Here is a 144,179-nt window from a genome sequence, read left to right as displayed (position 1 = left end):
TTCAAAAGTAAAGCATCTATATTTTAAACCATTTCAAACACATTTTCAAAACATTTGATCTTCCAAATCGTTCTTTTCTTTCAAAAATATTCTTGCCTTTAAGGCACTCTATCAAAATACCATTTCCAAAAACATTTGACACTTACATTTCAAAACATTTCATATATCAAACAATCGTGCTTCATTATCATAAAACCATTTTTCCATGTACCCCAAAGTGTGAAAATGCCAACATGTACTCACCTCAATCACACGTAAGTTAGCTAGTGCTCTTCTACTTCCATCCCCTAAAGCAATCCTCTTCAAATACTACCTATAACATATATGGACAAAAGTCATTAAAATTACCAAAATACCCCTAAAAGGTTCCATTACTAAATTTTAATGCTTCAAACTATTCCTTATGAAAAACTATGAACGTAGGCGAAAACCGCGTGTAAATCCGAGTCCGTATGTAATAGCTATGAAGAAAACAAGAAAATCTTCAATCATAGACTTCCACGGGCCATAGAAATTAAGGCATGAATTTCCGCGGGCCGTGTTTTCATGTCTGGACACACCCAAAACTCGATTTTCCTCAAAATAACACCCTACTTTGCATAGTTCTTGAAGACCCCTTTTCAAATCACTTTGTACCATTTATTTAGTTTGTCACACATGATTAGGATGTGTTTTATCATCCTAAAACACCCCAATTAATTCATTAAGTGTTCATTGAGACCATTTAAGAATATATTGGTTCTCAAATTCCATAAGAAGGGTTTACTAGTCTATTGTTTACTTGAACATTGCAAAGCTCACAATGCTTGTTCCCAAGTTATTGAGCACTCATATAAATGTTGTTAAGTACATGAAATCATAACCAAACTCATTGTAAATATCTAATTTGACTATGGAATCCCCAATTCCATTCCATGTTCCCAAAATACCCTTTTGGCCAAAACAATCACTAGAGTTAGAACCTTAATAGTATCCCTTCATGTTTGTGTTCCAATATCATCTATATAGTGTCAATTCTTGTTTATGAATGTCATTCACAACTTAGATGTCAATCACCATGTAGTTATGTATAAATTTCCCAAAATGCCCTTATGGCCAAATATTCCATAAATTCAACTAAGCATCATTCAAGTACTCATGTTTTTGCATTCAAATCATGTTATTAGTATCAACTCATGTTTATGAGTATCGTATACTCATCAAATGCTCATATTCAAAGGATTCCATTATTTCATCACAATTTCTCCAAAACCATCCAAATCCCATGTTTGTGCAACATTCTCCCATCATAGATGTGTTTGATCATTCTAATTGGATTCATTGCCATCAATCATCATCTAGGTCATTGAAGACATTCCAATCTAACATATAAACATGAAATCCCCTATCTGAATTTCTAAGGTTCATGAGGGTTTTCACCCAAATCCTCAAATCCATCAATGTGATGATTGGATTGAGATTGGGATCATCAAAACAACTCAAGGGAAGTTAAAAAACCAAACCCTAACAATAAAAACAATCTAAAATCGACATTAGGGTTTCCCCCAAGTCATGAATTCGAATTTAAGAGCTAGAGGAGAAGAGATTCTGCCTTAAAAGGCCTTTGATTCATCTTCCTTTTGCTTGGACAATCAAATATCCACTTGAATCAACCCTAGGAGATCTTGAGAATTAAAAATGTTCATTTCCCTCTTCCTTTCTCTCAATTACGTTCTTCCTAAGAAAATGGGAGAGAAGACTCATTAACTAGCTTTGAACTTTTCCAAATTTCCACTTTTGGTCCCTCCTTGCAAAAGATCTTTCAAGATAACTCCAAACTAACTTATAAGCTTCAATAAATTTCCAAAATGGACCTTATCCATCCTAATCTTCACAAACTTATTCCAAGTTATTAAGTTGGTCAAATCTCTACTCAAACCTAAGTTTCACCCGATTGTAAAAAATGGCCCTTAAACTTTTAAAATGTTATTATATTTACTTCTAACTTTCTAAAGTTCATATCAATTAATGATACAATTAGTCTTTGATTATTTAACTAAGTAAATAATCTTTCATTTATTTACTTTATTAATTTAAGAACCAAGTCTTAAATTTTAGGATGTTACACTTCTTTTTTTATTAGTTACCCTCCTCAACCCCGCTGTAACTATTATTATTATTATTATTATTATTATTATTATTATTATTATTATTATTATTATTATTATTATCTTTTCACCGCTAAATATTATTAAGTAATATTTGTCTCCGTTTTATTTTAATAATTACTCACCACTTACCATCACTGTAATTATTATAGTAATACTTCCAAGCTAAGGTCTATTCATTCACCGCAAACCCCAAGGCAAGTATCCCATTCGCTACTAACGTCAAAGACACGACCTAATGCTCTAGGTGAGGCGTGACTCTCACCTATAATCATTGCTCCCAGTGCGTTGCATTCATTACTCCGACATTGCACATACATATACATACATTGTCGTTAAGGATTGGTACAAGCGGTGCCAATTCCACCGCGTTACACCTCCCAATCCCACGTGCTATTTGCGTTGGACCCATCACTAGACCAACATCACGCCAGTCTACCCACCGTTCAGACCATGTCTCGAATGATCTCCTAAGAAAATCATTTGATGCCGCTTTGGCTTAAGCACTTTTCCCAAAGGTTTCGTTCAACCCATCGGGTCCCCGCAATAATCTGGATAGGGTATATACATATGTCTAGGTTACTACCCTTCGCCCCGCTAGTGTATTCCCCTTTTTAAATTAATATTAATTAATTAATTAATTAATTAAAGAGTTACACTTTTACCCTCTTCAAGTAATCATGCAAATATTATGATTTTTCCTTTATTAACATATTACCTCTTTAAGGGTTCATTTTCATGTAAACACGTAATTTTTTTTAATTTATTTATTACATTTTACATCATACACAAAATAATGGTTTTACAACACTGGCATGCTTGTCCTAAAACAACTTAGGCAAATATTTCCAAACAAATATTTGCTCACATCACATAATATTCATGTATGACACTCAATCTAGCATGACCTTATCACACATCTCACATCGAATAAAGATGAAACTAGCATGCAACATCCTAGATTCTCTTACACATAAAGCAATACAACATCTATGGCACATTACTCAACACCAAAAGAGGCACATACATCCTAGGTAACTTTGTTCATTCCATTCCATCTAAGCTATGAGATTCTCCTAACAATGTACTTTATAAATCCACAAAATTAACTCACCTTTGCCAAAGATGAGTCCTCCTCACACTTTAAATCTTGTAAGAGTTGAAGTATCACCCTTGTCCCTATTCAAATAACAATAAAAGGTTATTGGAATTCTATAATGCCAAAGGAGGCAACTCCATAACCTAAACACATAAATTAATTATCAAACAAAATTCCCAGTTTTGGACCTAAAACAACCGCCTATTTAGGGTTGTTTTAGAACCCCTGAGACCTGTAAAATTCATACTTTTATTTCATTTTATGGAAGTTCAGAATTGTAGCTTTCCAGAAACTGATTTTAAAGGTCCAAACGATTTTTCTACAATTTTCTATGATATTTACAAAATTGCATATCAATGCAGCTATATTCTGACCAGTTGGTGAAAAAAGCAATTTCACCTTAGTTGGAGGTAACAACAGGTCCTGCAAAAATTCAAGACAAACTAGACTCAAAATGAAAACTTACAGAATTTACGGATCATTAATCCGACTCCTGATGATGTTTCTATAATTTTTCCAATCCAGCGTCAGATTTGTCAATTTCTTGCAATTTTCAGCTTTGAGTTTTAAAGGTTTTTTGACCACTTAACCTATTAAGTCACCACCCAAATCGACCAAATAGCTGAAAAACAAGTTTAAAATAGTAGCAATATAACAAGGAAGTAAAAAGATAGTTTCATCCTCCAACCATAGTCCAAAGTACATTGTCTTTAAATAAAAGACAAAATACATTGTTAAAAAGAGAAATACCAACTTAGGTTTGAATTTCTCCTACCAACTAACCATATATGAAGACACTTGAAAAACTATTTTGAAGATATTTTGGAGAGTTCAAAACATAGTCTTTTACCAAAGATTCTCACTTGAATATAAGAGAACAATAGCATGATTTTTAATAATCAACAAAGGAAGCAATGTCCTCAAAACATGGAGTAATTCAAGGACCTATCAGTATCATTCTTGAGAGTTTTCATAAGATAATTTGGACAACAATAAATCCTTATAACACACCTAGTAAGAATGGGATTTAGCCATAAGAACATTGAAGGATTGCAAGGAGAAGTAAGTTGTGATCATTAACACCAAATAGGAAGAAATTTGACACCACAACTCAACCAAGTGAGAAGCAATTGAGACCTAAACCTTGAGGAAGAAGGAAATTTAGAAAATTTACCACTTAATTGCTCTAATTCGTTACAAGTAACACCCTCCATAAAAAAACATCGACCCCCAACATTTGCTTGAAAAGAAACAACGTTGCTGCCTCCCCCCTTTCACGACCGGTTCTCATTCTCCTTTTTTTTCGCTAACGACGCACATTAAATCCCTCAACTTATAAAATTTAATTCCTAAATTCACCATCCCTAAAACTTCTTCAAAATAAGTTTCACTTATACCCACCTTAAACCTTAATCATTTCTTGTTTATTATTACTAATTCAGTTAAGTCATTTTTATTACAATTAAGCCCCAATATTCATTAAGTAGCTTAAATCTATATTTTTGATAATTGATTTTAGACAAAACTTCAAAAATGGTCCCTGTGGTTTCCGAAAATCTGAAGTTTAGTCCTTAATTTACAAAAACCTCATGGATCGTCCCTGTGGTTTCAAAACTTTTAACATATGGTCCTTTTCGCCAACTCCGTTACCAGTTAGCCGTTAAGTAAGGGGCAGTTTTGTCATTTCACTACCCAGGGACCATTTATGAAGTTTTGTATTACTTTTTTTTTTTAAAAAAATAAATAAAATTTAATATGCAAGGGGACCCACACACACACACACACACACACTCTCTCTCTCTCTCAAGAACTTACGATTCCACACGGTGGCACCACCTTCCACCATAAAACCACCACTGCCATCACCTCATTCCCCACCGGAAACCACAACCCAGCCACCCATCTTCCATCCCGTTTGATCAGTCAAACCCACCCTCAAACACCACCACTTACTGCCTTCCATTCACGTTTTTCTACTGCCCTTCCCCTTTTCCTTCACTACCGAGAAACACCACCACCCCCAAGGGTGGTGTTGCTGTTGTTGTAACCACTGAGAACCACCGTATTTCTCCCTCTCTTGCCACTGATCGGAGCAAGCTGTCAGACACCACCCAACACCACCTTCCCTCGTCACTCTCTCTCTCGTATCTCACTTCACTGGTGAAGAGGACCACCACAGCCGACGGTGGCAGCCTCTTCGCCTCCTTCTGTCGTAACCCACCACCACCACCAGACATCCCGAAATCGTTGCTGCTTTCCCTTTTGTTTCCTCCCACCGTGTGCTGCCGAATAGAAGAGAGACGAGGCAGCCGGAGCCGCCGCTACCACCACCGTCACCCTCCTTCCATCGCCGACCCACTCCATTGTCGTCATCGTTGTTGCAAGTCCGACCACCACCATTTTGCTGCCACTGTGAGTAAATCGGTCACCACCACTTTTGTTATTTTAGTCGATTGTTTCCCTTGTTCGTAAGTCAACCGAGATCGAAGGAACAAATGGGTAGCGTCTCCCATAATCGTAACCTGTAAGTCAAGCAGGAGACGGTACCGTTCAAGCTTGAAGGAACAAATGGGTATCGTCTTCTAATGGTCTTCGAATCCCTCAAGCTTCTGTTGGGTTCGATGATCAACCAGCTACTGTTGCAGTTGTTTGCTTGCAGACAATAGGGAAGCAGGGGGATTTTTTCTGGAGGAAGAGAAAGAATGGGGAAGAAGAGAGAAAGGGGGGAGAGAGAGAGAGAGAGAGAGAGAGAGAGAGAGAGAGAGAGAGAGAGAAAGAGAGAGGTGGGTCCCCTTGCATATTAAATTTTATTTATTTTTTCATTTTTTTTAAAAAAAGTAATATAAAACCTCATAAATGGTCACTGGGTAGTGAAATGACAAAAATGCCCTTACTTAACGGCTAACTGGTAATGGAGTTAGCGAAAAGGACCATATGTTAAAAGTTTTGAAACCACAGGGACGATCCGTGAGGTTTTTGTAAATTAAGGACTAAACTTCAGATTTTCGAAAACCACAGGGACCATTTTTGAAGTTTTATCTTGATTTTATTCCACAATTCACTTGTTTCATATATTCATTTATTAATCTTATAAATAAATCAATTCCTAATAACGGAAATATTAACCTTGTTTAGCGGTCGAATTTTGGGTCGTTACAACTTTGCAGCTCCATATCCTTTGGTTTTACTGGCTTCTTTTTTGATGCCTATATCCAACAGGAGTAAGAAGAGAGTTATAGATGAAATTGGAATCAACAATGATGTCTCATAAACAACAAATTGGTGCCTGAAATATCTGAATTTATTTGTAATGTGTTAAACACTTTATAATTTATTGGATGTTTATTGTAATGTTTTAAACAGTTAGTAATTTATTTGATAATTTGTAGTTTAATATAATGACCTTTTGTTTTCTATATTTTGGATAGAAATATCTAGATTTTTTTTTAAAAGAAAAATCATTTTAGTGACGGGTGGTATTCAACTGCTCCTCAGGATAGACGACAAACGGGTGGTATTCAACTGCTCCTCAGGATAGACGACACTAGTAGCTTTGTTATTTTGGAAGGGAGCATATAAACGTACAAGTTTCTACAGTTCTAGAGCGGTGGTTCCCGGTTTCATTATTGTCTAAAGCAGATCTCTGGAGATGGTGATGTAAATCCACTGTTTGACCTCTACATCAAGTCGAGTCCTAGTGGCTTCGTCGATGGCAGTAGGGACTAGTACGGAACTGTCGACATGGTCCAACACATTGAAGGCACATGCATGAATTTTTGTTTGCATCAGGATTTTCGTTTCATGGAGCCATAACACTGAAAGGAGAGAAGACAAATGGAAGACGTCCCGAGGAAGAGAAGGATCGGTGGCAAAGAAAAGGAGGAGGAGGAGAGATTAGAGAAGGGATTATATTGATATCAGTCCAAGAGAATCACAAAAATACAGAAAAGGATACACACCAAATATTCTATACAAATACTAATATACAATCACTAATAATGAGGTTTTATTCTTGAACTCTCTACTCAATCTATGTATACACACATGCAATAAAAGAAGCTAACATATTTAGTACCATTGATTCTTATCTTTCTTGTTCAATTCCTTCCACGTTTTTATTGGATTCCCGTTTCCAAATTAAGTCATGCACCAATAGGATACATATCAAGGGATAAACGTGGGGCGAGAAGGACCTCAAGTGGCGTTGCTTTGCTTGTAGTCAGTCCAAAGCATTCACTCATATCAACGGGTTCATTTGATGGTTTACTAATCACAAATTGTTGGATTAATGTAGCCAATGTTAAGCGCAAAGCCTGGAGAGCGAAGTGAAAGCCAGGACACATTCTTCTACCACCACTAAAAGGAAGTAGTTCAAAATGTTTTCCCTTGACATCAATATCTTTATGGGTTGTCAAGAATCTTTGTGGCTGGAATTCGTATGGATCTGACCATATGTTAGGATCACGATGTATTTTCCAAAGATTTAGCACCAAACGTGTGCCTTTGGGGATGTTGTAGCCACCCACAATACAATCCTCCATGGACTCATGCGGAAGCCCGAGAGGTCCAGCCGGGTATAAACGTAGTGTTTCTTTGATGATTGCATCAAGGTAGACTAAGTTCTTCATGTCTGACTCCTCTACTGGTCTCTTCCTTCCAACATGCTCATCAATTTCATCTTGGGCAATTTTTAATTCACTTGGGTTGTTCAGCAACAACGATAGAGCCCATGTTAGCGTGACAGATGTTGTGTCCAAGGCAGCCGTTAGAATGTTCTGTAGGATTTAGATTAAAATAAATATTACTCAAGTCAAAGTATTTTTATAACTCATAAGATAAAATATGATTAGGTAATAATAATAGATCAAGTTTAAGATTAAGTTTACCAAACATAAGGCCTTGATTATTGTATCATGGTCAAAGCCCGGAAAATCCTCATTGGAGGCACCTTCAAGAATGGAAATCAGAACATCTATGAAGACTTGGTTGCCTTCCTGTTGGTGCGCAGATTCTTTCTCTCTCTTGTGTTCCTCTAACCATCCTTCAAAGATGTCGTCCATCTCTTTTGCTGTCTTCCTCATTTCTTTCTCGTATCCACCAAGGCTAAAATGTTTCAAATAAGGAAGGAAATCAGACACGACAAATACGCCCAATAACTCAAATAGTTTCTTTGTCACGTTTTGAAACCGAACCCCTTCTTCATCCATGAGCGAGAACCTCTTTCCTGAAATAATTCTTACAATAACGTTTAGTATTAAGTTCCCAAACCATTGTTGCATGTCCACCTTTACCATGTCTAAACTTTCACTCTCTTTGTTCGTTGCCCAAGCCTGGTATATATCTTTCATTGATGCTCTAAGCTCGGATGCTCGAACATGTCCAAGCATCTCCACTCGATGCTGTGAGAGAATCTCGAGCATGACTATCTTGCGCACTTGTCGCCAGTAGTCCCCATATGGAGCAAGCCCAAACATGGCGTAGTTATACCCCATGAGTTCTGATGCCATTGACTTGGGTCGACTTGCAAAGACCTTGTCGTTCCTGGTAAGGCACTCTTTTGCTATCTCCCCGTTACTCACTACCAAAGCTTGATGAACACCAAGCTTGATCGTGAATATAGGCCCATATTTTTCTGCCATGTCACCAAAAACCTTGTGAGGTGGTGCAGATCCGCCAAGAAGGTGTAGGTGTCCGATTAATGGCCATTGACCTTTCGCTTGAGGCGGTTCTCTGTTCTTCCCTTTGTTTCCTCTTTTTCCTTTCAAGATTTGCAGCAGGGATGTAAGTACAATAGCCAAAAAGATGGCTGCTACCGTCGTTGAGAACGTGAGATATAACTCCATGTCCTCTGTGCTCAAATTACACTTTGAGAGAGATGATACAGAAAGTTTATATTATATACAGATATAACTCCATGGCTGCTATAGGAGTATATATTTAATAGTAAGAGTCCAACACGTGGGGAGAAAGTTAGCGGCAACTTGTAATTTCTATAATAATAACTGTTATACGTAGGCAGCCTATTTAATTGGGGGTGCATGGACTACATTTGAAAGTCGCTCCCACTCCATTATTATTAAAATGGCCGCTAAGAAAATCTTAGGTTGCGTTTAGTTACGGAAAAATAATTTTCATTTTCCGTTTTTCGTTTTCCTTTTTCATTTTTATTTTTCGTTTTCAGTTTTTATCGGAAAATTTAGAAAACGTGTTTAGTTAAAACTTATTCATTTTTAATTTTCAGTTTTAGAAAATTAGAAAACGCGTTTAGATGTGTATAATCCTATCGGTTTTCATTTTTAGAAAAACGATAGCAGTGGTAGGATGTGGGTGGGGGCAGTGGTGGTGTCGATGATGACGACAGTGGTGGTGGTGGTGATTGCGGTGGCAATCGTGATGGGGTAGTGGTGGTGGTGATGGTGATGGTAGGTCGGTGATTGTGATAGTGGTGTTGGGTGAGTGTGTGTGTTATGGGGGTGGGTGTGGGTGTGTGTGTTTGTGTTTGTGGGGGTGTGTGTGTTATGGGGGTGTGTGTAAGTGTGTGTGTATGGGTGGGTGGGTGTTTGTGTGTGTGTGTGTGTGTGTTTGTGTGGGGAGGGGGGATGGGGTGGGGTGTGTGTTTTTGTGTGTATGTGTGTGTGTGTGTGGGGGGGGGGGGGGTTGTAGGTGTGAGTGGGGGTTGGGGTGTGTGTGTGTGGGGGTGAGGGTTGGGGTGGGTGTCTGTTTATGGGGGTGTGTGTGGGGGGGGGGGGTAAGTGTGTGTTTGTGTGTGTGTATGTGGGGATGGGCTTGGGAGTGGGTAGGTAGGGGTGTGGTGGGTTGGGGGTATTAAGGTGGGGGTAGGTAGAGGTGGGAGTAAGTGTGTGTTTATATTTTAGAAAAAATTTGGAATTAGAAAAATATGGAAAACAATGATTATCGGTTTTCCAAAAATTTCCAACTTCTTTGTAATTTTAGAAAACATAAAATTTTCATTTTCCGTGATAAAGAAGAGGGGATAGACTATCATGATTACAAATAGAAGTAACATTAAAGGCAAAAAGGTTTTGGTGATAAAGAAGAAGAATGTGTGACATCAACATGAAGAAAAAGATTAGTGATTGTGTGACAACATACATGGGATTGTTCAAGGGCAGTATTACATATGTAATCTTGAAGATAATATGGGGGTTGATGATGTCTAGTTGAAGTCCTTCTTGATGGCATTGTAGGTTATGAGGATAAAATGGGAATTGAAGGATCAACATGAGATGATGGATTAGACAAAGTAGTTTGAGGAGGCAATGATGATGGGTTTTGAGCATTACATCAATCCTATGGTGCACATGCAACCCCTAAATCTTTGGATCTAGCTTTCTCTAATTGTACATGCAAATCATCAAAAGCTTGTAACCCTAATACTAGCATACAAAAATCGATATCAATAACTAAAACAAGTTTAGATGATTACCTTTCAATTGTAGCAATAATCTTCAACCCTTGAGAGCATTAGTATCACAAGTGTAATAGCTCTAATCAATCACAAACACCAAGGAAAGTTGGATGATCTTTGGAGAGAGGGGAATGAGGCACAAAATCGGCTCTAGATCTCTAGGGTTCAAGGTGTAGCCGATTTGCGAAGCCTTGGGGTCCCTTATATAGGTGAGCTGCTAGGGTTTCAGTCAAAACCCTAATTGGATTGCTTAGGCCTTAAGCAACCCAAAGGAACCTTCCAGAATAAGGCCTTGGACGAATTCAAGGTGGGCTTCCCTCCTTGATTTCATCCACCCCTATCCAATGGATCCTCAGCCCAAAATCCAATTATCTTATAATTCCAATTCCAGTCCCCTAGGTTCAATTAATATCTTTTGATCACAAAATTAATTTCTTAATTAGTTCTTGACCAATATCAATTAACCAATATGATTTCTCTTTTAATATATTATCCATATGATATATTAATAAGCCGTAATAACCTCTTTCTCCATTAATCATCCAGTCGAGTTGCTCTGGTGAAGGCAACCCAAAATGATCATGCTACAACCGGGTAAAGTACATACCAAATATAGTTATGGGCTTAGACACCTAATCCAACAGTCTCCCACTTGGATAAGTCTAATAACTATAAATGGAAATACGACTTCAAAATCCGGTTAACAATCGTAGCTCTCAAAAGCCGCTGTTGAACTCTGACACGTCCTTTAGATAAGGGATCGTATAGTCCTCCGTTCTCAAGATATCGTGTGGACAATCACATGGAACATAGTCATACTTATTCTCTAGCAGTTTGTTTCTTGATCTATGATTCGTCTGACATAGAACTTAACTGAACACATCAATTCAGTCTTGACCGGGCCCGACACATAAGTCAAACCAAATCATCGAGGGGCCCAAGATATCGCTTTTACCCTCGTAGGATAAAAGGAACTGATAAACTTCGACTTATATGCATTTACTATTCACTCATCAAATCATACACAACAATGCGTTTTATAACATCAAGTTACTGATGCGTTTACACATTATCAATGCACAACCAACTCGCAAACAATAAACCATATATCTAGGTTTAAAGACTATATGATATTATCGTCTCACAATCAATCGTGATTAATTTCATGAAGTGATTCAAGTGAGCGCGGGTTCAATCCAATACTCAAATCATATTTCAAGAGCACTCATGAATGTTGCAGCAAACGTTTGCTATGTCTAAACACTTAGACAATCTACAAGCCAATTCATGACAGTCTTCTTTCATAACTACTTCCAAAGTATGCTCTAGGTTTAAAGACTATATGATATTATCGTCTCAATAAACCATATATCTAAGTTTAAAGACTATATGATATTATCGTCTCATAATCACTCGTGATTAATTCCATGAAGTGATTCAAGTGAGTGCGGGTTTAATCCAATACTCAAATCATATTTCAAGAGCACTCATGAACGTTGCAACAAACTTTTGCTATGTCTAAACACTTAGACAATCTACAAGCGAATTCATGACAGTCTTCTTTCATACCTACTTCCAAAGTATGATCGACTGTGGATAGTTTAAATAATCTTATTATTTAGGAAGTCAAAACATGCAAAGTGAAACAATAGTAAATATTTGACATAGGACAGTAACATTACTTATAAATAATACTCCTTTATTTAATCATCAAAATGTCAATTACAATTTATCTATTACAAGTTTCTATGGCTATCTAATCACTAAAACTAATATCGTCCTTCAGCCCAATACTCCTAGCGTGCAGCAAGTGCTTAACCCTACCCAGTCCCTTCGTAAAGGGATTTGCTGGGTTATCCTCTGATGATACCCTCTTCACTACGAGGAGTCCCTCTTCTACTCGATGTCCAATGAAATGATATTTCCTATCGATATGCTTGGATCTGCCATGATCCCTCGGTTCCTTGGTTAAGGCAACCGCACCTTCGTTATCGTAGAAAATCTCCATAGGCTCCTTTATGGCTGGCACAACTCCAAGGTCTCGGATGAAGTTCTTCAACCATATTGCCTCCTTTGACACTTCGCTCGCTGATATGTACTCTGATTCACACGTTGAATCAGCTACGGTCTCCTGCTTTGAACTTTTCCAAGTCACTGACCCTCCATTCAGGGTAAAGACCCAGCCTGACTGAGAGCGGAAGTTGTCTCGGTCGGTCTGAAAATTGGCGTCACTATACCCTCGCACCCTTAAGTCATCACTCCCACCGAGGATAAGAAACCATTCCTTAGTCCTCCGAAGGTACTTAAGAAAAGTCAAAGCGAAGGCCACATCAAGGGGAGTACAAGTCATAGCATACATGATCGAGAAAACTGCGGAAGAATAACGTACTCGGCTAATCTATGCTATCTTGGATTCGGTACTCGGGCTTTGAGTGTTACTCAACTTGGTATTGCTTTGGATTGGTAACTCCCTTTTCTTGGAATTTTCCATACTACAACGCTTTAGTACTTCATCCAAGTAAGTACTTTGACTAAGTCCTATTAGTCTTTTACTACTGTTTCTCACTATCCTTATCCCAAGAATATAAGCAGCTTCTCTGAGGTCCTTCATAGCGAAGCACTTCCCAAGCTAGGACTTAACCTCCTGCAGGGTTGGGACGTCGTTTCCTATGAGTAGTATGTCATCGACATACAAAACGAGAAAGCTTACTATACTCCCACTGGCTTTGACATATATACAGGACTCATCCTCGCTTCGCAAGAAACCAAACTCTTTGACTTTCTCATTGAAACAAAGATTCCATCTACGAGACGCTTGTTTTAATCCATAAACGGATTTCTCAAGCTTACACACTCTTTTCGAGTGTTTTGCATCGACAAAACCCTCTGGCTGACTCATGTAAACATCTTCAGCCAACTTCCCATTAAGGAAAGAGGTTTTGACATCCATCTGCCTAGGGAAGTGACTGAAGAACCCAGTCAATATCCAACTTCCTTGGGAAAACGACACCCAACATTCTCAGCCTATCAATGTGTGTCTTCATCTCTAAGATATGTGCACACACTAGCCTTCCATCTTCATGTTTCATTGCAAGTAGGGCTTGAGTGACCTTGAATTTTTCAAGTCTTCGAGCTTGTGGGTCAGGGAGAGTAATTGGAGGAGGTGGAGGAAGAGAAGTATGATTTCCATGATCCAATCGCGGGACATCATCTTCATTAGGAAAGCTTGTTCCAAGAGATTTGGGAAAACCATAATTGTCTGAACCAGACATCTACAATGGGAGAAATTCAAGTTATTTGATTTAAGTCCTTAATATAACACCCAATCTGAAATATTAAGGCTAGGACCCAACACAATATTTTATAACTTGGAAGAGGGATGTCGTAATCCAAGCTATAAAATATTTGAAGGTAGGCGAATGACGATTCACCAATTTCCACCATGAAAAACGAAATAGGTATTAGGTTTTAATTGGATTGAAACTCCTAGATCTTTTGAGATTCATTGAACTTTTCAATGGCATGTTTAAATCTCGAATGTGCCCTCTCAAGTTTGTGACTGTGATGCCGAGGATCACAAACAAGGTGTGAATAACCATGCAAATTAACTTGGTACCCTTAATCTTATCACCTAATCGATGTATCGGTTACCCACACGCGCTCCACCGATCTATGACAAACATTAAGTCACCCTTTTCCACTCTTACTGGTCCATGTTAGTGTGCCGGTTACCCACACATGCTCTACAAACGACTTGGTAAGGTACAAAGTGTAATTTCATGGGTTAGCACCAATTTCACATTTTCCTAAAGTAACTAAGATTGGGAATTTATAAAAGGTTAATTACGTTATATTCATCATTATACTTTTAATGAGAATTATAGTCCTTGTCCTACCCGTTCGACTAACGACCCTCCACCAGTCAAGGAACCGGTGGGTGAGAGTGCACACCCATTAAACTGCAATTTTATAGGCAGTAACCTTATACCCCCCTTATAGACCGGCTTCGTGAATGAGGCTTACTAACGGTAAGATTGACTTTTACTCTTATACATGTATATAATATTAAACCTATAACATTATAATAGTATAAGGGTTGAACTTTAAACTATTTAAAATTCTAAGGTATGGAACTAAAGTATTCAAAAGTGTAACTTTACAAATTCCAAAACTTTAGGGAAAGTTTTGAACAATTCAAGAAACTTTTGGAATCCATAACATATGAGTTTAATATAGGTTTTAAAGACTTTAGTGAAGAGACTCTCGAACATCCAAAACTTGAGGACAAGTTATGGAGTCCATAAAACTATTTATGAGAAAAGACTCTTCAATTATGTAACCTATAACTTTAATGAAGATTTAACACAAAAAACTTTTGGTTTTCCATAACTTGAGGACAAGTTATGGAATCCATTAAAAAATCATTAAGATCATCAATTCAACTAACAAGCATGTCAAGAAAAACTATGATCTAGATTAAACTCATATGAACAAGACAATTCAAATCAAACAATTTTTCATGTAATTAGCCTAACCATTAAACTAATAAAAAACTTGAAACTCTTGATAATTATCTTTTGAATTGGATTAGAATGATCATTACCACATCAAAAACAGGTTTATAAGTTCAAAAACAGATTAGGGTAATGATTCTAGTCCAATTCCAGCCAAAAAAGTCGAAAATCTGCACTCTGGGCCTCCTACTCGTCGAGTGTATGAACCTACTCGACGAGTAGGATGATTTTGTTCATGGACTCGGCGAGTCCACAGTCCAGACATCCAGAAAATCGATTTTTTAGCAATTTTCATCAAGTATAAATGAAAAAAAGCCTAGGCTCTGATACCATTGATGAGTTTTGAGCATTCTAACACTCCTATGGTGTGCATGCAACCCTATGTTCTTTGGATCTATGTTTTCACTATTATACATGCAAATATACAAAATTCCAAAGCATCATCCTAACTAGCATATTATGAAGGAACTATACTACAAAAGTCTAGTTAGATGACATACCTTTTGATGGAGCTTAAAGTCTTGAACCTTTAAGAGCTTAGTGCCCCAAGTATTGCACCTCAAATGGTTCACACAACACCACCAACAATTCCATATTCATATAACTTGTTTTTGAACACATAACGAGTACTAATAATGGTTTTTCCTTGAGGTCTAGGAACCAGAGTCCACACGCGATGACGTTCAAGCTTATTCATCTTGTCTTGCATGGCCTTGATCCAATCAGATTCTTTGAGAGCATCAACAATATTCTTTGGTTCGATCATTGAGACAAAGTTCACAAATATGCAGAAGTTATTGTTGACTCGACTATGAGTGAAAATTATAGAATTGACATCTCCAACGATTTGAGATTTAGGATAATCTCGAAGAATTCTATAATTTACATTTTCATTCTCATTATTTGGGACAAACTCTTCCTAATTTGAGAAGTTTGATGGCTCAAATTCTTCAAAAATGGCAACCTAATTTTCAGATTCAGAATGAGAATTGATAATTTGATCAACGTTGGGAACAACAGGCTCAATGACATTTGGTAACGATTTAGGGATAGGGTCTGATGGACTGAAAGTGAGCTCACTTAGAATAGAGGGGGATGATCAATACGATCATTAATGAATGATTATTCATCGACAATTTTTTTAAAGATTGAACATCCTACAAGCCTTTGACACACTTGAGTGTCCTAGAAACACTCCTTCATCAGCTTTAGCTTCGAACTTTGAATGCTGGTTCTTTTGATTCTGAACGTAGCATGCACATCCAAACACAAGAAATTATGAGATATCTGGTTTTCTCCCTTTAAGCAGCTCGTAGACAGTTTTCCCATGAAGCTTCACAATAATGGATCGGTTTTGAGTGTAACATGTTGTATTGATAGCCTCACCCAAAAAGGTAGAAGGAGACCAGCCTCAACAACCATAGTTTGCTCAGCTTCAATGAGTGTTCGGTTTTGTCTTTCAGTTATGCCATTTGGGGGGTCCTAACAGCAGATAAATTTTGAGAGATCCAAGAGTTTAAGGAGGAATTTTTGAATTCAGTTTCATGATCACTATGTAATTGTCTGACTTTATGGTCATAAATAACTTCCCATTAATTAATGAGAGAGAGAGATGATCTCATTAGCATCATGGAGGAATTTCTGAATTTAGTGCCATGATCACTACCGTAACATCAAGACTGGTCTTCAGAATTTCAACACACTTCTTAATTGCCGATGGTCACTTCATGTTTCAACAATTACCCTCTAAGTGACCTCGCAGCTACTCCTTTCACCTATCAAGTTTGAGAAACTTGATAATGAGCCATCAGAACTTCCTGACTTCTATAATCCATTTGATTCTCCGGGCAGTTTCAAACTTCACCACTTTAGTGGTGTTTTTAGTCTTCTGATCCACGGCAAAAGTTCCTTCTAGTTGTTTAGGAGAGACCTTAGACGTCACCCGAGTGTTATTGCATTGTACTTTATAAGTACATTGCTAAAACTGTTAAAATAGTTGGTTAAAAATGATGACATGATATCTAGCGTGTTTTTTTATCTAAAACCTGCCCCTAACTTCCATAACGAGAACTGCTGGTTATTCATTTTTGACTTACACTCGATGATTTTAGATGTTTTAGCTTATCCTTTTTATTCTTACCAAAGATAACAAATAAAGGGGTTTGATCGTTGGAATCACTATGACTATGATAAGTATTTCTATTATGGTATTATCATTAACCATAATTACTTTTTAATGAACGAAAACTACACCTTCGGTGTTTGGATGTAGCATCTATGTTATTTTAATTTTGTGTGTAGTATATGAGTTTATAACCTACTACATTAAACAAATGAATCGAAGGGTATAATGGTCCATACATTAAATATTCACTAGATGAGTTCATAAGTTATGACTTGATCCATTAAGTTTATAAACGATAATCTTACATATTTCTCTTGGTTAGGTGATGTAACGATTAATGTTACTAGGATAAAAGGAAACATATAAATCTAACAACCAATTATTTAACGGTAATGGAAAAATATCAATAACATACCATAGTCAAACCATTATTTAATTTACTATATGACATAATTTATTAGATATAAATGAAAAGTATATTTGCTATAAAAAAACAAGTACGCATTTGATTTTCTATATATTGTATGTAAAGTTAATTAATAAAAATCTTAAAATAATCTATAATTGTAATTTTGACAAAATGTTAAACAAAATAATTAAAAAATATCTATTTTGATTTTTTTTATTGAAAGTAAGAAAAAGATGAAAAATAAATAATTTAAAATATTACAAAGTATAGGAACAAGATAAAATGAAAGAGTTATTCTTTAGAGTGACATATGTAGAAGCATGATATACCAACACAAATAATTTTCACATTTTCATAAAAATCAACGGTAGATTTCGTGAAAAATGATCACCTAAGCGTAATAGTTTTTGAATTTTTTTTTCTCACGTGAAATAGACCATTTATGAAGATAAAAAAGCTTTCGGATTTTAATCACAAATTCAAGAATATACTTCAAATTGTGAAATTGTGAAAATTTTCTTAAGTAAAATTGTCTCCCCAATGTGTTTTTAGGATTACGACATGTTTCGTAAAAAACTAAGGATGCGTTTGGTTGTGGAAAACTCTTTTCATCTTCTAAGAAAATGTTTTCAGAAAATAGAGTTGAATTTTCATTTTCGATTTTCAATGAAAATTTTAGAAAACGTGTTTGGTTGGAAGCGCTGGAGTTTTCATTTTCCATCTTAAAAATTTAGGAAACTGTAAACTTGCTTTTCTAATTGACATACAATCTGAAAAACTGAAAATTTTCATTTTCTTAGAAAACATTGAAAACTTAACGAACCAAACGCGTTTTAAAAATTTTCGTTTTTCTTAAAAAAATTTCCTAGAAACCTGAAAAATTTTCCACAACCGAACACACCCTAAGCTCCTCCTCGAAAACGATAAATCCTTAATACGTAGACTATAAACCAACATAAACCTTAAACACCCACCGAAAAGAAACTAATCACCTATGGAAACTAATTTCTAAAAAAACTATTCGCACCCGTCGCTTAGCACGGGTAAATGGCTAGTGTGTGTGTGTGTGTGTGTGTGTGTGTGTGTGTGTGTGTGTGTGTATATATATATATATATATATATATATATATATATATATATATATATATATATATATGTGGGTGGGTGGGGAGGGGGATGGGTGCGATTCAAGTAAAGACGATTACATATTTTAATTCAATCATTTGTGTTTATTTGGAGTTTATTTATTTACATCAAAAGAAACAAAATTAAGAAAGCAACTAGTTCTTGCATTTATTTTTTTAAATTTGACATTTTGTTAATAGGATGTACTTTTACTCTAATTTAATGATGTAAATATTTAGAATTTGTCAAATCGTTACTATTCAATTTTGTCATTTATTTCTAACACTAAAATAATTTTGAGGGTTTTTCTAGTTTATAATTTTTGTTTGGGAAAATAACTTACCAAAGTAATTATCTTTGTCATTTTGTTCACATATATGTAACTTTTTTATTTTTGTACACGTTTGACTATTTAATTTGTTATATGTGTTCACATATTGTCAATGTCACCAGCTATAGCAGGTGACAGTGGTAATATGTGAACAAATTAACAAGTTAAATGGTTAAATATGTATAAAAAAATAAAATTGCCTAAATCTAAACAAAACAAAAAGTTATTTACTTTGATAAGTCATTTTCCCCACTTTTAATAACAATTTTATTTTTCATATTTGTTTGTATTATTTTTTTCAAGCATTATTTTTAAAATATCCATAATTTCCTAAATATTAATTAAATATTGATCAATTTTAAACTTTACTTTTTAATTAATAAATATGTTTTTGTTTTGTGAAATATTTTATATAGCCTCATATAACTTTTTTATTTTGTTTTTAAGCATATACAATATTTTTAAAGTAAATAATATGTAATAATAAAATTAAATACGTAACAATATGTGACAACCTGAAATTTCTATCTTGTAAAGTCATTCAATTCAATCAAAAGTCAGACTTGTTTCTGCTATCTTTTAGCATTGTTAAGGGTCTGTTTGAGTGTTCTAAGCCTAGTACATTCAAGGATTGTGTGTTAGGATGTGTTAACTAAAGTTCATTGTGTTGCATTCAAGCCGGAAACTCCATCACAAGGAGTTTACGTCCGCAAACTAGAGTTTACGGCCGTAAACTCTTGGCAGTCGTGAACCTTTCCCTATATCATACACTTCCTTCATTATTTCTTCATTTCTCACATCTTCAAGTCAAGAAAACTCATTTCTCTCTCAAGTATCATCAAGAACACTTCCATTTCTCTTCAAATTTGTAAGTGATTCTTCCATTATTTCTTGATATCCTTCTTGATCTTGTGAAACCCTTTGATTTCATCCATGAATTAAACTCTTTTGGGTTAGATCTTCATGTCTTCATCTTTTCACCAAGAACACAAAGAACACATACTAGTTCTTTGGGCCGTAATCACCCTATAAAGCTTCCAAAACATAAGTATCCTTTCGATATACTAGTTATCCATTAGAAGCTCTTGAATTACAACCAAGAATCAACCATTTTATGCATGAACATCAAGAGTTTACGGCCGTAAATGTAAGGGTCGAATTATTGTAATAAGTCGAATTGTATTTTGAACTCTTCGAATGTTTTGTAATGTATTTTACTAAGGCGCTTTTGTTCGAAGCGTTAGTGTCTATGCCTTAGTATATTTTTTGTACGCTTTCGTTCCCTATAAATAGGGATATTTACTAGAGTTAGATAAGAGTTTTTACAGACTTGTCTTCATTCTCTGTAAACATTCGAAAGCGTAATAGAGCTGAAACAAGATCATATTTACATCTGGTGTTCAATCTCGCATTCTTAATTGATTTCATACTCTGATTCGTTTTAAACTTGATTCATTGATTCCTCAATTGGTATCAGAGCAGGAATCACATATGTGATCTGATTTTCATCCATTCAAAAAGTTTTTGAATCAAATTTTTGGTTCGAAAGTTTCCGCACTTTTTGATCGTGAAAAATTATCTAGATCTTAGTCTCTGATTTGATTCTGCATTTGAATTGTTGAATCGAGTGTTCTTCTAGCAGTTCCGATTTGATTCAACTAGTTTGTTTTCAAATTTTCAAATCTTCTTAAGAATTTTCAAATTCAGCTTCCGTACAACAATGATGAGTTTCAATCTCAATTCGATGACCTCGTTTTCTCATCTGTTAGGATCATCAACCAAAATTCCAATGATAATCCCTGAATATTATGATCAGTGGGCTGATCGTATGTAGGATTATCTGAATGGTCATGATGAAGAATTATGGTCATGTATCACTGGAAATGTCAATGTTCCAGTGAATGTTCAACCAATTGGATTATCTTCTACAAGTTCTGAAGTTGATAATTAAACTGATCGTCTGAAGAAACTAGAGAAGAGGTGTATGAGAGAATTGCGAGGAGCTTTACCTCCAGTTGTGTACAATTATATAAGGAGTTGTACAACTGCAAAAGAGATCTGGAACAGTCTGAAAGATAAGTTTCAAGGAAGTGAGAAGACGAAAATCAATTCAGTCAAACAGTGTTTGGTTGAGTTGAAAGATTTCAGACAAAAAGAAGGTGAAACAATCGAAGTCTACTATGATCGACTGAATGAGTTAATCTATCGTTGTAATCGCTATGGAATTACAAGGACTTCAATGGAATTCAATCTCATCTTTGTGATGGGTCTTCGAAAAGAAAGGAGAAGCGTAAGTATGATGGTGAAGAATCAGCAAAGTTTTGATACATCAACTCTCAATGATTTGTATAATCAGTTGAAAACACACGAAAATGAGGTAAATGAAATTGCTGAAGAGACGAAGCTAAATTTGGGAGGTCCATTGGCACTTGTGTCAAAGATATCTGAGAAAGAAGCAGAAAATGGTGATTCTGAGGAAGAAGAAGGATTCATCATGAATTCGGATGATGAGGCAATAGCTTTTTACTCGAATAATCGTGTTAAGAAGTTTTTCAAAAAGCCGTTCAATCCGAAAACTAAGCTTGCTGAGGTAAAAGGAAGTGCTATGAGTAAAACTGCTGATGAGGAGAAAAAGAAAGTTGAGAAGAAAGATTCGAAAATGTCTGAAGGAAAGATTGAGAAAAAGCTGAAAGGTGATGCTAGAATAGATTGTCATTACTGCAACGGTGCTAATCATCTTGCGAATGACTGTATGCTTCGGAAGAAGGATGAGAGGAAGAATAAAGTCAAGGATGAGGCGTATTATGCAGAGAGGCTTGAGGAGGTTTGTGCGAAAGCCAAGAATTTGTCATTGGTTGCAAAGGGTGAACATGAGGATGAAGATGGAACTTATCAAATCTGGTCATCCGGATCAGACGATGAAGAAATGAGAAATCCAACACATGGAGCGATGTATGCGAAAATGGAGGAGGACTCAGATGATGAGGAATTCGAAGTGAAAGGACAATGCTTCGTATCCAAAACGGCAGACAAATCTCCAATGACAACAAAGGTACGTAAAATTCTCGAATCTTTTAATATTCCTACACATGCTTATGATTCTGAACTAATATCTTTTGATGAGACGGTTACTTATTTTGATTCAATTGTTGTGTCTGCTAGCAATGAGGCCAACAAGTTGTCAATGGAGTTGTTAGAGACCAAAAAGCGATTAGATATGAAAATAAGCAAAATTGAATGTTTGGAATTAAAAATTACAAATATTATGTGTGATAGGGATACTTTAACGAGTGAAGTCAAACTTTTGCTAGCACAAAGAAACATTTATTGTAATTCTGCTAAAAGACTTTATGGCAAATTAACTGATTTACATCATTCATGTGACATAAGTAAAGAGCAACATAGAAAATTACTACCTTTTCTAGCATTCGAAAGAGCTAAGGTAGATAATATTTCTTATGATTGTGAGCAAATAATAGCTGATTTTGACAAAGTTCCTGATGATAGATATAAATATGGAATTGTCAAAATTGATGAATGTCTTGATGCAAATGAATTAGTTAACATCGTGAATGATACTTTGACTAAATCTGAACAAATTCAAATTTTAAAAAAGACTGAGAATTCAACATCTGATTCTCAATCTAATTTTGCTGATATTGAAGATAATTCTGACAGTATTAGTGAAATTAGTGAACTTGAAGGTGTTAATTGTTCTCAGTTGTCTGTTGTTAATGTTGCATCAACATCTAAAGGGAAAGAAAAAGTTAAGGATTTGATGGTTGAGAATAAAACTGATATACCCTCAAATTCGAAAGTTTGTGACATGAACTTCGTGGATCTCAAAGACAGTCAAACTGATGATAGTGATGATGAAGATGAAGAGAAAATTTCGAAGGAAAAGAAATCTTCAAAAGAAGAAGAAACTCCTCGAATAGTGGATGATCAAGTGTATGGTGATACACAAAAATTCGAAAATGTAATGAATGAAAAAGGTGAACACTATCTTGAAACGAATACAGTGGTTTATCCAAATTTCAAGTGTACAGATGATATCATTTTTCCAAATCAAGTTTTCGTAACTACTGGAAATGTTGAGAAAATCAAACCAGAATTAAAGAAGTTAGTTGAAGAGGATAATTCAAAAACAACTGATGAAGGTTTTTTCGCAAATCAAAGCACAGTTGAAAACAACTTAACAAAGAATTCGTATATATTCCAACGTCAAAAACCACAAAGAAAATGGGTTGAAAAATCAAAAATTGAAAAAGAGAATTCAAAACAAGTTGAAAAGGAAAGTGAAAAAGTTGTCAAACTAAACTCTAAGGAATTTAAAGATCAAATTGACAAATTTTCGAAGGAAAACAACATTTCAAAAAGACAAGCTAGGAAGAAAATATTTTGGCAGAATATTGAGTCTAAAAAGATGTCTGAATCACAATCACCCAAAAATGTTTTTAAAAGCTAAAAATTCCTCTTTTTCAACAAATAATCAACGTTCATCACAATCAAATCATTCAAGGTCTGAAGTGAATAAACAACCAAGGTTTTCGAAAGTTTCAGAAACTAAAAATTCAAGAACATTTTCAAATAAATCAAATCCAAATCAAAAATTCTTTCAACGTCAACATTTTAAATCAACAGTTGATACATCATATGCTCAATTTTTTCTAACAAATCCAAAAGTTGATTTTTTTCCTCAAAAGCCAAATTTTCCTAATCATACGAAGAAAGAAACTATGAAAACTTCACGTGAAAAAGGAATGACTTCAAGGAAGAACATTGATCATTGGCTTGAAGGTAAAGGAAAGATGTATCAGTCGAATACATTTTCAAAGGAGCAAATTCACGAAGCATATGAGAAGTATGTGAATACTTCATCAAACGGCAGTTCATCTTCTAAGGATTCGAACATATCAGTCAAAGCTTGGAAACCAGTAATAAAAGCAAAGAATGTTCATTCACAAACTCAGAATTCGAAGAGTAATGTCAGTGAACATTCGAAACCATCAAAATCTTATGTTTCGGTTTCTTTAAATGAAGATGTAAACTTAATTGATAGTCTCAAAAACAAAGTTTGTGATTGGGTTAAAAGTTCTTCATTACATTCGAAATTGAAATTTAATTTCCAAGGACCCAAAAAGCCTTGGGTACCTAAATTTTTCCACTGAATGTAGGTACTATGTGACGAGCAATATGATAATAAATGGTACATCGATAGTGGTTGCTCTCGTCACATGACTGGGAAGAAGGAGAATTTACGTGATTTTCGAAGTCTAAAAAATGCTGGAGTAGTGAAGTTTGGGAACAATCAAAAATGTCAAGTCAAAGGATATGGGAAGATCACAAACGGACAGTTCACAGTGAATCGTGTGGCGTATGTTGAAGGTCTTCAACATAACTTGATAAGTGTTTCCCAACTTGTTGTGGGCACTGGCAATCAAGTTCTTTTTAACGAAGAAGGAAGTGTTAGACTAGAGAGAGAAACTTTGTACAAACCCATTTGTATATATTCTTTCTAGATCTAATATGAGCTTACACAGATTTATTTACTCCTTGTGTTCTTGATTTTACATGATGATTCACAGATCTTTCTAATTCCGCACATGCCATCATAATCAACACCACTACAATTGGTATCAGAGCGGATGTTCTTGCTTAGATCAAGAATTGATTCTTGATGGCTATCTAGATTTGGTGATTCTTCATGCTCTTATTGATCTTCGTGTTTAGAGAGTGTTTTGTGTTCTAGAAATCGAATTTTTTTCCTTGATTTGATCCATAATTCGATTTTCTCTCTCTAGAATACTTGTTTGTACCACTTTCTCTCACTAGAATTTGGTTCATATTCACTTTCTCTCTCTAGAAAAACCCAATATCTTATCGATTGATCAAAAATGGAAGAAACAATTCGTGAAAATTGGTTTGTAGAGGATCTTCCATGGTCATTCACTTGTGAAGGAGATAAGAAAGAGCTGAAGAAGATTATCTCCTGGTACACGGAGATTCGAAGAGTGATGTTGTATTCCATCCAGCTTCTTACAAATTAAGTAGTTCGACTTTGATTACAAAGGGGGGGATTGTAAGGGTCGAATTATTGTAATAAGTCGAATTGTATTCTGAACTCTTCGAATGTTTTGTAATGTATTTTACTAAGGCGCTTTTGTTCGAAGCGTTAGTGTCTATGCCTTAGTATATTTTTTGTACGCTTTCGTTCCCTATAAATAGGGATATTTACTAGAGTTAGATAAGAGTTTGTACAGACCTGTCTTCATTCTCTATAAACATCCGAAAGCGTAATAGAGCTGAAACAAGATCATATTTACATCAGGTGTTCAATCTCACATTCTTAATTGATTTCATACTCTGATTCGTTTTACACTTGATTCATTGATTCATCAGTAAACCCTTCATATGGACGTAAACCCTTCTTAGTTCATGAGGTGGCCGTGAGCCCTTCAAGCCATGGCCAAAAACCCTTCAAGTTCATGTGTTGGACGTAAACACATTGGCCGTGAACACTCTTGGGCCGTAAACACATTGGCCGTGAACACCTTTGGCCGTAAACACTTAAGGTGTGGCTGTGAACTCCCCTAAACCAATCATATGTGATTGATACACTCCATTTTGAGTGATTCCTAGTTCTTAGGGATGTTTCCAATACATGATTAGTTGTTGTATACACTAATTATATATATATATATATATGTGTTATTATATGCTTATTAGGATCTGTTTGTGCTCGGGATTTCACTTGGCATACTTAGCATCCTATATCGATCTTTCATTCGAATCACTCACTACATGTGAGTTCATACCCCTAAACTTATCTTTTAAATGATTTTAAATGCTTTTATGGAGGGGGGGATACAAGTAGAAAACATTATAGTTATACTATCAATCACATGTGATTTATAACTATCAAACAAGATGATTTCTTATACTTCAAAACTGTGTTATCAAACAAACTATTTCAAAACATTATATAAACTGACATCAAGTCATCAATAACCATTCAAATGGTTAAAACTCTTTTATATTCTAAACTCTTTATCAAACTCTTTTAAACTTATATATTGTCAAAATCATGTCTATAGAGATATAGTTATATAAATAAGGTTGAAAGGGCTTAGGACTGATAACTCGCTTTATTTCCCGTTCCTTGTTTGGTTGTGGACTTAGGGTATCGGTTGTTTGTCCGAGTGTCGTTTGAATCTTAGTTATATATTATGTATATTTATGTAGATATAAAAGTTCTTCCAATCAGTTCAATACCTTTGGGTAGCAAAGGTGTACAAACATGATTAGTCCTTCAAACAACAGTACTAGTAAACTATAATAGGTATAGTTTAGAGGATTACTACTCACTATTTCAAGAACAATGAAACTTACAAGAGTCAGTTCATACATGAGTCAGTTCAAACATACTATAACAAGAACAGTTCAAACACACTATACACTAGAACAGAAGGAACACACTATACACTAGAACAGAAGGAACATACTATACACTAGAACGGAAGGAACATACTATACACTAGAACAGAAGGAACATACTATACACTAGAATAGAAGGAACATACTACGCTAATACAAGAACAATATAACATTAATGTGAGCCACTACTTCATGGCATGGCAATATACTACTGTGTCACGTTTTGTAACCAGAGTCTACTGGAGGGAGAGCGTGAGTCTGTGTATAGATCTATACAGGATTGACCATCCTACACCTTGCTGCTAGCTACAGTGGGACCTGCAGGTCTACGCGTGACGAATGTCATACCATTTCGACGTTTTGATCGTCGTGTTTTACTAGTCAATCAAGTATGGTTATAATCTCATCACATTTTACCTTAATTAAACAATTGGTTTAAGGTAGTTAGTACAATGGTAGTTACTATATACAATACTATAGTACATCTTCAATTTCCCATTACATTCATATAATGATCTTCTCACATAAACGATAATGTAAACTATTTTCTGGTAATGATAGTCATACTTGGGAAAAGCACTCACTTTTACAAAAGAACAAACATGCAGAATAGTCGGGTCTTGGTAGAAGACTACATTTCATTATAAGTAGAAAATATAGGATTTTCTAGTTGATACAAACATTTACATCAAACACTTACAAACACTTTCATCAAACTTATAAAAACATTTGACACTAAAATACTTATGAACTCACCAACTTAAATGCTGATATACTCTTTCAAAATAACTTGTATTCTCAGGTCACCAGTAGACAGGTACCGATGACCAGGTTTTGAGAAGACGGAGCATGTTCAAGACTCGTCTTTTATTTTGATTCATATTTTGGTGTCTTTCAAACTATACACAGAACACACTTGTATTAAATTATATTATTAATGCAATGGATGATGTTGCTTGTTTACTATTGTGCATTGTTATGATATTGTACATGACGTCCTCCACCCCCGAACGTTTCCGCCGTTCTGTTTTGGGGGTGTGACAGATTGGTATTAGAGCTTTGTTTATAGTGAATTGAGTATATCAACCCATAAAAGATATGCAACTATAAATACATCGGGATTAAGATACTCTGACCAAGAGTTTATACTTTTAAATAATAAAATATTTAACTAAAGTATACATACAATCATTCATACTAGGATCAGTGTCATACTAGAACAGAACAAAAGTATTGCGGTTGTTGGACAGCACAAGTAGGCTTGGGGACATATAATCAGATCTGGGAGTGATATAGCCTATCAACTATATCTTTCCGAGAAGTGATTAGCATGTGCCTAGGAATGGTTGTGGTGTTGCAGCAAGTCTAAAAACTTACCAACACTATTACAATGAAAACTTTAGAACATAACATAAGCTTAAAATACTATAGGAGTATTTTGTGTTACTATAATTACTTATTTGAGAACTAAAAGGTCTTTATTAGTAGCTCAATAGTTGCTGAGTGGATAAGCTAAGGTTATATGTGACTAAGGTGTCATAGACTTAGAATCTGTGATCTTTGCTTTACTTCCTATTCCTTGTTTGGTTGTGGACTTAGAGTTAGGGTCACTTATTCGAAGGTCTATTCTGTTTTGGTTACATATGAATGGTATGCACTACGCAAGTATTGAAGTAACTGGTAAGGATCATCCTATAATTATCTTAAGTAGTATGTCTATTAACTATCTCTTTTATCCCTATTCTCGCGTAGATAACATGGCTGGATTCCATCTGTCCGGCGACCCGTACTTTCCTAACCAAGGAAATGGTGGCTGGCTCGATGTAGAGCCAGAAGAGAATCATGCAATTCCTTTGGATGATGACTTCACAAAAAACTTCCCAGAGGATTCTGACTCCGAGCCAGAAGTCAATAATCTACCCCTAGTGGGTCCAATCCCAAATCCTAACCCTCGTCTGACTTTTCAAGGCCCGACGCCTTTGTGGGCGGAGAACTTGGGCAGATGGAGTCAAGAGCAGGGTGAACCCTTACCATACAACGGGGACAAAAGCTTCTATAATCTGAGCGAGGGAGGCTCAGTAGATAGAATCCTGCCTATCCTGGTTCGCAGGGTTGCTAGAAATGACGAACAGGGTAGGGCAGCCATCAACCGAGTCATGGAAGTTGATGCCGATGCGGGAGTCAATACAGTCCGCATTCGCCATCTACAAGCTGCTTATGGAAGAACTCTGGACCACAATGAGGCTCTGTAGAGAGAACTTACTGCAACCCAAGCTGAAGCCAGGGAACTTCGAGCACGTCAGGCAACGTTCGAAAGGCGTATGCTGGAAATGGAGTGTCATCAGGAAAAATCAAAGGCTCATTCGAGCGGTTCTCGTCGCAAGTAGAGTCTACTCTACTTTTTCTTTTGGATATAATTAAGTCTATGTATAGACTCTAGTGTTAATTTCCCGCTTATTTTAAGACCTTGAACTTTCATTCTATCAGGCCATAGTTCTGTCAAAATTTCTCTTTATGGTTTGATGTAAGACCTACTTCAAGGTCATTTTTCCCAAACTTGTTACATCATTAATGCCGATATTATTGACAGACATCTAATCTTTTGGGAAATCTTTATCCAAATGCTTTCATCCCTCTATTGTTAGATCTCTATTACAATCATACTCTCATCTGTTGGGCTATGGCGATTTAGTCCATGGACCACTCTCATTATACTCACAATTGAATTCTTACTATCATTCCCATCTTTGTAAACTTTTAGTTGAAAGATGCCTCCACGTCGATCAACGAGATGCAATCCTCCGATAACTCCAACTCAACCACCACTACCTCCTCCACAATTCAATCCGGCAGCTATCCAAGCTGCAGTGGCTGCGGCTATTACGGAAGCCTTAGCTCCATTCAGTGCTAGTGGTACTAGCGGGAGTGGAACAACTGTGCATTCCACTCAAAGTGATGCTCTTGTGCGCTCTAGAGAGTGCTCGTATAAGGACTTCACAAACTGCAAGCCCAGGAACTTTAACGGGACTGGTGGAATCATTTCCCTCTCTCAATGGTTCGAAAATACAGAGTCGATCTTCGAGATCTGCTCCTGTCCGGAAGGGAGCAAAGTTAAATTTGCTGCCTGCACCTTCGCGGACAGAGCCCTGACATGGTGGAATAGCCATGTTAAGTCACTAACCCTAATAGTGGCTAATGCTATGGGCTGGGAAGCTCTGAAGGAGCTCATGATTGAAGAGTACTGCCCGAGGGGCGAGGTTCAGAAACTTGAACAGAAACTCTGGAGCCTAACCATGAAGAGCTCTGACATAGTTGCCTACACTGCCAGATTCAGGGATCTGGTGGCGCTATGTCCGGGAATGGTCCCTACTGAGGGAAAGAAAGTCGAGAGGTATATTTGGGGGCTGGTGCCTCCATTCCACGGGAATGTCTTAGCTTCAAACCCCACTACCTTCGACAGTGCCAAGTGATTGGAACATCGACTCATCGATCATGGAGTCCGCACCCCGACAACGACAACAACCCTAGCCATCCCAGAACCGTCCAAAGCCGCTGACAACAAGCGGAAGTTTTGGGACAACAAGAAGAAGAACAACGCCGCCCAGAAGTCTGCTAAAAAGCAGCAGGTAGTGGCGGTTCATGCTGCGATAACACCTAATGCTACTGTGCCGATGAAGCAGTATGCAGGAAGCTTTCCCAAGTGCAACAAGTGCAGCTTCCACCACAATGGACCCTGTCGGGAAATGGAGTGCGCTAACTGCAATAGGAAGGGGCATACCGCCCGTTTCTGCAAATCTCTGGCTAGGCCAATCAACCAAGTCCCTGGCGTTGGTGTGGGCCAGCCTTGCTACGGATGTGGCGAGGTGGGTCACTACAAAAGAAACTGCCCGAAGGCAGGGAACGCGGGCGGAGTAGGAAGAGTTTTGGCTGTAGGCCACGAGGAAGCGGTAGCATACCCTACAATGGTCACTGGTACGTTTCTCCTCGATAACTCTTATGCATGCATACTGTTTGATAGTGGAGCGGAGAGGAGTTTCGTGAACCATAAATTTGCTTACTTACTTAAACAAAAACCACGTGCACTGAAAGAATCGTTTACTGTAGAAATGGCTGACGGAAAAACTGAGAGCACTAGCTGTATATACATAGGATGTACTCTAACTCTAGATAGCCATTCATTCCCAATCGACCTCATGCATGTCTCAATTAAAAGTTTCAACGTCATTATCGGCATGTAATGGTTGAGTCTTCATCGTGCTGACATCATGTGTTAGGAAAAGGCCGTTCGTCTTAATCTACCGTCTAATGAAACTCTAGTTATCTATGGCGACAAACCTGGCACGAACCTTTATATCATCTCGAGTATACAAGCCCAGAAGTACTTATGAAAGGAATGTCATGCATTCCTTGCTGATGTGGTTGATATGAGCCAAGAGACGAAAGACATTAAGGACATCCAAGAAGTACGCGACTTTTCTGACATCTTTCCAAAAGAACTACCAGGATTACCACCACAGCGTCAAGTCGAGTTCAGAATCGACTTAGTTCCAGGGGCTACCCCAGTATCCAAATCGCCCTATCGTCTAGCACCAGCTGAGATGCAGGAGCTATCCGGTCAACTTAACGAACTGCTCAGCAAGGGCTTTATTAGACCAAGCTTCTCACCCTGGGGAGGATCGGTCTTGTTCGTCAAGAAGAAAGACGGATCCTTCCGTATGTGTATCGACTACAGAGAACTAAACAAGCTTACCGTCAAAAATCGTTACCCTCTGCCTCGCATAGACGATTTGTTCGACCAACTGCAAGGGGCGAATTACTTTTTCAAAGATAGATCTGAGATTCGGGTATCACCAGTTACAAGTGTTAGAGGAGGATGTTCCCAAGACAGCCTTCTGAACTCGTTATGTACACTACGAGTTTGTAGTGATGTCATTCGGATTGACCAATGCGCGCGCAATATTCATGGACTTAATGAATAGAGTGTTCAGTCCTTACTTGGATTAGTTTGTCATTGTATTCATCGATGACATACTTATCTACTCTCGAAGTAAGGAGGAGCATAGCCAACATCTACGCAAGGTCTTAGAAACATTACGAACGGAGAAACTCTACGCGAAGTTCTCTAAGTGCGAATTTTGAATTCGAAGAGTCGAATTCTTGGGTCACGTGGTTAGCGAAGAGGGAATTCACGTGGACCCTTCCAAAATAAAGGCCATTGAGAACTGGTCAGCACCGAAGACGCCTACAGAAATTCGTCAATTTCTAGGCCTCGCTGGCTACTATCGCAGGTTCATTCAGAATTTCTCTAGGATCGCGAAAACGCTTACTACATTGACCCAGAAAGGCGTGGCCTTTGACTGGGAAGAGAAACAAGAGAAGGCGTTCCAAACGCTGAAACGAGCCTTATGCAGCGCACCGATACTATCCCTCCCAGAAGGGATAGAAGACTTCGTGGTTTATTGTGATGCATCCAACCAAGGGCTTGGATGTGTTCTTATGCAACGAGGTAAGGTCATCGCCTGTGCCTCAAGACAGCTAAAGACACACGAAGTCAACAACACCACACATGATCTTGAGTTAGGAGCATTGGTAATTGCTCTGAAGATCTGGAGACACTACTTGTATGGTACAAAAAGCACTATCTTTACAGACCACAAAAGCCTTCAACATATATTCGACCAGAAGGAGCTCAATATGAGACAACGACGGTGGGTCGAGCTACTCAATGACTACGAATGCGAAATTCGTTGTCATCCCGGTAAAGCCAACGTAGTAGCTGACGCCCTAAGTCGGAAAGACTACTCTGGTCGTAGAGTCAAATCATTAACTATGACTATCCATTCACATCTGTCCACGTAAATTAAGGAGGCTCAGCTAGAAGCCTTGAAACCTGAAAATGTGGCGGGTGAATCCCTAAGAGGGATGGATAAAAACTTGGAAGTCAAGGGTGGCGGAGCCTTATATCTCATGGATCGGATCTGGACACCGAGACACGGTGGTTTCAGAGGTTTGGTCATGACTGAAGCGCACAACACTCGATATTCCGTCCACCCAGGTTCAGATAAGATGTATCTGGATCTCAAAAAGTTATACTGGTGGCCTAACATGAAAGCAGAGATTGCTACCTTCGTGAGTAATTATCTTACTTGCGCCAAGGTTAAGGTCGAATACCAGAAACCCTCATTCTTACTACAACAACCGGAGATACCGGAATGGAAGTGGGAGCGGATCACAATGGACTTCATAACCAAGTTGCCCAAGACAACGGGTGGTCTCGATACCATTTGGGTGATCGTAGACAGGTTAACAAAGTCCGCACACTTCTTGCCTATCAAAGAAACTAACAAGATGGAGAAACTAACGAGAACCTACATTACGGAGATCGTACTACTGCATAGTGTTCCCATATCCATTATCGCTGATAGAGATAGTAGATGCACTTCAAGGTTCTGGCAGTCGCTACAAGGTTCCCTAGGAACTAGGCTGGACATGAGTATAGCCTACCATCCGCAAACCAACGGACAAAGTGAGAGGACTATTAAAACTTTGGAAGATATGTTGCGAGCCTGTGTGATAGACTTTGGGAAGGCATGGGATACTCATTTACCCCTTGTCGAGTTCTCCTACAATAAAAATTATCACACAAGCATAAGGGCTGCTCCATTTGAAGCCCTTTATGGCCGGAAGTGCAGATCCCCTCTGTGCTGGGCTAAGGTGGGTGACACACAGTTAGCTGAAGGACGAGTTCCTGACAGCACTCACACAGGTCCGGAAATCATTCGGGAAACGACAGAGAAGATCGTTCAGATTCGTGAACGATTGAAAGCCTCTAGAGACCGACAGAAAAGCTACGCAGACAAGAGAAGGAAACCTTTGGAATTCCAGGTTGGTGACCGTGTTCTATTGAAGGTCTCACCATAGAAGGGCTTGATACGCTTCGGAAAGCGTGGAAATCTAAATCCAAGATACGTAGGGCCTTTTGATATTCTTGCTAGAATCGGCCCTGTAGCTTACAAACTCAAAGTACCTCAAGAACTTAGTAATGTACACCCAACCTTCCACGTTTCGAACCTGAAAAAGTGTCTATCCGACGAGACTCTTGTTATCCCACTCGACGAAATCGAGATCAACGAGAGCCTTAACTTCGTGGAAGAACCAGTAGAGATCATGGATCGAGAGGTCAAGCAAACGAAGCAAAGTCGTATCCCGATAGTGAAGGTTCGCTGGAATGCCAAGCGGGGACCTGAATTCACTTGGGAGCGCGAGGATCAAATGAAACTGAAATATCCTCATCTATTCGCTTAATTTATTTGTATTTTCTTAAACTCTAATTTTGGGACAAAATTTTCTCTAACGGGGGGATGATGTGACAACTCGAAATTTCTATCTTGTAAAGCCATTCAATTCAATCAAAAGTCAGACTTGTTTCTGCTATCTTTTAGCATTGTTAAGGGTCTGTTTGAGTGTTCTAAGCCTAGTACATTCACAAATTGTATGTTAGGATGTGTTAACTAAAGTTCATTGTGTTGCATTCAAGCCGGAAACTCCATCAAAAGGAGTTTACGGCCACAAACTAGAGTTTACGGCCGTAAACTCTTGGCAGCCGTGAACCTTTCCCTATATCATATACTTCTTTCATTATTTCTTCACTTCTCACATCTTCAAGTCAAGAACACTCATTTATCTCTCAAGTTTCATCAAGAACACTTCCATTTCTCTTCCAATTTGTAAGTGATTATGTAAGTCCCTAACCTGCTTGTGTATCAATCAGATCCGTTTGATGGTGCGGAATCCCAATCAAACGGATGATGTCAGATAAAATAGAGGAGAAGGAGAAGAAGAAGATGATGAATCTTGTATGTATTGATATGATTGAAGATCCAGATACAAGATTCACACACACTAACACACACTCTCTTTTCTCTCTCTTTCTCTCTCTAGAACACCTTGAGTTTCACACACTTAAGCTCTTCAATTCTATGTGTTCATCACTCTACATGAAATCCTCACCCTATATATATATGGACCTAAGGCCAAGCCCAAAATACAAATAATCTAATGCTCGGTCCAAGCTACAATTAATCCTATACTATTTTTGGCCCAAATAATAAAAACAATAAATGCTTAGAAAAGCAAAGTATAAACCATATTTTTGACCCAACAATCTCCCCCTTGGTTTATAGCTTTCTTTTCTTTTCTTAAATGACCCAACAAGCTCCCCCTAAAAAGTAGCTGACTTTTCTTGTTAATCTTCATTGGGAGCTTTGGCTTCAACTTTAATCTTCAAATTCTTCACAACTTCAAGATGAACTTGATGAATCATCAATGAATGACTTCATCTTGAGCAGTTGGGCTTTTCTTCAGAATTTGACATTGAACGCACATTGGGTGAGGAGGCTTGACGTACTGATTCTTGAAAGATAGCGCTTTCAGCTTGAGAATCTTCAGAGAGAACATTAGAGAGAACTAATCTTCTGAATCACTTTAGCAGGTACAAAGATAGCGGCAAACTGATTGAGGAGGCTTCAATGCAATCCGTAACATAATCTTCAATTTCAGCTTCACCTTGCTTCTGGGGTTGAAAGATTGAATGTCGAAAGAATATTCTTCATTTCTTGCTCCTTCGAATGAGAATTCTTCGATGATCACGGATGAAGCCTTGGCTCAGAAATCTTCGACACAAACTCCATGAGTTCCATCTTCACCTGAATTCACTTTTCAAGACAAAACAAAACTAAAAGAAAATTTAGCACACAATATTTTTGGATTTTTCATTTTTTTTTGAAAAAGAGATAAAACAGAAATATTTTTAATTTTTTTTTTAATTTTTTTTTTAGTTTTTTTGATTTTTGTTTGGTTTTCAAAATTTTTAATTCTCCCCTAATATTTAAATTAGAAGAAAACTATGAACAAATTTAACAAAAATAAAATGATATCTAACTTTAAGAGTGATTTGGGATCAAAGTTTTTAGACATCCTTTATCCGTTTATCAGTACCTCTCCCTTCATGAATAGATCTGGTCAATCGCCGATATTGTGGTCCACTTAAACACGAGAGATTGTGACAAAATTAGGACATACTATAAGTGACAAGACAATGTGATCCTAAGTTCCTAGATAATATTCCTTAAGGACCATTCAGCTGACGACGACCAAAGATATTGTTGTCCACCAAAATTGAGCAGCGAGATCTACAGACAATCTGTAAGTGTTCAGTTTTAGTTGTATCAGAACATGTTTCCCGCTTCCTGATATGCTCCAGTAATCAAGGACTTCCAGAATATTCCTTACATCGGGTGAGCAGACAATTATTAAGAGAGAATATAGATTTAGAATGCATATGCTTATACCCAGGTCGGATCTCTTCCAATCTCGCAGAGGGTGAAACATATGACTAACTGAAGTTTTAGAGGGATTGAGAAAAAGAATGATGCATATACTGTGTACCAGGTCGGATTGTGAGTCACGCAAAGGAGACAGTATATGGCTAACAGATAGAAAGAATTGCATAGATAGAAGATGCAGAGAGATAGAGTTACATATGCTACATTCCAGGTCGGATCTTTCGATCACGCAGAGGAGGCAACATATGACTAACAGATAGAAAGAAAGAATATAACCTTCTACAGACCTAATTTATCGGAATTCACCAGTCACCCCATCAATACCGGGATTAAGGACATAATCCGCACATCGAGGAAAAGTTAATCCACAGTTCCAGATACGAGTTCTTTAATATGACCAGTAGATTCCCATATATATCTCCTTGCTCAATCTATCCAAGCGTCGTATTGTCAGGCTAAACGGATCTAACTAGGTCAAGATTTGTCAAGTCTATGAATTCCTTAAGTTCAACTCTACCTAGTCATGTCCATTTAGAATCTTTCGTGCCTACCAACGCATCAAACACAGAGCCTAGACAATTCAGATTCAGTCCCTTACACAGATTCAGATTGCCTGTTATCACTTGATAATATCACTTCCCAAAACATCTCCCTCAAGCAGATTTGATAACCAACATATTTTTGGATTTTCTGAATTTCTAATGTTTTTGGATTTTTTTTTTAAATTTTCTAATATTTGTTTAGTTTTTATTTCTCCCCTTAAATTTGTGCATAGGAGAGAAACGAAAGTAAATGCGCAAATTTAAACTATCCTAAAACAAAAATTAGTCTTTAAAGCGAATTAACTTAAGAAAAACTCAGGAGTATAGAGAAGAAAACTGAAACCGTAAGTCACCGATTGAATTTGCATCCAGAAGGTCTGAGAACAGCACGCGTAATCTCAGAACAGATCCGAAAATTCTTCATGTCATTAAGCACTAACCCCATGTGTGATCCCTTCTTTTCTTCCTTTCCCGCAAAGGACACATACTCTCAAACAAAGGTCTGAATGTTGTACACTTGAGAGATGTCCCCTATCATGTGCCTGGAACAGCCACTACCAACAAACCGAAGTCTGATGATATGCCTCCATAGCTGCTCCGACACAAAGCGGGATCATTTGGTCTTTGGAACCCAGTCCATTTTCAAACTGGGTCGACCTTTGTCATTAACGCAAGATACATTCTCCCATGACATGTCCTGTTTATCACAAACAAAAGATGTAGAAATATTAGAGTCATTAGTTGATTTGGGAGATTGAACCTTCGGAACCCATTTGTAGTTGGGTTTAACCCATTTCTTTTTAGATCTGATGGGTGGCTCAGTACTTGCTTTTGAGCTTGATGTCGGCCGTTGAGATGACTTTGACCTAACCGGTCTTTGTTTCACTGGAGCATCTCTTGGATTGGGCTTCTTGGCCGACATTTCCTTCTTGACCTTGGGATTCGGATTCTTGGCCTTGGGAGTTGAATTCTTGGCCTTCTTGGCATTCCAGTCGCCAATGTCTGATCGTGACCTTGAGGGGTTTCGTTTGGAGTATCTCCCTCTTGGCGCGTTCTGCCAGCCTTGTGCGTAGTAAGGAACGTATGCGCGATTAGGAAAATTTCGGGCAATGTGACCAGGTGTTCCACAGTGAAAACAAGTCTTTTTCTTCACTGGGAAATTGTTTCTTCCTGCCCCTGGTGGCGTGTCTTTGCCTTGTCTCTTGCTTTTCCCACATGCACAGTTGCAACAAGCCGTCGGTTGTTTCACTTGATTTGGTGGCCTGTATTTCTCAACAGCAGGTTGATCAGAAGCAGCTGAGTTCGAAGCAACAGATTCAGAGCTCAAGGAGATGTTGGTTTGTTCAATGTTTTTCTCCTTGTTCTCATCTTCTGCTACTTTACCTGCACATGAAGTAGAAGCATTAGAATTTTCAACCTGAATACCTCCTGAAACAAAACTAGCTGGTTTGCCATATTGAAGATGTGCCTCCCTGTCAATTTCTTCCTGTGTCGTAGGGATGGATGTGTAGTTATGATTGAAAGGTGGATGAACACTATCATACCCTAGACCCTTGTTTTGATTATCTTTGAATTTTAATTGGGTTTCAAATAAGGACTCGACTGTCTTACTTGACGCAGTATAATTTTTGAAACTAACATCTGTTTTTCCACACTTAATTTTCAAAGCGTCAAGTTCTTCAGTTACAGCATCAAGTTGTCTCTTAATATAGTCATAATTTTCACACTTGTTGCTGAATTCTTCCTGAAGCTTCCGAAAGTCCTTTATTTTTGTTTCTAACTGGGCCTTTAGGGGTTTCTGTCCTTTCCTGAGTTGATAACCTTCATATCTCAGGTCCTCAACTTCTCTTTTTAATAAATCATTATGTTCACGAAGAAGTTTATTCGTAGCTTCACATGATTGAGAACATGAAACTTCACATGATTGAGAACATGAAACTTCATTGACCGGAAGGTTTGCGGAACACATTGTTTTTCCACACTTCAAAGCGTCAATTTGTTCAATTATATCAGCAAGACTAAGACGATTGAGATCTTTTGTCTTCTTGATGATAGCCACGTTCTTATCCCATGATTTCGGAAGTGAATTCAACAGCTTTTTGTTTATCTCAGATTTAGTCAAGAAAATCCCAGCTATATTCATCTCAGTAGTAAGTGTAGTAAATCGCTTCAACTGAGCTTCCAGGGTTCTCCAGGGATATAATCGAACATGTTGAAATTTTGTCTTAACATCTCCTAACGACTCTCTTTCATGTCTTCAATTCCCTCGTAGACCTCAAAAACCATTAAAAGCACAACTAGAAGCCAAAATAAAACTCAAAAGTCAAACCCTTTTAATACAAACCTCAAAAGTCAACCTTAAAAGTCAAATTTAAAAAGTCAAACTCAAAAGTCAAACTTGAAAAGTCAAACTTAAAAGTCAAACCGAAAAGCTAAATTTGAAAATTTAAAAGTTAAATGAGAAAGTCAAAGTTTAAAGTCAAAGTTCAAACTTGGAAGTCAAAGACAAAATTTTAAGTAAAAAGTCAAAATTAAAAGTCAAAAATTAAAAATTAAAAATTTTGGTTGAAATTGGAATTTAAAATGAAAAGAAATTGAATTTTGGGCTGAATTTGTCAAAATTGCGAAACTTGGATCCGAAAAGGAGTGTTTTTGAATAAAGAATGCAAAGGAAAGGAACAAAGGTGATGCTAGAGGAGTTGGTTAAGGCGCTGAGTTGATGAACTAGAGGTCGCAGGTTCGATCCCCGGCACCCCCGAAATCCGTTTCAATTTTTGAAGTCCGAAGGCGAGGCTGCTGCTTGCGAGGACGAGGCGCGATGCGAGGACGTGCGATGATCAACTCCGAAGCGAAGACCGACGAAGCGATGCGAGGACCTGGTGTGAACCGGAAACTGCTGCTGACCGAGCCGTCCTTCAAGCTGTTCACCGAGCCGAATTCCGAGCCGAGGCCGCAAACTCTGGCGACCGTAAACCGCCGACCGTAAACTTCGGCGACCGTAAACACGTTTAAGGCCGTAAACTCCGGCGACCGTAAGCACGTTTACGGCCGTAAACTTCGGAAAACCCTAGCCGCCGCCGCCGACCGTAAACCCTTCAAAGACCGTAAACTCTTCGCCGATTACGTGAAAAACAGCGTTTTTCACCTCTTTTTGCTCCAAAACTCGATCAAAAACTCGTTTTTATCAAAAACGCGAAGAAAAACCCCCCCCCCTAATTTTCAGAGATCTATCCAAAAACGCAAGAATCTTTCAAAAATAAGATCAAATATGCTCCAGATCTGACAAAAATGACTGATACAATCCAAGCTCTGATACCAATTGTAAGTCCCTAATCTGCTTGTGTATCAATCAGATCCGTTTGATGGTGCAGAATCCCAATCAAACGGATGACGTCAGATCAAATAGAGGAGAAGGAGAAGAAGAAGATGATGAATCTTGTATGTATTGATATGATTGAAGATCCGGATACAAGATTCACACACACTAACACACACTCTCTTTTCTCTCTCTTTCTCTCCCTAGAACACCTTGAGTTTCACACACTTAAGCTCTTCAATTCTATGTGTTCATCACTCTACATGCACTCCTCACCCTATATATATATGGACCTAAGGCCAAGCCCAAAATACAAATAATCCAATGCTCGGTCCAAGCTACAATTAATCCTATACTATTTTTGGCCCAAATAATAAAAACAATAAATGCTTAGAAAAGCAAAATATAAACCATATTTTTGACCCAACAGATTCTTCCATTGTTTCTTGATATCCTTCTTGATCTTGTGAAACCCTTTGATTTCATCCATAAATTCAACTCTTTTGGGTTAGATATTCAAGTCTTCATCTTTTCACCAGGAACACGAAGAACACACACTAGTTCGTTGGGCCGTAATCACCCTATAAAGCTTCTAAAACGTAAGTATCCTTTCCATATACTAGTTATCCATTAGAAGCTCTTGAATTACAACCAAGAATCAACCATTTTATGCATGAACATCAAGAGTTTACGGCCGTAAACCCTTTATATGGCCGTAAACCCTTCTTTCTTCATGAGGTGGTGGCCGAAAACCCTTCAAGTTCATGTGTTGGGCGTAAACACATTGGCCGTAAACACTCTTGGGCCGTAAACACATTGGCCATGAACACCTTTAGCTGTAAACACTTAAGGTGTCGCCGTGAACTCCCTTAAACCAATCATATGTGATTGATACACTCCATTTTGAGTGATTCCTAGTTCCTAGGGATGTTTCCAATACATGAGTAGTTGTTATATACACTAATTATAAACATATATGTGTTATTATATGCTTATTAGGATCTGTTTGTGCTCGGGATTTCACTTGGCATACTTAGCATCCTATATCGATCTTTCATTCGAATAACTCACTATAGGTGAGTTCATACCCCTAAACTTATCTTTTAAATGATTTTAAATGCTTTTATGGGGGGGATACAAGTAGAAAACATGATAGTTATACTATCAATCACATGTGATTTATAACTATCAAACAAGAGGATTTCTTATACTTCAAAACTGTGTTATCAAACAAACTATTTCAAAACATTTTATAAACTGACATCAAGTCATCAATAACCATTCAAATGGTTAAAACTCTTTTATATGCTAAAATCTTTATCAAACTCTTTTAAACTTATATATTGTCAAAATCATGTCTATATAGCTATAGTTATATAAATAAGGTTGAAAGGGATAAGGACTGATAACTCGCTTTATTTCCTATTCCTTGTTTGGTTGTGGACTTAGGGTATCGGTTGTTTGTCCGAGTGTCATTTGAATCTTAGTTATATATTATGTATATTTATGTAGATATAAAAGTTCTTCCAATCAGTTCAATACCTTTGGGTAGCAAAGGTGTACAAACATGATCAGTCATTCAAACAACAGTACTAGTAAACTATAATAGGTATAGTTTAGAGGATTACTACTCACTATTTCTAGAACAATGAAACTTACAAGATTCAGTTCATACATGAGTCAGTTCAAACATACTATAACAAGAGCAGTTCAAACACACTATACACTAGAACAGAAGGAACACACTATACACTAGAACAGAAGGAACATACTATACACTAGAACAGAAGGAACATACTATACAATAGAACAGAAGGAACATACTATACACTAGAATAGAAGGAACATACTACACTAATACAAGAACAATATAACATTAATGTGAGCCACTACTTCATGGCATGGCAATATACTACTGTGTCACGTTTTGTAACCAGAGTCTACTGGAGGGAGAGCGTGAGTCTGTGTATAGATCTATACAGGATTGACCATCCTACACCTTGCTGCTAGCTACAGTGGGACCTGCAGGTCTACGCGTGACGAATGTCATATCATTTCGACGTTTTGATCGTCGTGTTTTACTAGTCAATCAAGTATGGTTATAATCTCATCACATTTTACCTTAATTAAACAATTGGTTTAAGGTAGTTAGTACAATGGTAGTTACTATATACAATACTATAGTACATCTTCAATTTCCCATTACATTCATATAGTGATCTTCTCACATAAACGATAATGTAAACTATTTTCTGGTAATGATAGTCATACTTGGGAAAAGCACTCACTTTTACAAAAGAACAAACATGCAGAACAGTCGGGTCTTGGTAGAAGACTACATTTCATTATAAGTAGAAAATATAGGATTTTCTAGTTGATACAAACATTTACATCAAACACTTACAAACACTTTCATCAAACTTATACAAACATTTGACACTAAAATACTTATGAACTCACCAACTTAAATGCTGATATACTCTTTCAAAATAACTTGTATTCTCAGGTTACCAGTAGACAGGTACCGATGACCAGGTTTTGAGAAGACGGAGCATGTTCAAGACTCGTGTTTTATTTTGATTCATATTTTGGTGTCTTTCAAACTATACACAGAACATACTTGTATTAAATTATATTATTAATGCAATGGATGATGTTGTTGCTTGTTTACTATTGTGCATTGTTATGATACTGTACATGACGTCCTCCGCCCCCGAACGTTTCCGCCGTTCTGGTTTGTGGGTGTGATATAATAACTATGGAGGATATTTAAAAAGAATAAAAAGAAAATATTACATAGCAAATAAAAAAAATCTATATAATGTAAATGTTTTAAAATTATTCAAACTTTTTAATACTTTTGAATTTGAAGTTTATAAACTTTTAATTTTTTAATACAACATTTTAAACTAGTATTTAACAGAAGTATTTTAAAATGTTATAAAAAATATTAAATTATTATACAAAATCTGTGAAACACTTTAAAATTTTTGTAAAAGAAAGTTTAGAAATAAATGTATGAAAATTATAAAAAAAATTGTATGAAATTTAAAAAAAAAGTTCAAAACTTGTAAGAAAAAATTAAAACATTTATAAAATATTTGGTTTAAAAACACTTATATTATATGAAAGTATAAAAAAGTAAATAAATAAATAAATAAATAATTATAAGCAAGGTTTAAAACATTGTATTAGAATAACCTATAAGAAAAAATACTATAAAAATGTAGTAAGAAATTATAAAAAAATCTTAAGAAATTTGTAAAAAAAAATTGTTTATATTTAGAAAAGTTTTTTTTTATTTTATAAATTTGACCATTTAACTTGTTAAATGTATTCACATATTAGAAAAGTTTTTTTTTATAAAAAAATTGTTATTATTGTTTTATGTAACACCCGTGTTTCTGGGCTAAAGCAGTAAAGATGATGTAATAGTCTAGATCAACCTTTGTAACTCGTTTTGAAATAATAAGAATGAATTATGTGAATTTATGTACCTTATATTTAAATATGATGATATAATAAATTAAGGATAAAAATAAGCGTCGAAAATAAAACGTTAGATAAACCCGATGTCTATGAATAAAGTTGTAGTGGTCGTAACAAGGATTCCGAAGATATAAAGAATGCCGAAATCCGAGTTATAATGAAGAAGTTATGACTTGTCGAAGTTTCACGACAGAACCGGCACGACGCAGTGTGACGTAAAAAGTGAATTTACGATAATGTGCTTTTTAGCCTTACAGATCTAAATGAAAGTCATAGTATACGTTAAACCGAGAGCGTGTGTGACAACCCGAAATTTTTTGCCTTGTAAGTCCAGCCATTCAATTCAACCGTGTGTCAGACTCGTTTCTGCTATCAATTAGCATTGTTAAGGATCATTTTAAGGGTTCTAAGCTCAGTACATTCAAGCATCGGGTATAGGATTGAGTTGCTTAGGTTCTTCGCATTGAAATCAAGCCGAACACTCCATCAAAGGGAGTGTACGACCGTACATATGGGTGCACGGCCGTACACCCAAGATGGCCGTGAACTCACCCCCTTATATAAGCCCTCCCTTCATTTTTATTCATTTCTTCACTTCCAACTCAAGAAATCGGATTCTCTCTCAACTATCATAAAGTTTTTCACCTAGATCTTCAAGGAAAGTAAGTATTCTTCCTTTATAGTTGATTCATTTCATTATCTAGTAAGGATCCATGATTTCATCCATAAAACATCTTCAAAACTCAAGAACATCAAGAGTGTACGGCCGTACACTCTATCTATGGTCGTACAACCTTGTTAACTCCATAATCTAAGGCTTTAAACCCTTGCTAGGTGGTAGTTAACCATTAGAACTCTTGAATCCTTGAACCCCTTTGATTTAAGACCCAACAATCAACCATTTTACAAGAACAAAAGGAGTGTACGGCCGTACGCCCTTGCATGGCCGTATACACCTCAAAACACCCCAAAAGGCCCTCCAAAACGAGAACCTAGTTCATATTCTTGTTGAACAATAGACCCTCTAGCTTCCCCGTGGTTCAAACACCATATTATGCATGTTTTACCATGAGTGTACGGCCCTACACTCCATGGCCGTACACCCATGGCTGTACACCCCATGTTGTGGCCTTAAACCCCCTTTAATGAATCACATGTGATTCTAACACTTAGTCCAAGTGTTTCCTAGTCCCTAAGGGTGTTTCCTTGCATGTTAGTTACTTTTAAACACTAAATTCATGCCAATATATGCCATTATATGTCATTTAGTACCCGTTTGTGTCTCGGGACTTCATTCGTGGAACTTTTCATCCTTACACGAATCTGCAATTGAACCACCCACATAAGGTGAGTTCATACCCCTATAATCAATCTTTTAAATTGTTTTAAATGATTTTAGGGGGAGGGGGGAATACAAGTTGAACACAATGTTAATTGTGTAAATGTTATCTTTGATAAACATCATTTTAGCAGATTGGTTATGTGTTTATAAGTGATCAAAACATTTCAAAAACTCTTTTTAAGTTATGTTACTTTATAGTTTATAAAACTCCGTTTTCAAAGTAAAATCATAACTTAGTAGATAAATGAGTCTTTTCTTCAAGTTAGTAATAATTCAAGTAAACATACTAGTAAACTATAATAGGTATACTTTAGGGGTTCAGTTTACACTAGAACAGAGTGAACATACTATAAAGAGAATCAGGGAGGAATATACTATAAAGAGAAACAGGGAGGAACATACAATATACTATAACAGAAGAACAAATCATGATTAACAAAATTATACCAATGATCACTAACTCATTGTTCTAAACAAAAGGTGATAATAAAAGTGGTATACAAGATCAAGATAACTTTAATGTGAGACTATTTCACGGCTTAGCAATTCGTTTGCTGAAGTCGCGTTTTGTAACCAGAGTCTCTTGCAGGGAGAGCGTATAGTATGGTTACAACCACATCACATTATGACCTTAATAAAACAAACTGGTTTTAAGGTAGTCAGTACTTCAGTGTCATTTTAAAAGACAACTGTATACTTACATTTTTCCCATTACTTTCATATTGTGAATTTCTCACTTGAAAGGGAATGCAAACTATTTTCAAGTAAAGATAGTTATAAACTAGGGAAAACTCACATCATTACAAGCGACAAACAGAACAGTCGAGTCATAGTACATTCAGTAGAAAGGGGCCTATAATGCTAACTTTATGATTCGTTAGTTTATATATCAGGAATATATATTAATCGGATCCGACAGGTAGTAGGATGTGTGCTTTCCACTTCATTTCATGTACCTCGTTTGGTTGTGGGCTTAGAGCAGATTTACCCAGCCTACTATCTATCTGATCTTAGCTATATATATATATATATATATATATATATATTCCGTATACACTAAGTAATCATAAGGAATACCAGGTATGGGTCAGGTCATAGTATCCTAATTCAATACACCGTTTTCTAGTACAAAACATACTTTTCAAGTAGAACATTTGGTAGACAAAACTAGAAACTTGCCAGTAAAGGGTTTAATCCATTTTATTAAACCGTATAACTTAAAGGACCTTTAGTGGTTAATTCTATAATACCTTAGTTTATACATCAGGGTTATATACAATTAATATTCGATAGATAGTTGGATGTGTGCTTTCCGCCTCATTTCTTGTTCCTTGTTTGGTTGTGGGCTTAGGGCAGATTCACACAATTAACTATTTGTTCGATATTAGATTATATATAGCTAGTCTAAACTAAGTGATTATAGAAGGAACCATTGTGGTTACCATTTTTACTAAAAGAAATAAGGGTTTTCCTAAAGAATGTTTTCATTAAATATAAAGGAACTATTACAGTTAACTCCGTGAGTACCAAGTGAATATGCCAGGGTTATATACAACGATGATCTAACAAACAATGGGATGTGTGCCTTCCGCCTCATTTCCTGTTCCTTGTTTGGTTGTGGGCTTAGGGCAGATACACACAATCGATTGTTTGTTTACTCTGGGTTTTATATAACTTGTATTCGCTTAGTACTCATAGAAAGGATTGTAGAGTCATTTTACTTATCTTTCATCAGATTAGGAAATATAGGATTTTCTGGAGGAACATGCGAACTTTTCTAAAAGAACTTACAACTTACCTTACATCACTAAAATCTTATGAACTCACCAGCTTAAATGCTGATCTATGCTTTCATAATAACTTGTATTCTCAGGAGACCAGTAGACAGGTAGGCGCACTGGGATTCAGAAGATAGAGCATAATAGCTTCATGTCTTGTTTTGTTATTTACTTTTGTAGTCTATCTTATGTGAACCACATACTTTGTAAACACTTTCTTTCTAATGAAATGGTTGTTTGTTACTTTGATTACAATGATGCATGTCTTGTGATACTAAATATGACGTCCTCCGCCCCCGAACGTTTCCGCCGTTCCGGTTTGGGGGTGTGACAGCGTGCATAAAAAGAATGTCCAAATCTGACTTCGTATGAGGAAGTTATGAATTTTCTAAGATTTGGCATAACAGTATGCAGCCTGGAATTCGAATTATAGATCGAGCGATTTTTAGCCGACACAACCTAAACGGGAATCAAAGATCTCGTCGATAGTGGTTCAACGGTAAAAAGACAGATGAAAACGGACGTCGGATAAAGAAGTTATGAATTTTAACGGACTTTTCCTGTCCCGACCTGTTAAAAATATAACTTGAAAAATAAAGTCAAAATTAGCTGACGGAGTCTAAACAAAAGTTGTAGAGTATAATCTCACCTACACGTGGATATAAAGAACGTCGAAAATGGAGTCCGTATGCAAAAGTTACGAATTTTTAATGTTCAAGGCCCAAATTCTGAGGCTGGTCCGAAGGCGTACGCCCAACGTACTTGGATTACGCCCAACTTACTCGTGTACGTGATCCGGGGTTGGTCACCCCCTACTCCTTCGCATGATGGACGTGTATTTGTAGCTATGACACGTCTGAAGCTCGGAACCCGATCAGGCGCCACGTCTCGTAAGCCCAGCGTATCGAAGTTACGCCCACCGTAGTGGCTGGTGAAGTAGTACGCCCCCCGTACCATGATATTACGCCCAACGTAATTTGAGGCATCAGCCTCCTATAAATACCAAGCGAAGCCCTCTGGAAATGGTTGCTAATTTTCATCTTCTTTCACTCTAAAACACTTGTCTAGCCACTCTAAACCACCCCGAAGCCTAGGGAACCTCCCTAACACCCGAAGCAAGTCCCGAAGCCCCGAAGTCCCCGACAAAAATAACTTTTTCGAGTCGAAACTCTACCCGCGCAGAGCCCGATTTTTGATCTAACCTCCTGGTTTCGTCGAAAAAGATTGTTTTAAGGAACGAATTGCTGTCCAATCACCACCTTATCAAGTGTGTGTATAGTCACTTTCATATTACACATAGATATGAAGTATTTTATATAAAATACATGCTATGTGAATATATATTGTTTGTTTATTTGAGATGGATGTTGAATGAATGATTTATACAGGTTTTAAATGATTTAAACAGTATATATTTTATATCTACAAAAATGTTGGGTAAAACATGGGTAAATGAAATAGTTGGTATGTAATGAAAGATGAGTTGGATAAATGAGATGATCGGTGATATAGATCATGAGATGAGAGTGAGGGTGAAAAATGAGAGAAGCCCTTACCCAAACGTTGGCCCCGTCATCTAGCAGAGTATGGATGACAACCATGGACTATTCTAGACGGTCCATGGAACACTAGCAGGATCGCAACCTGTAGGTGTTATGAACAATATGTTCACTTGGTGTACTCTAAAAACCCATTGACATGTATTGCAGGTGGACTCTTGCAAATAATATTGTCGATAAATGAGAGCTATGGACTTAGATCCTGTTCGATGAACCCTGGCAACTATGAATTTAGTGCTTGTTGTATAAACTCTGGCGACGATGTACTTCATGCCTATTCCTTAGGATAAATCCTTAGGAATGAGTGATAGATTATTCTTAGGGTAAATCCTTAAGAAATAAAGAAGATAATGGGGATGGGTAATTGGGTTACTTGTTTGATGATAAAACACAATAACTTTATTATTGTGGGCTGAAAACCCTATGTACTCATCAGGTTTCCCAACTTGGCCCACTCAAGTTATTTGTATCACAGGTGTCGATACGAAGCTACGTTACACTGAGAGATTAAAGGAGATGTAAAATCACTAGTGTAAATGAAAGTAAGTTTTGTTTATGCTTATGTTTTTGTATTGACGATGACATCCTAAAGTTTTAAAATGAATAAAATACATTTCCTCGGAAATGATTTGATAACATATTTATCATGTTTTTTTGGGAACAAATTCTGCAACGTATTTCTTTAAAAGATACTCTGATTTTTAAAATCAAGCATAAATGGGTCGTGAAACTGGGGATGTCACAGTTGGTATCAGAGCATTAGTTTAAGCGAACTAGGAAATTTGTAGGATTTCTAGACTTAAACTTAGAATGCTAAGCAATGATTGTGAGATGAGTGTCTACTATATTTTAGACATGAGCACTAGTTCATTTTAGAGAAGATGCCTAAAATGTTTTTATGTTCTAAATGATTTATGATGCTATTATTTGTTCGGATCTATGGTCTGTTGCCGACCGGATCTGGAAACTTTATGTGTTAAGGATTCTAAATGTATAAGCTACGATATTAGAACTAGCATGTAACGCTTAGGAGTGATAACGAAGATTTAAACGTCTATCAAAAATAAAGATCTAAATTCACCTACTTTGGTGTATAGATCGAAATGGCAAGCACTCGAAGTGGATTCAGAAACGGTAGCCCGCAGCCTGAGCCACAAATGATTGAACATGCACCCGAAATAATGGATGCACCTGAGCCAATCACGATGGTAGGAGTACAGGCAATGGTGCGGACGATGTTGGATCAACAGATGGAAGAGACAAAGCGTTTACTTTAACAAAGTAAGGACAAACTTACTGTGCCAGTACATCAGACACCTGCTCTTGGGGCAACTATCTGGGTTGCTAAGTCTGTCGAAGAAATGATCAACTATAGAACCACTGACAAGGTTGAAGTTGGCAAGAACAAGAAATTTGAGGAGGCTTTAAGATCCAACAAGAGCAACATGTTCTCAAAGTATAGCAAAGGAAGAGGTAAAGGAAAATGGTGCGATAAGTGAAAAAACGAGTAAAGACTTGTGTGGAGAGATTGGGCATTACGCCGATGAGTGTACATTTACTAAGAAGGTGTGTTACGAATGTAGGGAAGAAAAGCATATTTCTAGAGACTGCCCAAAGAAAAACAAGGCAGCAAGGCCAGATACACCACCAAGGCCAATGGCAATCCACATGATCCTCGATGAAGCAAATAACAACGCTAAGAATTAAAAGTAAAGACTTGTATCCGAAGATCAAGTTATGAATTAGCAATGTGAATAGTAACATGCGGTGTAGCCTATTAGAGGCATAGTATAGGGTAAACTTGAACCTCTGTGTAATCGTTTCAAGAAATAATATAAACCCTGGTTTTGTTATCTGATGTATTGAATGACTATGTGAAATCCTTGTATGGTGACTTGGAGAACTGCGAGACAATATTTGGGATGAGTATGAGTAGGTGTGAATGGTAGTAGAGGCCTATACTACCGGAGGCACAAGACTCGCACTTGGATCAGGGAAAGTCACGAGGTTACCAAGAAGCTAGTAATTGATTCCGTTTTGTTCTAGTCTGTCGATACTATCATTTCGGTAATGACTAAGAAGATGATTGTTATTCCCACCCAAGAGGTTATATCGAATCGAGTCCGACCAAGATGAGTTAGTCATGTGGTTCAGAGAACCAAGTCCGATGTAGTATCCCACTCAAACTGGAAGATTGAAGTATCCCAATCATTATTAAAGTAAGAGGCTTGTAGCTAGAAATACTACATGCTATAATGTGATCGCATTGGAACACGAAGGAAGGTATATTACGTTCAGCAACTCGACTCTAAAAGACTTGAGTCTAAGCAGTACATAATACGATGAGAGATCATTAGAACATGACCCATCAGTCTTCTATGGTAATCGAAGGAAAGAACTTATCTTAAGTTTGTTAAAAAGAAGGAGGAGTCTCCGATAAAGATCGAGATTGTGACTTAAAGGTCACAATTGAAAGTTCAACATGGGATAGGGAGCAGGTGCAATATTGAGCACCGCCTGCATACAAGAATTCCAAAAGTAGATACTCATTCGAAGGAAACATATAGTTACGACTATTACCTAGGATGAAGAGATAACGTATGGAGTCATTATACAAGCCATGTCTTGTTAGTGTTTCCGAGAATAGAGTTGAAGACTTCGTAGTCTGTAGCGAGGCATCTGAAGCTGGGTTGGTTTGTGTTCTAACCCAAAGGGATAAGGTGATAGCACATGCATCGAGACAACTGAAAGAACACGAAAAGAACAACCCCACTCATGATCTGGAGTTGGCAGCGGTAGTATATGCACTAAAGATATGGAGGTATTATCTTTACGGCATGAAGTGAAATTTTTTCACTGAGCATAAAAGTCTTCAGTATCTCTTCAATCAGAAGGAATTGAATATGAGACAACAACGCTGGCTAGAGTTGCTTAAGGATTACAATTGTGAGATACTTTATCACCCTGGTAAAGCAAATGTCATAGCAGATGCTTTAAGCCAAAAAGTGAGCCTTGAAAGGAAATGGACAAGAGAATTAAGAATTGAAGTTGTCTCAACAATTGTGGAAAGCATCAAGAAAGCTCAAGAAGAAGCTTCAGAGAAAAATGACCGAAAGGAAGAGCGTTTGGGCAAAACGCTGGTGTTTGGTAGGAATAATCAAGGATTGAAGGTATTCCAAGACAGGATTTGGGTACCTAAGACGGGAGGAATAAGAGATATTCTAATGGAAGAAGTGTTGGATTAGATGTCTAAGCCCATAACTATTATTGGTATGTATTCGACCCGACTTGGCATGGTCCATTTGGGTTGCATGGCATCGGAACAATTGGATAGACAAAATGAGAAAAAGGTTACTAGTGATTTATATTAATATATTATAAGTTCTAATATATTAATATGAAATCATATTATTTAATTAGTATTGATCAAGAATTAATTTAAAATTAATTTAGTGATCAAAAAGGAACTAATTAAATATGGACTCTTATATATGTGGTGGGCCAAGTTCATTTAGGTTGGGCTAAGCTTTCATGGATAGTCCATGGAGTGTTTAACCCATGCATCCTATGGAAATGAAAGGTCATGGGTATTAGGGTTTACATGAATGTAACCCTAATCCTCCACACTATATAAATAGGTCCCTAGTTCATGAAATGAGCACTAGTGTATATACACAAGAGGGCAAAACCGATTTGGTGAAAGTAACCTTATTCTCTAGTTATTCCAAGGGTTCTTGGTGTTGTGTGAACCATTTGAGGTGCAACACTTGAGGCACTAGGCTCTTAAAGGTTCAAGACTTCAAGTTTAATCAAAAGGTATGTCATTCTACTAGATTATTATACTTCATTGTATGCTAGTTAGGATGAAACCTTGGAATATTGAATATTTGCATGTATAATAGAGAAAACATAGATCCAAGGTTTGTAGGGTTGCATGTACACCATAGGAGTGTTAGAATGCTCAAAACCTTTCAGTGGTATCAGAGCCTAGGCTTGTTTTTAATTATACTTGATGCTATTTGCAAGAAAATTCGTATTTTTGGAATCTTCCAGTTCACCACGAGGTGGTAAAATTTACCACGAGGTGGTGACTGTTCAGTGAATTTTTTTTTTAGTTTTATGGCCTGTTTTAGATTAGAATCATTACCACAAATTGTTTTTGTTAATAAAACTTGATTTTGATGTTTTGGTAATGTTTATTCTCATCCAAATAAATGATAATTGTCAAAGTTTCAAGACTTGTTTTAGTTTATGTGATTAGCTAAGTTCTAGAAAATTGTTGATATGAATTATCTTCACTTATGAGTTTGATCTTGTTCATAGAAAAATTACTTGATTATTGTGTTAATTGGTAATTTGATCTTAATGGTTTTTTATGAACTCCATAACGTGTCCTCAAGTTATGGAAAACGAAGAATTTTTTCTTTTAAAGTGTCATTAAAAGTCATAGGTTATGAAAATGGAAGAGTCTCTAATTTTAATGTCATCATAAAATGTTTTTTATGTCTTCCATAACTTGTCCTCAAGTTATGAAACTTGAAAAGTTTTTCATAAAAAAAACCATATTAAACTCATAAGTTATGAAAATCCAAAAGTTTTTGAATAGCTCAAAACTTGCCCTCAAGTTTTGGATTCTGTAAAGTTTCCCCTCGTGAATACTTTAATTCCAAGTTAAACCCTTAGAATTTTAAAAGTTAAAATTCAACCCTTATACTATTATAATATTAATAGTTAATAGTTATATATATGTATAAGAACAAAGTCAGTCTTACTGTTAGTAGGCCTCATGCACGAAGCCGGTCTATAAGGGGGGTATAAGGTTACTGCCTATAAAATGGCAGTTTAATGGGTGCCCACTCTCACCCACCGCTTCCTTAATTGGTGGAGGGTCGTTAGCCGAACGGGTTTGACAGGACTATAATTCTCCCTTCATTAAAAGTATTAATGATAAATACTAAGTAACTAAACACTTATGAATTCCCAATCTTAGTTACTTAGGAAAATGTGAATTTGGTGCTAACCCATGAAATTACACTTTGCACTTTGCTTAAGTCGATTAGTGGAGCGCGTGTGGTTAACCGTCACACTAACTTGATTTAACAAGATAGGCAAAGGGTAACTTAATGTTTAACATAGGATCGGTGGAGCGCGTGTGGTTAAGCGGCACATCGATTAAGTGATAAATATTAAGGGTACCAAGTATATTTGCATGGTTATTCACACCTTGTTTTGTGATCCTCGACATCCCAGTCACAAAAATTGAGAGGGCACAATCGAGATTGAAACATGCCATTGAAAAGTTCAATGAATCTCAAAATATCTAGGAGTTTCAAATCCAAGTAAAACCTAATAACTTATTTCGTTTTTCATGGTGGAAATTGGTGAATCGTCATTCGCCTACCTTCAAATATTTTATAGCTTGGATTACGGCATCCCTCTTCCAAGTTATAAAATGTTGTGGTGGGTCCTAGCCTTAATATTTCATATTGGGTGTTATATTAAGGACTTAAATCAACTAACTTGAATATCTCCCATTGTAGATGTCTGGTTCAGACAACTATGATCTTCCCAAATCTCTTGGAACAAGATTTCCTAATGAAGATGATATCCCGCGACTGGTTCATGGAAATCATACTTCTCTTCCTCCACCTCCTCCAATTATTCTCCCTGACCCACAAGCTCGGAGACTTGAAAAGTTCAAGATCACTCAAGCCTTGCTTGCAATGAAACATAAAGATGGAAGACCTGTGTGCACTCATGTCTTAGGAATGAAGTCACACATTGACAGGTTGAGAATGTTGGGTGTCGTTGTTCCAAGGAAGTTGGCTATTGACTGGGTTCTTTAGTCACTTCCTGAGTCGTATAGTGAGTTCATTAAGAACTACTATGTGACAAATCACGACATGACCCTTATTGATCTTACCTATTTACTTGTTGCTGCTGAATCATAAATGTTTTAGCGCACTGGAAAAGTAAATATTGGTGGAATGTCTCTTTCTCAAACTTCCATGGACATTGACAATGGTAACATTGGAAGTCCAGAAAAGCTTTCTCTTTCCAATGGAATGGGATCGGCCTTGGTCAACCCAGTCGACCAAAAGGTAAAGAGAAAGGATAAGTCTGTATGTATTTATTATCGAGAGAAGGGACATTGGAAGCGAAGCTGCCCTAACTACCTGAAGGATCTGAGAGAAGGAAGAATCAAAAAGTTTGACTCTGCTTTAGGTAAGTCCACTATCTAACTCTGTTAAGTTCCTAATTGATGATTCTTAATACAAAATGTGACTCGGTTACATTTTGGTGTTTGGCAGGATCAAGCAAAGGGAAGGAAGCTTAAAAGAAGAGTATGCTGAATCTGATCGCGAAGATGAATTTCAATCTCATGGTTCGAAGATCGGATTCTTGAGCTACTTCTTAGGAGTTATGACAGATTGCCAGGAAATATGTAATAGCATAAGTTTTCATTTAAAATTGCATTGTAAGGAAAAGTTTTCCACATTTTATAAATAAATAAAATTTTGTTATACTTTATTTTATATCTCCTTGCAAAAAATGTTATGGAAAATTGATGTTTGTATGTTTCTAGCAATAATGGAAATGTGAATTTGATTCTTTTATTTGTGGTAGTGTCTAAATTTACCAAACATGGAAAGATTCTCATCACCCAAGTTTTCAATTGGACCGAAACTTGGAATCATGCAAGTTGTATGATGAATGAGAATTTTCATCTTTGGAAAATTAATATTAATTCCTTGTTCACATGTATATGTGAGTCAAGTGAAGGACTAAGGGATCGAGTACACATTCTTGTGCACTGGTCAAGTCCACCACAAAAGATCGATAAGACTATTCGTCATGATTTACTAAAACTTAGTAAATATGGTTATACTTACAAGTTTAAGTATGGCAGAACGAATGAGAAGAATCCAATTTGGCAGAAAGATAAAAGTTTCTCAAATCTGAAAAGATGGGAGAGTACTTTAGTATCATGTTTTATGATCATATTAATGATTGTGAGATCATATCACAATTCATCCTCTAAATACATCTTAGTGCATTCTTATGGCTAAGAAGAGGAATCATGAATTGTTGAAATGGTTAAATAAAGAAGATGAGTCATACACGTTCCAAAACAAGTCTTAGAGTCATACTCCAAGATTGTAACTTGAGTGACACGTCTTAAAGAAGGTTTATTAACACTAGTCAAATGTAAGAGTAAAATGTGTCCTACTCTTGTACATTTGAAATTGGTAAGTTGTGATGTTTTGGATAAAACAGAGACCAACTAAGGCCAATTGTGTGAAGTGTTTGTCTTGATAAAAATCTGCACTATCTCTTGAATATTTGTTTGACAAGGCATGGTACTTATCAAGAGAGTCTTATATGTCAAGAGGATAGTGGGAGTCTAAAAGATTCTGAAAGAGTTTCAAGAACTGATCAAGAATAAAACCTGTAGTTTATCACTAGCACACGACTTGAGGTTTATAACTTATCGTGTTGACATATTACTATTTCTGTGCCCATTCCAGTTAATTTTGGCTTTGGATATGAGTTCTGAGAATTCTCAATTGGTTGCATAACAACTTGGAAGCAATGGCAGGCCCTTGTGCTGCCAGGTGGCAAGAATTTAATATTGCACAAGTTCAGTCCATATGAGTTTGGATTTGTCACTAACCTTGTCTTGTGATTATGGTTTCGACAAATTCACATGGATAGGAACTCATACACCATAAAATCTAAGTGTCATAAGGTTTCTCTCCGATTCATGAAAATGATGGTGAGGAAACGCTTTCACTAAGTAGATTTTAAGTAGATAGCAATTGTGATATTTGCATTCTCAAAGTCGTTAGTGGAGCGTGTGTGGTTAACCGGCACACTAACATGGACTTGTGAGAAATGGCAAATGTCTAAACAATTGAGACTATGATTACGGCATCCCTTTTCATATTTTTAAAATTGTTTAGACACACATGTGAGCTATGTAAGTAAAAGGTGTATGATTTTGATAAAGTTTTATCAAATCATCTCGTATCAAAAATCTAAACTTTGGAAAGAAAGTCAATAAAGTATTGATTTCTAGAAATCCAGTTGATTTCTGAGTACATGTCAAAGCTAGTGGGAGCATAAGTGTTATGCTAACAATTATCATGTTAGTGGGAGCATGATAATTATGATAAGTGTTGCAAGTTATCAATGTTAATTATAGAAAAAAAAACAAAAGTTCAATTGGGAAAGGTTGTTTTGCTATAATTAAGGGAGAGGAAATTATACTTCATTTCAATTCTAAAAGCTTATATTGAGGTTTTAATCATCTTTAGTCAAGGATATATATGAATTTTATGTTGGAATGGCTCAACATAAGGAAATTCTATATATGGGTCCATTATTTGCGTTCTAAAATTCGATTATGATTACGGCATCCCTTTTCATAATCAGAATTATGAGAACTTGGCAAATAGAAATAGAAATATTATAGCAAAAAGACTGGTCTAGTATCATGTCTTTATGTGAGACATCATGAATCGTATCCCATATGCTTCGGATATAGGATCGATTGCATGTGCTATAATATTCATCCTTTCTAAATTTTCCAAATGCTCAGGGCATTAAGAGGGGAAAAGTCTAGAATTGGATATGACTAAAATGATTGCAATTGTCGAGGACAATCTAAGGTTTACCAAAGATTGGTTGTTCATGGACAGTTGGAAGTATATTGTTAATTTTGGAAGGACCATATTGACATATTCTGAAAAGAGGCAACTCTTGTTCAGAAGTGATAGTCAAAATGGGAATATGGAAATGTTTTCCATAGGTGGAAGTTATTCAATCTGTGTAAGATTAGAAAACTTAATGCAAGAAGGATGTTCAAAGCAATGTACTTTGAATACTTTGTATTGACTGTTGACAAGTCTTTGTGACTTTGTGCATAATCATTACAAGAGGATCAGTGCATATAAGTTTAAAATCTAACAGATTTCGGTAAATAGTAGGAATTTGGAATTCTGACATTTACGATAAGGATTTGGGATTGTGAAATGAGAATCATTGGAATTATGTTCAATCGATCTATTTCACAAAGTAAAAGATCATAGACAAACATAGTGTGTATACTTGGTGTATGACATGACTATTGTTTGGATAAACATAGTGTGCATGATTGGAGCATGGCATGACTATTGTTTTGATTCAAGTATAAAGTTGATTAGTTGAAACATTATACAATGAATAATGTGTAATCAATATGGTGATAAATAAAAGGTGTCCTATTTATATTCATAAGTTCTGAGACCATATTGGATTCGATTATTCTTGTGTTTCACTTTACATGTTTTGACTTCCAGAATAACTAGGTCATTCTTCACGAATAACTAAGTTATTCAAACCATCCACAGTCGATAATACGTTGGAAGTACGTATTAAGGCAAGACTGTCATGAATTGGGTTTGTAGATGTCTAAGGTGTTGGACATAGCTAGTGTTGCTACAACATTCATGAGTGCTCCTGGAATGAGATTCGAGTATTGGATTCAACCCACGCTCATTTGAATCACTTCATGGATTTTATCATGAGTGAATCATGAGACGATAATATCTTATATTCTTCAAACGTAGAGATATGAGTTGTTGACTATGATTTGGTTATACATTGATTGCACGAAAACGCATTGGTAACTCGATGTTATAAAACATGCCTTTGTGTATGATTCAACAAGTAGTAGAACAAGCATATGAGTCAAAGTTTATCCATTCCTTTTACCCTTGTAGGGATAAAAGCCATATTTGTAGGCCCCTCGATGATTTAGTGATGACACCCCTAAGTGCTTGGCCAAGCCTGGACTGATTTGATTTGTTCAATTAGTCGGTCGTCATAAATCGGAAATCGGGAAACAACAGATGGACAGAGAGAAGGATTATAATCCATGTCTCAGTCCATATGATATCTAGAATGGATGAATATATGATCCCTTATCTAATGGACGCGTCATTGATTTGTTCAGAGTACGGCAGCGGCTTTAAGAGCTACGATTGCTAGTCGGGTTTTAGAGTCATACGCAATAATAGTTATAGACTTATCCAAGTGGGAGACTATTGGATTATATGCCTAAGCCCATAACTATTATTGGTATGTATTCGACTCGACTTGGCATGGTCCATTTGGGTTGCATGACATCGGAACAACTGGATAGACAAAATGAGAAAAAGGATACTAGTGATTTGTATTAATATATTATAAGTTCTAATATAATAATATGAAATCATATTATTTATTTAGTATTGATCAAGAATTAATTTAAAATTAATTTAGTGATCAAAAAGGAACTAATTAAATATGGACTCTTATATATGTGAAAGGTCATGGGTATTAGGGTTTACATGAATGTAACCCTAATCCTCCACACTATATAAAGAGGTCCCTAGTTCATGAAATGAGCACTAGGGTATATACATAAGAGGGCAAAACCGATTTGGTGCAAGTAACCTTATTCTCTAGTTATTCCAAGGGTCCTTGGTGTTGTGTGAACCATTTGAGGTGCAACACTTGAGGCACTAGGCTCTTAAAGGTTCAAGACTTCAAGCTTCATCAAAAGGTATGTCATTCTACTAGATTATTGTATTGTATATACTTCATTGTATGCTAGTTAGGATGAAACCTTGGAATATTGAATATTTGCATGTATAATAGAGAAAACATAGATCCAAGGTTTGTAGGGTTGCATATACACCATAGGAGTGTTAGAATGCTCAAAAACATTCAAAAAGCTCACAAGACCATGTACTTGATTCATCCCGGCAGCACAAAAATGTATAGGGATCTAAATCCCTACTACTAGTGGCCGACGATGAAGCTCGATGTTACAAAGTATGTGGCAGAGTATGTAACTTGTGCAAGAGTTAAGGCACAACATCAGAACCCGTATGGGAGTTTAGAACCTTTACCTGTACCCATGGGTAAATGGGAAGACATCACCATGGATTTTGTGACTAAACTGCCCAGAACGATGAGCGGTCACGACATAGCAGCCAATGAAAAATGGACTATGGATGAACTTGCAAATGCTTACGTGAAGGAGATAGTAAAACTTCACGGTGTTCCTTAAACGATTGTATCAGATCGTGATAGTCGTTTCACGTCAAGGTTTCAGAGAAGTCTACAAGAGGAATTGGGTACAAAATTGTTTCTAAGTACAGCCTACCATCCACAAACCGATGGTCAGAGCGAACGAACAATTCAAACATTGGAGGATATGTTAAGAGCATGTACCCTAGAATTCCAAGGTAACTAGTATGAACATTAACCTTTGGTAGAATTTTCCTACAATAATAGTTTCCACTTGAGCATCAAGATGGCACCTTATCAAGATTGGCACGGACATAAGTGTCATACGCCGTGTTGTTGGCTTGAAGCTGGAGAAAAGCGGTTTATGGGTCCTGAGATAGTTCATCAGACCGCTGAAAAGCTGAAAGTGATTAGGGAAAGGATGTTACCAGTTCAGAATCGTCAAAAGAGCTATGCTGACAAGAAAAGACAATCGATAACATTCGAAGTTGGAGATTCGATTTTACTTAAAGTCTCGCCGTGGAAGGGACTTATAAGATTTGGTAAAAGAGGAAAGTTGAGTCCAAGATTTATTGGAGCGTATAAAGCTCTTCAGAGGATTGGGAACCAAAATTACAAGCTAGAACTACTAGAAGAACTAGATGGTATTTATAACACTTTCCACATGTGTTATTTGAGGAAGTTCACGGGAGAAGTTCCCGACATAATTCCAATTTCTGAATTAAGGTTGGATGAAAGCAAGAGGTTAATTGAAGAACCAGATGCAATTGTTGACCGTAAGACTAAGAAGTTGCGATGCAAGATGGTCGATTTAGTACTTGTGCGATGGAAACATACGAATGGGTCAAATCTCACCTGGGAAACGGAGAGTGACATGATGAGTTGTTATCCGCATTTGTTTGCTGATGTATGATTCCGGGGACGGAATCATCCTAAGGGGGAGAGAATTGTAATGCTCGTGTTTCTGGGCTAAAGCATTAAAGATGATGTAATAGTCTAGGTCAACCTTTGTAACTCGTTTTGAAGTAATAAGAATGAATTATGTGAATTTATGTACCTTATATTTAATTATGATGATATAATAAATTAAGGATAAAAATAAGCGTCAAAAATAAAACGCTAGATAAACCCGATGTCTATGAATAAAGTTGTAGTGGTCATAAGAAGGATTCCGTAGATATAAAGAATGCCGAAATCCGAGTTATAACGAAGAAGTTATGACCTGTCGAAGTTTCGCAACAGAACCGGCATAACGCTGTGTGACGTAAAAAGTGAATTTACGATAAAGTGATTTTTATCCTTAGGGATCTAATTGAAATTCGTAGTACACGTTAAACCGAGAGCGTGCATAAAAAGAATGTCCAAATCTGACTTCGTATGAGGAAGTTATGAATTTTCTAAGATTTGGCATAACAGTATGCAGCCCGGAATTCGAATTATAAATCGAGCGATTTTTAGCTGACACAACCTAAACGGGAATCGAAGATCTCGTCGATAGTGGTTCGAAGGTAAAAAGACAAATGAAAACGGATGTCGGATAAAGAAGTTATGAATTTTTAACGGACTTTTCCTGTCCCGACCTGTTAAAAATATAACTTTAAAAATAAAGTCAAAATTAGCCGACGGAGTCTAAACAAAAGTTGTAGAGTATAATCTCACTTACGCTTGGATATAAAGAACGTCGAAAACGGAGCCCGTATGCGAAAGTTATGGATTTTTAAAGTTCAAGGCCCAAATTCTGAGGCTGGTCCGAAGGCGTACGCCCAACGTACTCGGATTACGCCCAGCGTACTCGTCACCCCCCTACTCCTTCGCATGATGGACGCGTATTTGTATCTATGACGCGTCCGAGGCTCAGAACCCGATCAGGCGCCACGTGTCGTATTCCCAACGTACCGAAGTTATGCCCAGCGTAGTGGCTGGTGAAGTAGTACGCCCCGCATACGATGATATTACGCCCAGCGTAATTCGAGGTATCAGCCTCCTATAAATAGCAAGCGAAGCCCAGCGTACGATGATATTACGCCCCGCGTACGATGATATTATGGATGTTGAATGAATGATTTATACATGTATTAAATGATTTAAACGGTATACGTATTTTATATCTACAAAAATGTTGGGTGAAACATGAGTAGATGAAATAGTTGGTATGTGATGAAAGATGAGTTGGATAAATGAGACGATCGGTGATATAGATCATGAGATAAGGGTGAGGGGTGAAAAATGAGAGAAGCCGTTACCCAAACGTTGGCCCCGTCATCTAGCAGAGTATGGATGACAACCATGGACTATTCTAGACGGTCCGTGGAACACTAACAGGCTCGCAACCTGTAGGTGTTGTGTTTACCTGGTGTACTCTAAAAACCCATTGACATGTATTGCAGTGGACTCCAGCAAATAATACTGTCGATAAATGAGAGCTATGGACTTAGCACCTGTTGGATGAACCCTGACAACTATGAATTTAGTACCTGTTGTATAAACCCTGGCGACGATGTACTTCGTTCCTATTCCTTAGGATGAATCCTTAGGAATGAGTGATAAATTATTCTTAGGGTAAATCCTTAACAAATAAAGAAGATAAATGGGATGAGTAATTGGGTTAATTGTTTGATGATAAAACACAATAACTTTATTACTGTGGGTTGAAGACCCTATGTACTCACCAGGTTTCCCAACCTGACCCACTCAAGTTATTTGTATCACAGGTGTCGATATGAAGCTACATTACACTAAGTGATTAAAGGAGATGTAAAATCACTAGTGTAAATGAATGTAAGTTTTGTTTATGCTTATGTTTTTGTATTGACGATGACATCCAAAAGTTTTAAAATGAATAAAATACATTTCCTCGGAAATGATTTGATAACATACTTATCATGTTTTTCTGGGAACAAATTCCGCAACGTATTTCTTTAAAAGATACTCCGATTTTTAAAATCAAGCATAAACAAATCGATCTTTTCGGGCCGTGAAATTGGGGATGTCACATTTTAACATTTTAAAAGTTGAAATTTGTACTGTATAGCATATTGCAAATCTGAAAGTATATTGATCTTGGAAATTTATCAATTCTAATAGAATTACTAGAATGAGATATCTATATTGTTTGTTAGAATTGAAGTTGATTAAATTCTTGTAGTTATACACTGCTTACGTAGTTTTTATGGGTTTAGGTTTTGAAGAGGTTGTCATTGATGTGGAATTAAGTTCAAGAACTTGCAAACACATAAAAAAGAAATACATGGAATCAAGCTCAAGAACAAGTATATTCTACCAAGAATTACATTCTTACAATAATACATCACATTTTCGTAAGAGTAGTTGGAATCATGTCGATTATATGGATCATTGAGGAAGATCATGTGTATTTATTCAAGCATTATATATTTAAGAATGCTATTTTTTAAGGATTTTATTTAATTTTGATGACATTATGTTAGAATATGTATAATTATATTAAATTGTATAAGGTTGTTATTCGGTATTAGTATATATGAATTTGTATTTAAGTTCGAATGTCTATAAATATATAAGAATGTTGTTATTATTCAACTGAGGGTTCAAGAAATTTGTTGTTCTTCAATAACATTCTAACACAATAATAACATTCTGATAGAACATTTTCAAACAATATCATTCTAACAAAATAACATTCTGACATAATAAAATCGGTTATGCTTACAAATTACGTTAGAATTGAAATTAAATTAATTTTAAAAAAAAATCAGATTTTTCGAATCAAGAGAAATACTTATCCCTTAAAATCTCGTATTTTCATTTTTTAAAACTATCTTAATAGACTAAGATACCCCTAGAATGATATTAGATGGTGTTATTCTATTGTCTTAAATTTAATAATAGTTATTAATTACTTTCTTAAAATAATTAAAATGATCGGTCCACAATCAACTCTACATCCACATAATACATAATATTCACACTATAACCTAACCCTATATATATATATATATATATATATATATATATATATATATATATAGAGAGAGAGAGAGAGAGATATCTAGGAAGCATCATAAGCTATGATTATTATATTACTATGTTTCACATGCTTTTAAATATGTCTATTTAATATACTGTGCATTATTACAAAGGGGATAAAACACAACAATTTTAGGTAAAAAGAGATCCTTAAGTGTGAAAGAAAAGTAGTAAATGTCAAATATCTTGTCATGGCCACCAATTATGAAAAGCAACAAAAGAGAATGTAAATTGAGGCAAGTCAACAAACTCCACAAAACAAAGTATTGACATACTTTATCCTTTAGGCCATCGGCTATGGCGAATGTTTTAACGCATAAAGCCTGAGGTGGCAGGTTTGTTCATGCGTGACCACCGTTCACCTAACCCGTAAATGTGATGTGGATTGGTACAGGCTACGTATTCTTACGACCAATAGAAAAGCAATCCCACAAGCGGGAAAAAATTGACCCGTTAACCAATTTTATAAAACAAAAATGTACTTTCTAACTTTAAATTAAACCATATAAATACCAATACTTTTATACCATGTCACAATTCAAAACCACTCAAATCTCTTTCTATTTTATCATCTTTTTCTCAAGGTATGGATAAAAATCAAAATACCTGAACCACTCCAAACACCCCAACAAGCCCAAACACTCCAAATGGTCAATATCAACATCTTAACTACATGCAAATGTTAACATCCTCAATCCAACAAGAACCTCTATTTACCAACATTTCATATCAATCAAACTACTCCCAACCACAAAGATTACAACAATTCAATCAATCCCAAAAATTCCAAACACAACCATGTTAACAATTCTAAAGAAAACCATCTCAAGTCCCATTACATCAATCTCAACCTATAAACATCGTCAATGACGACGACGATCGGGTCCGAGAAACAAAATCATCTAGAAGAAGGCAACCAAAAGGAAAAGCTACAAAAAAATGAGGAACAACTTGGAACGAAGATGAAGCCGAAGCTTTATCTAAAGCTTGGATTTTTATATCGTGTGACTCGAGGACGAGCAACGTGTAAATGAGAAACAGTTTTTTGCTTCGTGTATTAGACCACTTTCACTCGCCTTTAGGAAGGAAAACGGATCGAACGTACAACGCGGTCAATCGAAAATGGTTTGAATTATGAGTGGCTTGCACCAAGTTTAACGATTTGAAAATCTGAAAAAATATGCATAAAAGTGGTAGCAACGATTTCAATATTTTATCAACCGTTTGCCAACAATACAAGGTTACCAACGGCGGTAAAACATTTGGCCACCAAAAAGCATTAGAAATTTGTCGTAAGGGTCCAAAATGGGTCCTTTAACCAAAGACTTCGCATCCGGAATCAACCACCGGCTCCAACAAAAAGCCAAGAACATCCGAGTCGGATGTGGGTTTTGGTGTCGACCTCAATGAAGACTTCGATGACACCGAGGGGGAGGATTCACCGGAAGTCCAACTTCGTCGACCACCGAGAAGGGACAAAGGGAAAAAAGCAGCGTGTTCAAGCGGAAAAGCGAGTAGTGAAGACGTAGTTGCGGAAAAATTTGACAAAACTCTAAGTTTTTTAGAATATATATATATATATATATATATATATATATATATATATATATATATATATATATATATATATATATATATATATATATATATATATATAAATATTGTGACAACCCGAAATTTTTTGCCTTGAAAGTCCAGCCATTCAATTCAACCGTGTGTCATACTCGTTTCTGCTATCTTTTAGCGTTGTTTAAAGTCTGTTTAACGGTTCAAAACTCAGTACAATCAAGCTATGGGCTCAGGGAAGTGTCAGCTAAAGTTCTTCGCATTGAAATCGAGCCGAACACTCCATCCAAGGGAGTGTACGACCGTACACATGAGTGTACGGCCGTACACCCATGTTGATCGTACACTCTCCCCCATATGTAGAGTATGCCTTCATTTCTCTTCATTCGTCACACGTCTCACTCAAGAAATCGGATTCTCTCTTAAGTGTCATCGAGTTCTTCATCCTAGATCATCAAAAACGTAAGTGTTTCTTCCATCTGTGAGTTGTTATCCTTCTTAATCTAGCATCAACCTTTGATTCATCCATGAAAACAAATCTTTTTGATAGATCTTCAAATCTTCATCCATTTCACCAAGAACACCAAGAACACACACTTGTTCTTGGTGGCTGTGAACCCTCTTCAAGCCTCCATAAAGTAAGTATCCTTTCTTTATGCTTAGTATACGTTAGGAAACCTACTTTAACACCCTAAAAACGACCATAAATTAAGAACAAAAGGAGTGTACGGCCGTACGCCCTTGCATGGTCGTACACCCTTCAAAACTCCCCCAAAAGGGCCTCCAAAATGCCAACTTAGTTTATATTCTTGTTGAGCATTAGACCCACTAGCTTTCCCATTGTTCAAAGACCCTCTTATGCATGTTTGACCATGAGTGTACGGCCATACACTCTATGGCCGTACACCCATGGCCGTACACACCAATTTGTGGATGTATACACCCCTTTGATGAATCACATGTGATTCTAACACTTAGTCCAAGTGTTTCCTAGTCCCTAAGGGTGTTTCCTTGCATGTTAGTTGCTTTTAAACACTAAATTCATGCCAATATATGCCATATATGTAATTTAGGACTCGTTTGTGTCTAGGGACTTCATTCGTGGAACTTCTCATCCTTACGCACATATTCGATTGAATCACCCACATAAGGTGAGTTCATACCCCTATAATCAGTCTTTTAACTGTTTTAAATGCTTTTAGGGGGGGGGGGGAATACAAGTTGAACACAATGATAATTGTGTAAATGTTTTGCTATAAACATCATTTCGACAGATTGCTTATGTATTTATAAGTGATCAAAACATTTCAAAAACTCTTTTTAAGTTATGTTACTTTATAGCTTATAAAACTCCGTTTTTAAAGTACAATCATAACTTAGTAGATAAATGAGTCTTTTCTTCAAGTCAATAACAGTTCAAAGTAAAGATACTAGTAAACTATAATAGGTATAGTTTAGGGGTTCAGTTCACACGATAACATAGAGAACATACTATAAAGAGAAACAGGGAGGAAGATACAATACACGATAACAGAAAGAACATACTAAATACTATAACAAAAGAACAAATCATGATTTGCAGTATTATACCAATGATCACTAACTCATTGTTCTAAACAAAAGGTGATAATAAATGTGGTATACAAGATAACTTTAATGTGAGATTTTACACGGCTTAGCAATTCGTTTGCTGAAGTCGCGTTTTATCACCAGAATCTCTTGCAGGGACAGCGTATAGTATGGGTACAACCAAATCACATTATGACCTTAATAAAACAAACTAAATTTAAGGTAGTCAGTACTTCAGTATGAAAGACAACTGAAAACTTACATCAATACAATCGACAAACAGAACAGTCGAGTCACAGTACATTCAGTAGAGAAGGGCCTATAATGCTAACTTTATGATTCCTTAGTTTATACATGAGGGATATATATTAATCGGATCCGACAGGTAGTAGGATGTGTGCTTTCCGCTTCATTTCCTGTTCCTTGTTTGGTTGTGGGCTTAGAGCAGATTCACCCAACCTACTATCTATTCGATCTTAGCTATATATATATTCCGTATACACCAAGTAACCATAAGGAGTACCAGGTATGGGCCAGGTCATAGTATACAAATTCAATACACCATTTTCGAGTACAAATCATACTTTTCAAGTAGAACATTTGGTAGACAAAACTAGAAACTTACCAGTAAAAGGGTTTAATCCATTTTATTAGACCAGTATAACTTAAAGGACCTTAGGTGGTTAATTCTATAATACCTTAGTTTATGCATCAGGGTTATATATAATTAATACCCGATAGGTAGTTGGATGTGTGTTTTTCGCCTTACTTCATGTTCCTTGTTTGGTTGTGGGCTTAGGGCAGATTCACACAATTAACTATCCGTTCGATATTAGATTATATATAGCTTGTATAAACTAAGTGATTATAGAAGGAACTATTGTGGTTACTATTTTTACTAAAGGAAATAAGGGTTTAATCTATTTTATTTAAACCAGTATAACTTAAAGGACCTTAGGTGGTTAATTCTATAATACCTTAGTTTATACATCAGGGTTATATATAATTAATATCTTATAGGTAGTTGGATGTGTGCTTTCCGCCTTACTTCATGTTCCTTGTTTGGTTGTGGGCTTAGGGCATATTCACACAACTAACTATCTGTTCGATATTAGATTATATATAGCTAGTATAAACTAAGTGATTATAGAAGGAACTATTGTGGTTACCATTTTTACTAAAAGAAATAAGGGTTTTCTAAAAGAATGTTTTCATCAAATATAAAGGAACTATTACAGTTAACTCCGCGAGTACCAAGTGAATACGCCAGGGTTATATACAACGATGATATAACAACCAATGGGTTGTGTGCCTTCCGCCTCATTCCCTGTTCCTTGTTTGGTTGTGGGATTAGGGCAGATACACACAATTGATTGTTTGTTTACTCTGGGTTTTATATAACTTGTATCCATTTAGAACTCATAGAAAGGATTGTAGAGTCATTTTTACTTATCTTTCATCAAAGCAGGAAATCTAGGATTTTCCGGAGGAACAGGCGAACTTTTCTAAAAGAACTTACAACTTACATACAACTTACTTACAACTTACTTAGATCACTAAAATCTTATGAACTCACCAGCTTAAATGCTGATCTAGGCTTTCAAAATAACTTGTATTCTTAGGAAACCAGTAGACAGGTACGCGAACTGTGATTCAGAAGATGGAGCATAATAGCTTCATGTCTTGTTTGTTATTTACTTTGTAGTCTATGTTATGTGAACCACATACTTTGTAAACACTTTCTTTCTAATGAAATGGTTGTTTATTACTTTGATTACTATGATGCATGTCTTGTGATACTAAACATGACGTCCTCCACCCCCGAACGTTTCTGTCGTTCCGGTTTTGGGGTGTGACAAATTGGTATCAGAGCATTGTTTATAGTGAACTAAGTATATCAACCGATAAAATATATACAACTATAAATACAATGGGGCCGAAGTGCTCTGGATAATAATATATTTTAAGAATATAACAATACCTTATAAAAGTATACATACATGCTTATACATATATACATACTAGAACAAGTATCACAAGAAGATTAGAACAGAAGTATTTAAAGGTTGAACACTGCGGTCAAACCTAGACAGTTATGTAATCATAGCTAGGATCAATATAGCCTGATCAACTATATTCATTGGAGATGTGACCGACATGTGTTTGGGAGTGATGTGGTGTTGCAACAGTCTTAAAACTTACCTAACCCTATTCAAGGGATTTCTAGATCAGAACAAAAAGTTAAGATACAATGGGAGTATTTTATGATACTATAACATGATAACAAGTTTAAAACATACCAAGTTCATTACATTAAAATACTATAGGAGTATTTTAGGCACTATATAAATAACTTATGTGATAATTGAAAAGACCCTTACGGATAGGCCTATAATTTTGGAGTGTATACTTCCAAGGTTTTATATAATTAAGATTTTATAGACTTCGAATTTGTGATCTATGCTTCACTACATGTTCCTTGTTTGGTTGTGGTTTTGGAGTAGGATCACTTATTCGAAGGACTATTTAATCTTAAATTATATACAACTTGTATACATTGTACAATTATAGGAGGACACTGTAAGGATCACCCCATAATGTTTCACTTAATCTCATAGATTCTTTAGATACTTCCGTTCTCGCACGACAAACCCATATAGATGTAACCACTTCCTCATAGTAGACAACAAAAGAGTCAAGGAGGAACAAGAGCAGGTTCAGGAGAATTTTTCAAAGAAGGATCAGCCGAAGTAACCAACACGTCTTATACGTCACACTAATAAATAATAATCTTGTTTAACTTAATGAGCTAGTGGAGACACTGCTCACATATGTGTTAGGATTATTTTCTTTCGTGCAACTGGTAACAGTTATTCAATTCATAGATATTCATTCGAAGATAGCCACTTCTGATTCATAAAGTTTATTTTACATAGACTCTGTTATGAATTGTTTCCAGAACCCTATGAAGGTCAGAACCAGATACACTAAGAACTAGGATAACCTTGTCTTTCAGCTTTTGGCTTATAAACCACTGCTATAGACTTCTTCCGTCTCATCTTTGTATTGTTTTAGCAAAGATGCCTCCTCCACAATTCGATCCTGCTGCCCTCCAAGCAGCAATATCAGCCGCAGTGGCAACTGCTCTAGCTTACATCGGCGAAAGTGGTACCTTCGAATCTGGTAGCGGTACCCACTTAACCAACCTCGGAGTTACTCACGGACAACCAAGGGAGTGTTCGTATAAGGACTACATGAACTGCAAACCCAAATCCTTTAATGGAAATGTTGGAGTCATCGCTCTGATGCGATGGTTCGAGAAAACAGATTCGGTCTTTGCAATCTGTTCGTGCCCAGAAGGGAGCAAAGTGAAGTTTGCTGCCTGCACCTTCTCAGACAGAGCCCTGACATGGTGGAATATCCATGTTAAGTCGCTGACCCTATCAGTGGCTAACTTAATGGGTTGGGAGAACCTGAAAGAGATGATGTTGGAAGAATACTGCCCGAGGGGCGAAGTTCAAAAGATGGAACAAGAACTATAGGAGCACACTATGGTCGGCTCAGACATAGTGGCCTACATTGACAGGTTTAGCGACCTGGCAGCACTATGCCCCGGGATGGTTACCCCCGAGAGCAAGAAGATAGAAAGATACATCTGGGGTTTATCTACCCCGATTCAAGGAGATGTGTTGTCTTCTAACCCAACCACATTCGATAGTGCCAAACGCCTGGCCTAACGACTCATTGACCATGGAGTCCGCCATGGCGTGGTAGTCCCTGTTCCCGAGCCATCAAAGGGAGAGGACTATAAACTGAAGTCGGGAAACAAGAGGAAGAAGAAGCGAACAACATACGAAACCCCGTAGAAGCAAAAAACGGGTACTATATACGCCACCACAACACCTGTTACTCCAGCACCTGCCAGTCGATATGTTGGAACCCTCCCGAAGTGTAGAAAGTGCAACTATCACCACACTGGAGTATGTCAGGAAATGCAGTGCCTGAACTGCCACAGAAAGGGACACACAATCCGTTTCTACAGGGCACCGGCTCAACCGATCTCCCAAGTCCCCGGAGTTGAAGAAAACCAATCCTGCTATGGCTGTGGTGAGAATGGACACCATAGGAGGGACTGCCCGATAACAAAGAACTCAGGAGAGGATGGACGAATTCTGATGATCACCGTAGGAGAATCTACCCCGGATCGCCAGCAAGCAGCGGTACGTTTTCGAAATAAAATAAGAATTACTTTAAAAATTAATTTATATTTATATAAGATTAAAACTTGGGGAAAACACTTAAAAGTAATTATAATAACTCACTTATCGGAACAAGTCACAATATTCAAGAGAACTAAAAGATCCATTCAGAGAAGCTATGATGGCTTAGTATGTACATCAGGGTTGTGAATAGCTAAGATTTTGCAGACTTAGAGTGAGTGATTCCGCCTTAATTCATGTTCCTTGTTTGGTTGTGGATTTGAGGCAGAGTTACTCATCCGACTGTCTAGTTCATCTTAATTATTCATAACTTGTATTCCAGGCGATCATAGTGGTACCGAGGAGGATCGTAGTATAAAGTATTGACAATAGTTATCAAGCACTTTCACTGTATGTACTCGCTCATCGCGGTACGATACGTAGAAGTGTTAACCTCAAAGAGAAAACAGAAAGCACTAGAAAGTATACACCGAGTACAATGTCAAGCACTAGGGGTACATCATCGTATAACAGGCGTTCCTTTCAAATCGGCCAAACTTTTGTTCAGTAAAGAGTCTGTTGCTATCATTCATCATGAGTTGGCGTGGTCCTCACCATACTAAGTTCATATTTTTCCATCGCATTGACCGTCAAATTCACGAATCCTTCGTCATTCGTAACAACAGTCCGACCCAGACTTCGGAATCGTCTACCTCGTATTTTAAACCCCGAAGTACTCATGCAAAGAGTACTTTGCCCTCCGAAACCTTGCCGCCGTATGTTCAGCAGACCTTCCCGAAATACCACTCGTTCAGCAGATCAAGTTCAAGCACAGAGGCTAAGGACGAATACAGCCCACCTATCACTAATAAGTGTATACGCGAGGGTGGTATATAATTATGATTATGTAGATCTAGTATGTGTGTTTCCGCTCTATCTCCTGTTCCTTGTTTGGTTGTGGACCTGGGGCAGAGTCGCACATCCGACCGTCTTACTAATCTTAATTATATACGACTTGTATACACGAAGTAATGATAGATGGACCAGGTATGAATCCTATCATGGACATTAGGGCAAGGTTGCCCAGGTCTACGAGTGGGTATTCTGCCAATCAGAGGAGCTCAACCCCAGTAGTACTGCTAAGAAAGCTAATTTTGGGACAAAATTCCATCTAACGGGGGGATGATGTGACAACCCGAAATTTTTTGCCTTGAAAGTCCAGTCATTCAATTCAACCGTGTGTCAGACTCATTTCTGCTATCTTTTAGCATTGTTTAGAGTCTGTTTAAGGGTTCAAAACTCAGTACAATCAAGCTATGGGCTCAGGGAAGTGTCAGCTAAAGTTCTTCGCGTTGAAATCGAGCCGAACACTCCATCCAAGAGAGTGTACGGCCGTACACATGAGTGTACGGCCGTACACATGACCGTACACTCTCCCCCATATGTAGAGTATGCCTTCATTTCTCTTCATTCCTCATATTTCTCACTCAAGAAATCGGATTCTCTCTCAAGTATCATCGAGTTCTTCATCCTAGATCATCATCTTTGAGTTGTTATCCTTCTTAATATAGCATCACCCTTTGATTCATCCATGAAAACAACTCTTTATGATAGATCTTCAAATCTTCATCCATTTCACCAAGAACACCAAGAACACACACATGTTCTTGGTGGTTGTGAACCCTCTTCAAGCCTCCATAACCTAAGTATCCTTTCTCTATGCTTAGTATATGTTAGGAAACCTTGTTTAACACCCTAAAAACGACCATAACTCAAGAACAAAAGGAGTGTACGGCCGTACGCCCTTGCATGGCCGTACACCCCTCAAAACTCCCCCAAAAGGTCCTCCAAAATGCCAACTTAGTTCATATTCTTGTTGAGCATTAGACCCACTAGCTTTCCCATTGTTCAAAGACCCTCTTATGCATGTTTGACCATGAGTGTACGACCGTACACTCCATGGCCGTACACCCATGGCCGTACACACCAAGTTGTGGCCGTATACACCCCTTTGATGAATCACATGTGATTCTAACACTTAGTCCAAGTGTTTCCTAGTCCCTAAGGGTGTTTCCTTGCATGTTAGTTCCTTGTAAACACTAAATTCATGCCAATATATGCCATATATGTCATTTAGGACTCGTTTGTTTCTCGGGACTTCATTCGTGGAACTTCTCATCCTTACGCACATATTCGATTGAATCACCCACATAAGGTGAGTTCATACCCCTATAATCAATCTTTTAACTGTTTTAAATGCTTTTAGGGGGGGGGGGTACAAGTTGAACACAATGATAATTGTGTAAATGTTTTGCTATAAACATCATTTCAACAGATTGCTTATGTATTTATAAGTGATCAAAACATTTCAAAAACTCTTTTTAAGTTATGTTACTTTATAGTTTATAAAACTCCATTTTTAAAGTACAATCATAACTTAGTAGATAATTGAGTCTTTTCTTCAAATCAATAACAGTTCAAAGTAAAGATACTAGTAAACTATAATATGTATAGTTTATGGGTTCAGTTCACACGATAAATAGAGAACATACTATAAAGAGAAACAGGGAGGAAGATACAATACACGATAACAGAAAGAACATACTAAATACTATAACAAAAGAACAAATCATGATTTGCAGCATTATACTAATGATCACTAACTCATTGTTCTAAACAAAAGGTGATAATAAATGTGGTATACAAGATAACTTTAATGTGAGATTTTACACGGCTTAGCAATTCATTTGCTGAAGTTGCGTTTTGTAAGCAGAATCTATTGCAGAGAGAGCTTATAGTATGGGTACAACCAAATCACATTATGACCTTAATAAAACAAACTAAATTTAAGGTAGTCAGTACTTTAGTATGAAAGACAACTGAAAACTTACATCAATACAATCGACAAACAGAACAGTCGAGTCATAGTACATTCAGTAGAGAAGGGCCTATAATGCTAACTTTATGATTCCTTAGTTTATACATCAGGGAAATATATTAATCGGATCCGATAGGTAGTAGGATGTGTGCTTTCCGCTTCATTTCCTGTTCCTTGTTTAGTTGTGGGCTTAGAGCAGATTCACCCAACCTACTATCTATTCGATCTTAGCTATATATAAATATATTCCGTATACACCAAGTAATCATAAGGAGTACCAGGTATGGGCCAGGTCATAGAATACAAATTCAATACACCGTTTTCCAGTACAAATCATACTCTTCAAGTAGATCATTTGGTAGACAAAACTAGAAACTTACCAGTAAAAGGGTTTAATCCATTTTATTAGACCAGTATAACTTAAAGGACCTTAGGTGGTTAATTCTATAATACCTTAGTTTATGCATCAGGGTTATATATAATTAATACCCGATAGGTAGTTGGATGTGTGTTTTCCGCCTTACTTCATGTTCCTTGTTTGGTTGTGGGCTTAGGGCAGATTCACACAATTAACTATCCGTTCGATATTAGATTATATATAGCTTGTATAAACTAAGTGATTATAGAAGGAACTATCGTGGTTACTATTTTTACTAAAGGAAATAAGGGTTTAATCTATTTTATTTAAACCAGTATAACTTAAAGGACCTTAGGTGGTTAATTCTATAATACCTTAGTTTATACATCAGGGTTATATATAATTAATATCTTATAGGTAGTTGGATGTGTGCTTTCCGCCTTACTTCATGTTCCTTGTTTGGTTGTGGGCTTAGGGCATATTCACACAACTAACTATCTGTTCGATATTAGATTATATATAGCTAGTATAAACTAAGTGATTATAGAAGGAACTATTGTGGTTACCATTTTTACTAAAAGAAATAAGGGTTTTCTAAAAGAATGTTTTCATCAAATATAAAGGAACTATTACAGTTAACTCCGCGAGTACCAAGTGAATACGCCAGGGTTATATACAACGATGATATAACAACCAATGGGTTGTGTGCCTTCCGCCTCATTCCCTGTTCCTTGTTTGGTTGTGGGCTTAGGGCAGATACACACAATTGATTGTTTGTTTACTCTGGGTTTTATATAACTTGTATCTATTTGGCACTCATAGAAAGGATTGTAGAGTTAATTTTACTTATCTTTCATCAAAGCAAGAAATATAGGATTTTCTGAAGGAACAGGCGAACTTTTCTAAAAGAACTTACAACTTACATACAACTTACTTACATCACTAAAATCTTATGAACTCGCCAGCTTAAATGCTGATCTACGCTTTCAAAATAACTTGTATTCTTAGGAAACCAGTAGACAGGTACGCGAACTGTGATTCAGAAGATGGAGCATAATAGCTTCATGTCTTGTTTGTTATTTACTTTGTAGTCTATGTTATGTGAACCACATACTTTGTAAACACTTTCTTTCTAAAGAAATGGTTGTTTATTACTTTGATTGCTATGATGCATGTCTTGTGATACTAAACATGAAGTCCTCCGCCCCCAAACGTTTCCGCCGTTCCGGTTTTGGGGTGTGACATATATATATATATATATATATATATATATATATATATATATATATATATATATATATATATATATATATATATATATATATCAAGGTTGTAAAAATCGTTCGACGGTAGCTCGACAGTCGACTGGTGTTAAGGGATTAATCGGTCTTGGCGGAAATTAATCGTGGATTAATCAGGGACCATAGATTATTAATAAAATACTAAAATTAATCAAATATTAATATATCTTAAGAAAAACAAGTACTTCAAAATTATAAAATAAGAAATTTTGTAATTTGAAAATTTGAAAATACAAAAATATGAATATTTTGGTATAATATTTGAAAATTTTAAAATTTGAAAATTTTGGAGTAAAAAAAGAAAGTTGGTTTTTTTGAATTTTTTTTTTAAATTTTAAATTTTTTTTTACTTCTATTGACTTTTGTTGACCGATTAATCCCTCCAAGACCGATTAATCCCATCAAACCCGATTAATCATAAATTTTTGAATAATACCCTAATCCTCGACGGTTGGAGAACGCCAAACGATTAATCCCGATTTCTGCAACCATGATATATATATATATATATATATATATATATATATATATATATATATATATATTACCTTATAATAGAAATGTAACTATTTCCGTAAATAGATTCAATATAATAATAATATTTTTTTAAAACTAAGTTTGACCCAACTTCTTTCGTTATTTATTTGATCGAGTCATGTTATTCCGAGATATCAGCAAATATTTGTGGATTACAACCCGTCTTCCTCTCATATCTCGACCCGTCTACTGATTCGTTGCAGAAATTAGATTGAATCATTTGTTTGCTTCCGGTCACACCCTATCTGTCGTCACCAGTAGCACCATCTCCTCCTTCTCTCCACCCATCGACGACATTCACTATTGCTCGATATTGGCTCTGTTTTTGTGAAAACACTGTTGTCTCCACCTCTGCATAGTCACACCATCAACCAGCGCCCTTCTAGGGTTTGCTATCCCCTCTCTCTATTTCTCTGTGATAGAAGATGAAGAGGATGGGCACCATGCTACTCCATTCCTGATGTGACTATGTGGAAGTTTAGAACAAGTTAACAGAAAATTGTTCATCATGTGAGCTTTAGGTATATTGCTATTGATTTTGGATAAATCAGAGGCTAACTACTTTAGTAAGTGCATGCAAGTTAGAAATGCTTAAATGACTATGTGTTACATGTTTGAGTTGACCCTTTCATCTATGGATTTGAGTCACTTGACAGAATCTGCGTAAAAAAACATTTCTGGAAAGCTTAGATGACATCGTGGATGCAATTTTAGTTTCATTTCCCCCTTCAGTCTAAATTAATCCTGCAATATAGTTGAATTCAGGTTCTGTTGACTGTTGAGTGAATGCATTTGTTATCTCCTTGTGTCCTCTTATACTTGTGCATCTGTTTGAACTTATTTATTATATCATCCATGTATCTTTCTGGTTTGATTTGGAATTTTCTCATTGACATTTGTTCAATTATACGTGTTCTATTTCCTCTTTCAGATGCGAGCAGGGTATGGTCGTTCTCTATTTGAGTCCCTCCTTCCCCTGATTTTGGGGCGTGATGTTAGTGGTGAAATTGCAGCAATTGGACAATCTGTTCAGACTCTTAATGTTGGGCAAGAAGTTTTTGGGGCACTTCATCCAACAGCTATGAGAGGCACTTACACCGATTATGCCATTCTTGCAGAAGATCAACTTACCCCAAAACCATCAACAATCTCACACGTGACACGTGGTATGTATTATGTTTTCTTTAACATCATTAACCTCTCTTTTCTTGTTCATTTTCTTCATATCTATCCTAACTACATCAAATCTATATGTTGCATTCATGATCCTCCAGGATGCAAGTGCAATTCCTTTTGCTGCCCTAACAGCACGGCGTGCTCTTAAATCTACTGCTAGGATAAGTAAAGGGTATGTTTGTAATTTGTTGCACTTTGGCTATAAAATTTTATATATAAAAAAAGAAACTCATATTTTTTCACTTAATGTCTACAGACAGAGGGTATTAGTGGTGGGTGGAGGAGGAGCTGTAGGTTACTCTGCAATTCAGCTAGCTGTTGCAGCAGGCTGTGCGATTTTAGCTACATGTGAAAGTGAAAGCATAGATCGCCTCTTAGCAGCTGGTGCTGAACAGGCACTCGACTATACCTCTGAGGTGATGTAATTTTGAATGTTTGTCAGGGGTAAGGGCGTCTTTTACTTTTAAGCTGTGTTCTCAATGTTTACTTATTTATGATGTACAGGATGTGCAAGTAAGATTGAAAGAAAAGTACAATGTTGTTTTAGACCCGATTGGTATACAACAAACGGAACAATTATGGATCAATCTTTTAAAATGAGGCGGACATTACATGGCACTGCAGGTGATAAAACAAAACCATGTTGTGATTAATGGATTTTTAAAGTTAATTTTTACGTTGATATGTGTTGATTTTTGGTTTAGGGGGAGTCTGCATCATTGAGTGATAGATATGGTCTGGTTATTGGCCTTCCTACTGCTAGTTCCATTTTGATGAAGAAACAGATTCAATATCGGTTATCTCATGGAATAGGTAAAACTCATTCAAACAAGTATGACTGAGATTACTTTTCTAAAATTAATCTGATAAACTACAAGCATAGAACTGCTGCTGTGAATGATTGTACTTTGCTATTAAATGGTTGTACATATATGAACTTGGAATGGAACTGAAAGGTTAAAAATAAACCCTAGCTTTCGAACGGATAGAACACTCCAGAGATCATTTATCACTGAATACGCTCCAAGATACCCACTCTCTAACATCAATACACAATTAGACTGACCTAACTAAGAAAATGACCAAAATACCCCTCAATCTCTCCTTTATTACAGCTACTGTACTTGTACTTATTTCCTACCTTTAAAAATACTATGAAGTGTAACATGTATCTTTTTGAATTAATGCAAAAGTATGATTTAAGAGATACAGACATGAAAATGAGGGCCTCCCTATCAGGTATATATATAGCTTTTCATAAATTTATATCAATATTTTGTAAATTGTAATAATTGTCTTTGCATGGTCAGTGATATGTACATTATCATAGTGGTTTCCGAAACTTGAAGTAAGTTGTTTTTAACTTTTACATAAAATATTTGAGAATGTGTATCTTTATTTCTTATTTAAGCATTTCGTAAATGTATAAAATATCTAAGAATCTATATAATTATTATATTTGAAATTTATAATTTTTAATCAAACAAACAACTGTTCATTCAGCCCCAAAAGAAACTACATTTCATTTCTTTTAGAGTCAGTGAGGGTTTAGGGTTTAGGGCATTATTTATCCATTAGTCCGGGCAACAACATAACGAAGAATAAAAGAAAAGAAAATGTTTTCATTTTGGCAATACAAGGGCAATTAAAGCCATGAGTGTTTGAGTTAAGACGTTATCCATATGACTTATGGAGTGAGTGTTTTTGCAGAATATTGGTGGACTTATATGAGGACAAATGCAAAAGGTCTGGATGAGATTCGGAGGCTGACTGAGGCTGGGAGACTGAAAGTTCCTGTTCAGAAGACATTCCCAATTACGCAAGTGCAAGAGGCACATCAAGCTAAAGATACAAGGATAATTCCGGGTAAAGTAGTTCTTCAACTCACAGGCCTCGATAGTATTGTTCATTCCTCAATAGTCTGATTTTAAAGATTTATGAGGATCCTTTTCAACATTTAGGTGTTGGTCGATTAAAAATTGACTTTTGGGTAATTTTTGCTCTAGGTGCTCTAAAAGCACCTCTCTGTTGAATGGAAGACCAGAGGTAATACGATAATGTATGGTACATGAAGCATATGGATTGTCTCCATAACAACCCCACAGATTGCAAAAGAGATCGGGAATGTCCATAATATTGTAGGGTTCAAGAACGTGTTCCTTTTACAGGTTTGAGCTCAAATTATTTGTGTTTTTAGGAATTTTTCATAACAATGTTATTGATGAATTTATCAGTTTGGTATAGATTGACTTATGTCTACTAGTGGCGTAATACTCCTCGAATCTCTCAGTAGAATGTACCTTTTATATCGCTACCTGTGATACAAGAAATTAAGGGGTCAGGTCGGAAAACCTGGTGAGTATATAGGGTTTTCAACCCACAATAATGTAGTTAATATGTTTAATTATCAAACAATTAACTCAATTTCCCATCCCCATTATCTTCTTTATTTTTAAGGATTTACCCTAAGGATCATCTTCGCTGACAATACTAGTTCAGGGATTCCTCCGTGATAATTATCAATAGGTTTTCTTCTATATTCATTCCTAAGGATTTATCCAAGGGATCATCTTCTTTATTGATAGTATTATTTTAGGAATTCCTCCCACTATACATGTCAATAGGTTTTAGTGTACATCTGGTGAACTCATAGTTCAAAAACACCTATAGGTTGGAAGCTTGCTAGCGTTCCACTAGACTGTCTAGAATAGTCTGGGGTTGCTATCTATAATCTGCTAGATAACTACATCGCCTAGTACTTAAGTACTAGTAAGTTAAGGCCTATTATTGTTTTCATCTTTCATCACCTATCTCCCTCTCTATTCTATACAACCCTCATTACCTATTTCTACCCATTACATTATAGGTAAGGCAATACATATATGGTAAATCATATAAAAATCATTTTATAATATTCCATCTAACATAGCACATTTTGGTTATAGATAATAAAAACATATAGAATTTAATTATCTAGATACTTTATAGCTATGTGTAAGAAGAAAATAATTATGCACTCACTTGATACTGTGGATGACTGATGATTTCGCCAGTACTTCATTTTGTACTTTGAAAAGACCTATATGCATAGAATACTAAGCCTTAGTCTTGTTTCATAATCCTAGTGACTATAATAATTATAGTCTATATTCCTCGCTAATCCCAATGTCTACATCAAGATATATCACGTAAGGATAAGCCAGTAAGGAGAGTTGGGAGGAAACACCATTTCGGCATATTGCCTTTTTGAAATCCAACAACCAAATGAACGTGACCATCCTAGACACCTCTCTCAGAAGTAGATAAATCAGTATTGTTGAGAGAAACACTTGAACAAACGTTAGTACAAGATAATAGTTACGGAATAAGTTAATCTCAAGGGTTAAGTTTGTTGAGTTTTGGTATACTACAACATCCTATGGTGCACATACAACCCTAAATGCTTTGGATCTATGTTTCTCTAATTATACATGCAATATTGTTTCCAAAGCATTAAGCCTACAACTAGCATACAATTGACATAAACAACATAGAATTGAGTTATGGAACTACCTCTTTGTTGTAGCTTGTAGTTTTGGCCTTTAAGAACTTAGCACCTCAAATGTGATGCCTCAAATAGTTCACAAACACCATGAACAAAGGAGGACTTTTGAGAGAGATTCTATGCACTCAAAATCGGTTATAGGAACTCAAAGAACACACTAGGGTAACCGATTTTAGCTATAGGATGACATATATATTGTAGGATTCTAAGAGTCATGGTTAAACCCTTATCCATACCCTTGGGCTTATTATCCATGATCCATGATTCAAGTGGACTAACTCTTTATGGATTCTTTCATAAACTTAGTCCATCATGTATCAAAGCCCAAACAATATATATATATATATATATATATATATATATATATATATATATATATATATATATATATAAAACTAATTTACACAATTAGTCCTAATTAATTTAATTAGTCTCTTTTGATCACTAAATTAATTCCAAATTAATTCTTGATAAGTACTAATTAAATCATATGATTTCATATTAATATGTTAGAACTTATAATATATTAATAAATCACAAATAACCTCTTCTCAAAAATCCATCCTATCAAATTGCTCTGGTGAAGGCAACCCAAATGGACGATGCTACTCTCAGGTCAAGTACATACCAATTATAGTTATGGGATTAGACACCTAATCCAACAGTCTCCCACTTGGATAAGTCTAATAACTATTATTGCAAGTATGACTCCACAACCCGACTAGCAATCGTAGCTCTTAAAAACCGATGTCGAACTCTGACCTAGTCAATGATGCGTCCATTAGATAAGGGATCATATATTCCTCCATTCTACATATTGTATGAACTGAGACATGGATTATAATCATTCTCTCTGTTCATGTGTTGTTTCCCGATTTCCGATTTATGACGACCGACTAATTGAACAAATCAAATCAGTCCAGGCTTGGCCAAGCGCTTAGGGTTGTCATCACTAAATCATCGAGGGGCCCACAGATAATGCTTTTATCCAACATTGGGTAAAAGGAATGGATAAACTTCCACTCAAATGCTTGCTTGTAATTACTCATCAAATCATAGACAACAATATGTTTTATAACACCACGTTACTGGTGCGTTTACATATCATCAATGTGCAACCAATTTGTAAACTACAAATCACATGTCTTGGTTTCAAGATTATAAGATATTATCGTCTCACAATCACTCGTGATAAAATCCATGAAGTGATTCAGATGAGCGTGGGTTTAATCCAATACTCGAATCTTATTCCAGGAGTACTCATGAACACTGCAACAAACTTGTGCTATGTCTAAAACACTGAGACAATATACAGTCAGATTCATGACAGTCTTGCCTAAATACCTACTTCCAAAGTATGATCGACTGTGGATGGTTTGAATAACCTAGTTATGCGGGAAATCAAAACATGCAAAGTGAAACACAAGAATAATCGAATCCAATATGGTCTCAAAACTTTTGAATATAAATAAAACACCTTTTATTTAATCACCATATTGATTACACATTATTCATTGTATAATGTTTCGATTTATCAACTTAACACTTGAATTAAAATAACAGTTATCCCATGCTCCAAGCATGCACACTGTGTTTGCCTATGGTCCTTACTCTGTGAAATAGATCAATTGAAAGCATTTCAATGACACTCATTTCATAATTCTAAATCCTTATCGTAAATATAAGAATACCAAATTCTTGCAATTTGCTATAATCTGTTTAGATTTTAAACTTATAGTAGCATATAAATAATTTATGAGAAACGTACCAGATACACCCGAAGGATCCTGGATAGCTTCCCTGCTTCCGATTACGAATGCCCTATCACGGCCTAAACCTCCCTGACTCCTTAATTTTGGACATTCCCTCTTAAAGTGTCCAACCTCACCACATTCATACCACGTTCTTCCTCCACCATAGTCTGTTCCAGTATTTGTTCTTTGATTTACTGTTGCAGGTGTCGTGCTTCTGCAGTAATTGGCAGTGTGCCCCTTCTTTTCACACTTCATGCAAACAAAACAGTCACCTGCGTGCTGACGGTTACATTGACTGCACCATGGGAATTTTCCATCATACTTCCTTGGTTGTATGGGTATTGTTGTCGTGGCTGCATAATTACTTTCCACATCTTGTCTCTTCTCAAATAATTGTTTGGGATTCTTCACATTAAATTTGCGTTTGTACGTTCCAGATTTCGGAGGTTTAGCTTTTGCGACCATAAATTTCCCTTGGATCTCTGTTTTAGTTAGCCGATGAGGTATTCGCTTTGTACTGTCATATGTTGTCGGTTTTGATGCGATCACCATTTCTTTGATCTATGGTGCTAGACCCCAAATATATCGCTCGATTTTCTTGTATTCCAGGGTTACAAGTATCGGACACATCACCACAAGGTCATTGAATCTAGCAGTATAAGCATTTATCTATGACCCCTTCATTGTTAGGTTCCATAGTTCTTGTTCAAGCTTTTTTATTTCCTCTCTAGGGCAATACTCATCTACTAGCATCATCTTCAATTCCTCCCAATTCATAGAATTTGCAGTATTAATTCCCATCAAATTTACATGGCTATTCCACCATGTTAATGCTGCATTAGAAAAAGTACATGGTGCAAATCGTACTTTACAATCATTTGGATAGAAACTTATTTGAAAGACGGATTTGGTCTTTTCAATCCATCTGGTCAAATTAACAACTCCTTCAGTTCCATGGAAGCTCTTTGGTTTGCAATTCATGAAGTATTTGTAGGTACACATTCTGGCGGATCCTACATTGCCTTCATTTCTAATTCCACCTGTTGTGACATTAGCTAGAGCGACAATGATTCTCTGAGCTATATTTTCTTCAAGTTCTGTTGAACTTATTGAGGGATTTATTTCTGGTGGTGGTGGTTGCGGTTGCTGTTGTTGTTTTGATTGTTGATTAAAGTTTAGCCGAGCACTTTTTCTTCTATGCATTTTATTTCGTTCCTATTATAAGTAGTAAGAACATTATGAGTTTTCTGAAGCATTTTAATTAGTCATCAAAATATGAGTGCCAATTACTTCAATTATTCTTCAAAGTATAAGACATAGTGGACGACATAATTTGTCACATGATTATTGTAATATATGCTTCATTTTTATTACCAGTAGTTACATCAATTTGTTGTAGGTTTATATGAGAAAAGTTTCTAAAAACATTACAAAATTTGCAAGGTTAACTACACACTTAGAAGAAACTTTTCCCCATTACCTTAACTAGTCTGATTTTCATCTCCTATTTTACACAACCACTAGTCCTACTCCATCTACCAGTATCCCAGGTGATGACCCAGTGTGTCAGTGACATGAGTCATTTGTTCCTCAAGTACTTGACTCATGTGCTCCAGCTCTCCAGTTCGTTCCCCGCTTCTTGAGGTTTGATTGTAGAGCTCCAATTCTGCAATCCTTGAGTCATGAGTAATCATGTCTTGATAAGCAAAGTTAATGCGATGATTAACATCCATCACCGCCTCTTGATCTCGGGTTCTCTGTCCTTCTAGCCTTCACACCCGTCCTGAGAGATAAGTATTCTTCCATTCGATAATTTCCATTTTGTTTTTGATTCTCACACTTTTCTCAAACAGTTGAGACAAGGTGTCAACTTTGGAAGATGGTGAGGGATGTTGATCAGTCTCACACTTGTTAGCAGCTCTTTCTTCTGCTACCCACCTGTCAACCGTTTCTTCTATCCTCGCAGGTTCATCATGGACTCTATGGGTATCCGAAGATGTCTCCTTTTGACTCTTCTTAATCCTTATCCATTTTGGTTTGGAATTACGAGCCGTACGTTTCATCTTGGCTCCTCTTGGAAATTGACGATAAAGAGTATTCATTGGAGGTAAAGAAGATGCAACTGATTAAGTCTCTTCCATGGGTTCTCTATCTTCCATAGGTTTGCTCTCTTCCATTTCCTTAGATGGTTCGTCGGATGGTAAAGGTGATCCGTCGTCTGAGGGTATTGGGTTGAAAATAGTTGGAATTCTGGTGTAGTAAGTGTCACACCCCCGAACCGGAACGACGGAAACGTCCGGGGACGAATGACTTCATCTTGTAATATCATAACAAGTGTATAAAATGAAACATAGACATCATCATCACCATACACATAAGATAACAACATTCATGGTTTACATCATTGTGTTTGTACATAAACTTACATCCCAAAAACATCAAATGTATGGTGAAAACAAAAATTAAACAAATGCCAAAAGTCGAAAGCTGCCAACGTGCTTAGTGAGTTCCTGAGAATACAAGTTATTTTGAAGAGCGTCAACATATAAAATGTTGGTGAGTTCATAAGCATGTTTAAATGAAAACTTTGTATTTGGTTTGTAAACACCAGAAAATCCGATATATTCTGTAAAAAAATAGTTTGTGAGTTTTTGTTTCAAATATTGTATTATAGCATGTGTATCCTTGTTTTATCTTGTTTGAAAAATGTATAGAGAGTGATTCCCCGAAAATCCTATATTTTCTGTGTCATGAGAAATTGTGGTCGTAAACCCAAAGACCAGAGTGAGGTGGATAGTACAAATAATCAACACAATGTTTATACTTTGCAAAACTGAGTGGTATTTATATTCAAAGTAAAACTTATAATAGTTTTGTTATTCTGTATGTGAGTCGTTATAACCATACTAATATGACAGAGTTTCTGTCTTGACCTTCTTTAGGCGTCGGTTTCTGAGCGAGCAGCTCAGGTGTGGGGTGTCAACCCCGTATAGATCTATACATAAATTCCCGTTATCCTTCCAGGAGACTCTGGTTATAACTACAAGGCTTACGATGTACACTAAGGTAAGTACAGTGAAGGTGCGTTTCACAAGAGCCTTAACAAAATTTCTACGCGAATAGTGTGTTTCATTATTTCAGCGTTAAAATAGTGTTACAAGTGTATATTTTTGAATATAACTCATAAATAGTAAAAATGTAATCAAATTTACTGAGAGTGTCAGAATAGTTCATTGTTTCATCGTTGTCATCAAAATAGTCGATTGTTAACGATATGTTCACGAGAGACTCAATTTACATAAAATTGATGCTAAGGCTTAATTAACATAAAAGATGTCATATAAGTCCCAGTGAGGATAAAAGGGCCATACAAGGCCCATTTTGACTTAAGTATTCAAGAATGGCCCGTATTTGTTTATTTGTTCGCTTTCGGCCCATTTTTATTAAAAATGATACTTTAGGCCCAATAAAACCGTGAATGACATTAAAAGCCCATTTTAGCAAAAATGACACTTTAGGCCCAATAATACCGTGAATGTCATTAAAAGCCCATTTTTATTAAAATGACATTTTTAGCCCAATAAAACCGTGAATGACATTAAAAGCCCATATTTATCAAAAATGACACTTTAGGCCCAATAATATCGTGAATGCCATTAAAAGCCCATTTTTATTAAAAATGACATTTTTGGCCAAATAAAACCGTGAATGTCAAATAAAAGCCCATTTTTATCAAAAATGACATTTTTGACCCATAAATACCATGAATGTCCAATAAAACCTACTTTTATGAAAATGACAAATATGGCCCCTTTTATGATTTCTCTAGTTTTGTTGTGAATATTCAAGCTTACTTAGCATCTTTAGGCAAACATAAGAAGATACATAATGTAAGTTATTCCAACAACTTCAAGGTTTGGGTAAATCTAAAAAATTTGGAGCTTTTAGCACAATATCACAACATAATAACACATCTATTATACCAAACATATACATGAAAGCATGCATAACAAGATTTTACACAAAACTAGCTTGTATTCTCCCCCAAAAGATAGTAAATCACGAAAAACAAGGGGTATGAAGCTCACCTTGAGTTTTCTCGGTTATGAAGAAGAAGAATGGGGTGAGTTTTGGCCTTAACTAACTTCTTGAAGAGATTTTTCGATGTTGATATGGTTCTAGGAAGCAAGACAAGAAAGAATGAAGTTGTATGATGAATAATGTTAGTCTAACATAGAAAGAAAACATCTTGAGGGTGATCTTAGCTTACCTAGTGTATGATGGTTTGAGAAAAGCTTCTTGAATGCTCACACACCCACGGAAATTGAGGGAGAAAGATGAGAGAGTTTTCCTTGAGTGAGAGAGGGAAGTGAGGAATGTGATTGGAGTTTGAAAGAAAAATGGTGGTGAAGAGGGTGGTTTCGGCCGAGATATGGAGGAAAGGAGAGTGAGAGATAGAGAGAGAGAGAGAGAGAGAGAGAGAGAGACAAAGCATGGGTGTATGTTGGACAATCCCTTAATACATGGTGGACATCTTGCATGGATATCTCCTATGTAAAAATGATGTGTCACTCCAAGATTCCATCCCCATGCATTTGTTTTCTCTTTTTTTTATATATATAATGCCCAATCGACCCAATAGGAGAGGGAAGAAGGAAAAATCATTTGGGCTTGGGAGGAGAGATAATTGAGAACTCATTGTCCCAATAAGGGTTTCCGGCCCAAGAAGGTCCAACACGGGTTTTTGGTCCATGAAGGCTAAATGGATGAGTTTTCGGCCCAATAAGGCCCATTAGGAGGTTCTCGGCCTAATGGTTGACCCATTTGAGAATTTGGCCCAATAAGAGCTCAAATAGTGATTTTTGGCCCATAAGGATCTAAGAAGATGTTCACGGCACAATAAGGCCCACTAAGTGTCTTATGGCCCAAATCAGAGTTGAATAATTGATTTAGGCCCAACTAGGGCCCAACGTTGAATGGATATAGCTTATTGGATGAGGTTTAGAGTTTTCACAAAGAAGTTTCGACTGGAGACCATTTCTAGATGTATAAACTGATATAACATTTGTAGTTTGGTTCACATTTAAACACATCGTTACATAGTTACACAAAGAACTATCTTGTATATGGATAGGAAATCCTGGCCCTAAAATGCTAGTTGTGACATCATCCCCTCGTTAGAGGGAATTTCGTCCCGAAATTCTTTCGTGAGATATCCTTAAGGGCTAGAAAAGAGGTGAGGGTACTTCTGCATCATTTGATCCTCGCGTTCCCGTGTAAACTCAGGTCCGCGTTTTGCACTCCATCGTACTTTTACAATAGGAATGCGGCTTTGCTTCGTACGGTTCACTTCCTTATCCATGATTTCGACTGGTTCTTCAACGAAGTGGATATCTTCATTCACCTGAATCTCATCGAGTGGAACAACTAGGGTTTCATCCGATAAGCATTTCTTGAGGTTTGACACGTGGAAGACAGGGTGTACGTTGCTGAGCTCCGATGGTAGCTGCAGCTTGTAGGCCACCGGACCGATCCTGGCAAGAATCTCGAATGGTCCGATGTATCGCGGATTTAGCTTTCCCTGCTTTCCAAACCGTATCATCCCTTTCCAGGGAGAGACTTTTAGCAGCACGCGATCACCTACTTGGAACTCCAGCTGTTTTCGTCTCTTGTCTGCGTAGCTCTTCTGTCTATCCCTAGACGCTTGGAGTCGTGCCCTGATTTGGACAATCTTCTCAGTTGTTTCCCGAATGATCCCGAGTCCGGTGAGAGTGCTGTTAGGTGTTTGTCCTCTTTCCAGCTGAGTGTCTCCCACCTTAGCCCAACAGAGAGGTGATCTGTATTTCCGACCGTACAAGGCCTTGAAGGGAGCGACTTTAATGCTTGTGTGGTAGCTGTTGTTGTAGGAGAACTCGATTAGTGGAAAGTGGGTATCCCATGCCTTGCCAAAATCTATCACGCAAGCTCGGAGCATATCTTCCAGTGTCTGAATGGTTCGCTCACTTTGGCCGTCGGTCTGGGCGTGGTAGGCAGTACTCATATCGAGTTGGGTTTCCATTGTTTCCTGGAGTGACTGCCAAAATCGTGAGGTAAATCTAATACCTCGGTCAGAGATGATAGATGTTGGTACTCCATGTAATCTCACCACTTCCCTTATGTAGATCCGTGTTAATCTCTCCATGTTGTATGTCTCTTTTATTGGTAGGAAATGGGCGGATTTAGTCAACCGATCGACAATCACCCAAATGGCATCCAGACTGTCAGCCGATTTAGGCAATTTGGTTATAAAATCCATTGTTATTCGTTCCCATTTCCACTCGGGTATCACTGGCTGTTGTAATAATCTCGGGGGCTTCTAATATTCTACCTTAACCTTTGCGCAAGTCAGGCACTTGCTCACGTAGGTAGCAATCTCCGCTTTCATGTTTGGCCACCAATAATGTTGTTTGATATCCATGTACATCATAATAGTACTCGGATGGACGGAGTATCGTATCTTGTGTGCTTCATTCATGACTATGTCTCTGAACCCTCCAAATTTTGGGATCCAGATCCGGTTCATGAGATAGTGTGCTCCGTCCTCCTTGATTGCGAAATTCTTGTCCATTCCTCGCAAAGCTTCGTTTGCAGCATTCTCCGGCTTCAGGGCTTCTAGCTGAGCCTCTTTGATTTCTAAAGACAAGTGGGAATGGACGGTCATTGTTAGTGTTTTTACTCGGCGGCCCGGGTATTCCTTTCTGCTTAAGGCATCGGCCACCACGTTAGCTTTGTCGGGATGGTACTTGATTTCACATTCGTAGTCATTGAGCAGTTCAACCCATTTTCGCTGCCTCATGTTTAATTCCTTTTGATTTAGAATGTGGTTGAGGCTTTTGTGGTCTGTGTAAACTGTGCACTTTGTCCAATAGAGATTGTTCCTCCAAAATTTTAAAGCAAAGACCACCGCTCCTAGATCGAGATCGTGGGTAGTATAATTCAACTTGTGATTTTTCAGTTGTCTGGACGCGTAGGCTATCACCTTTCAACACTGCATTAGCACACAGCCCAAACCCTGGTTGGAAGCGTCGCAAAATACTACGAAATCTTACGTTCCCTCGGGCAGCGCCAAGATCGGAGCACTGCAGAGGGTCTGCTTCAGTGTTTGGAATGCAGCTTCTTGTTTTGCGTCCCAGTTGAAGGTTACGCCCTTTTGGGTGAGAGCAGTGAGAGGCTTGGAGATTTTGGAGAAATTCTGAATGAACCTTCTGTAATACCCAGCAAGGTCCAAGAATTATCTGATCTCCGTTGGCGTCTTCGGGGTTGCCCAACCCTCAATAGCCTTGATCATAGAAGGTTCCACATGTATCCCTTCCTCACTAACTACGTGCCCCAAGAAATACACCCTACGAATCCAGAACTCGCATTTGGAAAATTTTGCGTACAACTTCTCTGCCCTTAGAGTTTCCAAGACCTACCTTAGATGTTGGTTATGCTCTTCCTTGCTTTGTGAATAAACGAGTATGTCATTGATGAAGACGATTACAAAGTTGTCGAGAAATGGTCGGCAAACTCGGTTCATGAGGTCCATAAATGCTGCAGGTGCATTTGTCAGACCGAAGGGCATTACCACGAACTTGAAATGTCCGTAGCGGGTTCGGAAGGCAGTTTTGGGTATATCTTCCTCTCGGACCCGTAGTTGGTGATATCCGGACCATAGATCTATTTCAGAAAAGTAACTGGCTCCTTGAAGCTGGTCGAATAGATCATCAATCCGAGGGAGTGGGTATCGGTTCTTGATAGTGAGCTTGTTTAACTCCCGATAATCGATACACATTCTGAAAGATCCGTCCTTCTTCTTGACAAACAAGACCGGAGCTCCCCAGGGTGAGAAGCTTGGCCTTACAAACCCTTTGTCGAGGCGTTCGCTTAGTTGGCTCGATAACTCCTGCATTTCCACATGGGCTAACCTATAGGATGATTTGGCAATTGATGTGGCTCTAGGTATCAGGTCAATTCGAAATTCGACCTGTCTCTCGGGAGGTATCCCCGGGAGATCTTCCGGAAATACATCTGGAAAGTCGCGTACATCCGAAATAATTGATGTTCTTTTCCCCTTTCTGTTTGTCCACCACGTGGGCTAGAAAGGCATGATTTTTCTTGTGGAGGAACTTTTGTGCCCTGATGCACGATTTAAGACGAAGATTTACACCAGGTTTATCACCGTAAATGATTAGAGTTTCGCTAGTGGGTAGGTGAAGGCGAACGACCTTCTCGCGGCACATAATATCGACATGATGGGGGCTTAACCAGTCCATACCGATTATCACATCAAAACTTCGAATATTAACCGGCATTAAGTCGATTGAAAATGAGTGGTTATTTAGTGTTAGTGTGCACCCTATGTAAATGTCTTGGGTTGTTTCAGACTTCCCATTAGCCATCTCCACCGTGAAGGCTTCGCTTAGCTTTTGGGGTTGTTGATTTAGTAGTTGTTTTAATTTGTGACTCACAAAACTCCGCTCAGCCCCACTATCGAACAAAATGCATGCATAAGTGTTGTTTAGGAGAAACGTACCAGTGACAACAGCCGGATCTCGAACTGCTTCACCCTGCCCCAATGTTAGTACCCTGCCAGATCCCCCAGCACCGTGGTTGTTGGCTTTTGGACAATTCCGCTTGAAATGGCCAACCTCCCCACACGCATAACACGTGCGCCTGGCCCCGACATTGTCGGGTTGAAGATTGTTTTTTCGCGGAGGCGCTCTGCAGTATCGGGAAGTGTGCACTTTTCATGTGCATTAAATGTCCTTGCATGCACCGATGTGATGATAACTACACTTTTTTCATTTTTGGTTTGAACATGCATAAGATTTTGCAGGTGTTGGTGCAATTGTGGTGGTTGTAGTTGGGGCTTGTATGGTCGGGGTAGTAGCAGCATGAACCGCTGCCATTTTTTGTTTCTTAGAAGATCCTGAAGACTGTCCCCCTTTCCTTTTATTTCCCGAATTCTGCTTGTTGCCTCCTTCCTTCTTGGCTTCTGTCTCTGTAGTCTTGGTGCCTTTCTTGTTTCCATGATCATACAACTTTTGAGCTAGACGTTTTGCACTATCGAAAATTTCAGGGTTTGCTGCAATTACGTTCCCCTGAATTGGAGGAGTTAACCCCCAAATGAAATGTTCGATTTTCTTTCCCTCGGAGGTTATCATCCCAGGGCATAGAAGTGCCAACTCGCTGAACCTAGCGATATAAGCCTCAATATCTGAGTTTTGCACCGTAAGATTCCATAATACTTGTTCCAACTTCTGTATTTCCTCACGGGGACAGTATTCAACCAACAACATCTCATTGAGTTCCTCCCACGACATGGCGTTTGCAACTAGAAGTGTTAAGGCCTCAACATGGCCATTCCACCATGATAGTGCTCGATCGACAAACGTACAGGCTGTGAACTTTACTTTACTCTCTTCAGGGCATTCACATATCTCAAAGACTGACTCGATCTTCTCGAACTAGCGCTACAAAGTTATCACCCCACCGGTTCTGTTGAATGTTCAGGGTTTTGCATTAGAGAAATCTTTATAATTGCATGCTTTCGTAGGCACTTGATTCATTCCATGGTTGGAGCTTCCTGTTCCCTGACCATTTTCACCTCCATTGTTTCTATTATGGATGTGAGCGAATGTTGCATCAACTGCAGCCGATACTGCTGCCTGGAATGACGCAGAGTTTACCTCCGGCGGAGGCGGTGGTGGTGGCTGCGTGTTTTTGTTTTTGCGCACGTACCTTCGAGGCATCTTCTATCATGGAATAGAAGGACGATGATTATATACTGATTTCGGATATCTTTTATTGTCTTGCGGTTTCGGCAATTCGGTTGTGCTTTTAAGTGAAATCATACAGTATCAAGCAATAATGAAAATAGAACTCATAGCAGCTAACAACATCACAAATAAAACACACACTTGTTTCATTATTGATAAAGTTTTGGTACATGTTACGTGAAAACTTGGCCTTTATAAGGCCTGCAATACATGAGATAATAGTCAAACAACATAACAACCCCATCGAGTAGTGTAATCACTTAATCGATGGGTTAGCCCTACCCACACAAAGTAAAGCAAAGAAGATGACATTAAATAGCATAATAATACTAACTAGTAGTGCGGTGACACTCATACGCCAAAATGGCGCACAAGGAGCTCGGCTATTTCACTCATTTCACGAGTGATCTCAGCTTCCTTTTGTTCTGCTCGAACTGCCCGAGCTTCGGCTGCAAAGAGTTGTTGCTTGAGAGTGGCTACTTCCTCCTCTAAGGAGCGTAGTCGGTCAGTAGGGTCCTCTTGTGCTATGTACTGGTCTGGTATTGTTTCCGAAGGGTGGGGTTCGCTCAGGATTTCTCCGATGCCTTCTTCCTCATCTGACTCCTTATCAGATTTTCCACCCTTGTAGTCCGTTTCTAGATATTCTTCAAGTCCTACTTTTGGGTTTCCCCTTTGAATCTCTTCTGGTTCTTCATCAATCCATCCATTGGCCACCAAGGCATGGTAGTACTGGTCTCCGTGCTGATACTCAGCCATGGTGCCTGCGCTAGAATGCAGGCGTGAGTAGCGTGTAGAAAGTGTACATGCGAAGGTTACATAATATCCTAAAACAATCCTATAGTATTTTAATTGTTTATGTTTGGTTCCTTAACACTTTTTGGATTTAAAGTTTGTAAGTTTTATATTCATTGTCCGCCACGATCACTCATAAGCACATATTGGTCGTATTTTGAATAAATATAGTTGATCGAGCTATATTTACCCCCAATACGATCACATAACTGCCTGGGTTTAATCGCGACGTTCAATTCCTCTAAAGACTTTTATAGTTTCTTATCTTGACAATACTCTAGTATGCACACATAGGTATGTATTTTAGATATGCTAGTTCACTATAAACATTTCTCCGATACCAATCTATCACACCCCTGAACTGGAGCGGCGGAAACGTCCGGGGGCGAATGATTTCATCTTGTAATATCATAACAAGTGTATATAAATGAAACATAGACATCATCATCACCATACATATAAGATAACAACATTCATGGTTTACATCATTGTGTTTGTACATAAACTTACATCCAAAAAATATCAAATGTATGGTGAAAACAAAAGTTCAACAAATGCCAAAAGTCCAAAGCTGCCAACCTGCGTAGTGAGTTCCTGAGAATACAAGTTATTTTGATAAGTGTCAACATATAAAATGTTGGTGAGTTCATAAGCATGCTTAAATGAAAACCTTGTATTTGGTTTGTAAACACCATAAAATCCGATATTTTCTGTAAAAAAAAATAGTTTGTGAGTTTTTGTTTCAAATCTTCTATTATAGCATGTGTATGCTTGTTTTATTGTAACGTCCCGTTTAGTAGATAAATAAATAGATAAAGATTTATAAAAAGAATAATATCTTAAATGTGAAATAATGTAGCAAGGAGTTAGTTTTGGAGTTAAGATGTAATTTCCGGACTAATTTGTGAAGAATTTTGATAGTTGGGGATTGTTTAGTAAGTTACAGAGTTGTTTTGAGAATAATTTTAGAAGCAAGGGTATGTTTGGTAATTATTGGGTTAAAATTGAGAAGCTTTTATCGGCCAGGGGCTAAAGTGTAAGTTTTGGGCTTGATTTGAAAGGAATTTAAGAGGGCAGGGTCGAATTGGTAAATCATGGACTAGGTTTGAAAATAAATCTGGAAGTGAGGGGTCGTTAGTGTCATTATGGGATTAACTTTTGAGACCTGGGTATATAAAGTTACCACCCCCGAAACCCTAACCCTACTCTCGGATGAAGTAGCTGCCACCACCTTGTGACTCTCTAGCCACCATCTCCCTCTACTCGTTCTTTTCCGATCCGACCAGGTCGCCATCCACTGCCGGCGACGCTGTGAGCGACAAGGACCATCGAGACCGGATTTTGAGCTGTGAACGGCTTGTGCGGGCTGTGAGCGATCGGAATAGCGCTGGACGCGGAGACTCACAGCGTTGCTGTAACCACTCGTTGTTCTTCTCCATTCTTCTCTGGTTGTAGCTAACGGACATTCGCCTGGCTGCCGCCGCCGTCGCTTAGTTCTTCTCCCACCGTTCCAGTCGTCATCCGCCAACCCGAAGAGGCTGTTTTTGTGTGCTTCAGCTCATAGGTCGCAAGCTGGGGGGTGGGCTGTGGTTGCTGTTCGATTGTGAAGGCTTGTTTGACCAGTGAAAACCCGTGAAGAGCCACCATGGCGGCCAACCATGGTGGTTGCCGCCGTCAATGCCGATGCTGCCGTTTTTTCGGTGCCATTACCGCCGCCCTTAGCCACCAGGTGGGTGGCTGGAGTGTGTTCTACTTTGAAGTGGGTGCTTTGTTTAGCCGGAAATCGCAAGGAAGCCACGGTGGTGGCTGCCGCCATGTTTGTGTTTATCTTGTGAGTGGGTGTGTGTTTACTTGAGATTTAGCCTTGTAAAATGTAATTAGAAATGGATTAATGAAAAGAAACTCAGAACCACCACCGTAGGGTGGTGGCTGCCGCCACTGGCCGCCGGGTCGGGTGGCGATGTGCCTTGTTTGGTTTGTAACTCGTTTGGATGTTTGGACAAGGGACTAAAACCCTAACGGGCCTAATAAACCCTAGTGGGCCCAATGAATCCCTAAATGGCCTAAAAGCCCAAACATGTGACTAATGGGCCTAGTGAAACCCTAATGGTCCTAATGAACTTTAATTGATCAAAAGACCTAGCTATTGGGCCTATTGGGCTAAGATGGGGTTGGAAACCCTAGATAGGGTTTAGAAAACCCTGATATTGGATTTATGGGCTTGGACTTATCGGGACCCACATTTGGGCCATTGGACTGGAATTGTGTATTAAGCCCAATCACATCATATGATTTAATTAGAAGAATTATGCATTTAATGAATTAAGTCCTTAATGAGTTAAGTGAGAAACACTTAACCCTAATCGTCATTTTATGAGAAACCCTAATTTCACTTGGGTTTATTGTTGGGCCTTTCTATTGGGCCTTGATGATTGGATTATTAATGGGCCATCCAAGATCAAGCAAATGGACTAGAATAATCAATGGGCTTTGAGGTAAGGCCCATACGAGGAGTTGGGCCCAATTTGGAAAATTGGGCCATAGTTTGGGCCTTTATGATTATGTGATATTGGGCCATTAGAATGTTGAATGCTGGACTAAATGGTTGGGGCTTATGGTAAGACCTTGTAAAGGTTTGGGCCCAATTTGGAAAATTGGGCCATATGTTGGGCTTTGACTCATAGTTGAGTTTTGGGCCTTTTTGATTGGGCCTTGAGCTTGAATAAAGCTAAGTTAGGGGTAAAGTAGTATTTACCCCCAAGTATGTATTTATGGTTATGTGTTGGAACCCAATTATTAATTGGGTAATGTTTTGATATTGACAGGTCGGGAATCTGTCATCCAGCAGCTGGGGGGTTATGTCTACGGGACTTCAACAGTGTGAGGTGAGTTACCTTTCAGTCGATGTGGGTCTAGGGCACAAATGTCGGCCCACTAGTAGGTGACTATGTATGAGATGATTGTCTTTGTGATAATTGTCTGGTTTGCAACTATCTGATATGCTCTATGTGCTAGGATGCTCTGTTATATGTTTTAGTAGTATTAGGGGTGAAATAGTCCCCGAATACCGGTTGAAAGATACCGAAGGGGTCGTCAGAACCCATGCATGCCTAGCAGTATGTTATGTTATGTTATTATGTGGTAGTGGTAGGGGTGAAATAGTCCCCGGTTACCGGTTGAAAGATAACGAAGGGGAGGTTAGCTCCCGGTTACCGGTTGAAAGATACCGAAGGGGTAGGTCGGGCACCCAGATATGCCTGGCAGTATATTTATGTATGTTATGCTATGTTATTATGTGGTAGTGATAGGGGTGAAACAACCCCCGGATACCGGTTGAAAGATACCGAAGGGGTAGGCCAACACCCGGATATGCTTGGCAGCATGTGTGTTGTATGGTATGTGGTATGATGGTGGAACTCACTAAGCTTCGTGCTTACGGTTTTCAGTTTTGGTTTCAAGTACTTCGTCTTCAAAGGAAAGGAGCCGGCTCGATCGCAGCGCATCACACTATGGTTTTTCGCACATGAGATCTTTGGGATTAAACTCTGATATTGTTTATGATAACATGTTTTGATTATTTCTACTTTGGCTTTGACATGACATGATATTATGGATGTTTTCTTATACTGTCAGTTTTATAATAACTTATTTAAAAATGAAATTTTTGGCCTTGAATTTTGGGATGTTACAGGTTGGTATCAGAGCCTTGGTTTGAGGGATTCGGGAACACTCTCGGTTGTGTCTGAACTAAAAAAAAAAGGAGTTGGTATGAAAATTTTCAAAAGTAAAAATCATTTTATAAAAAGAAGTTTGAAAAGGGAAAAGAACTTTGAAAAGAACAAGGTGTGTGATGCGTGCAATCAACCGAGCTCAAGTAAGTTTTCCCAAAGATACCCATACATGTTATGTTATGATATGATTATGAGAACTGCATGCTAGATTAGGGCTGAGGATCTAGGAGGATGCCTTATGTGCCTATTGTATGTGCTTGTAGACTTGCATGCTAGTACTGATCAGTCAGTGATAGGATAACCTGTTTACGTTATGCCTGATTGTATGAGCCTTTGATTTGCATGTATAGATTCATGAGTAGAGGAGAGAATGGTTTGACTGGAATATGACGGTTAGATTTTTCATTGTCTGAATGTTGCTTGCTTTGTGCTTTGTGGGACTCTTAGTAATGTGAGCTAGCTATATTCATGAGGTAGCTAGTTGACATTACTGGGAATCTTTCAGCAGCTGAGGACTGGGTGAGTTCAGGAACCTAGGAAAGCCTAGGATACGTTTCAGTGGGTTAGTAGTGAGGTTCTGTGACAACCCGGAACTTCTACCTTGTACAACTATTCGATTCAATCAATGTTAGACTCGTTTCTGTTATCTTTTAGCACTATTTAAGGGTTCGTTTAAGTGTTCTACGCTTGAGTACAACCAAGGTTGATATTAGGGATGAGTTATCAAAGTCGTAAAGTAGCAAATCGGGCCATACACTCCTATAGGAGGAGTGTACGGCCGAACACATGGGTGTACGGCTATACACCCCCTCATGGCCGCACACTCAAGGTTGTGGGTCACCCACCCCTATATATATATGAGTAGACCTCCCTTCCTTCATTCCTTTCTTCCCTTGGCTGCACACTACTCAATTCTCTCTCAAGTTTCTTCAAATGTGAACCCTCCAAGGCTTCAAAAACGTAAGTATTCCATCCTTTAGTTTGTTATACTTGAAAGACCTCTTGATTTAAGCCTTGACTCTTCAAGTTTCATCATGTTCTTCATCCTTTGAAGGAGTACGGCCGCACACCTTCATAAGGTTGGTCGTACACACCTTAATGGCCCTCCAAAGTGAGAGTTTGGACCCTATCAGCTAGTTGGACATGTTAAACCTTTGATCCTAGCCTTGGTTCACCTTAAAGTCGACAACTTTAGCATGAACATGAAGGGTGTATGGCCGCACACCCCTTGTACGGCCGCACACACCTCTTAGGGATGTAAACCCACTTTGATGATCATTTTAGGCCTCAAACTTGCATTACAACTAAGCATAGGACCTAGAACACCTCTTGGATGCTAGTTAGGACCTTGGAAACACCTCAAAAACACACCTCTTCATGAATGTACGACCGTACACTCATGGGCCACACACCCCTGGCCAAACACACCCTTAAGGTGGCCGTACACCTCCCTCACTCAATCACATATGGTTTAAACACTTAGTTCAAGTGTTTCCAAGTCGTTAGGGTGGTTTCCCATCATGTCTAGTAGTGAAATACCCTAATTTGACTCCTATATGTGTTATTACATGTTAAATAGGATCCAATTGTGTTCGAGGCTTCACTTGACATTCGGCATCTCATATCAATCTTTCATACTAACCACTCACTCGAGGTGAGTTCATACCCCTACATTTTTCCGAGTTTTTAATGTTTTCAAAGGGGGAATACAAGCCAAACATAAATGTTTTTATGAAAATTATACAAAAGGATTTCAATAAACTTAAAACAGATAAAATCAATACAAACACATAGTTTCTATAGTTTTACAAAATATTTAGATATTTTATCCCTTCTGTATTATGCTGAGCATAAGGGACATTTGCAACTTACAAGATAGCCGCACAGTTTTAGATCATACAAAGTTATACATATACAAACACACAAACTATAATAGGTATAGTTTGGAAATTCATTCAAGGTTATACATATACAAACACACAAACTATAATAGGTATAGTTTGGGAATTCATACAAAGTAATACATATACAAACACACAAACTATAATAGGTATAGTTTGGGAATTCACACAAGGTTATACATATACAAACACACAAACTATAATAGGTATAGTTTGGGAATTCATACAAGGTTATACATATACAAACACACAAACTATAATAGGTATAGTTTGGGAATTCATATAAAGTTATACATATACAAACACACAAACTATATTAAGTATAGTTTGGGAGTTCTTTAAACAGTTTACAAACTTATCCTTTATAAACCTTTCGGTTATTCATAAAAAGGGTTTTTCTGCATTATTACTTGTAAAGTCGTTAGTCTAATTGGAGACACGTGCTTGGGCGCTTACAAACTTAACTAAGTGGAGGACTGCCCCTTATGATCCAGAGTCTCCTCGAAGGAGAGCGTGATTTTTGTGTATAGATCTATACGGGACTGACTATCCCGCACCTTACTGCTAGCTACAGTAGGACCGCAGGTTTACGGGTGACAAAGTCATAAAGGATACTGGTGCCCGATTCGCGCCATATCAAGTTTAGTATGGTCATAAAGCTCGCAATTTAGATAACAACGATATATTTACGTAGTAATATACGATACATGAACAATAATTATTGGGTATAATGATGGAAAATACATGGTTTCGTTATGAGAAATAAAACTACTAAACATGCTAGTAGTAACCAGGGTTTTCATACAGAACATTTCATACAGAGATTTTTCAAACAAAGTTCATCATACAATACATCTAGTAGTAATCCAATCATACAAACATTTTTACTAATATTATCTCACATTTACTAAAGAAAATATTAGATTTTCTTAGAATCATACAGACATTTCTTCAAATTCATTAACAGATTTTCACTACAAAACATCACTAATGAACTCACCAGCTTTATGCTGATACTCTTTCAAACTACTTGTAATCTCAGGAAATCAGTAAACAGGTACCTCCTGGAGTTTTGAGAAGTCGGGGCACTTAAAGTCATGTCTTGTTATTTTACTTACACTTTTGATGTATTCAAACAAGACTTAAACAGATGTAAACCTTTTTCATATATGTATTCAATGTAATGGTTGTGTTTACTACGATTGCTATGATACAATTGTTGTGATACTACACATGAATTCATCCGCCCCCGAACGTTTCTGTCGTTCCGGTTTGGGGGTGTGACAGATTGGTATCAGAACTCTTGTTTATAGTGAAGTAAGTATACCGAACCTTACATGGTATACAACTATAAAAATTAAGGGGCTGAAGTACTCTGAACAAAAAAGTATACTTTTAAAATATAAGTATTTTATAAGAAGTATACAAATATACATACATAACAGAACCAGAGTCATAGGTAGAACAAAACAAAAGTATTTGGGTGTTGGACACTGTGGTTAAACCTGGGCAGTTATGTAATCATGTCTAGGGTAAATATAGCCTGAACAACTATATTTATTCGAGACATGACCAACATGTGCTTGGGAGTTACTGTGGTGTTGCAGCAAGCCTAAAACTTACCAAGTATATATACATCAGATATCGGTAGAACAAAAACATACAACTTAAAATACTATAGGAGTATTTTAGCTAGAGCCGAATACAGTATAGAGATTCATTCCAAGTGTTGCTACATATTCCTTCTTAGCGATAGTTACTTGCAATAGTAACCCTCCTCTATATATCGCTTCGTAGAACACTTTAACTTTCAGAATGAGATATATCTTGTTTCATATATGTTGATTTAAATTTAGGGGACGTATCATCCTCTTCTTCCTGATTGTTCTAGAACAAGATGCCTCCCCAAAGAAGACCCATCAGAAGGAACAACGACACTCCGCCACCACCACCCCATCAGTTCGATCATGTTATGTTCCAGGCAACAGTTACAGCTGCCGTGACTGCAGCAATGGCGCAAGTAAACTCTGGTGGATCCGGAAGTGGTACTTATCCCCAGAACCTCGGTGATCAGGGACATCAAAAGGAGTGTTCCTACAAAGACTTCATGAACGCGAAACCCAAATCCTTTGATGGCAATGGAGGTGTTATTGCTCTGACTCGATGGTTCGAGAAGATTGAATCCATCTTCGAAATTTGCGCCTGTTCCGAAGCAAACAAGGTGAAATTCGCCGCTTGCACTTTCACCGACAAAACATTGACCTGGTGGAATGGTCAAGTCAAATCCCTAACCCTGCCAGTGGCTAATGCCATGGGTTGGGAAAGTCTGAAGGAACTGATGCTCGCCGAATACTGCCCAAGAGCCGAGGTGCAAAAGTTAGAGCACGAACTCTGGAACCTGAAGATGAAGGGTTCCGACATTGCTGCCTACACAGCTAGATTCTGCGATCTGGGTCTTCTCTGTCCGGGAATGGTCACCCCGGAAAGCAAGAAGATTGAGAGGTACATCTGGGGACTGACGCCCCCAACCAAAGGAAATATTTTGGCTGCTAGGCTCACTACATTTGATAGTGCCAAGTGTCTGGCGCAAACTCTGATAGATCATGGGGTCGGTATTGATGAGGTAACAGCCGCTCCCGAACCACCAAAGGCTAGTGGTGGAAAGAAAAAGTTCTGGAACAAACAAAAGGCTCAGTCTTCGCAGGAGCTCTCCAAGAAACAACAAACGGTGGTAGTCCACGCTGCTACTACCCCTGCTGCAGTTTCCACTACTCCAACAACCCCCAAACGCTATGCTGGAAACCTAACTCTGTGCAACAAGTGCAATTACCATCATCATGGGCAGTGCCAGGAGATGTTGTGCACCAGCTGTGGTAAGAAGGGACACACAGCTCGATTCTGCAAGGCACCAGTCCAACCTACCAATCAGGCTCCTGGAGCGGGCGCTGGTCAAGCCTGTTATGGCTGTGGAGAGGTTGGGCACTTCAAAAGAAATTTCCTTAAGGCAACAACAGCTGGCAACACAGGGAGGGTGCTAGCTATGGGCCAGGAGGAAGCAGTCGCCGATCCTAGCGTTGTTACGGTTACGTTCCTCCTTGACCACTCTTATGCATGCATTCTTTTCTATTCTGGTGCGGAGAGGAGTTTTGTTAGTCATGCATTCAAACATCTACTCAAATGTAAATCCCAACCTTTAACTGAAACATTTACCGTCGAGATGGCTAACGGAAAGAAAGAGAGCACTAACGACATATTCATAGGCTGTACTCTTACCCTGAACGATCATTCCTTTCCCATCGATCTTATGCCAATATCTATAAAGAGCTTCGATGTCAGAATCGGCATGGATTGGTTGAGCCCCAATCGTGCTGATAGCCTTTGCTACGAGAAAGCCATACGTCTCAATCTTCCCTCTGGCGAAGCCCTCACTATTTACGGTGATAAACTCACTTCGAACCTTCGTATCATTTCATGCATCAAAGCCCAGAAGTATCTGCGGAAGGAATGTTATGCATTCCTAGCTCATGTTGTTGACGAAAAGCAAAAAGTTAAATACCTCGAGAGCATCCCCGAAGTCTGCAACTTTCCTGATGTCTTCCCCGAAGATCTTCCAGGGATTCCTCCCGAGCGCCAAGTCGAGTTTCGTATCGACTTAATCCCCGGAGCTACTCTTGTAGCTAAATCTCCCTATCGTCTAGAGCTGGCAGAAATACAAGAGTTATCCAGCCAGCTCAATGAGCTAATCAGCAAAGGATTCATAAGGCCGAGTTCCTCACCCTGAAGAGCCCCGATCTTGTTCGTGAAAAAGAAAGATGGATCCTTTCGGATGTGCATTGATTACCGAGAACTGAACAAGCTTACCAACCAGAACCGTTATCCCTTACCCAGAATCGACGACCTCTTCGACCAACTTCAGGGAGCCAGTTATTTCTCAAAGATAGACCTAAGATCAGGGTACCATCAGTTGCGGGTTCACGAGAATGATGTTCCCAAGACAACATTCTGAAATCGTTATGGACACTACGATTTTGTAGTGATGCCCTTTGGTCTAACCAACGCACCAGCGGTATTCATGGACCTGATGAATCGGGTGTGCCGCCCTTTCCTAGACAAGTTCGTGATCGTGTTCATTGACGATATACTTGTCTATTCGCGGAGCGAAGATGATCATAAACAACACTTGAGACTAGTGCTAGAAACATTAAGGGCGGAGAAACTATATGCAAAATTCTCAAAGTGTGAGTTATGGATCAGGAAGGTAACTTTCCTTGGTCACGTGGTTAGCGAGGAAGGCATACATGTGGACCCTTCCAAAATCAAAGCGATTGAGAATTGTTCAGCACCAAAGACAGCCACAGAAATCCGCTAATTCTTGGGTCTCGCTGGCTATTATCGCAGGTTTATCCAAAAATTCTCCAAAATCGCTAAGCCTTTAACCACCCTGACACAGAAAGGTGTAACCTTTAGTTGGGGTGAAAAGCAAGACACTGTGTTTCAAACATTGAATTCGGCCCTATGCAACTCACCTATCCTTTCCCTGCCCGAAGGGACGGAAGACTTAGTTGTCTACTGTGATGCATCCAATCAGGGCCTAGGCTGTGTGCTCATGCAGCGAGGAAAGGTTATCGCCTATGCGTCGAGGCAGCTGAAAACACATGAAGTCAATTACACAACTCACGATCTAGAGTTGGGAGCAATGGTCTTCGAGTTAAAGATTTGGAGACATTATCTCTACGGAACCAAGTGCACTGTATTCACCGACCATAAAAGCCTACAACATATCGTCGATCAGAAAGAATTAAACATGAGACATCGGCGATGGGTAGAGCTACTCAGTGACTACGAGTGTGATATACGCTACCATTCAGGTCGAAAAGTGAAGGCACTAACAATGACCATCCATTCCCATTTATCCGCACAAATTAGAGAGGCTCAGCTGTAAGCCCTAAAACCATAAATCATGTCGGATGAAGCCCTGAGAGGAATGGAAAAGAAATTAGAAGTCAAGGAGACAGAGTTTACTATTTCATGAACCGGATCTGGACCCCAAAGTATGGCGGGTACATGGAAGTTGTCATGAACGAGGCGCACAAGACTAGATACTCCGTTCACCCAGGTTCAAATAAGATGTATCTGGATCTCAAACGACTATATTGGTGGCCGAACATGAAAGCAAAAATCGCTACCTTCGTGGACAAGTGCTTGACTTGCGCCAAGGTGAAAGTAAAATATCAAAAGCCTTCAGGTTTACTTCAGCGGCCAGAAATACCTGAGTGGAAGTGGGAAATGATTACAATGGATTTTATCACTAAGTTACCCAGATCTCCGAGTGGGCATGACGCCATCTGGGTAATTGTCGATTGACTGACTAAATCCGCCCATTTCTTGCCAATCAAAGAAAACTTCAAAATGGAGAGACTCACACGAATATACCTTCGAGAAATAGTTCTCCTTCATGGGGTACCTGTATCCATTATCTCCGATCGAGATAGCAGGTTTACCTCGAGGTTCTGGGAATCACTACAGAAGGCTCTTGGAACTAAGTTGGATATGAGCACGGCTTATCATCCACAGACAGATGGACATAGTGAGAGAACAATCCAGACATTGGAAGATATGTTGAGAGCCTGCGTCATCGACTTTGGCATGTCATGGGACACTCATTTTCCATTGGTCGAATTTTCCTACAACAACAACAACTATACCGGCATCAAGGTTGCGCCGTTTGAAGCCCTCTATGGCCGTAAGTGTAGATCCCCTCTGTGCTGGGCTGAGGTGGGTGACACGCTGCTAGTCAAAGGTCAAGTCCCCGACAACACTCTCATGGGTCCTAAAATCATCCGAGAGACGACTGAAAAGATCGTACAAATCCGTGAACGACTGAAAGCATCAAGAGATAGACAAAAGAGCTACGCCGATAAGAGACGAAAACCCTTGGAATTCCAGGTTGGTGACCGTGTCCTTTTGAAGGTCTCACCCTGGAAAGGCATGATATGTTTCGGAAAGCGTGGAAAGCTAAATCGAAGATACATTGGACCATTCGAGATCCTCGCTAGGATCGGTCCTGTAGCATACAAACTCCGGTTACCCCGAGAACTTAGCAACGTACATCCCGTCTTCCACGTGTCGAACCTAAAGAAGTGTCTGTCCAATGAGACACTTGTGATTCCCCTCGATGAGATCGAACTAGACGAGAGTTTACACTTCGTAGAGGAACCAGTTGAAATCATGGACCGGAAAGTTAAACGAACGAAAAAAAGTCGCATCTCGATAGTGAAGGTTCGCTGGAATGCCAAGCGGGGACCTGAATTCACTTGGGAGCGTGAAGATTCTATGAAACAGAAGTACCCTCATCTTTTTCCAAGTCCATGATTTGTATCTCTATTCTTGAATTTCGGGACGGAATTCCCTCTAACGGGGGGATGATGTGACAACCCGGAACTTCTATCTTGTACAACTATTCGATACAATCAATGTTAGACTTGTTTCTGTTATCTTTTAGCACTGTTTAAGGGTTCGTCTAAGTGTTCTAAGCTTGAGTACAACCCAATTTGAGATTAGGGATGAGCTATCAAAGTCGTAAAGTAGCAAATCGGGCCATACACTCCTTTAGGAGGAGTGTACGGCCGTACACATGGGTGTGTGGCCGCACACTTAAGGTGGTGGGTCACCCACCCCTATATATATGAGTAGACCTCCCTTCCTTCATTCCTTTCTTCCCTTGGCTGCACACTACTCCATTCTCTCTCAAGTTTCTTCAAATGTGAACCCTCCAAGGCTTCCAAAACGTAAGTATTCCATCCTTTAGCTTGTTATACTTGAAAGACCTCTTGATTTAAGCCTTGACTCTTCAAGCTTCATCATGTTCTTCATCCTTTGAAGGAGTACGACTGCACACCTTCATAAGGTTGGCCGTACACACCTTAATGGCCCTCCAAAGTGAGAGTTTGGCCCCTATCAGCTAGTTGGACATGCTAAACCTTTCATCCTAGCCTTGGTTCACCTTAAAGTCGAGAAATTTAGCATGAACATGAAGGGTGTACAGCCGCACACACCTCTTAGGGCCGTAAACCCACTTTGATGATCATTTTAGGCCTCAAACTTGCATTACAACTAAGCATGAGACCTAGAACACTTCTTGGATGCTAGTTAGGACCTTGGAAACACCTCAAAAACACACCTCTTCATGAGTGTACGGTCGTACACTCATCGGCCACACACCCATGGCCGTACACACCCTTAGGGTGGCCGTACACCTCTCTCACTCAATCACATATGGTTTAAACACTTAGTTCAAGTGTTTCCAAGTCCTTAGGGTGGTTTCCCATCATGTCTAGTAGTGAAATACCCTAATTTGACTCTTATATGTGTTATTACATGCTAAATAGGATCCAATTGTGTTCGAGGCTTCACTTGACATTGTGCATCTCATATCGATCTTTCATACTAACCACTCACTCGAGGTGAGTTTATACCCCTACATTTTTCCGAGTTTTTAATGATTTCAGGGGGAATACAAGCCAAACATAAATGTTTTTATGAAAATTATACAAAAGGATTTCAATAAACATAAAACAGATAAAATCAATACAAACACATAATTTCTACAGTTTTACAAAATATTTAGATATTTTATCCCTTCTGCATTATGCTGAGCATAAGGGACATTTGCAACTTACAAGATAACCGCACAGTTTTAGATCATACAAAGTTATACATATACAAACACACAAACTATAATAGGTATAGTTTGGGAATTCATACAAGGTTATACATATACAAACACACAAACTATAATAGGTATAGTTTGGGAATTCATACAAAGTTATACATATACAAACACACAAACTATAATAGGTATAGTTTGGGAATTCATACAAGGTTATACATATACAAACACACAAACTATAATAGGTATAGTTTGGGAATTCATACAAGGTTATACATATACAAACACACAAACTATAATAGGTATAGTTTGGGAATTTATACAAGGTTATACATATACAAACACACAAACTATATTAAGTATAGTTTGGGAGTTCTTTAAACAATTTACAAACTTATCCTTTATAAACCTTTCAGTTATTCATAAAAAGGGTTTTTCTGCATTATTACTTGTAAAGTCGTTAATCTAATTGGAGACACGTCCTTGGGTGCTTACAAACTTAACTAAGTGGAGGACTGCCCCCTTATGATCCAGAGTCTCCTCGAAGGAGAGCGTGATTTTTGTGTATAGATCTATACGGGACTGACTATCCCGCACCTTACTACTAGCTACAGTAGGACCGACAGGTCTACGGGTGACAAAGTCATAAAGGATACTGGTGCCCGATTCGCGCCATATCAAGTTTAGTATGGTCATAAAGCTCGCAATTTAGATAACAACGATATATTTACGTAGTAATATACGATACATGAACAATAATTATTGGGTATAATGATGGAAAATACATGGTTTCGTTATAAGAAATAAAACTACTAAACATGCTGGTAGTAACCAGGGTTTTCATACAGAACATTTCATACAGAGATTTTTCAAACAAAGTTCATCATACAATACATCTAGTAGTAATCCAATCATACAAACATTTTTACTAATATTATCTCACATTTACTAAAGAAAATATTGGATTTTCTTAGAATCATACAGACATTTCTTCAAATTCATTAACAGATTTTCACTACAAAACATCACTAATGAACTCACCAGCTTTATGCTGATACTCTATCAAACTGCTTGTATTCTCAGGAAATCAGTAGACAGGTACCTCCTGGAGTTTTGAGAAGTCGGGGTATTTAAAGTCATGTCTTTTTATTTTACTTACACTTTTGATGTATTCAAACAAGACTTAAACAGATGTAAACCTTTTTCATATGTGTATTCAATGTAATGGTTGTTTTTACTATGATTGCTATGATACAATTGTTGTGATACTACACATGAATTCATCCGCCCCCGAACGTTTCCGCCGTTCCGGTTTGGGGGTGTGACAGGTTCAGTGAGACTTGGGTGTACTAGTTTGAGGAAGTGACTTGGAGGATTCGGTAGGATTGCTGAGGAAAGTATGGATAGGTGTGGAAGGTAGTATTAGTCCCGTACTACTGAAAGGACAGGATCCATACTCGAATCGGTGAGAGTCTTGGAGAATCTGAGAAGCTTCGGGGAGGAGTTTGTGACCCGATTTAGGGACAGAGGATGTTCCAGTTGTTGCAACTTAGCCATTGGAAAGTGAGATAGTGAGCGTGACAGGGTGTCAGAACCTGAAGGATATGATTTCCAAGAGTTTGCAGATGCGAGATCGATTTGGAGCACCCTGGGAAGAGAGGGTCGTGCCAGGTGCGTACAGTAGAGGGTCCTGGGAAGAGATCCATGACTTCTGATCATCGGGTGAAAGGCCAGCAGGGCCGGAGTCAGTGTTGCACGTACGGGAAAGTGCACAAAAGAGTTTGTCGCACCAAGGGTTTAGGCTGCTACAGGTGTGGCAGGGTTGATCATGTCAGCTGAAGGTGATCTGTATTCCTCCAGATGATGCGGGTATGTCATCTTCTACTGCTATTAGGTGGATGTTGGGAATACGTATCGCTTTGGAATTGTGAGTGAATTTGGATAAGTCAGATATCGGGTTGGTTTTCTGCTAATGTTTGGGTTATCAAGGATCATATATGCCATCCTGCATGCCGAAAAGTCATTGATGAACCTAAGTATGGACGCATCTTGTGAAGTAGGTTCCGCGTGTACCGTTATCATTCTGGATATTTGTCGAGATTTTTGCAGGAGTATTATTTGGGAGATCCTTGGTCGGGAATTAGTGGGATGGTTGTCCACTGAAGTCAGAGTTGAGTGATTCTATCATTTGTTCGTATATGGTCGAATTTGTCTATGGATGAACTTTGGAGTTCAAGGCACTACTATTGCTAAAATAGGATTAGTAGCATGAAGATGGTGATGTCAGTTGTGGGTGTTAGATGCATAAGTGGTTGGTCATCGGATGTTCAAGAGAATTGTAATTTCGCATTGGCTGTGTACGGATAGAGTTCAGTGGTGCTGCGAGATTGGAAGTGGGAACGAGGAATCGTCAGTCGGAGTGAAGATTAGAGCATGTAGTTGTCAGCATGGGGGGTGGATTGAGGTGTCAGACTGGACCAGATTTCAAGAGTACTCATCAAGATTTCCGAGTATGGGCGATCTTAAGGTTTAACCGGTGATTAATCGCTAGCATTGGTAAGCACAGGTTGTCATCAGTGGGATACTAGAAAGCGAGAAGGATTGGGAATCCTTCAATTCTCCCGTGCCGTGAAGACTTAGTTGAATCTAAGTGGGGGGGGGGGGATTTTTTATAAAGTCCTCCAAATGTGAGTTCTGGTTGCGCGGGGTGCAATCTCTTGGGCACCTTGTTAACCAGAAGAGTATTCTAGTCGATCTGGCCAAGATAGAGGCCATGATGCAGTGGGAGATTCCGAGGTCTCCATCTGAGATTCGGAGTTTCCTGGGTCTAGCAGGTTTATAACGGAGATTTATACGGGACTTCTCCGAGATTGCGGTTCCTTTGACCCGACTGACCAAGAAATCAGTAGCCTTTCGCTGGGGGCCTGAGCAGCAGGCAGCCTTCGAGACTCTCAGACAGCGGTTGTGTGAGGCACCTATTCTCACCTTGCCATAGGATGTAGATGATTTCTTGGTTTACTATGACGCTTTGATCACGGGCATGGGTACGGTACTGATACAGTGGGGTCACGTGATAGCAGGTTTCGGGAATCAGGTTAGAGTTCCGGTTAGGGCTCAAGTTCAGTGATGTGTTAGGTCGAGCGCATGTTCGACCCGGTTTGGAAAGTGTTGTAAGACTACGGGGGTAGCCGTAGCATTCACTAGTAGTCAGATAGTATGGAAAGTGTTGTAAGACTACGGGGGTAGCCGTAGCATTCACTAGTGGTCAGTTAGTATGGAAAGTGTTGTAAGAGTACGGGGGTAGCCGTAGCATTCACTAGTGGTCAGTTACTATGGAAAGTGTTGTAAGACTACGAGGGTATCCGTAGCATTCACTAGGGGTCAGTTAGCATGGGAAGTGTTGTAAGACTACGGGGGTAGCCATAACACTCAGTAGCGGTCAGATAAGTGATAGAGTGTCGTGACACTACGGGTTGCCGTAGCATGCACTAGGTTGGTAGATGACATGAGCGTGTTGTTGGAACGCAGAAGGAACAGTAGCACCCAAAAGTTTGAGTGTACCAGTGAGGGTATGGAAATCCGCGGATTGGATTTCAGAATTACCCAATGGATTAGATCTGGTTGGGCCAGTGATAAGATTGTAGAAGCGCCACTACAGCTATGAGAGCAAAGAAGCAGTGGACTACTTAAGGTCATTTATGACATAAAGCTATCAATAGTCATGTAGCAATCACTTCTAGCCTTGGGTTTGGTGACGTCAGAATTCGACGCATGGAACCAATCGGTTAGATCAGAAAGTTGTTAGAGTCACAGTGGCATGATAACTAGTTGCAACTAGTTCCAGAGAAGGATTTCATTCAGAAGTCGTGTGAGGCGACTAAGTGGGAGTCCTTTGGCTCCGCAGCCGGGCTAGAACCCGGTATTTCAGATGATTGGCGAAAAAAATTGAGACCAGGTAGGTCTCGGTAGATGTTGGAAAGCAGCCATGTGGCAGCATACTGCTTCAGGTAGTTCAGTGTTCGGGCAGTTTCTGCGTTTGGGCAGTGTTAGTATTTGTCACTCACAAGAGGATTATCTGAGCCCTGGCCAAGTATAAGTGATATGCAAGGATATTTGGGTCTGTGACCCTGTTACATAGTGGGAACCGCGAGTAATCAGAAGTTAAGTAGTCAGTTGTGGGATAAACGGACTGGATTCAACGATAATGATTCTGTATGAGTGGTCTGTCAGGGAATCAGACTATCTCAAGACATCAGATTTCAGACGGAGTAGATGTGATCTTGTTTCCAGGAATTTGTTCATCTGCAGAATTTAGGGCCTTGCGAAGGATGGTCACGGTTAGCCTGGGGAAGACTAGGGTGTGCACTACCGGCGACGCTGTGAGCGACAAGGACCACCGAGACCGGATTTTGAGCTGTGAACGACTTGTGCGGGCTGTGAACGATCAGAATACCGCTGGACGTGGTGACTCTCGGCGTTGCTGTACCCGCTCGTTGTTCTTCTCCATTATTCTACGGTTGTAGCTAACGGACGTTCGCCTTGCTGCCGCCGCCGTCGCTTAGTTCTTCTCCCACCGTTCCAGTCGTCATCCGCCAACCCGAAGAGGCTGTTTTGGTGTGCTTCAGCTCGTGGTTCGCAAGCTGGGGGTGGGCTATGGTTGTTGTTCGATTGTGAAGGCTTGTTTGGCCAGTGAAAACCCGTGAAGAGCCACCATGGCGGCCAACCATGGTGGTTGCCGCCGTCAACGCCACTACTGCCGTTTTTTCGGTGCTATTACCGCCGCCCTGAGCCACCAGGTGGGTGGCTGGAGTGTGTTCTAATTTGAAGTGGTGCTTTGTTTAGTCGGAAATTTCAAGGAAGCCACTGCTACCACCTCGAGGTGGTGGTTGCCGCCATGTGTGTGTTTATCTTGTGAGTGGGTGTGTGTTTACTTGAGATTTAGCCTTGTAAAATGTAATTAGAAATGGATTAATGAAAAGAAACTCAAAACCACCACCGTAGGGTGGTGGCCGCCGCGTCGGGTGGCGGTGTGCCTTGTTTGGTATGTAACTTGTTTGGATGTTTGGACAAGGGACTAAAACCCTAATGGGCCTAATAAACCCTAGTGTGCCCAATGAAGCCCTAAATGGCCTAAATGCCCAAACATGTGACTAATGGGCCTAGTGAAACCCTAATGGGCCTAATGAACCTTAATTGATCAAAAGACCTAGATATAGGGCCTATTGCGCTAAGATGGGGTTGGAAACCCTAATTAGGGTTTAGAAAACCCTGATATTGGATTTATGGGCTTGGACTTATCGGGACCCACATTTGGGCCATTGGAATGGAATTGTGTATTAAGCCCAATCACACCATATGATTTAATTAGAAGAATTATGGACTTAATGAATTAAGTCCTTAATGGGTTAAGTGAGAAACACTTAACCCTAATCGTCATTTTAAGAGAAACCCTAATTTCACTTGGGTTTAGTGTTGGGCCTTGATGATTGGATTATTAATGGGCCATCCAAGATCAAGCAAATGGACAAGAATAATCAATGGGCTTTGAGGTAAGGCCCATATGATGAGTTGGGCCCAATTTGGAAAATTAGGCCATAGTTTGGGCCTTTATGATTATGTGTCACACCCCGACCGTCGGCGGAAACACCGTGCGGTGTAACGTCATTTCTCATATCATAGTTATCAACTTCCTGAAAACACATGCATTTTAAAATACGTCAACATAAAGTTGGTGAGTCCACAGGTTTTGACTCCATATAAAAATAATACATTTTCAAAGTTCAAAAGTCTAGTTTTGAAAGTATCATTTTGACTCTCCAACGTTTAGTATATATATCCTAGGTATAATGGCTTACTTACCAAATAAGTATATACCTATAAGTCTCATATATTATAAATATAAATGTTTGTTATTCCTTACAAACTAAGTTGCTACGTATAAATCTTATTTCAATTCTATACGAGTAAAACCGATACGTATAAATCTATTTCAATTCTATACGAGTAAGTAGGATAGGTATACTGGTCTACTTAATATACAAGTAATATACCTACTAGATTATTATGCTTAGAGTATAAGTCTTTGAGAAACTTATACTTAACATTCATACTTGTATATCGACAAAGTATAATGCTTCTAAAGTTGTGCTACCATGAGTCTGTAGCTGCGACTGTATGACTTAGTTTTATACCTCTTATTATTATTACAAGGATTACACCTTGTGGTAGTTACAAGGATCACACCTTGCGGTAGAACAAGGATCACACCTTGCGGTAGTACAAGGATCACACCTTGAGGTAGTTTCCGCACGCTTCATCGACGTTGGAAGGTAGTAAATTAGGCAAGTTCGTCACCCGAATACCGTTGGGTTGGAGCTAGCAACCACAGGTGGGGTTGTCAACACGTATAGATCCATATACAACTTCCTCACTCATACGGGATTAACGGTTATAGGTCAGAGAATTTCCACTAAGATTTCCAATCTTAGTTGATGAATACAATAGCTCATGTAAACTTTGACGGTGTTCTATAGTTCTAATAACAAAAGTATTTTCGTGTCTAAAACCCTAAGTTACTAGACTATGCTTTTAAACATTACTCCTAATTTCATAACATTTAGGCGGTATAACAGCTATAACTTGAAGTAAAACCAGGTTTTATCTTGACATAAAACCAACAAGAATATATAACATATCAAGTTTTATCTTGACATAAAACCAACAATAATAGCATATAACATATCAGGTTTTATCTTGACATAAAACCAATAATAGCAACATACTTTTTAACATATAGAACTCCCGAATATACTTCGGAACTATATCGCACACAACATATATAAAGAATCCTAAGTATAACTCAAGATCTACATTAATACAAGAATATGCTAACAAGTTGATAATAGTTGTATATATTCAAAATATTATATTTAGAACAACTATATCCCGGTTAATATAACTATCTACGTTGATACTAATATACTATCATATAGACATAATAGTAACGTATATACAATATTTAGCATGCGTTTTCCCCCGAAAATATTAGAAAGTGGGGCCGTAAAACTCACCTTAATATCGTACTTTGACGGAATCTAACTGAAAACGCTCAGCGGTTCGCGATCACCGGGCTCGGGAAGCGAAACGGCTTCAGCAAACGAGAGAGAAAGAAAGTCGAAATGGTGTAATGAGCCTTGGGGTCGAAATGGCTATTTATAAGTTTATTTTTGTCCCTCACGACGTGAGAATGATAGATTCACGTCGTGAGCTATGGCAAGAGTCATCCCGTAGCTTTAGCGCGTGTTTTCTAGCCTCGAATAGTGTCCTGCAGCGTCCTCACGTCGTGAGAAAACCTTGTTCACGTCGTGAGCTTTTGGGTTATCGTTTCGTAGACTTCTAGCCTCAAAATGTGGCGGTTTGACTCCTCACGTCGTACAATGCATCTAGTAGTAATCCAATCATACAAACATTTTTACTAATATTATCTCACATTTACTAAATAAAATATTGGATTTTCTTGGAATCATACAGACATTTCTTCAAATTCATTAACAGATTTTCACTACAAAACATCACTAATGAACTCACCAGCTTTATGCTGATACTCTTTCAAACTGCTTGTATTCTCAGGAAATCAGTAGACAGGTACCTCCTGGAGTTTTGAGAAGTCGGGGTATTTAAAGTCATGTCTTTTTATTTTACTTACACTTTTGATGTATTCAAACAAGACTTAAACATATGTAAACCTTTTTCATATGTGTATTCAATGTAATGGTTGTTTTTACTATGATTGCTATGATACAATTGTTGTGATACTACACATGAATTCATCCGCCCCCGAACGTTTCCGCCGTTCCGGTTTGGGGGTGTGACAGGTTCAGTGAGACTTGGGTGTACCAGTTTGAGGAAGTGACTTGGAGGATTCGGTAGGATTGCTGAGGAAAGTATGGATAGGTGTGGAAGGTAGTATTAGTCCCGTACTACTGAAAGGACAGGATCCATACTCGAATCGGTGAGAGTCTTGGAGAATCTGAGAAGCTTCGGGGAGGAGTTTGTGACCCGATTTAGGGATAGAGGATGTTCCAGTTGTTGCAGCTTAGCCATTGGAAAGTGAGATAGTGAGCGTGACAGGGTGTCAGAACCTGAAGGATATGATTTCCAAGAGTTTGCAGATGCGAGATCGATTTGGAGCACCCTGGGAAGAGAGGGTCGTGCCAGGTGCGTACAGTAGAGGGTCCTGGGAAGAGATCCATGACTTCTGATCATCGGGTGAAAGGCCAGCAGGGCCGGAGTCAGTGTTGCACGTACGGGAAAGTGCACAAAAGAGTTTGTCGCACCAAGGGTTTAGGCTGCTACAGGTGTGGCAGGGTTGATCATGTCAGCTGAAGGTGATCTGTATTCCTCCAGATGATGCGGGTATGTCATCTTCTACTGCTATTAGGTGGATGTTGGGAATACGTATCGCTTTGGAATTGTGAGTGAATTTGGATAAGTCAGATATCGGGTTGGTTTTCTGCTAATGTTTGGGTTATCAAGGATCATATATGCCATCCTGCATGCCGAAAAGTCATTGATGAACCTAAATATGGACGCATCTTGTGAAGTAGGTTCCGCGTGTACCGTTATCATTCTGGATATTTGTCGAGATTTTTGCAGGAGTATTATTTGGGAGATCCTTGGTCGGGAATTAGTGGGATGGTTGTCCACTGAAGTCAGAGTTGAGTGATTCTATCATTTGTTCGTATATGGTCGAATTTGTCTATGGATGAACTTTGGAGTTCAAGGCACTACTATTGCTAAAATAGGATTAGTAGCATGAAGATGGTGATGTTAGTTGCGGGTGTTAGATGCATAAGTGGTTGGTCATCGGATGTTCAAGAGAATTGTAATTTCGCATTGGCTGTGTACGGATAGAGTTCAGTGGTGCTGCGAGATTGGAAGTGGGAACGAGGAATCGTCAGTCGGAGTGAAGATTAGAGCCTCTAGTTGTCGGCATGGGAGGTGGATTGAGGTGTCAGACTGGACCAGATTTCAAGAGTACTCATCAAGATTTCCGAGTATGGGCGATCTTAAGGTTTAACCGGTGTTCAGTGGTGCTGCGAGATTGCAAGTGGGAACGAGGAATCGTCAGTCGGAGTGAAGATTAGAGCCTCTAGTTGTCGGCATGGGAGGTGGATTGAGGTGTCAGACTGGACCAGATTTCAAGAGTACTCATCAAGATTTCCGAGTATGGGCGATCTTAAGGTTTAACCGGTGATTAATCGCTAGTATTGGTAAGCACAGGTTGTCATCAGTGGGATACTAGAAAGCGAGAAAGATTGGGAATCCTTCAATTTCCCGTTCCGTGAAGACTTAGTTGAATCTAAGTGGGGGGGGGGAGAGAGTTTTTATAAAGTCCTCCAAATGTGAGTTCTGGTTGCGCGGGGTGCAATCTCTTGGGCACCTTGTCAACCAGAAGGGTATTCTAGTCGATCTGGACAAGATAGAGGTCGTGATGCAGTGGGAGAATCCGAGGTCTCCATCTGAGATTTGGAGTTTCCTGGGTCTAGCAGGTTATTAACGGAGATTTATACAAGACTTCTCCGAGATTGCGGTTCCTTTGACCTGACTGACCAAGAAATCGGTGGCCTTTCGCTGGGGGCCTGAGCAGCAGGCAGCCTTCGAGACTCTCAGACAGCGGTTGTGTGAGGCACCTATTCTCACCCTGCCATAGGATGTAGATGATTTCCTGGTTTACTATGACGCTTTGTGTAACATCCAAAAATTTTACGCCAAATTTAAACTTTTTCAATCATAAATAAAACCAAATAGTAATTGTTTACAAAATGTTTTCAATCATTATTCATCAGAGTGTCCCAGTAACCAGATCATAAGGATGAGGAGCGGTACGGTCACGCCTTCGCCTTGCCATGATCTCCTGAAGTACCTGAAACAATAAACTGAAAACTGTAAGCCCGAGGGCTTAGTGAGCTACCCCCAAAATACCAATACCCCGCTGATATTACCATCTCAGTAACAGACAATCAACAACATGCATACTGGGCCATCGGCCTGACTGGACCGCCCGCAGGGCCTACAGTCTAGCTGAATTTGTCCCGAGCCTTCGGCATAACTGGACCGCCACGTGGGCCTACAATCTCCCCGGACCGCTCATAGGGTATGTTGGCCTTCAGCACAAAGCAGGACCGCCTCAACCCAAGCAACAAACAAATAACCATGTGCGCATAACTAACATATACTGGCATATACAAACATCAAACATATCTATCTCACTGACCACCAAACATAACAATCTCTCATACCTAGAGCATTGACCTAGCAGGTCACTAACATATCAATCCCTACGGATCATAATAGCATAACATACTGTCTATCCCGATTCCGATCTAGCAGATCATATCCACATGTAGCATACCATAACAATAACAACTAAAGGGCCGACCTTGGTGCCTTAGACCCTATCAATATAGTGAGGATAACTCACCTTGCAGATGTCGACTCGGTAGATAAACTTCAACCCTCGGATCACTGCCACAAACTCCACCACCTATTACCATAGTATGAATATACCCATAAGTCCTCAACCTTACAAGGTACTCCATAAACCTACTAGTCAACCCTTGGTCAAAGTCAAAGTCATCAGTCAAGGTCAACAGTCCATGTTGCCCTTGACTCGCCGAGTACCCTCGGTTAATCGCCGAGTACCCTCGGTTAATCGCCGAGTTCCTTGAAGTACTAACCCACTCGCCGAGTCACCTGGGTGACTCGTCGAGTTCCTTCGGTTTACCATCGAGACCCTAAGGTCACTCGTCGTGCTTCCTTCTTGCAACTCGACGGTTATACACACATACATAAATTGGGGAAACCTCAACCGACTCGCCGAGTTGTTCATCCACTCGTCGAGTCTACGACAATCTTCATTGGACTCGCCGAGTTGTTCTTCCCACTCGCCGAGTTCATGCCTATCTTCATATGACTCGCCGAGTCGACCATGCGACTCGCCGAGTCCTTCCAGTCCTTTTTAACATACAGACTCATTTGAGCCATGCAGCAGCTCCAAACTACAGATCCAAGCTTCTATGGCATGGTTTTCATGTAAAGTTGTAAACTTTACGTGCATGCATAGCTACAAAGGCTCTTAATGTCAAATCCAAGCTCACAATGGGGGTTTCATACTCAAAGAGGCTTCATACATGACCAAATTCGGAGCTTTATGACTCTAGAACCAAAGAAGGGTACAGATCTGAAGTTACAATTTCAAATCTAACTCATATCCCACATTACCATCTCAACCAAACCATAAAAACCCTAGATCTCAACCAAAAGAGGTCTAGAAGAAAAAGAAGAAAAGGTGACGACTTGATACCTCGAAATGATGCTTACTGAGGTAGATTTCTGATTTCCCACACTTCCTTGCTCCGAGCCTTTTATTCTCCAAGTTATTCTTCTCAAAAGATCTCCTCTCCAAAGCTTTAGACACACAAGAGTGAAGCACCACACAAATTAGGGTTTTATGAGCTCTCAAAGGACTGCAAAGAGGCCGAAGGAGGCTTATGCTTCCTTAAATAGGGTGCAAAACCCTGGGATTTAGGGTTTCATCTGCCAGCTCCTACTCGTCGAGTCCCTTCATGGACTCGGCGAGTAGGACACTAAATACGCGAACCAACCCGCTGCTACTCGACGAGTAGGGCAACAACTCGTCGAGTAGGCCTTGAAACCAATTAAATTCTTATTTAAAGAATACCTGAGAATTAGGGCGTTACAATTCTCCCCCACTTGAACTAGACTTCGCCCTCGAAGTGTGCTAGAATAAACAACGCCGGGTAATGCTCTCGCATTTCCGCCTCCGGCTCCCACGTCCACTCGGATCCTTTCCGATGCTCCCACTGCACTTTTACCAAAGATATTTCTTTGTTCCGCAAAATCTTCTTCTTCCTTTCCAAGATGGCTGTAGGCCTCTCCATGTAATTCAGACGCTCATCGACCTGAATATCGTCCAGCGATACTACTGCCTCCTGATCCATAATACACTTTCGCAATTGCGAAACATGGAACGTGCTATGAATTCGGCTGAGTTCCTCCGGTAGCTCAAGCCTATAAGCCAATTTGCCAACCCTAGCACTAATCCTGAATGGCCCAATAGAACGGGGACCCAATTTTCCCCTCCTCCTGAAGCGGATCACACCCTTCCAGGGCGAGACCTTCAGAAGTACCATGTCACCAACCTGAAACTCTAAATCCGATCGGAGTCTATCAGCGTAACTCTTTTGCCGACTCTGAGCGGTCTGCAGCCGCTGTCTGATCTGCTGGATCTTTTCGGTAGTCTGCAAGACTACCTCCGTCCGACCCATCACTCTGTGTCCAACCTCACCCCAACAGACCGGGGTTTTACATCTCCGACCATACAACAGCTCAAAAGGCGCGGCGCCAATACTGGAATGGTAGCTGTTGTTGTAGGGGAACTCTGCAAGCGGTAGATGGGAATCCCAGCTCCCTCCGAAATCAATGATGCACGCCCTCAACATATCTTCGAGGGTCTGAATGGTTCGCTCACTCTGTCCATCGGTCTGCGGATGGAACGCTGTACTAATGTGCAGCCGCGTACCCAGTTCCTCATGGAACTTCTGCCAAAAACGGGAAGTAAACCTGACATCCCGATAAGAAACAATGGAGACTGGAACCCCATGGCGAGAGACAATCTTGCTGACGTACATATCGGCAAATCTCTCGGCCGATGAACTCTCCCGTATGGCTAAGAAATGGGCACTCTTGGTCAACCGATCCACGATGACCCATATAGCATCGAACCCCTTCGCTGTCCTCGGCAATTTCGTAATGAAGTCCATCGTGATCTGTTCCCATTTCCACATGGGAATCTCCAGAGGTTGCAGCTTACCATGCGGCCTCTGATGCTCGGCCTTGACCATTCTACAGGTCAGGCACCTCTCAACATACCAAGCGATTTCTCGCTTCATACATGGCCACCAGTAGCTCAAACTCAAATCCCGGTACATCTTGGTGGCCCCCGGATGTATAGAAAAGTGAGACTTATGAGCCTCCTCCATCACTGTCTGCCGGACCCCTCCGGACATCGGAAGCCAAACCCGACCGTGTCGAGTCAATAATCCGCGACTATCCTGAACAAACCGGGTGCTCTCACCCTTAATCCGCTCCAACTTCCAGTTCTCTGGTCTCATGCCCTCAACCTGAGCATCCCTAATCAAACTCACAAGCGAGGAATCGACCGCTATCCCCATACACCTTGCTGGGGTAGTAGACTCAGCTGACTTGCGGCTCAAAGCGTCCGCAACCACATTCGCTTTACCAGGATGGTAAAGGATCTCACAATCATAGTCCTTGACTACATCCAGCCACCTGCGCTGTCTCATATTCAGGTTCGGTTGATCCATGATGTGCCTCAAACTCTTGTGGTCCGTGTATATAGTACATCGGACCCCGTACAGATAATGCCTCCAAATCTTGAGAGCGAATACCACCGCTCCCAACTCAAGATCGTGCGTAGGGTATCTCGTCTCATGCGGCTTCAGCTACCGCGATGCATAGGCTATCACCCGTCCCCTCTGCATGAGGACCGCCCCCAGACCTGTGATGGACGCATCACAAAATACTACGAAATCCTCGACTCCCTCGGGGAGCGTCAACACTGGCGCCTCACATAAACATCGTCGGAGGGTCTCAAACGCCCTCTGCTGCTCAAGGCCCCATCGGAAATCCACCCCATTCCTCGTTAGACGAGTGAGGGGTACTGTAATCTTGGAAAAATCTCGAATGAATCTCCGGTAGTACCCTGCTAATCCCAAGAAACTCCTGATGTCTGAGGGAGATTTCGGAATCTCCCACTGCATAACCGCCTCGACTTTGGCCGAGTCGACCAAAATCCCCTCCTGGTTAACGAGATGTCCGAGAAACTGGACCTCTCGTAACCAAAACTCACACTTCGAGAACTTGGCATACAGTCGTTCTCGTTGCAGAACCTCCAGCAGCTCCCTGAGGTGCTCCTCGTGCTGCTCTCGGGTCTTGGAATACACCAAGATATCATCTATGAACACAATGACCGAGCGATCGAGCATCGGTCTACAGACCCGATTCATCAAATCCATGAACACTGCCGGGGCGTTGGTGAGCCCAAACGGCATCACCACGAACTCGTAATGACCATAACGAGTCCGAAACACGGTCTTTTCCACGTCTTCCTCCCTCACCCTGACCTGGTGATACCCGAATCTCAAGTCGATCTTGGAAAACCAAGATGCACCCTGCAGCTGATCGAAAAGATCATCTATCCTTGGGAGTGGATAACGGTTCTTCACCGTTAGCTTGTTCAACTCCCTGTAGTCGATGCACATCCTGTGCGAACCGTCCTTCTTCCTGACGAAGAGGATCGGTGGTCCCTATGGGGAACTACTCGGACGAATAAACTGCTTACCCAGCAGCTCCTGCAACTGAGATGACAACTCCTGCATCTCTGGCGGTGCCAGTCGGTACGACGCCTTAGTGATAGGGGCCGCACCCGGCACCAGATCAATCCTGAACTCCACCTGCCTCTCTGGAGGCACTCCAGGTAACTCCTCTGGAAACACGTCAGCAAACTCTCTAACCACCGAGACCTCTGAAACCGAAGTCTGATCCCTAACCCGCGTGTCCACCACATACGCTAAATAACCTGCACATCCGTGCTGAATATACTGCCGAGCCCTGGCGGTCGAACAAAACCCTGATCCTACTCTGGTGCCCTCACCATATACCACCAGTTCTCCCCCACTTGGGGTTCGAACTGCTACTCGCTGTCCCTCACAGTCGATCATGGCGCCAAACCGGCTGAGCCAATCCATCCCTACGATCACACATACTTCCCCCATGGGAATAGGAATCAAATCTATCGGGAATGATACCCCGAAAATCTCCAGCTCGCATTCCCGGTAAACCGAAGAGCAGAAATCCCGTGTTCGTTGGCGATCGAAACTCACAACGGACACTCAAGCTCATCTACCGACACACTGAACTCTCTACTGAAAGTCTGAGATACAAACGACCGACTCGCCCCCGAGTCGAATAAAACCAAAGCAGGCAAGGAGTTTACTAAAAACGTACCTAAACACAAGTACCACCGATAAGCATAACACATATACAATAACTGAAACAGAAAATAGAAACATACCAGCAACCACATCCGGTGCTGCCTTGGCCTCCTCGGCCGTGAGCTGGAAGGCGCTCCCCTGGGCCTTCGGAGGCTCCACCTTGACTGGCCTCCCATCTCCCATCCTCAAAGTAGCCGCTACGGATCCCTGCGCCGGCTTGGCGGCGAGCTGTGGGCAGTTGGTCTTCACGTGACCAACCTTATGACAATGATAACAAATCCTCATATCTGCTGGAGGGGCGGACTGGCAACAGTCCCTGGCATAGTGCCCCTCCTTGCCATATTTGTGGCAACCACCTCCTGCTCGACAAATCCCAGAATGACCCCTGCCACACTTTCCACAAGTGCGGCTCTGCTGACCCCCGGTCCGAGTATCAGCGGTCTTAGACCGCTTAGGTGCCGGCTGAGACTGTACCGGAACCTGACGCTACTCCTTCAACTGCAGCTCTATCTCCAACTCGCGTCGCCTCGCGGCTTCCTGAAGATCCAAAAGATTCTCACAACGTTGCGTAGCAACAAACTGTCGAATATCAGTCTTGAGCATACTCAGATAACAAGTCATCTGAGGCTGCTCTGAAGCAAACTCCGGGCAGAACACAGCCCTCTCCGTGAACATACGAGTGATCTCCATCACTGACTCCCCATCCTGTCTCAATGTCTAAAACTCCTGAGCAAGTCGCTCCCGCTCAACGCGTGGAACGTAGCAGGTGCGGAACATATCCCGGAACTGCTCCCAAGTAACAGCAGATCGCTGATCATCAGTGTACAACCCTGTTGTCAATCTCCACCAGTCCTTTGCCCCAAGCCTCAGCAGGTTCAGGGCACACCTGACCTTCTGGTCAGCAGGAGATGAACACGTGAAGAAACATCCCTCCACGTCAGATAACCACCTCATAGCCCTGATCGCATCCTGTGTACCATCCAACGTCGGGGGCTTCGTGTTATCGAAGTCCCGGTACTGGAAAGCCCAGCTGGCTCCTCCTCCAACCCCTGCCGCAGTTACAGCCGATGTGGCTGCAGCGGCAGCTGTCTCTGCTAGAGCTGCATATCGCTCATCAAAGTACTCAACCATCGCGGTCTTAATCGACCCAAACATCTCTGGCAGCTGCGCTCGGAATGCTGCAGCAATCTCGTCGTGCATAATCTCCCGGATCCTGGCATCCAACTCCTCTGTCCCTATCTGTACCACAGGCTCAGGTGTTATCGGCACCTCCGACCCTCCGTCTCCCGATCCTGAAAATATAACCAAGACATCAGATAAGCAACATATACCGGGAGACCAATTCCCACCACCTTAGGGGTTGTGACTTCCTTGCTACGCGTATGGGTCCTGTGCTTTCAGTAGTACGGGCCCATACTACCTTCCGCACCTACCCATATTTGTCTCAAGTATCACCACATTGCCCTAATACTATCATCAACATAATATGCGCTCAACCCTCACTCCTAGAGGAATATCGACTATCTCGCCACTGGTCTCACAGCTCCCACAATTCACACATTCATGAAACTTTCATCAACCCCTGCAGTGGTAATGCAGGCTAGTCGCACATAACACTGGACCAAATAGACTTTCGAATGTCCAATCCTATCCGAAGACTGAATCAAACATTCTCAGGCTATAAGGTCTTGATTACGCATAGCCGTGATGCCTACACTATCGACTACAGTAATGATGTAAATTCCATATACAAGAAACCCTAGGCTAGTAGGCATCATATAATCAGGCAAGTCTATCATGCGATTCCTGAAGATCCCTAGCCTAGCACTAGCATAATGTTCTAACATATCATAATATCAATAACTGTATGGTATTTTGAGGTTTACTTACAGGCTCCGGCTGATCGTACCCTCTGCATCCTCCATCCTTTATTTTGAAAACCATTTTAGAATTTATTCCGAAAATTTCCTTGATTTGAGACTGGGTTCACACGTGTGTTTTCCCCAATTCACTCAAACCAAGGCTCTGATACCAACTTGTAACATCCAAAAAATTTATGCCAAATTTAAACTTTTTCAATCATAAATAAAACCAAATGGTAATTGTTTACAAAATGTTTTCAATCATTATTGATCAGAGTGTCCCAATAACCAGATCATAAGCATGAGGAGCGGTACGGTCACGCCTTTGCCTTGCCATGATCTCCTGAAGTACCTGAAACAATAAACTGAAAACTGTAAGCCCGAGGACTTAGTGAGCTACCCCCAAAATACCAATACCGCGCTGATATTACCATCTCAGTAACAGACAATCAACAACATGCATACTGGGCAATTGGCCTGACTGGACCGCCCTGCAGGGCTTACAGTCTAGCTGAATCTGTCCCGAGCCTTCGGCATAACTGGACCGCCACGTGGGCCTACAGTCTCCCCAAACCGCTCATAGGGTATGTTGGCCTTCAGCACAAAGCAGGACCGCCTCAACCCAAGCAACAAACAAATAACCATGTGCGTATAACTAACATATACTGGCATATACAAACATCAAACATATCTATCTCACTGACCACCAAACATAACAATTTCTCATACCTAGAGCACTGACCTTGCAGGTCACTAACATATCAATCCCTAAGGATCATAAGAGCATAACATACTGTCTATCCTGATACCGATCTAACAGATCATATCCACATGTAGCATACCATAACGATAACAACTAAAGGGCCGGCCTTGGTGCCTTAGACCCTATCAATATAGTGAGGATAACTCACCTTGCAGATGTCGACTCGGTAGATAAACTTCAACCCTCGGATCACTGCCACAAACTCCACCACCTATTACCATAGTATGAATATACCCATAAGTCCTCAACCTTACAATGTACTCCATAAACCTACTAGTCAACCCTTGGTCAAAGTCAAAGTCATCAGTCAAGGTCACCAATCCATGTTGCCCTTGACTCGCCGAGTACACTCGGTTACTCGCCGAGTTCCTTGAAGTACTAACCCACTCGCCGAGTCACCTGGGTGACTCGTCGAGTTCCTTCGGTTTACGACCGAGACCCTAAGGCCACTCGTCGAGCTTCCTTCTTGCAACTCGACGGTTATACGCACATACATAAATTGGGGAAACCTCAACCGACTCGCCGAGTTGTTCATCCACTCGTTAAGTCTACGCCAATCTTCATTGGACTCGCCGAGTTGTTCTTCCCACTCGCCGAGTTCATGCCTATCTTCATATGACTCGCCGAGTCCCTCCAGTCCTTTTTGCCATACAGACTCATTTGAGCCATGCAGCGGCTCCAAACTACAGATCCAAGCTTCTAAGACATGCTTTTCACGTAAAGTTGCAAACTTTACGTGCATGCATAGCTACAAAGGCTCTTAATGTCAAATCCAAGCTCACAATGGGGGTTTCATACTCAAAGAGGCTTCATACATGACCAAATTCGGAGCTTTATGACTCTAGAACCCAAGAAGGGTACAAATCTGAAGTTACAAATTCAGATCTAACTCATATCCCACATTACCATCTCAACCAAACCATAAAAACCCTAGATCTCAACCAAAAGAGGTCTAGAAGGAAATGAAGAAAAGGTGACGACTTGATACCTCCAAATGATGCTATCTGAGGTAGATTTCTGATTTCCCACACTTCCTTGCTCCTAGCCTTTTGTTCTCCAAGCTCTTCTTCTCAAAAGATCTCCTCTCCAAAACTTTAGACACACAAGAGTGAAGCACCACACGAATTAGGGTTTTCTAAGCTCTCAAAGGACTGCAAAGAGGCCAAAGGAGGCTTATGCTTCCTTAAATAGGGTGCAAAACCCCGAGATTTAGGGTTTCATCTGCTAGCTCCTACTCGTCGAGTCCCTTCATGGACTCGGCGATTAGGCCCCTAAATACGCGAACCAACCCGCTGCTACTCGTCGAGTAGGCCTTGAAACCATTTAAATTCTTATTTAAACAATACCTGAGAATCGGGGCGTTACACTTTGATCACGGGCATGGGTACGGTACTGATACAATGGGGTCACGTGATAGCATGTTTCGGGAATCAGGTTAGAGTTCCGGTTAGGACTCAAGTTCAGTGATGTGTTAGGTCGAGTGCATGTTCGACCCGGTTTGGAAAGTGTTGTAAGACTACGGGGGTAGCCGTAGCATTCACTAGTAGTCAGATAGTATGGAAAGTTTTGTAAGACTACGGGGGTAGCCGTAGCATTCACTAGTGGTCAGTTAGTATGGAAAGTGTTGTAAGACTACGGGGGTAGCCGTAGCATTCACTAGTGGTCAGTTAGTATGGAAAGTGTTGTAAGACTACGGGGGTAGCCGTAGCATTCACTAGGGGTCAGTTAGCATGGGAAGTGTTGTAAGACTACGGGGGTAGCCATAGCATTCAGTAGCGGTCAGATAAGTGATAGAGTGTCGTGAGAGTACGGGTTGTCGTAGCATGCACTAGGTTGGTAGATGGCATGAGCGTGTTGTTGGAACGTGGAAGGAACAGTAGCACCCAAAAGTTTGAGTGTACCAGTGAGGGTATGGAAATCCGCGGATTGGATTTTGGAATTACCCAATGGATTAGATCTGGTTGGGCCAGTGATAAGACTGTAGAAGCGCCACTACAGCTATGAGAGCAAGGAAGCAGTGGACTGCTTAAGGTCATTTATGACATAAAGCTATCAATGGTCATGTAGCAATCACTTCTAGCCTTGGGTTTGGTGACGTCAGAATTCGACGCATGGAACCAATCGGTGAGATCAGAAAGTTGTTAGAGTCACAGTGGCATGATAACTAGTTGCAACTAGTTCCAGAGAAGGATTTCGTTCAGAAGTCGTGTGAGGCGACTAAGTGGGAGTCCTTTAGCTCCGCAGCCGGGCCGGAACCCGGTATTTCAGATGATTGGCAAAAAAAATTGAGACCAGGTAGGTCTCGGTAGATGTTGGAAAGCAGCCATGTGGCAGCATACTGCTTCAGGTAGTTCAGTGTTCGGGCAGTTTCTGCGTTTGGGCAGTGTTAGTATTTGTCACTCATAACAGGATTATCTGAGCCTTGGCCAAGTATAAGTGATATGCAAGGATATTTGGGTCTGTGACCCTGTTTTATAGTGGGAACCGCGAGTAATTAGAAGTTAAGTAGTCAGTTGTGGGATAAACGTACTGGATTCAACGATAATGATTCTGTATGAGTGGTCTGTCAGGGAATCAGACTATCTCAAGACAGCAGATTTCAGACGGAGTAGATGTGATCTTGTTTCCAGGAATTCGTTCATCTGCAGAATTTAGGGCCTTGCGAAGGATGGTCACGGTTACCCTGGGGAAGACTAGGGTGTGCACTGCCGGCGACGCTGTGAGCGACAAGGACCACCGAGACCAGATTTTGAGCTGTGAACGGCTTGTGCGGGCCGTGAACGATCAGAATAGCGCTGGACGTGGTGACTCTCGGCGTTGCTGTACCCGCTCATTGTTCTTCTCCATTATTCTCCGGTTATAGCTAACGGACGTTCGCCTTGCTGCCGCGGCCGTCGCTTAGTTCTTCTCCCACCGTTCCAGTCGTCATCCGCCAACCCGAAGAGGCTGTTTTGGTGTGCTTCAGCTCGTAGTTCGCAAGCTGGGGGTGGGCTATGGTTGTTGTTCGATTGTGAAGGCTTGTTTGGCCAATGAAAACCCGTGAAGAGCCACCATGGCGGCCAACCATGGTGGTTGCCGCCGTCAACGCCACTACTGCCGTTTTTTCGGTGCTATTACCGCCGCCCTGAGCCACCAGGTGGGTGGCTGGAGTGTGTTCTACTTTGAAGTGGTGCTTTATTTAGCCGGAATGTGCAAGGAAGCCACTGCCACCACTGTGACGTGGTGGCTGCTGCCATGTGTGTGTTTATCTTGTGAGTGGGTGTGTGTTTACTTGAGATTTAGCCTTGTAAAATGTAATTAGAAATGGATTAATGAAAAGAAACTCAAAACCACCACCGTAGGGTGGTGGCTGCTGCCACCGGCCGCTGCGTCGGGTGGCGGTGTGCCTTGTTTGGTTTGTAAGTCGTTTGGATGCTTGGAACGGGGACTAAAACCCTAATGGGCCTAATAAACCCTAGTATGCCCAATGAAGCCCTAAATGGCCTAAAAGCCCAAACATGTGACTAATGGGCCTAGTGAAACCCTAATGGGCCTAATGAACCTTAATTGATCAAAAAACCTAGATATTGGGCCTATTGGGCTAAGATGGGGTTGGAAACCCTAATTAGGGTTTAGAAAACCCTGATATTTGATTTATGGGCTTGGACTTATCGGGACCCACATTTGGGCCATTGGAATGAAATTGTGTATTAAGCCCAATCACACCATATGATTTAATTAGAAGAATTATGGACATAATGAATTATGGCACCGGCCAGTCAGGACAGTCGGAGGGCAGGATCATTTTAGCATATAGTCGTTCTGAAATCCAGCAACCCAAGCGACATGTCTATCCTGTCACCGCTCCCGTAAGTAGGTATAATGACTTACTTACCAAATAAGTATATACCTATAAGTCTCATATATTATAAATATAAATGTTTGTAATTCCATACAAACTAAGTTGCTACGTATAAATCTTATTTCAATTCTATATGAGTAAAACCGCTACGTATAAATCTATTTCAATTCTATACGAGTAAGTAGGATAGGTATAGTGGTCTACTTAATATACAAGTAATATACCTACTAGATTATTATACTTAGAGTATAAGTCTTTGAGAAACTTATACTTAACATTCATACTTGTATATCGACAAAGTATAATGCTTCTAAAGTTGTGCTACCATGAGTTTGTAGCTGTGACTGTATGACTTAGTTTTATACCTCTTATTATTATTACAAGGATCACACCTTGTGGTAGTTACAAGGATCACACAGTGTGGTAGTTACAAGGATCACACCTTGCGGTAGAACAAGGATCACACCTTGCGGTAGTACAAGGATCACACCTTGCGGTAGTTTCCGCACGCTTCTTCGACGTCGGAATGTAGTAAATTAGGCAAGTTCGTCACCCGAATACCGTTGGGTTGGAGCTACCAATCACGGGTGGGGTTGTCAACCCGTATAGATCCATATACAACTTCCTCGATCATACGGGATTAACGGTTACAAGTCAGAGGATTTCCACTAAGATTTCCAATCTTAGTTGATGAATACAATATCTCATGTAAACTTTGACGGTGTTCTATAGTTCTAATAACAAAAGCATTTTCGTGTCTAAAACCCTAAGTTACTAGACTATGCTTTTAAACATTACTCCTAATTTCATAACATTTAGGCAGTATAACAGCTATAACTTGAAGTAAAACCAGGTTTTATCTTGACATAAAACCAACAATAATATATAACATATCAAGTTTGATCTTGACATAAAACCAACAATAATAACATATAACATATCTGGTTTTATCTTGACATAAAACCAATAATAACAACATACTTTTTAACATATAGAACTCCCGAATATACTTCGGAACTATATCGCACACAACATATATATAGAATCCTAAGTATAACTCAAGATCTACATTAATACAAGAACATGCTAAGAAGTTTATAATAGTTGTATATATTCAAAATATTATATTTAGAATAACTATATCCCGGTTAATATAACTATCTATGTTGATACTAATATACTATTATATAGACATAATAGTAACGTATATACAATATTTAGCATGCGTTTTCTCCCGAAAATATTATAAAGTGGGGCCGTGAAACTCACCTTAATATCGTACTTTGACGGAATCTAACTGAAAACGCTCAGCGGTTCGCGATCACCGGGCTCGGGAAGCGAAACGGCTTCAGCAAACGAGTGAGAAAGAAAGTAGAAATGGTGTAATGATCCTTGGAGTCGAAATGGCTATTTATAGGCTGATTTTTGGCCCTCACGACATGAGAATGATAGATTCACGCCGTGAGCTATGGCAAGAGTCATCCCGTAGCTTTAACGCGTGTTTTCTAGCCTCGAATAGTGTCCTGCAGCGTCCTCAAGTCGTGAGAAAACCTTGTTCACGTCGTGGGCTTTTGGGTTATCATTCCATAGACTTCTAGCCTCAAAATGTGGCGGTTTGACTCCTCACGTCGTGAGTTTTTATGCTCACGTCGTGAGTCTAGTCAGATTAGGGTTTCTGACACGTGTCATGCTCTAAGACAACTGTAACTTCGGAAGGTCGTAACTTTTGCATACGAACTCCTTTTTTGACGTTCTTTATATCCACGCGTAGGTAATTCCGAGTACTACAACTCTATATTAGATTCCAATAGCTAATTCAAAGCCTATTTTAAATTCCTCTTGTTATAGAGATTTTATAGTGTTAGAGTTTATCATAATTTCTTCACGCGAAGTCAGATTTAGACGTTCTCTATATTTTTGGAATCGTATGGACGTATACTTTGATTTATACTATAAAGTATGTATGAAAGTTCATATTTGTATTAGAATTTATCGTGAACTACATAGTAAGTTTATCACATTACTAGTTTAACAAAATCACATTACATGATTGGTATAATCACATGTGATTGTTATTGACCTATTTTGACTATTGTTACATTCTCCCCCCGTTAAAGTAATTTCGTCACGGAATTTATTTTGTACCAGATACCACTGAAGGGTTCTGGATAACTTCCCTGATTCCGGTTACGAATGCCCTACCATGGCTAACTTCCTTGACTCCTTAACTTCGGACATTCCTTCTTGATATGTCCAATTTCAACACACTCAAAACATGCTCTTCCTCCGTGATAACCTGTTTCAGTGTTTGTTCCTTGATTTTCTGTTATAGGTGTTGTGTTCCTGTAGTAACTCGTAGTGTGTCCCCTCTTTTTGCACTTCATGCAAATATAACAGTCACCCGCGTGTTGATGGTTACATTGACTGCACCATGAACAGTTACATAGGTGATGACGGTTGCACTGAGAGCACCATGGGAATGTTCCAACATACTTCCTTGGTTGTATGGGTATTGTTGTTATGGCTGCATAATTAGTTGCCACATCTTGTCTCTCCTCAGATGATTGTCTGGGATTCTTTCCATTAAATTTGCGCTTGTTCGTTCCAGATTCGGGAGACTCAGCTATAAATCCCACTTGGATTTCTGTGTTGGTTAGTTGATGAGCTATTCGCTTGGTACTGTCATATGTTGAAGGCTTCGATGCGATCACCATTCCTTTGATTTGTGATGCTAGACCCCAAATATATCGCTCAATCTTCTTATATTCGGGGGTTACAAGAGTTGGACACATTACCGCAAGGTCATTGAATCTAGCGGTATAAGCATTTATCTCGGAACCCTTCATTGTTAGGTTCCACAGCTCTTGTTCCAACTTTTGTATTTCCTCTCTTGGACAATACTCCTCTACTAGCATCCTCTTCAGCTCTTCTAATTTCATGGAGTTTACAGCATCAATTCCCATTGTATTAACATGATTGTTCCACCATGTTAACGCTGCATTAATGAAGGTACACACAGCAAATCGTACCTTACATTCGTTTGGACAGAAGCTTATTTGAAATACTGATTCTGCCTTTTCAATCCACTGTGTCAAGTTAACAACCCCTTCCGTTCCATGGAAGCTCTTAGGTTTGCAATTCATAAAATCCTTGTAGGTACACATTCTGGCGGTCCCTACATTGCCTTCATTTCTAACTCCACCTCTTGTGACATTAGCTAGACCTGCATCGATTCTCTGAGCTATGATTTCTTCAAGTTCTGCTGAACTTATTGAGGGGTTTATTTCTGGTGGTGGTGGTTGCGGTTGTTGTTGCTGTGGTTTTGGTCGTTGGTTAAGGTTTAGTCGAGCGCTACTTCTTCTAGGCATTTTGTTTAGTTCTTATACATTTTGGATCACCAAGTGTTTAGTCTATCAAATATTACTCCCAATTTAAATAGTTCATACGATCTGATCATAATAAAATATAGTTGTACACCTACACCTAGTTGTGATAAGATCTATGCACATATGAACTTTAGTTGGAAAATCTGATCTAAATCCTTGAGATCAAAAACATTCCGGGTATTTAGGTGTATTATCATCGCGGGTTTGAGTCTTCATATATGACTCTATATTTGTTATTTGTTGTATTTATGCTCTTTTAATTATTGTTTGTTACTTCAGGTCGAGCTGATAAGGCACCGGCCAGTCAGGACAGTCGGAGGGCAGGATCATTTTAGCATATAGTCGTTCTGAAATCCAGCAACCCAAGCGACATGTCTATCCTGTCACCGCTCCCGTAAGTAGTCGTTTAGTAGTATAATTAATAATACTTTATGATGTAGGCTAAGGGATATACCGAAACCTAACAGAGTAAGCCCTATACTATAATCGTGCTTTCCTAAGAAAGTACTAATTCACTATAGTTAATAGCTCTCATACCAATCTGTCACACCCCGACCGTCGGCAGAAACACCGGACGGTGTAACATCATTTCTCATATCATAGTTATCAACTTCCTGAAAACACATGCATTTTAAAATACGTCAACATAAAGTTGGTGAGTCCACATGTTTTGACTCCATATAAAAATAATACATTTTCAAAGTTCAAAAGTATAGTTTTGAAAGTATCATTTTGACTCTCCAACGTTTAGTATAGATACCCTAGGTATAATGACTTACTTACCAAATAATTATATACATATAAGTCTCATATATTATAAATATAAATGTTTGTAATTCCATACAAACTAAGTTGCTAAGTATAAATCTTATTTCAATTCTATATGAGTAAAACCGCTACGTATAAATCTATTTCAATTCTATACGAGTAAGTAGGATAGGTATAGTGGTCTACTTAATATACAAGTAATATACCTACTAGATTATTATACTTAGAGTATAAGTCTTTGAGAAACTTATACTTAACATTCATACTTGTATATCGACAAAGTATAATGCTTCTAAAGTTGTGCTACCATGAGTCTGTAGTTGTGACTGTATGACTTAGTTTTATACCTCTTATTATTATTACAAGGATCACACCTTGTGGTAGTTACAAGGATCACACAGTGTGGTAGTTACAAGGATCACACCTTGCGGTAGTACAAGGATCACACCTTGCGGTAGTACAAGGATCACACCTTGCGGTAGTTTCTGCACGCTTCATCGACGTCGGAAGGTAGTAAATTAGGCAAGTACGTCACCCGAATACCATTGGGTTGGAGCTAGCAACCACGGGTGGGGTTGTCAACCCGTATAGATCCATATACAACTTCCTCGCTTATACACGATTAACGGTTAGAAGTCAGAGGATTTCCACTAACATTTCCAATCTTAGTTGATGAATACAATAGCTCATGTAAACTTTGACGGTGTTCTATAGTTCTAATAACAAAAGCATTTTCGTGTCTAAAACCCTAAGTTACTAGACTATGCTTTTAAACATTACTCCTAATTTCATAACATTTAGGCAGTATAACAGCTATAACTTGAAGTAAAACCAGGTTTTATCTTGACATAAAACCAACAATAATATATAACATATCAAGTTTTATCTTGACATAAAACCAACAATAATAGCATATAACATATCAGGTTTTATCTTGACATAAAACCAATAATAGCAACATACTTTTTAGCATATAGAACTCCCGAATATACTTCGGAACTATATCGCACACAACATATATATAAAATCCTAAGTATAACTCAAGATCTACATTAATACAAGAACATGCTAAGAAGTTGATAATAGTTGTATATATTCAAAATATTATAATAGAACAACTATATCCCGGTTAATATAACTATCTACGTTGATACTAATATACTATCATATAGACATAATAGTAACGTATATACAATATTTAGCATGCGTTTTCTCCTGAAAATATTAGAAAGTGGGGCCGTGAAACTCACCTTAATATCGTACTTTGACGGAATCTAACTGAAAACGCTCAGCGGTTCGCGATCATCGGGCTCTGGAAGCGAAACGACTTCAGCAAACGAGAGAGAAAGAAAGTAGAAATGGTGTAATGATCCTTTGAGTCGAAATGGCTATTTATAGGCTGATTTTTGGCCCTCACGACGTGAGAATGATAGATTCACGTCGTGAGCTATGGCAAGAGTCATCCCGTAGCTTTAACGCGTGTTTTCTAGCCTCGAATAGTGTCCTGCAGCATCCTCACGTCGTGAGAAAACCGTGTTCACGTCGTGAGCTTTTGGGTTATCGTTCCGTAGACTTCTAGCCTCACAATGTGGCGGTTTGACTCCTCACGTCGTGAGTTTTTATGCTCACGTCGTGAGTCCAGTCAGATTAGGGTTTCTGACACGTGTCATGCTCTAAGACAGCTGTAACTTCGGAAGGTCGTAACTTTTGCATACGAACTCCATTTTTGACGTTCTTTATATCCATGCGTAGGTAACTCCGAGTACTACAACTCTATATTAGATTACAATAGCTATTTCGAAGTCTACTTTAAATTCCTCTTGTTATAGAGATTTTATAGTGTTAAAGTTTATCATAACTTCTTCACCCGAAGTCAGATTTAGACGTTCTCTATATTTTTGGAATCGTATGGACGTATACTTTGATTTATACTATAAAGTATGTATGAAAGTTCATATGTGTATTAGAATTTATCATGAAATACATAGTAAGTTTATCACATTACTAGTTTAACAAAATCACATTACATGATTGGTATAATCACATGTGATTGTTATTGACCTATTTTTGACTATTGTTACATTATGTGATATTGGGCCATTAGAATGTTGAATGTTGGACTGGACTAAATGGTTGGGGCATATGGTAAGACCTTGTAAAGGTTTGGGCCTAATTTGGAAAATTGGGCCATATATTGGGCTTTGACTCATAGTTGACTTTTGGGCCTTTGGATTGGGCCTTGGGCTTGAATAAAGCTAAGTTAGGGGTAAAGTAGTATTTACCCCCAAGTATGTATTTATGGTTATGTGTTGGAACCCAATTATTAATTGGGTAATGTTTTGATATTGACAGTTCGAGAATCTGTCATCCAGCAGCTGGGGGTTATGTCTACGGGACTTCAGCAGTGTAAGGTGTGTTACCTTTCAGTAGAGGTGGGTCTAAGGCACCAATGCCAGCCCACTAGTAGGTGACTATGTATGAGATGATTGTATTTGTGATAATTGTCTAGTTTGCAACTATCTAATATGCTCTATGTGCTAGGATGCTATGTTATATGTGTTAGTAGTATTAGGGGTGAAATAGTCCCCGGATACCGGTTGAAAGATACCGAAGGGGTCGTTAGAACCCATGCATGCCTAGCAATATGTTATGTTATGTTATTATGTGGTAGTGGTAGGGGTGAAATAGTCCCCGGTTACCGGTTGAAAGATACCGAAGGGGAGGTTAGCTCCCGGTTACCGGTTGAAAGATACCGAAGGGGTAGGGCGGGCACCCAGATATGCCTGATAGTATATTTATGTATCTTATGCTATGTTATTATGTGGTAGTGATAGGGGGTGAAACAACCCCCAGATACCGGTTGAAAGATACCGAAGGGGTAGGCCAACACCCGGATATACTTGGCAGCATGTGTGTTGTATGGTATGTGGTATGATGGGGGAACTCACTAAGATTCATGCTTACGGTTTTCAGTTTTGGTTTCAGGTACTTCGTCTTCAAAGGAAAGGAGCCGGCTCGATCGCAGCGCATCACACTATGGTTTTACGCACATGAGATCTTTGGGATTACACTCTGATATTGTTTATGATAACATGTTTTGATTATTTCTACTTTGGCTTTGACGTGACATGATATTATGGATGTTTTCTTATATTGTCGGTTTTATAATAACTTATTTAAAAAATGAAATTTTTGGCCTTGAATTTTGGGATGTTACATTTATCTTGTTTGAAAAATGTATAGAGAGTGATTCCCAGAAAATTCTATATTTTCTGTGTCATGAGAAATTGTGGTCTTAAACCCAAAGACCGGAGTGAGGTGGATAATATAAATAATCAACATAGTGTTTATACTTTGCAAAACTGAGTGGTATTTATATTCAGCGTAAAACTTATAATAGTTTTGTTATTCTCTATGTGAGTCGTTATAACCATACTAATATGACGGAGTGCCTGGATTGACATTCTTCAGGCGTCGGTTTCTGAGAAGACATTTCTCACCCTACTCTGGCCTGTCTAGCTGTAGCGAGCAGCTCAGGTGTGGGGTGTCAATCCCGTATAGATGTATACACAAATTCCCGTTCTCCCTCCACGAGACTCTGGTTATAACTACAGGGCTTACGGTGTACACTAAGGTAGGTACGGTGAAGATGCGTCTCACAAGAGCCTTAACGAAATTTCTATGCGAATAGTGTGTTTCATTATTTCAGCGTTAAAATAATGTTACAAGTGTATATTTTTGAATATAACTCATAAATAGTAAAAATGTAATCATATTTCTCGACAGTGTCGGAATAGTTCATAGTTTCATCGTTGTCATCAAAATAGTCGATTGTTAACGATATGTTCACGAGAGACTCGATTTACATAAAATTGATGCTAACGCCCAATTAACATAAAAGATGTCATATAAGGCCCAATGAGGATAAAAGGGCCATACATGGCCCATTTTTGACTTAAATATTCAAAAATGGCCCGTATTTATTTATTTTTTAGCTTTCGGCCCATTTTAAATAAAAATGACACTTTAGGCCCAATAAAACCATGAATGACATTAAAAGCCAATTTTTATCAAAAATGACACTTTAGGCCCAATAATACCGTGAATGTCATTAAAAGCCCATTTTTATTAAAAATGACATTTTTAGCCCAATAAAACTGTGAATGACATTAAAAGCCCATTTTTATCAAAAATGACACTTTAGGCCCAATAATACCGTGAATGTCATTAAAAGCCCATTTTTATTAAAAATGACATTTTTGGCCCAATAAAACCGTGAATGTCAAATAAAAGCCCATTTTTTTTTTATCAAAAATGACATTTTTGACCCATAAATACCGTGAATGTCCAATAAAACACACTTTTATGAAAATGACAAATATGGCCCCTTTTATGATTTCTATAGTTTTGTTGTGAATATTCAAGCTTACTTAGCATCTTTAGCCAAACATAAGAAGATACATAATGTAAGTTATTCCAATAACTTCAAGGTTTGGGTAAATCTCAAAATTTTGGAGCTTTTAGCATAATATCACAACATAATAACACATCTATTATACCAAACATACACATGCAAGAATACATAATAAGATTTTACACAAATCTAGCTTGTATTCTCCTCCAAAATATAGTAAATCACGAAAACAAGGGGTATGAAGCTCACCTTGAGTTTTCTCGGTTATGAAGAGGAAGAATGGGGTGAGTTTCGGCCATAGCTAACTTCTTGAAGAGAGTTTTTGATGTTGATATGGTTCTAGGAAGCAAGAGAAGAAAGATGAAGTTGTATGATGAATAATGTTAGTGTAAGATAAAAACAAAACATCTTGAGGGTGATCTTAGCTTACCTAGTCTATGAAGGTTGGAGAAAAGCTTCTTGAATGCTCACACACCCACGAAAATTGAGGGAGAAAGATGAGAGAGTTTTCCTTGAGTTAGAGAGGGAAGTGAGGAATGTGATTGGAGTTTGAAAGAAAAATGGTGATGAGGAGGGTCGCTTCGGTCCAGATATGGAGGAGAGGAGAGAGGGAGAGAGAGCCTAGGTGTATATTGGACAATCCATTAATACATGGTGGACATCTTGCATGGATATCTCATATGTAAAAATGATGTGTCACTCCAAGAGTCCATCCCCATGCATTTGTTTTCTCTTTTTTTTATATAATGGCCGATCGGCCCAATAGGAGAGGGAAGAAGGAAAAATTGTTTGGGCTTGGGAAGAGAGATAACCAAGAACTCATTGGCCCAATAAGGGTTTCCGGCCCAAGAAGGTCCAACACGGGTTTTCCGTCCAGGAAGGCTAAATGGATGAATTTTCGGCCCAATAAGGCCCATTAGGAGGTTCTCGGCCTAATGGTTGGCCCATTTGAGAAATTAGCCCAATAAGAGCTCAAATAGTGATTTGTGGCCTATAAGGATCTAAGAAGATGTTCACGGCCCAATAACGCCCACTAAGTGTCTTATGGCCCAAATCAGAGTTGAATAATCGATTTAGGCCCAACTAGGGCCCAAAGTTGAATGTATATAGCTTATTGGATTAGGTTTAGAGTTTTCACAACGAAGTTTCGACTGGAGACCATTTCTGTATGTATAAACTGATATAACATTTGAAGTTTGGTTTGCATTTAAACACATCGTTACATAGTTACACAAAGAACTATCTTGTACATGTATAGGAAATCCTGGCCCTAAAATGCTAGTTGTGACAGTAAGGATCACCTGCCAAAAGAGGGGATGGAATCTCTTGTTCTTCATCTGTATCTTCTAGGATTATCCATTCTCGAGAATGAGCCATGTCGAATTCCTATATCAAATATAATAATCATACATTTTGGATCACCAAGTGTTTAGTCTATCAAATATTACATCCAAATTAAATAGTACATATGATTTGATTATAATAAAATGTAGTTGCGCACCTACACCTAGTTGTGATAGGATCTATGTACATATAAACTTTAGTTGGAATATTTGATCTAAATCCTTGAGATAAAAAGCATTCCGGGTTTTTAGGTGTATTCTCATCGCGGGTTTGAGTCTTCATATATGACTCTATATTTCTTATTTGTTGTATTCATGCTTTACTAATTATTGTTTGTTACTTAAAGTCTAGTTGATAAGGCACCGGCCAGTCAGGACAGTCGGAGGGCAGGATCATTTTAGCATATAGTCGTTCTGAAATCCAACAACCCAAAGCGACGTGTCTATCCTGTCACCGCTCCCATAAGTAGTCATTTAGTAGAATAATTAATAATACTTTATATTGTAGGTTAAGGGATATATGTAAAGCTAATAGAGTAACCCCTAGACTAGAGTCTTTTTTCCGAAGAAATTACTAGTTCACTATAATCAATAGCTCGGATACCAATCTGTCACACCCCCGGCCGGCGGCGGAAACATCGGGTTGTGTAACTTCATTTTTTGTATCACAATTATCAAACATACATAGAAAAGTACAAAAGCATTCTATAATTTACATACCTTTATTGATAATAGAAAGTTACATTATTCCTGTATTCCTAATCATTACTGCATATTATCCGAAATACCACACACGTCTTAGCAGACAGACGTTCCATACCAACAAAAAGATAGTCGTATTGGTCAACAAATTTTCCCCTGATCAAGTAACATTCCAGCTTATTAAGTTCCTAAAAATACATGCGTTTTTAAAATACGACAACATAAAGTTGGCGAGTCCACAAGTTTTGACTCTGAGTAAAAATAGTACTTTTTCCAAGTTCGAAAAGTATAAAACATAGTTTGAAAGTATCATTCTGGTTCATACTTATTTCTGACATATTATATAAATTCTAGGTATACTGGTTTACTTACTGAATAAGTGGTATACCTACAACTTCCATATACTATAGGTTTTTGTAATCCAAGATCTACGAAGATTACTACATATAAATCTTATTTCAATTCCATACGAGTATGTGTGCTAGGTATAATTATTTACCTAATGAATAAGTAGAATACCTACAAGTTTCTAGTACTTAGAGTATAAATGTTTGGGAAACTTACACTTAACATTAATACTTGTATATCGACAAAGTATAATGTTTATATAGTAAAATTTTGCTAACATGAGTCCATAACCGCTGCTATATGACATGCAAGACCTCTAATTGGTACTACAAAGGATCCCACCATTGGTGCTACGAAGGATTCCACCATTGGTGCTATAAAGAATTTTTCCATTGGTGCCACAAAGGATTCTACCAATAGAAATACTCTGCGCGCTTCATCGACGCCGGGCCCACAATAAAACAAAATAAAAGGGCATTTCGTCACTCGGTGGATTTCATAAGCCGTGGGTTGTAGCTAGCGACAACAAGTGGGGGTGTCAACCCATATAGATCTATACAAAACTTACTCGCTCACACGGGATTAGCGGTTACAGGTCAGAGGATTTCCCTTAAGATTTCCAATCTTAGTTAATGAATAAAATAGCTCATGTAGACTTTGTCGAGATGCTATAGTTCTAACAGTGAAAGCATATTCGTGTCTAAAACCCTAAGTTACTAGACTATGCTTTAAACATTACTCCAAATTTTCATAATACTTAGGCAGTACAACAACCATAACTTGAAGTAAAAAAAACTAGGTTTTATCTTACATAAAACCAATAATAGCAACACACTTAACAAGTCAAAGATGACTTCAAATTATCAAATATATAGATCAATATCAAGTTTTAACCAACGTAAAACTTATTATAATAACATACCAGTAGTTTTATAGTTTCAAAATATCCATTATATCATGAGTATATATGATTTAAAACTACTATATCCCGGTTAATAGAATTTATGTTGATCCGAACATACGATCATATAAACATAATATTAACTTATATATAATATTTAGCATGCATTTTCCCCCAAAAACATTAAAAAAGTGGGGCCATGAAACTCACCCTAGTAGCGTGATTTGATAAAATCTAACCAGAAATGGTTAGCGGTTCGTGATCGTCGGGCTCGGGACGAGGAACGCCTTCAGTAAACGAGAGAGAGAAAGGAAATTTGGTGTAAGGAGAATTAGGGCCATACTTGCTATTTATAGGCTATCCAAGGCCCTCTTACGTCGTCAGAATGATAAGCTCACGTCGTGAGCTATGGCTGCATCACCTCGTAGACTTGTCATTTGCGTTTCTAGCTTCGTAAGGTGTCTGGTTGACATCTCACGTCGTGAGAATAACATGCTCACGTCGTGAGCCTTAAACTTATCACTCTGTAGACTTGCCATTTGTTTTCTAGTCTTGAGAAGTGTCCTGGAGCAATCTCACGTCGTGAGAATACATGCTCATTTCGTGATTTATGACAGATTAGGGTTTATGCCACGTGTCATGCTCTCAGACTGCTAGATCTTCGGAAGATCATATATTTTGCATATGATCTCCGTTTTTGACGTTCTTTATATCCACACATAGGTATTTCCGAGTACTACAACTTTCTTTTAGATTCCAATAGCTAATCCCCACTTTATTTGAATTTCTTCTTATTATAGAGATTTATAGTGTTAAAGTTTATCATAACTTCTTCATGCGGAGTTAGATTGAGGTTCGTTAAAATCTTTTGGAATTGTGTGGACGTGCACTTTTGACTTATACCATAAAGTATGTACGGAAGTTCATATTTGTATTATAATTTTCCATGAACTACAAAGTAGGTTTATTACATTACTGGTTTGACATGATCATATGTGACTGTTGTTGACCAATTTTGACTGGTGTTACATTCACATGCCAAATGAACATATTAATCAAGGGAACATGTAATAATCGAAATTATGTACTCTAAGCCTCAAAGACTCTATGTGTTCAAAGCCTTAATGAAATCTTTCACATGAAATTTTCTTCCCAACCAGGCTATATTCACATTAGTCGAAGAGCTACCTTACTCTTCTCATAATGAGTAAAGAGTTTTCTATTTGGTCAAAACTTTAGCAGAGGTACAATGAGTTCTTTCACCAAATATTTTTCATCAAAATTTCTTTCACGATCACACACAACACTACATATCTGCGACATCTCTGGTCGAAACCTACAAGAATGTAGATATGTCAAAACTCTGTGTTTATGATCCTGAGTCATTTTTCCATGACGATAGTGAAAGCCAATGAACCTAACTATCAACGAATTGACGGAGAACTACATTGTTCAAGATTTTCACGAAAAAATTGTTTCTTTGTACCATTCGATATTGAAAATCTCATTCTATTCAAATTGTTTGATCTTGATAAAATGTTCTAATCCCAAGACATTTTTTTCCCATAAAGATCCGGTACTTTAATTTTTTTTAGAATGAGATTTCCGTCTGAATATCTTTTCTAAATTTTTTTCACTCAAACTCATCAAAAGCCATACTTGTTCTTGACTACACGGGTCATCCAAGTAATTTTGCTCAAATTGGATCACACATATGTTAATTTGTAACTTTGTGCAAAATTTAAGTCGCCTTCAAAGCCAAAGAAGAAAAAGCCCTTCGATGCTCATTAACGAGTATTCAATTGTCAATTATGGGATACCACAAGCAATTCTTCATCTCTATTGATGTTGAATAAATAGATCTTTACCTGGCATCATTCTAGTTTCGTATCAAATGAAATTTGATATCACCATATCCACATTTTTGTTTTACTTGCTTTTATCTTATTATTTGGCACACGAATACACTGAAATCCTTGAGGTTTTGGGTCTTACCAACTCGAAACTTAGATTTTGAAAAGTTTAGCATATCATTTTGCTTCCAAATCCCAAAAGAGAAGGAGCCTAGCCTCCATACCAAATTATTGATCTTACCTTGGTGTCGAATTACATGGTGTGCTTGGTTGACGTTTGAAAATTGTGACAGTTCTTATCCAGTTGGGAACAGAGAAAGATCTAATGGAAATGACGGTTCAGGATTTTCACAGGAATTAAGGAGAATGTGATGATCACTTTTATGACGTGGAGCTTTTTACGGTGTCGGTTAAGTAACCAACACAATACGTGGCATTTTATTATTGGATACCGGTTCAAATTTAAAAATACCTTCGATTCTAAAAGGAAGTTGATAACTTCTTTATCAAAACATTATGCTCTCTGATCAAACCTCCAAGAACCCTAATTGTTCATTATTTCCAAATTACTCTAAAATTCTTTACAATGGTTGCTCCTCATCACACTACTGATTCAACAACCACTAATGAAGAAGATGTTTCGCAACCACTTATGAAGATTCAAACTACTAATATTCATCTTGTTCCATATCTTGATCAATACCCGAATGCATTACGGATGCTTGTTCAAACCTTCAACAACTCAGTGTTATCAACTACACGTTCATGGTCGTTTTCAATTCGGATAGAATGGCTTGCACTTGCTGGTTCAACTGTTTTATTCAAAAAAACTACTAACATGGTATCGTTTCAGCTATCGAATTCAAAAACCAAGAAACTCACTCAGAAGCAATTTGCCCAAATTCTGAAGTTACCAGTTTCAGGTACAAACTATGAAGTCTCGAATGATCAGGTGCTTCATATGTTTAATGAAATGGGGCATCAACCAACTCTTACTGGAATAAGTCATTTTAAAATTTCTAGTCTTCCCTATATGTGGAGTTTTTTTTGGTATTGTGCTACGATGCTTAACAGGAAGAAGCTTTGGGCTCCACAAATCCAAGCTTGAAGTCTATTCAGTCATTGCAGTATTGTATTACGGTCTGAATGTTGATTATGCTACACATCTTTGCGAAAAGTTTGGGACCTCAATCTCACACACGAACCTAACAAATGGTGTTTCGAGTGGTCGATTTTGGAGCTTGATTTTAGAGGAAAATTATCGTCAAGAGGATATTCTGGTTCCATTTGGTGCCGAAACTATTAAGTTTCCGTTTATGGCTGCACCACAGATCTTTGTTAATGATCCTGCTATTTTCCCAATGTTGCTCGCATTCCATATGCTATACTCAAGCTTGTGGATCCTAAAAATCAACTACTGGTACAATATTTAGCTTCAGTTTATTCTTCTAATCCAACTGGGGTTCTTCCACCAAAGGGGGTAGAGGGAACATCTAAAGCTTCAAAGGCTCCAAAGTAGAAGAAGCAAATTGAAAAACCACCAACTGTGGAGGAGGAGGTTGTGAAAGAAACAATCCCATCGAAATCGGGTGTTCTTAAGCGAACTAAGAAACCTGCAAAACAACCTACTGAATCTCCAGTCAAGACAGCTACACAAGAACTTATAGTCAAAAGTATAGGACCCAACTAAGCTTCAAATCCTGCAACGTTTAAGGGTGGTTCAAAGAAGGCTCGTAAAGCTCAATTTAACATAAGGGATGTTTTATTTCGTGAAATACCAGTTCCTTGATCACCAGCATCTAAGAAGAGAAGAGCTATTGATATGGATCAGAACTTAAATAAGAAGAAACGCGAAGTTCAACTACCACTTGAAAATGTAACTGTTGAAATAGAGCATGGCAGTGACAGTGAAAGGTCAGATGTTCGAATTCAGGATTCTGATCATGGTTCACTTCGAAGGGAGTCTCATATCGATTCGAATTTCGAGGAGATACATAATTCTAATGTCAATGTAAACGTATCTAATACAGATACAAACATCAATTTGAGTGATCCCCAAAACACCATTATCCCTGAGAAGACTATTGTCAAACCATCCAGGTTTCGAATATCGAGTCGAATATGGAGGAGGTCGAAACTCCATACATCATTGTGGACTTATCTAATAAGGACAAAAATGTCAACATGGATGAAGGGATGCACAACAATGAATCCATTATCATTTATACCATTGTCATTTCTACCAATGACACATCTACCATCGAAACTTCAACAGCTTTATCACCACCTTCATCACCCATTCCAACTTTTGTTCCTGTTTCGACCATATCACCAACTTATTATGGTGTCATGCAAGAAACTATTACCACTCTCTTTTGATCTCAATCTACTGGAAAATCACAACCAGAACCTGAATATGATGATGATGATGCTATGGTGTCTTTTGTTGAACTTTAGTTTGATCCGAAGGAGGATAATATTCCTAATGAAATGATCATGTCAGGAAGGCAGTTCTAGATTTTAAACTCCAAGATGAATTCGATTTTACAGTTCTTAGCTGATACAGGAAGCAAGAGTTATGTAAGTGGAATTGAAGTTGATTCTCTTCTTAAATCCCAAGAGTCTCGATTGCAAACTCTTATCGATAGTGTAGACAAGCGACATGATGAAAGGATTCGCAATCAATCTAAAACTCTGACTGGTGAAGTTTCTCTGCTTCATGATGTTTCGAAAGAACGTCATGAGCATTTTTCAAAAAAACTGGAGGAAACCAAAGTATGTTTGCAGACTCAAATTTCTGATATTCGAAAGTTATTGGAATCTGAGGTGAAAATTTTTGTTGAAAGTTCTTCCACACTACATAAGAAGATTGATGTGGTAGCTGAAGCATCAACTTGCTTGATTGAAGACATCTCTTCATTCAATAAAGATTACTCTTTTGGTCTTCAAGACAAGGTGAAAGGGGATGCTCATGTATTTACCAGAGTGGAAGATTTCTTATTCGAAATCAAAATCATTAGTTCTTCGACTTCCAGTAAATGTTCCTTATGCAATGCATGTTTTGCATGGGGGGAGG

The 144,179-nt window shown here is 38.7% G+C and overlaps 1 protein-coding gene and 1 pseudogene across 2 annotated transcripts; one reads left to right on the top strand and one right to left on the bottom strand.

The window, feature by feature from the left end:
- Positions 1–7,198: 7,198 nt before the first annotated feature.
- LOC145108401 (cytochrome P450 CYP82D47-like) lies at positions 7,199–9,153 on the bottom strand. The gene is made up of 2 exons (XM_079045423.1): positions 8,133–9,153; positions 7,199–8,021 (listed from the first exon to the last, which is right to left on the bottom strand). The coding sequence occupies exons 1-2, from the start codon at positions 9,087–9,089 to the stop codon at positions 7,389–7,391; spliced, it is 1,590 nt and encodes a 529-aa protein (XP_078901549.1). The 5' UTR covers positions 9,090–9,153; the 3' UTR covers positions 7,199–7,388.
- Positions 9,154–49,089: 39,936 nt separating this feature from the next.
- LOC145105991 (uncharacterized) lies at positions 49,090–134,611 on the top strand (annotated as a pseudogene). Its single transcript, XR_013707450.1, has 14 exons — positions 49,090–49,206; positions 49,300–49,472; positions 49,570–49,645; positions 76,389–76,613; positions 76,732–76,805; positions 76,890–77,049; positions 77,138–77,257; positions 77,338–77,446; positions 78,344–78,499; positions 78,595–78,801; positions 96,215–96,397; positions 131,054–131,168; positions 133,895–133,953; positions 134,528–134,611. The product of XR_013707450.1 is annotated as an uncharacterized LOC145105991 (transcript).
- The last annotated feature ends 9,568 nt before the right edge of the window (positions 134,612–144,179 follow it).

The sequence above is a fragment of the Lactuca virosa genome, chromosome 4 (genome assembly GCF_052849685.1).
Source record: "Lactuca virosa cultivar CGN04683 chromosome 4, Lactuca_virosa_CGN04683_v6, whole genome shotgun sequence".
Classification (NCBI taxonomy): domain Eukaryota; kingdom Viridiplantae; phylum Streptophyta; class Magnoliopsida; order Asterales; family Asteraceae; genus Lactuca; species Lactuca virosa.
The sequence above is the reverse complement of the archived record's forward strand: the minus strand, read 5'-3'. Positions and strand labels throughout refer to the sequence as shown.

Coding starts and splice junctions, on each gene's coding strand:
- LOC145108401 (XM_079045423.1), bottom strand. CDS start 9,089: ATGGAGTTATATCTCACGTTCTCAACGACGGTAGCAGCCATCTTTTTG. Junction 8,022..8,132: donor TAATCAAGGCCTTATGTTTG/GTAAACTTAATC, acceptor TAAATCCTACAG/AACATTCTAACGGCTGCCTT.